We start from the raw sequence: 121896 nt of genomic DNA, 5'->3' as shown, positions 1-121896 counted from the left end.
GCCCACCTCTTTGGACAGGTGTCACTACTGGCCCAACTGGCTGTCAGCAAGAGAAGCTGAGTCCCATGGAAATTCCACATTGGGTTGATTCAGGAATCAACCTGATTCATTGCTGCCGCTGGATCCAATGATGGACTTTGCCACATGGGTCTGCCATTATTGCCTTTCATGTACTGGACACCTACACTCAGCCAGACACTCAAGTACTTTATCTCATTTTAAATTCCTAACATTTTCCCATCCACCTAAGTACATTTGATCATCACCTTGATGAAAAGGAAAGCTGCTGCTCCTGCAGGTAACTTCTCTGCAGCCACCTGGCCGACTCAAAGTCAAAGATCAACCCAGTTCCAAGTCTCAGGCTTTGAGTTCTGCCTCCTGGCCTGCCCAAGTGTGGGAGACAGAACCGCATGCCCCAGGCTGAGAGGTGGTAATACAAGGTACCTCTGTAAAGCTGAGCATCTCCTTCTCCTGGACCTTGCCCAGAGCCTTCTCCACCAACCAACTGCCACCACCCACCCTATTTATCTAGTGACTCCCATCATCTTTCCCATCCTTGCTGCAGTGGCAGTTTCTTAGGGAAACTTGAGAGATTCTCCAAGCCGGAGTGAGCTGCGCCCAGCACAAATCTCTCCATTTATCATCTGTTTGTTTGGGCCTCTTCACCTCCAGCCAGCCAGCATCTTGACAGGGATGGCCACAGCACCGGTACATACACATGGTAGGAGTTCAATAGATATGTGTGAAATGAAATTGAGTTAATGATGCTCCAGCTTGCTGACACTCTACGCATCCCTCCTTGGGCACACTCTGGGGACGTTCCCTCCTTGGGGTTGAACACTGCAGCCCAAAGGAAGAGAAAGTCCCTCCAAGCCTAGAACCATAAGCCTCTTCTCCTTCCTCTGCCTCCATGAGGTCAGAAACTCAACAAACCAACTCCCATGCAGAGCGGGGTGATTTGAAGTCTTCCCTTTGCTGTTAGCTAGAGTTTAACACTCTTATGAATCTACCTGAGAAACAAAAACTTCATTCCCATGGCTCAAAGGTCAGACATGCCCTTGTTCCATGATTGGAATCAGGGAGGTGTATTGGGGCTGTTGAGGGCCTCTCCAAACATGATATAATGCCCCCCCTCTCCTCCTCCTGCATCAACGGACCATTATTACTGAAGAGTGTTTCCCATGCCTTTGGAACATTGGGGAAGAACCTTGGTTAGATTCTCCAGCTTTGCAAGGAGAGTCCCTCTAGGGGGAGCATCCTCACTGTAAAACCAGATTTGCTTCCAGGTGAGTCAGAGCAGGATGAAACCCACACCAGCCATCGGGTTGAGACACACTCCAGAAGGGGCCCACTCCCTTTATGTGATAATATTCAGATAATGAAGGGACAATGAGGGCACCAGAGGGGTGGGACGTAGAGGAACTCATCTGAATTATGTTCCCTACTCTCTTTACCTCCGTAAAGACTACCGAGCAGCCCATATAACTTTTGTGGCATTTGCTGTCTCAGGAGGCTTGCTCCGGAGTGTCCCCTTGACCTGCTGTCATGTTTGCAGTGGGTCCACAGCTGCCAGGAGCTCCAGGAAGCCCTGGCTGTTTGCTGGTACTGAAGCAATACTATTGAGTACTTCTCTAATTAGAAACCCATCAGGGAACCCCAGAACCCACCCTCTGTCTCTAACAGCCCGAGAATTGTTCAGTAGGAGGGATCTCCCCACAAAACACATTAAGCACATTTTCAAATGGAGTTTTGAAACAGTTAATCTTCCCATGGATGCATTTTTTTCAGTCCAGACCCTTGTGGCCCCAAAAGGGGACCTGGTGGAGGATCAGCATGGGCTCCACCCCAGGCAGGCCCTGGCTCCCTTCCACCACACTCTATATCTGCACTCCCAGGCACAGGTGTGAACAGCCATACACACACACAGAGCCCTGTCTCTCCTCTTTCCACTTTCTTCATGCTCCACCTTGACCCCCAGTTAAGGAGCTGGTGAAGGAAAGAGATCAGGTGCCCCTCAGTAGAACACTGTGCTCTCACAGACCCCCTCAGGATGCTGAAGACAAGATGCAACTTCCATATCATCTTCTCATGCGGCAAAGCTCAAACAACAGCAAGATTCAGTGGTTTGGGGCTCCTACCACCTGGGGCTCCAAGGCAAGGACCTAGCCCCCTGCTCGTTACTCTGTGAGGCATCCTCTCCATGTGACAATCCCTCCTCCTAGCCTGTGGAGCCCCTCTGGGGTGCGTGAAACAATTTACCTGCGAGGTTCTCAGGGGAGGATATTCTCTTAATGGGAGAGAAGCCAGACAGCTTCTCAAATTGCAGGTTGTGGCAAATGATTCTAGCAAGCGGCAAATCACAGTGTAAGGAGCTCAGGGGGGGTTGGGATGGGGAGGGACTGCAGAACCCCCTTCCCTCTGGAGCCATGTAGGTGCAGAGAGAATGGCCTCAGCAGTGGGGGCGTCCCCTTGGATTTGTGAGATATGCCTGCTGAGCACATCTGAGTGACACGTGCCCTCCCCTTCCTTGTGCTCCTGGGTGAGTCATAATTCTGCTGGGAGACTGGCTTTTTGGCACCCAAGATACAGAGCTCTACTCCCATCATAAGAGGAAAATGCATTGTCAGTTGGCAGTTAATACTCTTCAAATGAGACAGGTGTGGCAAAGTGTAGATCTCTTGTTCCCAGCAGGAAGCTTCTCACAGAAGCAGTGTTTCAGCTCTACCTCTTAAGACATCTGCCCCGCAGCCATCTCTAACCCTGGTCACTTCCTGGGTTACTGTAAAGGGAGAGACAAAGCAGACACTTGAATCACGCATTGTAACTCCATTTTATTACAACATCAAGGAAGAGTTAGTTGCAGGAGGAAGGATACTAGAGATAAACAGAGATTAAGCCACCCACAGTTGAACTGTCTACACCTTCCTATGAGGGAATAAATATCATGGGTTTCTGTACATGCATTGCAGGACAGGTGTGCGTGTGTGTATTGTGTGCGGATGGATTCTCTCTAGGGTGTTGTTCTTTTAATTTCTTGACAGATGATGGTTGAATTCAGTGTCTTCTGGCATACTAGGAAGGGGTTTTCCCACTAGGACTGGGACCCAGCCTTTTTCTTCTGGAATTTTCTGAACTGAGACTGAATGGCCACAGCTGCGCGTTCTGTCTCTGGCGCATCCATGTCAATGTCGAATTCTTCCTGAACTTTCTTCTGCCCATCTGTAACAAGAGAAAACACAAAGGTGAAGCCATCACGGAGCTGAGAGCAGGAGGGCAGACCACTGCCAGTCACCACACGGCATGCACTCACCATCCCCAGCACAGGACCTGGGTTTGCAGAGTAGAGTCTGTCCTGACCCCCACCACAGCCCAGGATTTCACTGTCCTCTGCCTGCCCCATCTCTACACTTGCAAGAGACTATGAAACTCAAGAATACAGTCCCAACCCCTCAGATACCTTCTGTATGTGATTTCCTACATCTCATGGCCACGTATCACACGGTGTTAAAAACATTAGCTATGCTTTGACTTTTTCCTGAAAACCTCAAAGAGACAATTTAAATAGAGCTACAGATATTGACACAATGGGGAACTGATATTCACAAGAGCTCTGGGTCAAAGTTACGGAGTTCCTGTGTATACTTCTGATGCCAACACAATTGCTGACTGAATGGGGGCTACTCTTTCTATCATTGTCACCAATGGATGACCCCATCTGAACTTCACGATTTTGTTGATCTTCCACGGTCTTACATTCTGTTCCAATGAGGGAGACTTAGCAATATTCTTGCTAAACTGGAAGGATATAACTAACTCACACTGTAACAATTTTAGAAAACAAGATAGAAGCCAAAGCAAAGTGAAAGCTCAGACCGAGTGTCCCTTTTCACTGGGCATCAGCATCAACTTCTAGCCAAACATAAAAACAAATAAATAAATAAAATCCTCAAGTTATAAAAGGGAAACATTGTTACAACTCCTTCAGTCGGGTGAAATTTAATCATCACAATTGCCAAAGCATCTTTTTTAAGAACATACAGGTGCAGACTGCCTTTAGCTCTGGTCATCTAAGGGTCCTGGGATCCAGTCCTGCACAGGGCTCTCTGCTCAGCGGGGAATCTGCTTCTCCCTCTGCCTCTACCACTCCCCCTGCTTATGCTTACTCCCTCTCTCTCTCTCTCAAATAAATAAATAAAATCTTAAAAAAAAAAATACAGGCCCAGGACCCCTCTCCAGATTCAGGGCTTCTGGTAGCAAAACCAAGTCACATGCACTAGCAGCCCTGGGAGAACACCAGAAATCCCTGTTTTCATGAAAGGCTCTCAGATGCTTCCAAGATACAGCCAGAGTTGAGACTCACTACTTTGTCTACAGATGAAGCACCCAACATGACCCTAGAGTTAGCTCAAGGCAGAGCTGGAGACAGGTCCCACCCCATAGCACTTGGGTCAAGACCTCACTGCCACCTGGACTGTGTCTGGAGCCCAGCAGTGTGCTGGGCACGTCCAGCTCTGGATGGGAATGTCTGTGGCACTTGAGGCAGGGACAGGGCTCTACCTCTGACTTTGACACCAGGCAGCCTGAGTTCATCATTCACTCACTTCCTTTCTCAGTGATTTTGGATGATAATGTTCAGGCAGCACCCCTCACAAAAAGGGTGGAGGACATGGGATCATTTCAAGTGAGGCAGGCGTGTTCTTTCCTGCCTGCTCTGTTCTTTCTTTCCTAGATAGAAGATAGGTAAAAGATAGATAATAGAAAGATAGATGATAGATAGATAGATTAGATAGATAGATGATAGATAGATAATATATAGTAGATAGATAATAGACAACAGATAACAGGTAGATAATAGATAATAGATGATCAATAGATAATAGAGGAATAGATGACAGATAATGATGATAGATAGATAATATATAGATAGCAGATAGACAATAGATGAAGAGACGATAGACAGATAACAAGTAATAATAGATGATCAATAGATAGATAATAGAGAACAGGTAGATGACAGATAATAGATGATAGATAGATGATAGAAAGAAGATACGTAGATAGAAAGATAAATAGAAGATAGACGCAGACAAATGATGATAATGATATAAGGAGAAGGATAAGATAAGGATATAAATATATATGAGTTGCACCTTATTTCAGGAGCAACTAGTCATGTGACATTCCCTTTGCAGACCCTAAGCAGACTCCTGTCAATCCTTCCAGAGACTAAGCAGGTCGCCTAGATCCCTCCAACCACACCTCGATCTGGGAGGAGAGGACAGTGGCTTCGCAAGCCCTGCCAGACGGATGCATCTGTGACCTAAATCAATAGACCCGTTTTCCTCTACACTGGACTGGCTACCGGTGCCCACAAGAGTAGTGCGTTTAGAATGTCCCAATGTTCAGGGATTATTTGGGGGTCTATGTTTTTCTAACCCATGAGAGCCCAGACGATGCAGAGGACACAGATAGAGGCAGACACGGTGGGTTTGTCTGCCCCTGCCTCAGTGCATTCACATTTTAACAGCACTTCAGAGAATCTGTAAGGGATAGGGCCACTGGGCAGGGTAGGAGTTCCCTGAGGCTCATGTCAGTACCTTAAACACATTTCTTTAGCATTACTGCATGAGCCTGGGACGGGGCCCTCCCAGCGATGGACCCTCGACAACAACCATCTCGGCAGGTAAGTAGCACCTTCAGCACTAGGAGTCATCATAAGATGGTTCCGAGCCCCAAATCCTCTTCCTCCCTGAGGGACCCTTGCATCCAATTGCAAAGGGGGAGACCAGCTATCATTCAAGGGGACCCAGAAAACCTCTCTTTTAGATTTAAAACATTGCTGCAACCTGCAGGCTTTCAACAACCTGAGTCCCCTTAATAACAACAACAAAAACAACAATATTATTTTTTGACAAATGAGAAGGTATGGAAAATTATGCACATCTAAGAAATATATGACATTGTGAGCGTGGGTCATAAAAATAACTGTCACAATCATCTCTGAAACTAGTATCTCCAGCGGAAAGTGATTTATGCATTCCTCCCTCTGTTGGAAAAATATTACAATGTTTGAAAAGAAAGCACTAGTATTTCAGGAATTGTTACTTTCTGTTTACTTGGCAGAGTCAGGCATTCCCTGGGGAAGTTCTAACACTGTGACTCCTTCCACTGGGATTTGCAAAGCAGAGGAGGGGGCTCCAGAATGTGGTGGAGAAATGGGGGGCTATTAGGTTTGGTGGCACAGGGCTCACTGCCGCTGAGCAAGGGTCTCCCGATGGCTCATTATGGTCCTGAGACTAGGAAAGCAGGGCTCAGAGAGCCCTAGACTCAGCAGCAGGAGGCTGGGAGGTGCCCCGGCAAAGCCTCCGTGGCACCGGCTGAGGGCACAGTCCACAGGCAGCTTGATGAACAAGATGCGGAGCGTGGCTACACTGGAATGACATAAGGAAACGTCCTTTAATGGGGAGGGAGGGGTGCTACAGGGAATGGTCAGGGCCTGGGTATGGAGAAGGGACTCACAGCCATCCAGGGGTGGGCACCTTCAGATGCACAGCTCCTGAGAAAGCCCCACTGAGGGTGAGCTCTGGGTGGGCTGTGAAGCTCCTCTGTGCCTAAAACCATGTCTGCCATCAGCACCTGGCCAGGGAACAAAGGAAAGGCAGCCTCGCATCAGACAGGCAGTGCCCTCCAGCCTTCTCTGGGATGAGACTGACTCCCTCCCAACCCTCAGGTAATCCTGGTCCCAGTGAGGCAGCTGTCAGAAGCCGGTACAGTGATTTGGGGATGTGTCTCACTGCTCTGGGACTCTCAGGAAGGTTCATAGCCTCTCTGTGTCTCAGTTTGCTTATCTGGAAAATGCAGAGGCAAAATCGTTTTTAGAAGTCAGTTCCACGTAGGCACTCTGTTCTGTGCAGACGAGGGCCATGCTGTAAATTGAATTCCTGCCCAGTGGTATTGAGCAGGATGGGTGAGAGCTGCAAAGCAGGTGGAGGGGGGTGAGAGCAGTCACATGGCTCCCCAGCCCCCACGGACTTCACCTGCTCAGACTCTCGAATGCTTGGGGCCTGATGCAGAGGGAAAGGGAAGGGAAGGGAAAGGAAGGGAAAGGAAGGGAAGGGAAGGGAAGGGAAAGGAAGGGAAAGGAAGGGAAGGGAAGGGAAGGGAAGGGAAGGAATGCTTTCCAGCAGGGTCAGCCACAGGGCCATCACAGGCAATGAGGCCGTGACACCATAGGGTCAGGCCCTCCCCAGCCTCTTGGATGGCAGGTGGTGTTTGCTGTGCTTGTGACTTCACATCCTTGCTCAGCAGCACAAGGCCCAGAGGCTACACAGAAAGACAGGTGCAGCCCACAACCCAGAGGTCATGTGAATATCGACTCGGCCAGTCCCCAGTCACCGGCACTTGGAGGCACTGAAGGGGGCCCAGACCCTGTGCAAAAGGCGCAGGAGATCTAAATGAGCAGAGGGAATATGGGTGCTGTTCTCATCTCCAGACACCCTGTTCCCCAAACGCTGCTACTTGTCACTTCCCAAAAAATGCGTGCAGGCTTACAGCTGGGCATCAGGCTCTCTACCTGACATTTATGTCCAGAATCCTGGCAGGCAAAAGGCATAGGGACCCGGTTCCTAGTGATGTCTTTCCACCAGCCTGAGCAAGCGGTAGTTCGCCTGAGCACTTTGTAACCTGCCCCTTACTGCACGGCTGCTATTATCCCCATCTCTCTGGAGTGCAGGAATTTTATCATTTCTGTGCGTCCCTCTGTGAAGACATTCTGAAGCTGACCAGCAGAATGGTCAAGACGTTATTCATACCAATTAGCTGGTTGTAAAAAGCTAGTGATTGCCAACTCCCCCGGAGAATAAGAGAGAACCCGACTTCCTGACCGCGTAGCTCTGGGCTGTGCGGGGCGCCCCCACAGCTGCAATGTCCTGTGAGCTCAGGTAGGCGGGAAGCCCCCACGAGCCTCTCGGATTTCCCCTAGCTCTGGCAGGCCTGGTCTCAATGGTGTGAGGCCGTCTGGGCCATTACTCCCCCCCCACATTATCTACCTGCCCTTCTATTTGCCTCCATTCCAGTCTGTCCAGCAATCTTCTCTTGCAGAACCAAATGCACAACCATCCCAAACAACGAGACTTTTCTCCCTCGGCAGAAACTTCATCAGACAAACAAGCCATAGCCCAGAGCCCAGCTGCTGGCCAGCACCACAAGCACTGACATCCCTTGGGGCTTGGGAGTCTCGGGATTCAGTGCTGCCCTGCCCTGTCCCCAGGAAGGAACCCCGTGCTGTCCTGTAGATATTTCTTATGCTATTTTCCTGAAATACTGCCTTTCCCTTGCAGAAATTGAGATGGGAAGTGGCTCTGCTGTTGTGGATTTTATGATGCTCTAAGAGAGATGTACAGGTAGCCATTCTTGAAGATGTCATTGTAATAAGAGCTACCCTTCGCTGAGCATGAAATAGGTCCTCCCTCATAGAGTTAGGTGGCTTTTCTTCCACAGATCATTTGATGGCAAATGTAAAATAGAGAATCATAAATAGAAAAGAAAGCAGCTACTACCATTCCAAGACAATCCCAGGTGAATACTGCAAGTCCTCCATACAGCCGAGAAAATCCCTCGTAGGGGAAAATGGTTTGACGTGCCAAAATACCGTTTGTGTGCATCTATTCTGATCAACACAGAGCCCGCACTGGAAGAGTGGTCCTCCAATCAGAGCTACAGCCCATCAGTAAGTTCTCACCGGGCACCCGTGTCCACCTGCCCGGCTGCCGTTACAGAGTGCCCCGACTGGATGGCTTGGACGACAGACATCCATTCTCTCTCAGCTGGAGCTCAAGTCCTCGACTAACACGGGAGCAGGTTCCGTTTTTCCTGAGACCTCCTTCCCTGGCTTGCCGACAGCCACCTTCCGGCTGTGTCCTCACATGGTCTGGCATCTCTTCTCCTTCTTATAAGGACACCGGCCAGACACCATAAAAAGCCTAGATTTAACTTAATCACCTCATCAAAGTCCCTATCTCCAAACATGGCCTCATTCTAAGGGACTAGGTGCAGGGCTTCAGCATATGAATTTGGGGGACAAAATTCAACCTAGAATAACACCTCACCTAACTTTGGGCCCTAAAGGGTTCAAAGCAGCTTTTATTCTTTCCCTTGTCTGGCTGTTGTATTCTCAAGAGCTGTAGGAAATGCCCCTGTCCCCGTTTCCCAAAGGCACAGAGACCATGATGTGCCTCTCCCAAGATCACCTGGTGAGTGCTGGCCAAGGGCCGATCAGGAAGCCCAGCCTTGCTCCAATCCTGGTTTGAATCGGCAGGGGAGCATTACTTTCAGATCCCTAGAGGCCAACATGACAGCCTTTCGTGTGGACCAGCTAATGTTTCTTAGTGAGAAAGAAAATCTTAAATGGTCCACGTTAAACACATGATACACTCAAACAGTTTGCAAAATCTGCTCATTTACTAGGCAGTCCAGGAGAATTTACACCAAATTTCACCATGCAGCAAATGGTCGAGAAGACCTCATGTGGGTCCATCCCTGTTCTAGGGGCTGAGAGAGAGAAAAGAAGAAGCCCAAAGACCCTCTCTGTCAGGGAGAAGCAGAAAATAGAAAGGTATATGCACAAATAAATAATGGAATGTCATAAATTCCGAAAACAATGTGTGTGTGTGTGTGTGTGTGTGCCCGCCTGCATGTTATGAGGTCAGTCAAGGGTTCCAGGAAAGAGACAGGGTCAGGGGAGGAGGCTTGTCCCCAAAGGGAGGCGAAGACCCAGCTGCCCAGGGAGGGACAGCAGGGCCTGTCCGCTGCTGAGAAACAACACGTTCTGAAAAATTATTCTCCATCCGTGCATCCACAATCTAAGTAGCAGACTTCAAATAATTAGCATAAATTTTTTAGAAATTAACAGACACGTAGTCATCCAGAACATAACAGAGCTATTCCTGGATCCTGCGACAGCCCAAGACCTGATAAAAAGTTCGAAACTCAGCATCATTCAAAAATACATCATATTAACCTCCATGCTTGGTCGAAGGAACTCTTAAATATATTTGTTTCTGAGTTTACAACAATGTAGTATTTGTTCTAACCAAGACTAGTTGTTTCTGAGTTTACGACAATGTAGAGTCATTGCTTAGAGGTACTGGTAGTAAGTCATGAACAAGGGGGCTTGCGCGCATGCACACACACACACACACGCACGCACACACACACACACATGCATACACAGTCATTTACATACTTATAACTCTCCATATTTTAAGAGGTATTTTATAGAAACAAATTACCTCCCAAGTCCTAATCCTGTAGATCAGAAATTTGTGCATAAGCGGTAAATTGGGATATAATTGTCCTGAGTAGGAGTTTGCCTTAATTAGGAGGCACAGCACAGAGCCTACTATAAAAGGACCTAAATTTTAGCACACCATTAAGAAATAACAGTCATTTAACTTAAGTATGCCTTGCAAATGGGGTGTTATAATACTAAGGTTCTTAGAATGCCCTACTGTCTTTCAGAGTATAATATGAACTTGGAAAGAATTCACATCTGTCCATTGTGTTGCCCTTGGTATACTTAAGCTAATGGATACAGGGTAACGTAGGCTCCTGGAGCTTCTTAGCTGGGCCTCCGCCCTCTCCTGCACCCAGGTCCCCTACTGGTAAAGGATAGCCAGCGTGGCTTTCCGCGCAAGGACACAAACCCAGGCCCTCAAGACAGGGAAAGCAAAGAGATCAGCAAGAAAAGCAAGCAAAGAATGGAATTTTTATCCCTTAAGCCTCAAATTGAATCAAAATACACCCAGAGAACAAGGGGCCTGGTGTTAGGAGGTCACGTCCTCCCTCACAAAAAAATACTAAAGATAATTTTGTATGCCCAGTTCCAAAAAATTCTGGCATCAGTATCTATCTTATGAAATGCCAGTTAAAAAAAAAAAAAAAATGCCTGCACCTTCTTTAGAAAGCTGGGGACAAACCCAGTCGGCCGTGAGTTAGAGCATTCCCCCATGGCTGGGCCCGTGCGTGGAATGCCAGCAAGACTGCACCAGAGCTCTGAGCTCCAAGCGGCTTCTCGTTCCTGCCCGCTGGCTCGGGATTTATTGAATGGGGGCTGCTGGTGCGGAGAATTGCAATTCTCCAGGTCTTGGCTAAGCGGTGGAGATTAATGAACAAGGTCAGACATTAGCAGCAGCAGGAGCGAGGGCTGCCTGCATCTCTTGTGTTCGCACACCCAATAAGCACATATATCCCACTTGTAACTTTCCACACACCAAGTTAGCACCTTTTTGATTCTTCCAGCTTTTCTGAGAGAGAGAAATTCTCTGGTGTCCTAAAAGAGAGGCATTCTGAAACCCACAGTCTCCACTGTGCAAAACGGGCTATTGTTAATGCAAAGCCTAATTGGGCCGGCTGAAAGCGCTGGCTTACTTCCAGCTCCTCCGTCCTCTGCAGAGGCCACTGTTCTGCCCCTGACATCCAGGCACTTTGCTTATAGAGAAAGACTATGGGGTCGGACCATTTAAGTAATCACATGGCTGCACAGAGGTGCTGCTGAGATCAAGTTTTCCCCAAAATTCGTTAAGCCCGGGAACAGAACAAACAAGAAGACAGAAATATCATTGAAGAAACTATTTTTTTTCTATTGGAGAGGCAAAATGGTTCCTAGTTGTACTGGTCTGTGAGGACTGCGGAAAAAAGTACCACCAGCAGGGGGCTTCAAAGGCAGAAGTGTATTTGCTCACAGTCTGGAGGCTGGAAGTCTGAGATCAAGGTGCATGCAGAATTTGCTCCTCTGAAGCCCCCCTCCTGGGCCTGCAGACACCGTCTTCTCCCTGTGTCCTCCCATGGTCGACCCTTGTGCGAGTCCGGGTCCTGATCTCTTCTTATAAGAACCAGTTGTCCTGGATTAAGACCCATGTTAATGACCTCATTTGACCTTAATCACTTCTTTAAAGACCCTGTCCCCAAATACAGTCCCATTCTGGAGGGCTAGGGGATTAGGGCTTCAATCTATGAATGTTGGAAGGGGCACACACAGTTCAGCCCATAACACCAGCCAAAATGCTTATATTTTTCTAGGAAAAAAAAAATAAAGATAGGCAAATGAGGTACGAAGAAAAAGCTTCACCAGGGAAAGCTCAAATTCAAGTTCCAATGGATTGCGTGTACTCAGATTTGCCTTTCTGGGGTTCAGATGCTGCCCTGTGTTTGCAATGGGGATGACCATGAACTGAGATGTGTTTTAGAGGGACAAGGAGAAAGTGTGCACTAGCCTGCCTTGTCACATATAAAGAACAGTTGTAATCACTACTACCTGAGATGGTGACATGCAGACTGGCTAACCCGGGACCCCCTCCTTCCACCAGCTGGCTCCACCATAGATGCTGACCTGCTGGAGGAAATCCATTCCCAGGTGTCCTGGAAGGAGGATTCTGCTCCCCAGGCTTAGGGCCAGCCAGGCAGGTACAATGCAGTGGGTTCTGAGAAGGCAGAAGTGAGCACTGGGGGTGGCCAGCAAACACAGAAAGACCCCATCCCTGGCAAGCACGCTTTGGATCTCTCTGGAGCAGCTTCAGGGACATCAACTGGTCCACACCTGGTGTCACGAGCCAGGCAGCCCCACTGGCGGGGATTCTGCTGGAACAACCTGCATGGTCAGGTGTTTCTGGATGCAGTGTTCCTGAAGGTGCATGGTACCGGCTGGGTTCCCTGCCTCTCAGAAATCCTGTAGGGTGCTGATGTCCTGTAATAACCCCCTCGTACTGAATCTAGCGACAGTGGTTCTGTGTCTCTGCCATCATCTGCTGCAGGCATGCCTGGTTTATAGGGGGGCAGGGGAAGGGCAGTGATATTATGTAACGAAAGGGGGTCATCCCCCATGTGTGTAGGGATCAGAGAGCAGGCTTTCATTTTATTTTCATAGAAAATTCCTTAGTACTTACTGGAGAATAGCTTGAATCAAAGTAGGTAAAGGGGAACCCTTTCAGAGGTGAGGATAACATACCAAATGTTTCTTTCCCTCTTTTAAGCACATGCAAAGAACGAAAATTCCTTCCCAGGAATCAGCAGCTAACTTCCCATACAGCACACCCCTCTGAAAAGCCACAATTTGCCTTTGTCCACATGCTGACAAAGAAAAATGACTTCAGATTAATTGGGAGGACAGAGAAAAAAAGGAGTCATCCATCACCTTAGACAAGCCCTCCACGCAAGCCAGCCAGATACGTAAGTGCTCGACGAACTCCATAAGCAGAAATGGACTGTGGCCGAATCTGCTCCTTGCATCCGCTAATACCCCCTTCCTTAGTTATAAACCCAGAACTAGGTTTCCAGCCTCCTTACTGTTGGGTATGGCCACACAACTAGTTTCTAGCCAGTATGATGTGGGTGGGGAAAAAAGAAATCTTAAAAGAAAGCTGACACTCGGTACTTTTTTTCTTTTTCCTACCAGCTTTCTGCTGGGCAGAATGCAGATGCAATGGCTAGTGCTTAAGCAGCCATTTTGGGCCATAAATTAAAAGTCTCATGCAAGGAGGAATACAGGTGCTTGATGCTCCTTGTAACTATCCTGACTGCCCTCAACTACCTACCTTTTCTATGAGGAAGAGATAACTTTATTGTTTAAGCTGTTGTTATTTTAGGATTTCAACTTCTTGTAGATGAACCTCATCTACTTATACATATATTATAATGAGCATATAATTCATTTGAATTTATTTCAGACTAATAACAAATTCAAATATATATCACGGCACATTGGCTGTATTTTCCTCCCTTTTAACTATATGTTTTTTTTTTCTTCTAGTTGTACATTTGTCCTATTTCTGATATGGCTGGCCATTTCTTTATAGCACTTAGTATTTTAAAACCTCAGGGTTTTTAAAGAAATGTTTCCTACATATTCAGTAACCTTTGCCAAACATTACTTTCAGACTTTCCTACCATGGCTTCTGACTCCATAGCCTTCCCCTCTCGGCTTTTGAAAGTATGTAGCTTGGAATGCTTGAAAATACAGGAAACAAATGTGAGTTTTCCTTAATCAGGATGTAGCATCCTCCCTTCATTCTGCTCCGAGACCATTTTTTTCTTCTTTCAGAGCTTTGGAATATTAACTATTTTCCCTTTCTCTTATATGACCTGGTTTTACCATTTCAGAAGGGTGAAATCTTCTCGGACTCATTTGCCCCTAGCAGCTAACATTCAGAGTTTCAAAGGATTCAACTCTGATCATTTCAGCACCATGGAGAATTTTATAAACTTCTCCAGTGTTAAAATGAAAGAAAATGCAGTCATAATGACAGGCCATCTTGAAGCAGCCGCCGAGGAGCACTAGCTCACCTCATTAATTAGAAACCTGAGGGTCTTTGCTCCCCTCGCCTATCATTCCAGAGAACTTGCCTGTAGAGGGAAAGGAGGAGCTAAGGCAAATGGACTGCTTTCCAGACTTGGTGAGGAAGGAAGGGAAAGGCTCATAAGTCTACAGACCAGAGGAGCCCCGGGCTGTGGCGAGGCAGCAGCGTGGATAGAAAAAGCGTTACATGCGCACCAGAAAGGGACCAACACTGTGTTCAGACATTGGCCCGGAGACGTCTTCTCCCCTGTGCTCTGTGGCAATGCCTGGTGAGTGAGGCCTTCCTCCAGCTTCAGCCCTGGAGTATGCTTCCCTGTTCTTCCTGGACCCCCACGGCAGCTGAGCGGCAGGGCTGTGCTATCTCACCAGACACATTCCCACCCTGGCTCTCGGCCCTGCTCCTCTAATCCCAGCGGACAGGCATTTTCCTGTGCAGATTTTCAGGAAATACAAGCTTCCGTAGATGTGCAGGACCATTGGCAGATGCGTCCATGTGTATACAGAATGTGACTCTGGGGGCAATGCTCTGGGTGACACCTCGAAGGGGGTCTGTGAAGCGAAGCAGGGGCAGCGGCATGCCAGGTGCAGCTGTGGTCAGGCTGATGGACACGGCTGCTGCTTAAATCTCAGCGTTGAGGCTGCCGCCAACCCTGATGCCCTGTCCGGTCACGCATCACGTGCCTCCTTTCACTCCCTGCACCTCTCATTCACAGCAAGAAAGACAAGACTGCTCATGTCGCCGACTTCCGTATTTTAAATATCCTTCAAATGTCCTGAACGTGACCATGCATTCCGTGTCGTAATATCCTAAGGACAGGGATGGCTTTGCACAGAGGTGTGAGTCTCTGTCGTAAATGTGTAGACGAAGATGCACGTTGGGTTCCAGGAACTGTCAGTCGTGGGTTTAAATTCCACGCAGGCTGGTGTCCTGACCCCACTAGCCTCTGCTTCCTTGTTCCTTTGCGTATGCTCGACGTACCGCTTCTGTTTGCTTTTTTCAGATGCCACCGTCTTACGAGCTCATGGCCAAGCACTAGCTGATCTGTTGGAAAGAGCTTCTTAGAGGGCCGTCATTTTAAGCTTTGGATTTGTTATTCTGCTCGCCAGAAAGATGGGTTCACACAGTTGTAAGAAGAGAATAAAATCAAATGCCCAGGACAGAATGAGGTTATGTGGTTTCTGGGCTCAGCAGGTGAGCCACATCTGGTATCCAGACCCAGAAGGACTAGCCGACAGCAGAGTTTGGGTTTTCTTTAAAGAATTATTTCATAATAATGTTCCAACAGCTCATCTGAAGAAGAAATGGAATAAGAAGTGCTTTCCCAGGCAGTGATGAAGTTCTGAGTCTCCACATATCTCCTACTGGTTTCGGCGAGCCAGCCCCTGAGAAAAATTCAGATGTGAACTGCGCTTGGTCTGACGAGCCCTTGTCACTGTTTAAGCAAGGATTTTAATGTCCCGCTTTGACAGGGGAGCCATCAAACCACCCCCCCCACACACACATACACAGAAGTCCTTACAGACCAAAAATAAAGCAGAGTATTTTTATTTCAAGAAGTCCAAAAACAGAGAAATTTCCAGTGTCAAGCAACATGATCCAAACTTACTCAGTTTCTAAATAGCCTTTTTTCCAAAAAAAAAAAAAAAATCATTTTTCAAAGGACCAGCATTGAAATAGCATCCCTTGAAGCATTCTGATGATCAACAGAGGTAATGGAAGCATTTCCGTCTAGATAAAAAATATAAGCAGTGATAAAATATCCATTTTGGGTTGCAGTAGCTCAAGGGAACATTAATAGAGGCTGATATCAAGAAACTGATATGGAAAACCAATTTAGGCAGGATGTCGGGGAAAATGTCTAACATCGGTCTGTTAGAGAATAGAAGTGCTCCCCAGAGCTGAGGCATCCGACCTTTCACTAAAATCATTTTAAGCTGAACTGAGGAAATACACACCAGAGATATATTTTGCCAGCTGTGAATGGCCAGAGTGACCCAACAGTCTACTTCCATCCCAGATAGGTAATTGGCAAGATGTTCCAGTTTTTTCAACTTTGAGATGTGTGAACAGAATAAGACTGCTCATTTCATCTGCAGGGAGCTCCCTGTGTCTTTTAAGACACGATTCTAACCTTCCACCAACTAATCCGGCTCGTAATTTCAAAGTTATAGTTCACATCCTCCACTCATTGCCATAATTTAGAGTGTCGATGGGCCGGGTTTATAGAAAATGCAAAGTGAGACATTTTTCCAAGAGTGGCTATAACTCAATGTTCCTTTGCCAGGTCTGGAGGGGCACTTGTCGGGGGTCCCCACACATGATACCAGTAATGCATGGCATCAGAGCGTTGCCCAAACCCCAGGTGAAATGGTTACAAAGTTTCAAAGGATAATTGGAATATTTTCTGGAAGCGAAATCGCAGGAACCAAAAAAAAAAAAAAAAATCGCAGGAACAATTTGATTTCAGCGGTAGCAGGAGGGCTGACAGCAACCTCTTTATGTGTGCAGAGTTCAGCCGTAGGAGGCCGCCCGCTTCCTGTGTGTTCCTGTGATGAGTGGACCACTGTCGTCTACACCTGTCCACACCAAGAGGCCAGCCGCTGGTCAGGCAGCCTTATGCACACCCGAATGCACACCACAGAAAGTCCAAGGAAATGAGCCCCTGTCCGTGTTCTGCAAGCAGCAATGTGGAAATGCGGTCTGTCCAAATGAAAGAACAAATTTTCCCATTTTGTTGAAATAGTTACATTTGTTATCACAGCCGCTGACAATCCTATTCCGATGCTGCCTGTTGTATTTTCTTTCCCCTCCACTGCCTCCACCGGGAAATAGCATCATTTTTCTCCTTCGGTCTCACAGGCAATATTCCCCCGATGTGTGCAGAACATAAAATCCAAAGAAGTCAAAACTCCTCTAGTGTCCCGGAAAGGGACAGCCACAGGATCCTAAAGTGTCCAAATAAGGCAACAGCCCAGAGACAACATTGTCCCACAGCGAGGAATGGGGCCCAAAAGATGTGAAACAATTCACTGCAGGTGAACTGCCAGCCAATGGCCAACCCACAAATGGCAGGGACAAGAAAGGAGATCTCCTCTTCTCCCACCCCTTGGTGAGCAAACAGAGACGCAGACATGGTTTTCTTGCCAGACCTTACAGCCAGCCGAGCAGGTCCAGGGGTACTGCAAACAGGGCAACAGCCGAAAAGCAAAGAGAAACCTGAAAGCAACTGACTAAAATGTCTAAATGCTGCAGAGCTGGCAGCTGATTCACAGACGAACCCAGCAACAGTTCGATGCTGAACAGTTCTCTATTTTCTTCTGAAAGTCCTATGAACACTTACTGAGTGTCCCTACCTGGAGGAACATTTAGAGGACTTTCTGTAGCCAGAAAATGCACTATAATCTCCAACACACCTCTTGGTGGGCTGTTTTTGATGACCTAGCCCATTTGCAAAGCATGCTATAAAAACGCTTGCTTTATGGACGGGTGGGAAATTGAATCTCGGGGAGGGCACATCAGTTCAAACTGCCAAAGGGTTTATGTTTGCACTGAAACGCTGAAACTCTAAAATCTAAGAAAGGTCAGAGGCGAGGAGACGCACCGTCTCCATTGTGATTAGCACAATGAGTGCTGTGGGTAATGAGTTCTGCCACGTTCAAAGGTCAATCCTATTGCACTTAGGTCTGTGAGCTAATTATGATCGGAAGAGTCTAACGTCGGAATGACTTGGCTCACATCAGCACCTAGCCAGGGAAGACTCTTTCTGACATCCAAGGACACGTTGCTTTCTAAGTGAATGCTGGCGCACAGTTCAATTTTCAATTATCTTCAGGGTCCGGGGTGGTGGAATGGTCAAAAGAGAAGAAGGCATTTTAGAAATATTGAAGAGGGCCCTTGCTGAGCACAAACATGGCAGCAAGCTTCTATTTCGCATAATCGTAAATTACTGGAAGGAGTATTCTCATAAACGTGAAGGAGGCCGTGTCTCTGTCTTCCCATTTCCCACCCCGACCGCCACCCCCTGTCTGGGTCTGTGGAATCAATACATCTTTCAGCTGATCGTTGGTCTACTCAATTCCAGATCCTTATAGGAAAAAAGAAAGTGGCTCCTGGCACAGGAGTTCTCTGGCAAGAACTCAGAGGAATCCCAGATCAGAAGCATCCACGAGTCAATTAGTTTTCTGGCAGAGGGAGGTAACTTTCAAAGGAAATATAATTGCTCTAAATGTATCGTTAAATTAGATTTAGCGATATGCAAATAATTAGCCGTCTCGATCATGACAAGCAACCATTTCTGTTCAAAATAATAATTATATATATACCTTCAAATTAATACTGGAAAAAACAAAGTTTATAAATAACTATATTTCAAATTCAATGATCCTGTAATATTGGTTATCCTTCTTTATTCTTGAACTTTCAGAGTATGGTTCCTATTAAAGGGGCTTATTAAGTCCTCATTTCTGTGGGACATTGTCTTCCCTGACATGCCCAAAAGAGCGATTCTCTCGGCTGCGTGGGGAAGGAGAGGGAGGGAGATTTTAGCTCTGGTTTGCACTTGACTAGAAGGAAGGGATGTTTGCTTCTTGTACTTCTTCACCAGCTGATCCCGCAGTCATACAAGTTTGAAACTAAGGACTCCAACCTACCACCTCATCCCTCTCCAGGACAGTGAAGGCAAATCTCAGACTGTCTGAAATGCTGCCTGAAGAGAGCCCAGGACTGTGTGCCTCCCAGACCAAGTCCTAGACCCCAGGCTGGCTGCTGCTCTTCCAGCCCTTATGGGGAGCACCTGGGGTCACTGGCAGACCTCCTTTTCCCCAGTCTTCCTGTGGCTCAGGGCACGTGGGTGACTCATCCACAGGCTCAATGGGCCCCCGGGAGGCAGCTTTTCTGGAAGGCACCTGACCACGCCCCAGGCAGCCCAAATCCCAGGAGGCTAAAACTGCCGGCGCTCCCGCCTGCCCTGATAAACCTGGCTTCGGGAGGGGGTGATGGTGTCTGCTCTTCACAGACCCCCCACTTCCCAGTTGGCCTGGGCTTCCATCGGGGTTCTCCGTCAGGCCAGGTCGAGATGTGCACAGCTTTGCACACCTGCATGGGCACGCGCACCGTCCTGGCTGCATTCCTGTTACGTACCCCTCCCCAGTCCTTGGCCCCCTCCCTTTGCTCCTGGACGACACCTGAGAGCGCCTGAGACCTTAAACTGAACACCTGGAGAACACACTAACGTTCACGGACCACCCAACTGCTCTTCCAAAAATAGAGCTGACAGGTTTCTTCCCTTTAAAAACATTACATCAACCACGTGGATGGAACTAGAGGGTATCATGCTTAGTGAAATAAGTCAATCGGAGAAAGACAACTATCATATGATCTCCCTGATATGAGGACATGGAGAAGCAACATGGGGGGTTAGGGGCATAGGAGAAGAATTAATGAAACAAGATGGGATTGGGAGGGAGACAAACCATAAATGACTCTTAATCTCACAAAACAAACTGGGGGTTGCTGGGGGGAGGTGGGGTTGGGAGAGGGGGAGGGGGTTATGGACACTGGGGAGGGTATGTGCTATGGTGAGTGCTGTGAAGTGTGTAAACCTGGCGATTCACAGATCTGTACCCCTGGGGATAAAAATACATTATATATTTATTTAAAAAAAAATTGGAAGGGGAGGCAAACCATAAGAGACTATGGACTCTGAAAAACAACCTGAGGGTTTTGAAGGGTCAGGGGTGGGAGGTTGGGGAACAGGTGGTGGGTAATAGGGAGGGCACGTATTGCATGGAGCACTGGGTATTGTGCAAAAACAATGAATACTGTTATGCTGAAAAAATAAATAAATTAAAAACATTACGTCAACCAATGGGGCACCTGGGTGGCTCAGTGCGTTAAAGCCTCTGCCTTTGGCTCGGGTCATAATCCCGGGGTCCTGGGATCGAGCCCCACTTTGGGCTCCCTGCTCAGCAAGGAGCCTGCTTCCTCCTCTCTCTCTGCCTGCCTCTCTGCCTACTTGTGATTGCTGACTATCAAATAAATAAATAAAATCTTAAAAAAAAATAAAAACATTAAGTCAACCAATGACACTACATGTTAAAAGGACACTATTAATAAATGGTCTTTCTTTCTTTCTTTCTCTCCCTTCCTTCCTTCCTTCTGCGTGCTTTTTCTGAAACCAATCCAGAATTTGTTTACAAAAATCCTGCCTCTTTGTCTGTGTAAATCTGCCATCACTCATAGTATAATAAGCTACATTTTTTTTTTAAATTAGGGAACACTGAGAGGGGTAGCTGATGACCCAGGTTTCAGTGACAAAAGTGCATAGGCAAGACGCAATGCAATTTTTTCAAACTTTGCTCCTCAGATTTGCTCTCTGTCCATCCTAACCCTCGTTCTGTGGCTTTGGTTGGGCTCCTCCAACAGATGGCACGACGGACAATCAGAAGACAGAAAGAGAGATCTGGTTATTAAGTCCCTTGCCTCCTTCTCAGCTAGCGTTGCAGATAAAATACAGGCTGCCTATATCAAACTCCAGAAAAAACAATGAAAAATGTTTAGTATAAGTATGTCCCAAATATGGCATGGGACATACTTATACTTTAATTTTATTTTTATTTTTTGCTTATCTAACACTGAAATTTAACGGAGTGTCCCATAGTTGTACTTTCTAAATCTGGCAACCCTCTATGTCTGCACTGTTGCGCAGCTCAGATATGTCCCTCCACAGAAAGACACGGTCCCTGTCAGGCTGCTTCTCCAGACATCTTCCTCTTTGGATTCAGACGCCTCCCGTCAGGCTCTGCCATTGCTAGTCTGAGGTGCTGCACTGTTCTATGTGGGTTTCCCTAAACCCTATGCACATCTCTGCAAACAGTCCCTTTGTAGTTAACTCTCCTCAAGCTCCTCAGAGGTGGGGCGTGCCCTCCTCCCTCTCCCAGGACCACGGCCTGTCCATTTGTCACTAAGGACTTCCGGCCCCATTCTCCCAGCACTGCTCTTTTAAAATTCGCCCTTACTCATTATGATAACAGTGTCTAGCACAGATTAGGTGCTGAGCAAATACTTTTGGAACAAATGTGCAGAAAAAGGCTGGAGTTGATCCTGTTTTGCAACATCTCTGTTCTGGTTTTTAAGAACCTAAAGGTACGCTTCCAGGAAAGATTACATTCCTACCAGCAAGAAGACAAAACAGTTCAGGATGGCCTCGAAGGAACGGGGGAGGGAGAGGAGAACCGACCGACATGCTAATAAAGAGGAGAGGCGTGGGTATGTAACAGATAGCTGCTGTCCCAGAATTTAACAGCATAAACACAGGAAGTGGTTATTCTGCCCACCGGTTCTGGAGGAGGATGGGCTCAGATGGGCCCATCTTGTGTGTGAACCGTCCGTGTGTTGCAGCGAGAGGGTCCTGGGGCCGGAGGCACCTGGGCGGTATTCACCACTCGTCTTGCAGTGGGGCTGGGAGAGACAGCACCGTCCCTGGCGGGTCGGGCATGTCCGCTGCTCCACACAGCTAGCCCACGCCTCCTCAGGATAGGACGAATTCAGGGTATCAGGCTTCTCAGGTGGCCCAGCACTCCCAGATGCTGTGGGAGAAGGTGTGCCTCCTCCCACAGCAAGATTTTTCAGGGACAAAAAGTTCAAAGTTGCTGGTTTCTTAAGATCTAAGCCCAGAAACCCCGTGCACCCCGTCTGCTCTGTGCAGCTGGTCTAAGTCACACCTGTCCTGCTGTAAGAGAAGGAGACTTAGAACTCCCATCTCCATGGGCCAAACACTTTGGGGCCCTCTCCAACCCTCTACAAAGAACAATGCAAAACCAGAGATCATTCACTACTACAAAGGGCACACAAAGTGATGCGGGAGGATTCCCCAAGTCCCTTACAAAGTAAAGCAAGCACAGAGAGCAGGGAACTTTTGTGCTCCTTATGTGGAAAATGACTTAAATTCAAATTAATTGTGGGGCGCCTGGGTGGCTCAGTGGATTAAGCTGCTGTCTTCGGCTCAGGTCATGATCTCAGGGTCCTGGGATCGAGCCCCGCATCGGGCTCTCTGCTCCGCGGGGAGCCTGCTTCCTCCTCTCTCTCTGCCTGCCTCTCTGCCTACTTGTGACCTCTGTCTGTCAAATAAATAAATAAAATCTTTAAAAAAAAAATTCAAATTAATTGTTCACACCCTAAAAAGTTTCCAATTATCTATCTGCTGTGCCTAAACCAGGACAGTGGTTTAGAAAGTACGGAAGGAAAATGTATTGTAACATGAGCGGTACGTATTGAGTAGTTTTAAAGAAAAAGGTTTGGATCTGGCGCCTTGTTAGAGGCTGACTTCCCAGCCGGGCAACGTGTGTCGGGCCCCACGCTCAGCACGGCGGGTTATGCTCCCCTTAATCATTCTTTAACAAACGGGCCGTGTTTTATCTTTCCCTGGACCCTGATGTTGGTGGTCCCGTCCTTCACAGAGAGTGAAAAAGACAAGGAGGTGCCCAAGAACCCCCAGGAATGAGTTTGCTAGGTCTTGTTTTCAGAGCACACAGCTGGTGAACAGCATTTGCTCACGTGACTCCTTCCAAAAAGCCGGCAAAGCTGACTCTTCCAGTCTGCTACACTAGGTCTTAGTGCAGGCCAAAAAACAGAACAAAAACCCATTATCACAGTTTGAAGAAACTCTTAAAAGCATTCAGAGTCAAACCTGTTCTCAGCTTGCCTAAGTTAATGAAAATCAGTCACTTCCCAAAAACAAGGAGAAGCCCACTAAGGAGAGAAAAAAAATTGTACACGGAAACAAAATAGCGCTATTTCTTGACTGGTCCAAATTAAGCCAAATTGTCACAATTAATTAGTATTGATCAGGAACTCCCACTCGTTACTGATGAAGAATGCGGGAAGAAACCAATCGATAGTGTTGAGTGGAATTTTCATAAGCTCACAACATGTCCTAGGAGCTCTCCCCAAAGCTCTATTCTAGAATCCGTGGCAAAGAGCTTTCTTGGGAGACGTCTGCCCTGGAAGGCTGGAAGGATGCCCAGGGAGACAGGTTACAGGGACCTCAAGGCTCCCTCTTCCTGTGAGTGGGAGGGCCGGTCCCACCTGAGAGGGAGTTCAGTTTCTGAAGACAGTTCAGCCCACTATCTCCCAAGAACATCCTTTCTCAAGTAGGAACATTAGCATTCCCACATGCCTCTGTAATCACAAACAAACTCACTGATATGAAACCTACAAATTTAAACCATCTTATCGGAGAGCCCAGGCTGAGATTCAAGTCGGTTCTCTCCTCCAAAAAGCTGCTTGCTGTGCAAATTAATTCTATAAGTAAAATTATGAGTGTTTCACATGCTTAAGAGAGCAAAATGTTTTCAAGCACTTGAGAAATATTATTTCCATACGAATAATTGATTAGCAGACTAGGAGATACCCCTGTGTCCCAGTTCAGGCAGTACTCCAGAGAAAAGAAGGATCGCCATTTTCCTGGTCCGAGCTGCTTCTTGGGCTTAAAAAGATCTTACATGGCGGAGGGAGTTAAGATGGTGGAGAAGTAGCAGGCTGAGACTACATCAGGTAACAGGAGATCAGCTCGATAGCTTATCTAAACATTGCAAACACCTACAAATCCAACGGGAGAGCGAAGAGAAGAAGAACAGCAACTCTAGAAACAGAAAATCAACCACTTTCTGAAAGGTAGGACTGGCGGAGAAGTGAATCTAAAACGACGGGAAGATAGACCGCGGGGGGAGGGGCCGGCTCCCGGCAAGCGGCGGAGGAACGGAGCACAAAATCAGGACTTTTAAAAGTCTGTTCCACTGAGGGACATTGCTCCAGGGGCTAAACCGGGGTGAAGCCCACGCGGGGCCAGCGTGGCCCCAGGCCCCACAAGGTCACAGAAGGATCGGGGGTGTCGGAGTGTCGGAGAGCTTGCAGGTATTAGAACGGAGAAACCGGCTGCAAAGACAGAGCCGAGGACTGAACTCTCAGCTCGGGGTTACCTTGAACTGGTCGCGGGCTGGGTGAGCTCGGAGCGCGGCTAGAGGCTGGGGATACGGGAGTGATTGGGTGCTGTCCTCTGGGGGCGCACTGAGGAGTGGGGCCCCAGGCTCTCGGCTCCTCCGGGCCGGAGACTGGGAGGCAGCCATTTTCATTCCCGTCCTCCGGAACTCTACGGAAAGCGTTCAGGGAACAGAAGCTCCCAAAAGCGAACCCGAGCCGATTACTTAGTCCGGCCGCCCGTAAGGGCGGTGCAATCCCGCCTCGGGCAAAGACACTTGAGAATCACTACAACAGGCCCCTCCCCCAGAAGATCAACAAAATATACAGCCAGGACGAAGTTCATCTATCAAGGAGAAAGCAGATTCAATTCCTAAGACAGCAGAGCAATTCCAGAGGAGGAGAAAGCAAAGCACGGAACTCATGGCTTTCTCCCCATGATTCTTTAGTCTTGCGGCTACTTCAATTTTTTTTTCTTTTTTCAATTTTTTTTTTCTTTTTTCAATTTTTTTTTCTTTTTTCTTTTTTCTTCTTCTGCTAAATTTTTTTAAAACTTTTACCCTTTTCTTTTTTAACGTTTTTTGACTAGTTCATCTAAATATATATATTTTTTCTTTCTTTTTTATATTTTTTTATTTGTTTTATTTTTTAAATTTTTTTCTTTTCTTTTTTTTTTTTTCCTTTTTTTTTCAGAACCTGTTTTTTATCCCCTTTCTCCCCCCCACAATTTGGGGTCTCTTCTGATTTGGTTACAGCGCATTTTTCCGGGGTCTTTGCCACCCTATTAGTAGTTTATTTGCTCCTTCATATCCTCTTATCTGGACAAAATGACAAGGCGGAAAAAATCACCACAAACAAAAGAACAAGAGACAGTACCGAAGGCTAGGGACCTAATCAACACAGACATTGGTACTATGTCAGATCAAGAGTTCAGAATGACGATTCTGAACATTCTAGCCGGGCTCGAAAAAGGCATGGAAGATATTAGAGAAACCCTCTCTGGAGATATTAAAGCCCTTTCTGGAGAAATTAAAGAACTAAAATCTAACCAAGTTGAAATCAAAAAAGCTATTAATGAGGTGCAATCAAAAATGGAGGCTCTCACTGCTAGGATAAATGAGGCAGAAGAAAGAATTAGTGATATAGAAGACCAAATGACAGAGAATAAGGAAGCCGAGCAAAAGAGGGACAAACAGCTACTGGACCATGAGGGGAGAATTCGAGAGATAAGTGACACCATAGGACGAAACAACATTAGAATAATTGGGATTCCAGAAGAAGAAGAAACAGAGAGGGGAGCAGAAGGTCTATTGGAGAGAATCATTGGAGAGAATTTCCCTAATATGGCAAAGGGAACAAGCATCAAAATCCAGGAGATGCAGAGAACCCCCCTCAAAGTCAACAAGAATAGGTCCACACCCCGTCACCTAATAGTAAAATTGACAAGTCTTAGTGACAAAGAGAAAATCCTGAAAGCAGCCCGAGAAAAGAAGTCTGTAACATACAATGGTAAAAATATTAGATTGGCAGCAGACTTATCCACAGAGACCTGGCAGGCCAGGAAGAGCTGGCATGATATATTCAGAGCACTAAACGAGAAAAACATGCAGCCAAGAATACTCTATCCAGCTAGGCTATCATTGAAAATAGAAGGAGAGATCAAAATCTTCCAGGACAAACAAAAACTGAAAGAATTTGCAAACACCAAACCAGGTCTCCAGGAAATATTGAAAGGGGTCCTCTAAGCAAAGAGAGAGCCTAAAAGTAGTAGATCAGAAAGGTACAGAGACAATATACAGTAACAGTCACCTTACAGGCTACTAATGGCACTAAATTCATATCTCTCAATAGTTACCCTGAATGTTAATGGGCTAAATGCCCCAATCAAAAGACACAGGGTATCAGAATGGATAAAAAAACAAAACCCATCAGTATGTTGCCTACAAGAAACTCATTTTAGACGCGAAGACACCTCCAGATTTAAAGTGAGGGGGTGGAAAACCATTTACCATGCTAATGGGCATCAGAAGAAAGCTGGGGTGGCAATCCTTATATCAGATCAATTAGATTTTAAGCCAAAGACTATAATAAGAGATGAGGAAGGACACTATATCCTACTCAAAGGGTCTGTCCAACAAGAAGATCTAACAATTTTAAATATCTATGCCCCTAACGTGGGAGCAGCCAACCATATCAACCAATTAATAACAAAATCAAAGAAACACATCAATAATAATACAATAATAGTAGGGGACTTGAACACTCCCCTCACTGAAATGGACAGATCATCCAAGCAAAAGATCAACAAGGAAATAAAGGCCTTAAATGACACACTGGACCAGATGGACATCACAGATATATTCAGAACATTTCATCCCAAAGCAACAGAATACACATTCTTCTCTAGTGCACATGGAACCTTCTCCAGAATAGATCACATCCTGGGTCACAAATCAGGTCTCAACCGGTATCAAAAGATTAGGATTATTCCCTGCATATTTTCAGACCACAATGCTCTGATGCTAGAACTCAATCACAAGACGAAAGCTGGAAAGAACCCAAATACATGGAGACTAAACAGCATCCTTCTAAAGAATGAATGGGCTAACCAGGAAATTAAAGAAGAATTGAAAAAATTCATGGAAACAAATGATAATGAAAACACAACAGTTCAAAATCTGTGGGACACAGCAAAGGCAGTCCTGAGAGGAAAATATATAGCGGTACAAGCCTTTCTCAAGAAACAAGAAAGGTCTCAAGTACACAACCTAACCCTACGCGTAAAGGAGCTGGAGAAAGAACAAGAAAGAAACCCTAAACCCAGCAGGAGAAGAGAAATCATAAAGATCAGAGCAGAAATCAATGAAATAGAAACCAAAAAAACAATAGAAAAAATCAATGAAACTAGGAGCTGGTTCTTTGAAAGAATCAATAGGATTGATAAACCCCTGGCCAGACTCATCAAAAAGAAAAGAGAAAGGACCCAAATCAATAAAATCATGAATGAAAGAGGAGAGATCACAACTAACACCAAAGAAATACAGACAATTATAAGAACATACTATGAGCAACTCTACGCCAACAAATTGGACAATCTGGAAGAAATGGATGCATTCCTAGAGACATATAAACTACCACAACTGAACCAGGAAGAAATAGAAAACCTGAACAGGCCCATAACCAGTAAGGAGATTGAAACAGTCATCAAAAATCTCCAAACAAACAAAAGCCCAGGGCCAGATGGCTTCCCAGGGGAATTCTACCAAACATTTAAAGAAGAACTCATTCCTATTCTCCTGAAACTGTTCCAAAAAATAGAAATGGAAGGAAAACTTCCAAACTCATTCTACGAGGCCAGCATCACCTTGATCCCAAAACCAGGCAAGGATCCCACCAAAAAAGAGAACTACAGACCAATATCCTTGATGAACACAGACGCAAAAATTCTCGCCAAAATACTAGCCAATAGGATTCAACAGTACATTAAAAGGATTATTCACCACGATCAAGTGGGATTTATTCCAGGGCCGCAGGGTTGGTTCAACATCCGCAAATCAATCAATGTGATAGAACACATTAATAAAAGAAAGAACAAGAACCATATGATACTCTCAATAGATGCTAAAAAAGCATTTGACAAAGTACAGCATCCCTTCCTGATCAAAACTCTTCAAAGTGTGGGGATAGAGGGCACATACCTCAATATTATCAAAGCCATCTATGAAAAACCCACCGCAAATATAATTCTCAATGGAGAAAAACTGAAAGCTTTTCCATTAAGGTCAGGAACACGGCAGGGATGTCCATTATCACCACTGCTATTCAACATAGTATTAGAAGTCCTAGCCTCAGCAATCAGACAACAAAAAGAAATTAAAGGCATCCAAATTGGTAAAGAAGAAGTCAAACTATCACTCTTCGCAGATGATATGATACTATATGTGGAAAACCCAAAAGACTCCACTCCAAAACTGCTAGAACTTGTACAGGAATTCAGTAAAGTGTCAGGATATAAAATCAATGCACAGAAATCAGTTGCATTTCTGTACACCAACAACAAGACTGAAGAAAGAGAAATTAAGGAGTCAATCCCATTCACAATTGTACCCAAAACTATAAGATACCTAGGAATAAACCTAACCAAAGAGACTAAGAATCTATACACAGAAAATTATAAAGTACTCATGAAAGAAATTGAGGAAGACACAAAAAAATGGAAAAATGTTCCATGCTCCTGGATTGGAAGAATAAATATTGTGAAAATGTCTATGCTACCTAAAGCAATCTACACATTTAATGCAAACCCTATCAAAATACCATCCATTTTTTTCAAAGAAATGGAACAAATAATCCTCAAATTTATATGGAACCAGAAAAGACCTCGAATAGCCAAAGGAATATTGAAGAACAAAGCCAAAGTTGGTGGCATCACAATTCCGGACTTCAAGCTCTATTACAAAGCTGTCATCATCAAGACAGCATGGTACTGGCACAAAAACAGACACATAGATCAGTGGAACAGAATAGAGAGCCCAGAAATCGACCCTCAACTCTATGGTCAACTAATCTTTGACAAAGCAGGAAAGAATGTCCAATGGAAAAAAGACAGCCTCTTCAATAAATGGTGCTGGGAAAATTGGACAGACACATGCAGAAAAATGAAATTGGACCACTTCCTTACACCACACACGAAAATAGACTCCAAATGGATGAAGGACCTCAATGTGAGAAAGGAATCCATCAAAATCCTTGAGGAGAATGCAGGCAGCAACCTCTTCGACCTCAGCCGTAGCAACATCTTCCTAGGAACAACGGCAAAGGCAAGGGAAGCAAGGGCAAAAATGAACTATTGGGATTTCATCAAGATCAAAAGCTTTTGCACAGCAAAGGAAACAGTTCACAAAACCAAAAGACAACTGACAGAATGGGAGAAGATATTTGCAAACGACATATCAGATAAAGGGCTAGTATCCAAAATCTATAAGGAACTTAGCAAACTCAACACCCAAAGAACAAACAATCCAATCAAGAAATGGGCAGAGGACATGAACAGACATTTCTGCAAAGAAGACATCCAGATGGCCAACAGACACATGAAAAAGTGCTCCACGTCACTCGGCATCAGGGAAATACAAATCAAAACCACAATGAGATATCACCTCACACCAGTCAGAATGGCTAAAATGAACAAGTCAGGAAATGACAGATGCTGGAGAGGATGTGGAGAAAGGGGAACCCTCCTCCACTGTTGGTGAGAATGCAAGCTGGTCCAACCACTCTGGAAAACAGCATGGAGGTTCCTCAAAATGTTGAAAATAGAACTACCCTATGACCCAGCAATTGCACTACTGGGTATTTACCCTAAAGATACAAACATAGTGATCCGAAGGGGCACGTGTACCCGAATGTTTATAGCAGCAATGTCTACAATAGCCAGACTATGGAAAGAACCTAGATGTCCATCAACAGATGAATGGATAAAGAAGATGTGGTATATATACACAATGGAATACTATGCAGCCATCAAAAGAAATGAAATCTTGCCATTTGCGACGACGTGGATGGAACTAGAGCGTATCATGCTTAGTGAAATAAGTCAATCGGAGAAAGACAACTATCATATGATCTCCCTGATATGAGGACATGGAGAAGCAACATGGGGGGGTAGGGGGATAGGAGAAGAATAAATGAAACAAGATGGGATTGGGAGGGAGACAAACCATAAATGACTCTTAATCTCACAAAACAAACTGGGGGTTGCTGGGGGGAGGTGGGATTGGGAGAGGGGGAGCGGGCTATGGACATTGGGGAGGGGAGGCGAACCATAAGAGACTATGGACTCTGAAAAACAACCTGAGGGTTTTGAAGGGTCAGGGGTGGGAGGTTGGGGGAACAGGTGGTGGGTAATGGGGAGGGCACGTTTTGCATGGAGCACTGGGTGTTGTGCAAAAAGAATGAATACTGTTACGCTGAAAAAATAAATAAAATGGAAAAAAAAAAAAAAAAAAAGATCTTACATGGCAATTCTTTCAACCTAACTTGTACCTTCAGGTTTCCGCTAAGGCATATGGGCCTTCTCTATATGATACGAAACAGAATTCTATCTTCAGCTGGTCTAAAGTTATCCAGTGTTCAATTTCACAAAGAAGGAAGGAAGGAGGGAGAGAGGAAGAAGAAGAAAGATACGAATAAGCCCATAAATTAGCATATTGTTTCAATGTGTTCATTTGAAAAATTAATGTGGCTGTCTCCGTAATGAGTCTGACATCACATATATTTTCCAGAGGCCAGTCACTGGTTGACTAAGTGGTTGAGGTGATGGTGCTGAGACTCTGGTTTCTGGCTTGGCCAGGATGTAAGCCGGTCAGGCTCATTCTGTTCCAGGCGCTCAGACCACAGCCCACCCTTGGTGATGGTTTGCAGCAAGACCCCAAGCCCAGAGCCATCTCAGGAGCAAGTGTCCATGGAGACAATCTGGCGTGTCTGCCCTGCTGGCTAGATGAGCACAACTTTCCTCTTGTGATTCGTGTGATCTTGGACAGATCACCGACATCATGAGGAGCGTCGCCTGTCATGGCCTCCCTACCCACCTCCCAAGTCTGCCAGGAAATGAAACAGAAGGTTGTGCATGAGAGCATTTTAAGCTATGCAAATGTCCACAGATGTAGAGACTGACAACTAGAAGCAGATACTGGGGCGCCTGGGTGGCTCAGTCGGTTAAGCAGCTGCCTTCGGCTCAGGTCATGATCCCGGAGTCCTGGGATCCTGGGATTGAGCCCCCATTGGAATCCCTACTCAGTGGAGAGCCTGATTCTCCCTCTCCCTCTGCCTGCCACTCTGTCTACCTGTACTGTCTCTGTGAAATAAATAAATAAAATCTTAAAAAAAAAAAAGGAGCAGATACCAATCTCCTCTCCTATTGATGACCCTTCAAGTGTGTTTACTCCAAAGACAGTGGATTCGAAGCACCACATCTATCCCAGGTATGACATGCACACGGAAATCATTATAACGCTCCACCTGGAGCCCCTCCCCCCAAAAAAATGACTGGTATAACTAAGATTAACAGTAATAAATTTCCTGTCGACACTAATCCCTAAAACAACCTTCACGTCGAATTGACTCACTTGTTGAACGATATTACCCAATGACCAGGTTTGTGTGCAGAGCCTGGTGGTTTAAAGGCCTGGCTTAATCATCAACTCCAATTTCATTCTTCCTCCCTCTGGATCGACATCAGAACACCCTCGTGTGCCCGTCCCTTCCTTCTGGAATATAGATCTTCTGTGCGTTGCCTGCTGACAGCAAAGAAGGGCATATCCCGCTGTAGTATTTGAAGGCCGCGTTAGCGTTTTATCACTCTGGTTTTGAATTTCCTTTTTTTTTTTTTTTCTGGTTGCTCTGAGTATGGAAAAAGAAAGAGAGGAAGGGCCCAGAGGCCCCAGATGGAGACCAGAGTCGTTTGATTTTTCGCCTTGAAAGCTTCATGTGTCTGAGGTGTTCGCGGCGACGCTCGCAATATGTCAGCACAGGCGAATTCTGGGCTTTCCGCAGCTCGCGGCTTGATCACACCAGCTGGAGACAGATTTAGAGCTTTCTGGCCTGGTGATCGGTACACACCTGAGAGATTGAGAACTTTGGGGAGTCGCCTTTCCCACCGCCAGGTGCGGGCTGTACGCATTCTACACAGCATATTTCTGACACTTGTTGCCGTGGAGCACCCCGAATTCTCTTTCTCCCCTTTTCAAAGAGGTGGAGCCGAGGAAGGCAAGTTCCCACCTCAACTCCCGCGGAGGTTTAGGCAGAGTTGGCATATTAGATCTCCGGGCGGAGCAGAGCGTCACAGAGCCCGGCTTCCAGACGCCTGCACACGCCAGCCTGTGGGAACACAGGAAGGTCGCAAACCCACCCTGCGGGCTGCGACCTTCCGTCTCCCAGCCCCGAACTCTGGAGTCTCCTACCCCAAACTTGAAGCGGAACCAGGTCACCTCCCTGCCTCAGTGGTTGCCTGGCGGGACACCTCTGGAGGCTTTTTCTAGAAACTGCATTTCCTCCTGTTGCTTCCGTCCAACACAAAACCAGGATCCGCCCGGCAGCACCTCCTGCCAGACTGACCGTCCCTCTTGGTGGTGACGGTGAGCACTCAGTCCCCTTTGTTCCTGGACACATCCTGTTCCTGGTTCATCGTCCACCCTTGTACATGAGGCCTCAGTCCACACACCTCCCCAAACTGGGAAAGCTGGGAGCTTAGACGTCCTGGGCAAAAATCTGCCCACGTCCATTTGCAGATATAGAAGGTCATCGTACACGAAGAACACGGAAAGAAAAGATGTTGCTTTCTCCTAAGTGATCTGGGGCTGAAAGGGGGCTGCTTTGGGGATAAATATTTGAATTTCATTTCTTATCTGCACAATCACACCCAGATTAGCGGTAGTGAATAAGTCAAGCGATGAGCACAAATCCTCCATCTCTCTCCCCACCGACTCGATAACAGAAAAAATTCAGTGTGCGTGTGAGTGTTTTCTCAAATCCAAAGGAGAGATAAACTTAAATTTCCATGTGCCTGGGTTTTATTCAACACAGGAGAGGAGAGCACCCAGGACATTTTCTCTTAGTCATTGTTAGCAATCATATGGTCATGTCAAAGCAAACCAAATGCTATGTGGTCCTAGAGTATCTCCACACCTACTAGAAGTTTCTCAAGCCACCACCTCTTTCCCGGTGAAGGGGGACACCTACCGAGAGCATGGTGCCTGAGTTCTTTCTCAGGCACTCATGCCTGAGAAATTACAGCCACAGTGAGCTGTCCAGGTGGTGCAAAATAACACCTTCCTTCTGGACATTTCCTCACAGCCTGGTGGGAGGGGATCCATTTCTTAAATCAGGTGCATCCGTGTCCCCACCCCCAAAGACAGAACTTTCTGGAAACAAATGCATCACAGCTCACTAAATCAAGAGAAATCCATTCCGGTTTTAGAAATTCAATTTAGCTTGGGTAAGCCTCCAGGCTCCGAAAGTAAGCTCAGCCAGGGGTTTATTACTAGTAAATCTTTCCTTCAGGTTGGAGGCCTCCCAGTGGCCGGCCACTCTCCTTCCAGTATTTTCTGACTTTCTCTGTCAATAAAACCTTTAACTCCTGGAGTCCCTCTGAAGAACAAGCATCAAAATACAGATCAGGACATCGAGGAAAATTGCTGTCTTGCCAAAAACAAAAAAAAAACAAAACAAAACAAACAAACAAAAAAAAAACACCTTTTTCTTGTGTCCAAACTGGTGATTGGTGGTGAATAATCGGTTGTGTCTGTATCAAAGAACGCGGTTGAGTTTAACACCACAGACGACTCAGAGCAGTACGAACCATCATTTCACTCCAGGAGGGTAACAAATATAGTTGTTGACCTCAACTAATCAAGTAATCAAGGTACTTTGTTCACAGAGGAATGAAAATCTCTGAGCCAACAAGAGCCTAATGAATTCACTTTTAAATCAAGAATAATAATAACCCTAAAATTTACGAACAACCTGTCTCCATACTGCCAATGTGACGAAGACCATCTGGGCTTGCTGGGCTATGTATGCAGAGGTTGGCATCCCAGGGGCATCCTAGATGTGGAGTGGGTAAGTATCCCATCTCGCATCCAGAAACACCACAGCGACAACACCACCCGTAAAAATAATCTTGGAATACCAAGAGCCCAGATTCCCTGTCAGTGGAACTCTTGGGATAGTGTTTAATGTAACAAAATTCCAGCAGAGTCAACAATTAAGATCCCTCTGGACTCTTCATGTATCCGACATGTGTCTTCTGTGATCTTAACTAGAATTTCGATGCACTCATAACTCACTGCCACGGTCTTCATTACTTTAAGTAATGAAGTTAAATGGAAGCCTAAAGCAAATCTGTAATAGTTGAAATAAGAACCCTTTGACTTGTAGACAACTAATGAAATTCGGAATGATCATTTCATGATTAATCGACTACTACCCAACTCTCCTGACATTTTGATGTTCTATGCTCCATGGTTCCACTCCCATGGGGCCCTGTTCCTTCCACACATGTGGGCAGCTTCATTTGTGCAGGAAATAGACATTCAGTAAAAGGTCTTTCGAAACACCTGTGATGAGAGAGTAAAATAATCTGAATTTCAATGGGATGTAATAATAGGTTAAAACAAATTCTCAGATGATATTCTCATATTACAAATTTAAGAACAAGGAATGAAGCGACTTAGATTTTTAGGGAAAATGTCTTTTAGACCAAGGCTTTACCCCAATCACTGTTGGGTTGTTACTACTTTTGTCTTTGTCCATTTTTAGAGGCAAAACACAAACTCAGTAGCATAATAAAATGTTGTGTGCATATATCGCCTGTGAGCAATTCTTCTGAAATCAAAGGACAACCGATTACAGCATCTTTGTCCTATGATTCCTGAATAATCTCCAATTCTAACATCCCTTTTTCTACTCAGAAGTGAATGTCCTCTAATATCTAGACTTACATAAAGGAAAGCTTTATCCACGGCATCTTGAATTTTTCTTTCCATTGATTTCCATACCTCCAGCAAAGGCACATTTGGTTTTCACTAGAAGGGATCAGTTTGGGGCTAAAAAAAATGTCATGCCTCAGAACAGCAGAAAGTTATGTCTTCTGCAACAGCTGATACTTCTCTCTGGTGCAAAGCCCTGAGCACGTAGACATGCTTCGGAGGACCCATCGGACGGAGGCCAGGGTAGAGCTGGGGGGCGGAGGCAGTGAACACTCTGAGCCAGGACTCTGTCTGATTCTCAGAGTCCAGGATCCTCACACATGTCACAGGAGTCACACCGGAGCAGCAATGCTCAGAGTGTGGACCAGGTACTCTGGGGGCAGGGCCCTCTTCTGAGGAAGTGCTCAGATCAGAATTATTTTTTAGAGTACTAAGGTATGACTTGCTTTTTCCAACTTCGTTCTCTCAGGAGCTCACAGTGGAATTTTCCTGAGCCAACGTGACATGTGATACCACAGGATGAAATGCAGAGGCAGCTCCCTGTCTTCTAGTAAAGCCAGACATTAAAGAGATTTGAAAAAAAAAAAAAAGTAAAATACTATCATTTTGCTAAATAGTATTTTTTTTCCATTTTCGAAAATGTCATTATTTTTCCATTTAAAATGTTACTCACATGAATATGTCATGGGTTTGTCACATTATTTTTAAAAAAGTAACATGTAAACCTCTTTAAAAATGTCTCCGTTTTAATTTCTAATGTGGAAACCAACCCCAAGACCCCATTCTCAGGGTCTTCCAGAATTTTTAAAGATGGAAAAAGCCAGAGAGCAAAAGCATGAGGACTGTCCGAGCGGCAGGTCTCTCAGAAGTCTTTTGACTGTCAGGATCCTGAAGCTGTGGGGCCAGCGGAAGGCCTCTGGAAAGAGATGGCTACGAATCCACGAACCAGGGAGACCAGAGAGCTGCTGGGGACCCTCTGCCTTCCTGTGTGTGCACAGCTCTCATGTTGCCCCTCTCTGCTCTCTGACCTCTGTGCCAGCAGCCCGCCCCGACTCACGCGGAGAAGACAGGAAGGGCTCCCAGCTCCCACAGACCGGGACACACTGACTCATTCACATAACGACCTCTTACCCTGGGATCAACACACTGACCCTGCCAACGGGACGGCCTGAAGCAGGCAAGTCAGTCGGGAGGCCACAGAGGAGGAAAGCACTGGCACAGAGGAACATTCCAGTCCCTGAGTCTTGCTCAGGCCCAGCGCAGACCTGGCAGAGGACCCTGAAGGCCCCCAGGGAGTTTCTCGCACCTGGTGTGGAGATCAGCATTACCCGGGACAGGAGCAGCAGACGTCGGCACAGCACGAAGCAGGCCCTTTGTCCCACAAAAGCGAGTTCATTTCATAATCGACAAGAAGTACAAACATCCAGAATCTAACTTCACCAGGAGCACGAACACGCATTCACCCCCTCACCCCGCTGAAGCTGGGGCACTAGGCTCACACCCAGCTGGGTCTCCTTGCAAGTCCACCCCCTTCCCAGTTGCAGTCACAGCCAGCGCCCCCTCCCCGAGCCTCGGGTCCCACAAATACAGTGATGGCTCCTACAAGCCAAGGCCAGCATGGAGACTGGCCCGGGATGCACACGTTCTGGCCTCTAGCACACATTCGCATTCGTGGGGAACACACTACTGCCCCTCCCTGATCCAGACCCCCCTGGAGCCCATGTTGTGCTCTGGGTCCTAGCGAGGCCGGAAGCAGACTGGGGAGGCTCCCGTCAGGAGTTGAGCACTTCACAGCTTTCAAAGCGCTTATCTCATTTGATCTCATTTTATCCTCACAACAACTCTGATGATTCTCACCAACCCTAATGAAGAAAGCACAGAACTATATTTGCATTGTAATTATCACGCTGCCCAAAATGAGAGTCCTCCTTTGGGAAGGAAACTGTTCCTATCACTGCCTTTAGCTAGCTTGTTTTTCTTTGTAAAACCAGACCCTGGTGCTCTGTGTGCTTTGCTCAGGTCCACTGTAACTCGAAGCACAAACACGTGTACTCGGCTGGTTTGTACGGAAGGCATCACCCACATCTGCCACAGGCTCAGGGCTGCAGAAGTGACACAAGGAGATATCTGGATGATTCATGTCATCTTACCATTTTCGCCAGATGTCTTGTCTTTTCCATTGGTTGCCCCAGCACCTTGTCGCTAAAAGTATAAAAAAAAAGGAGGGGAAAGAAATTGTTATCGGATATATTCAGGATTATCTTTGTCACTTCTATTATTTCAAATATGCGTTGTATTACATCATGTTCGATGTCACTTGAGCTCCGATGTTAAAAACATGGTGCTCATGAGACCGAGAAAGGGTCAAGCCCAGAAAGGATCCATTGAAGTCACACAGACTGCCCCCCTCGCCCACGTCCAAGGAACACCAGATGGGAAGCTATTGTTGATGGAGGAAAACCTCATCTGAAAAATGAGGAAAATAGCCAAATGTGAGAAAATGAGAATTGTCACTTTTGTCAGTGATGGCCCCTACACAGTTATGTTCTCATTCCGATCCCAATGTCCAGGTCAAAAGAATATTAATCAACTGAAAAAATACTGGGTTTGTAGTCTGAGTTTCTCCTACTGTTGAGTCATCTGTCTGTCATTGTGTAAGCCTACATTGTGCATTTTCATTTCACCAGGTCAACCGGAGTATGAAAATTTTATGGTCAGTCTTAGATCATGGGGCAAGAGTTTCTGTGAGGTCTGGGGAGCTATTATACATATCAACATACAAGCATGCTTCCTCAAACCTTACCCGACTACTATCTTTAAATAACGTGGTGTTCAGAATGGTTCTAGTCCACGGAGACAGAAGTTTTGTGTAAATCCAATTTTCTGGTCATTATTGAAAATACATTTCAAGTTTAAAAAGATTGCAGGGGCGCCTGGGTGGCTCAGCGGGTTAAGCCTCTGCCTTCAGCTCAGGTCATGATCTCAGGGTCCTGGGATCCAGCCCCGCATCGGGCTCTCTGCTCAGCAGGGAGCCTGCTTCCCCCTCTCTCTCTGCCTTCCCCCTCTCTCACCTGCCTCTCTGCCTACTTGTGTTCTCTCTCTGTCAAATAAATAAATAAAATGTTTAAAAAAAAGATTGCAGAGATTATGAAGTCTCTAATTTTCAGGTGAAGAAAATGCAACCAGGAAGGGAGCCTGGTTTGTCTAAGATCAGAAGCTAGTTGGTGACACAGTGGAGACTAGGGATAGGATTTTGGTGCGCAGAGATGAGAGACCTGCAGGGATTGTCTCGGTTACAAACCTATTTAAATAAGATCCTGGGAAGAGAGACAGAGCACTGGACAAGGAGGAAACCATTATAGGTGACTCTCACTAAGGAGTAAAGATGTCCTCAAAATGTATAATTCTGTCCCACCTAAAAACAGTATCATAAAAAATAATTATCAGCTCCCATTAGTGTCCAATGTTGTCATGAGAAACTCCCAGATCCTTAGTCAACCCTTTATTAACAGTAGATGGGTCATCTGGAAAAATCTTGCTTTCAGGTTCTGGTTCGTGTAAATAAATAGGGTAAATGATAAAGACCCATGTTAACCAAGTTAACCATCCCTGTGTACCCTTCCTGCCTTGTGCAGAGGATAACTCGAGAGAAGGTGATCAAACCAAGTGTCCCGGTGTCGCCAAGCCCACCACACTCCCCAAGCCCACCACACTCCCCAACCCAGTCACCATGAAGTACAAAGGCCCACCCAATCCAGTCCCATTCTGAGAAGGTAAACCAACTCTCTGTGGCAGGAGTGGAAGGAAAAGCCACAAGTTGGAAAGGTTATATAAATGTGGGCCCTGTCTTCATATCTAATGTAGAACGTCTTGAGTTTTCAGAACACTAGATCTGTCCGTGTGTTCCCATGGAGAGTGGCTGCAGTTCTTAGCCAAACATTAACTGTCCTACAAACTTTATTTAGGTCCCAAGTCATGGCATCGTTACCTCAACCGTCAACCAGGAATATATATCATCTTCACTTAAATAAATGACACATTTCTTAAATATGGTAGATTTGCAAGTAAAACACCCCTTTCTTCTTGCCCTATGTTGAAGTGCCCTCTTCAACTGGAAGACTGGTTCGGTTGCACTGAAGGGATCCGGCCATCACTACAGAGGATGCAGCCAGCGACATGGCAGCTGTCAAAAACTGAACACTCCACTGTTTAAACCCTCCATTCCTTCCCACATAACGCATAGATGAGTTGGGGGGAGAAGAGTGATTTTCAGAAACTAAAAGGACAGGGTTGTAGAATTGAATAAAGTCAAAATTAAAGTCAATCGGAGAAAGACAACTATCATATGATCTCCCTGATATGAGGACATGGAGAAGCAACATGGGGGGTAGGGGTATAGGAGAAGAATAAATGAAACAAGACGGGATCGGGAGTTAGACAAACCAAAAGTGACTCTTAATCTCACAAAAGAAACTGAGGGTTGCTGGGGGGAAGGGGGGTCGGGAGAGGGGGGTGGGGTTACGGACATTGGGGAGGGTATGTGCAAGGTGAGTGCTGTGAAGTGTGTAAACTTGGCGATTCACAGACCTGTACCCCTGGGGATAAAAATACATTATATGTTTATAAAAAAATAAAAAATAAAAGATTTAAAAAATAAATATATCTTAATTTAAAAAAAATTAAATGGAATACAAAATGCAAAATAAGAGTGCACTCCACTCTAATTGTCTTTAAATACCTTAAACAGTGACACCGTTCAAATGTCATGAATACCTTGTTCCATAAAAGATCACGTTTTAGAAACCCGAGGAAATCCGACATGAAATGAGCACAGGGGAGAAAAGGAGTTCGTTTTTTCAGAATTTCTAAGACAGGGGTTTCTGTGTCAGGTCTAGTTTGATGGAGGCAGAATGAAACTGATAGATGTCACAAGGAGACGGCGTCTCAGATCAGAAAATGATCCCGATGAAAAAGAACTATTCACTGGAAGTATCTCATTTCAGAATTCTCTGAGACCTTGCAGCATGGTTAAGGGGAAGGCTGAGTGCAGTGGGGAACTATCTGAGAGCTTGTTTATTCTGGGGCAGGAGGGGCGTCTCTGGTGGTCATCACACATGATTGTTTTAGCACCATGATTCCATCTGTCCTTTGTCATGGCCCATGGCACAGATGTTCTCATTGACCCTCCCCTGGTGAACTCCAGCCCCACCCTAACAACTTTATGTCCATCAAATGCTCCTGTCTGGGACCCTCCACTACAGACTTGTTCCACTTGTCCTTGTCCCACTTGTCCCACTCCAGACCCAGCACCTTCTCCAAGCTTTCCTAAGTGTCTGGAGGAATAACAGTCCCTTCCTTCTTTGGCCGTCTGAAATCAGCAACTCCGCGGCTCAAACTAGCTCGATGCCCATCCCCCTCGGGCACAATGGCATTCTCTCTTCCAACATGTCAGGGTAGTGTCCCTGTCATTCATCCCCAAGACCTCTTCAAGGGACAGAGGGTCTCGTGTGAGAAAGCGTATTCCATTCAATTTACTTTTAGAATCAGAAATATAAAAACTACTCCGCTTTTTAGAGCACAGACACATTTGCTTGGAAACTTCCTCTTTCTCTGTTGTCCTCGTTTGGTCACTAGGAAATGCTAGATAGCCCTCTAAGGATGCGACACAAGACATTCTGATTCCAACACTGAAGTAACCTCCTCCAGCAAGAGCTGGTGGCAGGCATGCCCGCTACGGAGTCTGCAGAGAAACAGGGAGGATCCCAGAGGGAACGAGGCAGAACCGCAGCCAGGGGACTGTCCCCAACCCTTAAACACTTTCCAAGCAACTCACAGGGGTCTCCGAAGGGAGGCATCCTTCCCCGGTGACATGAACTAATAAGCAGATAGCATTCCATTGAGGGTTGCTGGGGGGTGGCGGGGGTACAGATGGGGTGACTGGGTGATGGACATGGGGGAGGGTATATGCTATAGTGAGTGCTGTGAACGGTGTAAGACTAATGATTCACAGACCTGTACCCCTGAAACAGATAATACATGATATGTTAATGTAAAAAAAGAAGCTAGAACTCCAGAATTTAATAAACTCCCAATAAAAAGGAGCCCAAGTAAAGAATGGGTACATGATAGTTCTTTCTCATAACACGCCACGTATCCATAAAAAGGCAGGATTGGTACTTCAATGTGTAAGTTTGGTCATTTTTCTGACAGTCCCACTGCACCACGGACTACAGGAAAATAACAAAGAACATGTCTTTCATTTGGTTTCCCAGAACAGAGAGCCTGAGGCAAATGCTACGACTTTGTGCTACAACTCTGTTAAAGAGGGCATGCGCAATGAGGAGGGAGGAGGGAAGGGAGACTCGTCCTCAAGTCCGCTTGCCAGCTGCACCTGACACCGACCTCATCCCCTCTGAGAGTGGTGAGACCCAGCGGACCCCAGCAGGGAAAGGTCAGCGAGTAAGCCACCGGCTGCTGTCCCTCACCAGTCCAGTTCCTGGTGCTTCTCAGCTGGGAGATGTCTCACAGCTGGCATCTACCAGGGGACAAGGAGGAAGTGCCTGGGCAGGAGATGCAGAGGTGGAGGCGCGTGGTGTGGCGGGGAGGGGCATGCTGTCACTTCTCACCTGCCTGAAGCCCGTGGAGCCCACACGAAGCTGGCCACCCACGGGGTCCTCCCTGACAGAGTCAGAAGTGACACCTGAAGGGTGTCTGACTCAGCACATCAATTTGTCTGAGTGACTCTTTCAACCAAGTTGCAACATCACGGACAACCTGCTCCTAGTCAGTGCTCCACTAGTGGAACAGACCACACTGACTTTCTGGTAAGGAAGTGGCTTTGAATCCATTTCTCCCTGCACTTTGAGCTTAGCATGGAGATGAGATATGCCTGATTATCTGCCTGTGTGTAGGGGTCTACACCCACCACTGGCACCGATGTCCTCACACTGCCAGCTTAGATAGAAAATGGGTGATGTGGTGAGCCAGCCGACTGCATGCTCGTTGCAAAAGCCACACTTCCTTTGAGAATGAGCGCCTGCATGACTTCTCAGTCCTCTATCCTTCCTTCTGCGATCCGCTACGAAATCTTGGTGTCCTGGGAGTAGCAAATACCAGATAATGTGAGTGAGGCAACTGCCTCAGACACAAAATTTAAGGGGGCGCCGAGAAAGCCATTAGCCATTAATTAAGGCCAACTCTGCATGGGATCACCTATATATGGGATCTGAGAAAAGCAAGAAAGGAAGGAGGGAGAGAGAGTAGAAGGAAGGGAGAGATGGAGGGAGACAGGGATGAAGGGAGAAGGGAGGGAAAGAGGGAGGGAGACAAACTCAGAGAAACAGAGTAGAATGGTGGATGCCAGGGGCTGGGTGCAGGGGGATAGAGAAGAGATTGGTAAAAAGGTACAAACGTTCTAAGATGAATAAAGTCTGAAGATCTCGTGCATAACATGATAACTATATTGGTAACACTGTGTTGTATCACTGAAATTTGCTAAGAGAGTACAAATTACGTGTTCGCACCAAACCACAAAGGTGAGTCTGTCAGGTGAGGAATGTGGACATTAACCCGATGGTGGGAATCCTTCACAGCGTGCACGTATACCAAACCATCACTGGTTCGCTGCAAGTACGTTACAATTTTATTTGTCAATCATACCTCAATAAAGCTTTAAAAAGACAAAAAAAATTTTAAGGCACTATTTTAGAAAATCAAAAGTATCATTAAAAAGTCATGATAAACAAGATATCCACATTGTACATGAAGGCAGGATGCACCAGTATTACTGACATTTCCTTTCACCTCGGGCTCCAGAAGGCTCCAGCAGACACTGGCCACTCATTCCCCCCAAAGTAAAAGATTCAAGAATTTACGTAACTTCAAGGATTTGGAAAATTACTTGAGTAAAGTCTTTAGAAATTTCCATTTCCAGCTCTTTCATGGGACACAACTATAGGTTATGAGTTTGTGCTGTCATTTTTCGAGTTCTTGTTATATGACTTCAGAATACTGAAGTGGGGGGGTCATCTTTCGTGCTTTGCTATCAATACCTGTAAAATTGGGTATACTAATCATATGTCACAGATGAAACCAAATTACCGAAACCACCTTCTGCATCAGCACAAACTCAGAACACTGAACAGATTATGTCTCCTTGGAAAATCGTTCAGACAGTACATAGTGTTCCATCTTCAGGATGAGACACAGGTTTCCTTATCAAGTATTTACTTTTCATTCCAGAAGTTTGAAGAGAATGGAATGTGAAATGAATTTTGGTAGGTTAAATTTCAGGCCCAAATGACAGTCTGAGAATGTTTTCTGAAGGTACATTCACAGCATTCAAATGGAATATTATTCAGCCATCAAAAAGAATGAAATCTTGCCATTGGCAATGATGTGGATGGAACTAGAAGGTATAATTGTCACCAAAATAAATCAGTCAGAAAAAGACAAGTACTATATGATTTCACTCATTCGTAGAATTTGAGAAACAAAACGGATGAACATGGGGGGAAGGGAAGGAAAAATAAAATAAGATAAAAACAGAGAGGAAGACAAACCATAAGGGATGCTGAACTCTAGGAATTAAACGGAGGGGAGTGAGGAGGGGTAACTGGGTGATGGGCATTCAGGAGGGCACGTGATGTAATGAGCACTGGGTGTTACAGGCAATTAATGAATCACTAAATTCTACCTGTGAAACTAAAAATTAATTAATTAGTTAATTAATTAACATAAGTATATAAATCTGTGTTGTATCTTTATTGGTTTGATGTTTAATTTAGTGACATGATTTGACCAGAGGTTCTCCACTTCCAAAACCTCCATAGGCTTGGGGAACAAAGAACCTTCTCAAGTGAATGCCTCAGGCCATCCCCAAGGTCAGCAGGGTCTCACCTATTCTCCACCCTTTTTCCCAGTCCCCCCAAGAGACTCGACCAGTGACAGTGAAAGAGGTTGCTCACTGGCCTGGCATCAGCCTCTCACTGTTGCTGCAGCAGAAGAAAAATACTCCAGTTAAGGAATTTTGATCTCTCCCAGGCTAAGATATAAAAGATCTTTTACAAAAGCAGATTGTCAAAATTGGGTACATTCACCAATGTGCAGGCCCATCTGCACTGAAGGTTGTGGGCTCAGTGCCAGACCGATGCGTGGACTCGGCCTGGGTGAGAGACTCATTCCTGGACTGTTCACTTTCTCCAATGAGCCAGGCACTGGGCTGGGCCTGAGTGTCCCCGGGAGAAGGGCACATTCTCTGACTTAGTTTGGCTCACAACCTGGAGGGACCGACAGAGAATAAACCAATCATCTCTATGAGCTGGGTAAGAGCTCGACCCAAGATGACTAAGATCAGGGCAGACGTGAGGGACCAGGGCTCACCAGAGTGAGTGGGAGTCAATGGGGGCTTTTCTACATCTTGGTCAGTGTGAGTCAGGGTGCCCTCACCCCTGCTGTGCATCGCTGGGGACATCCCTTACTGGAGTCTCTGTTCCTGCCTCTGAGAAGGAACGGTCATAACCACTGGCCCGGGCCGGCCGCACATCAGGACCCAGCTGCAAATAGGCATGCTTGCATGTTGGCAAAACTTGCATGCTTGCAAGTTTTCCAGAGGTGGTGTTACCCGGCGATATCAAGTGGATGCCCTGTCTACATCAAAAGAAAGGAAAGAAGTTATTTGGAGGCATTTTCATTGCATGTGCACATGTGTGTGTATGTGTGTGTGTGTGTGTGTTTTCTTTTTTAAGCACTTTGCTCTCTGTTCCCAACATCCGGCCTCTCTTGGATTCTGTCTACCAAGTAGTTGCAGAGATCTGGCAAAAGAACGAAAGAAAAATCCGTCTCATTCCCATGATGTCTTGGAAGCTCTTGTTGGAAAGTGCTACTTAACACCGTCTATCCCTGGTGATACATTTTCGTCCAAGTAATTTTTCTCCTCGGGGCTGTCTTCTTTTCATGCTGTTGTTGTATTTGTATTTCCAATGGTTTCAGGGTTTCTAGCTCGCCTGAAATGGTAGCATTGTGACAAGCAGTTTCTCAGATGGGTCCTAAATAAGAGGAAAAACAGGAATCTTGCTGTCTGCGGTGTGGACTGTGCTCAGGGGCCACGACGTTTGGAATATCGCAGGTTCTTCCCAGAATCGACGCCTTGCCCAGGGGAGACATCAAGACGGGGATTGCCCCTGAAGATCTCAGCTCACCCTTCCCAGTACTTTTTGTGTTTTCCTTTGCTCACATGTTTACAAAGAAATAAAAATGTGTGTTACTATGGTATTATATTTAACATTTTACTGACAGAGATTCATGAGTCTCTTGAATGAAATATCAGACTTTAAATGAACAGGGGAGCAAAACCACGGCCATGGCATGGTGAAGTGGACTGAGCGGCTGGGTTGGCCAGCAGGAAGTTGATGACTGCTTGGAGCCACCACGGTCATTGAACAGGTGGCTTCTTGGGAACATCAAAGGCACATCATTTAAAGCTGCTTCCAAATCAAAGTCCCTGAATTTGTCAGAAGAGCAGAAGAGACTTTCAGGCCAACATTGCGTGATAAGTACAGGACAGATTTCATTTCTTGGCACTAATACTTTAAATCACCTATAATTCTCCAATCCAAAAATGGAGTAGTAAAACTCCACTAATTTAATCCCTGAAGGTGTGGAAACAAATGTCAAAAGAGACCTCAGCTGGAAGGGTTTAAAAAAAAAAATCGTTGGTTAGAAGAAAAAGAGATGGGATCCTCAAGGACAAGGGCACTAATCTCTGTACGGCTTCCTCATTGCCCTCTCTATGCTCGCCGGCACTGGGAAAGACCCACAGGCCGAAATTCCACCCCAGAAGCTGTATTCTGCCCCTAGCATCTTTAGCCTGACCTTTATGGTAGCAGAAGTAATTAGCATTGCTGTGGTTTACGCAGACCATTTACAAAAGGACTACTTCATTTTTAGGGATCTGTGTGTGGTTTGTCTTATTGAAATTCACTTTATACTTTGTCCTACAGCCATATTTTAATTTTTTTAAGATTTTATTTATTCATGGGCGCCTGGGTGGCTCAGTGGGTTAAAGCCTCTGCCTTCAGCTCAGGTCATGATCCCAGGGTCCTGGGATCGAGCCCCACGTCGGGCTCTCTGCCCAGCGGGGAGCCTACTTCCTCCTCTCTCTCTGCCTGCCTCTCTGCCTACTTGTGATCTCTGTCTGTCAAATAAATAAATAAAATATTTTTTTAAAAAGTTATAAAAAAATATTTTATTTATTCATTTGAAAGAGAGAGAGAGCATGAGCTGGAAAGCAGCAGCTGCAGAAGGAGCAGAGTCTCTGCTGAGCAGGGAGCCCGAGGTGGGACTCAGTCCCGGGACTCGGGGATCATGACCTGAGCCGAAGGGAGATCCTTAACCAACTGAGCCACCCAGGCATCCCGTATTTCTTAATTAGTATTTTTCACCCTTAAAAGCCTTTCCTGTGCTGATTTTCTTTTTTAAATAACACTTTTTTTCATTTATAAAATAAGATATGGTCATTACGAAAATTTCGTTAAATAAATGTACTTTGCTCTGTGGCAAGGGAGCCTCCCTAGCCCTCTCTCCCAGATGGACCTGAAGAGGCCCCGTGAGCAGGTGTCAGAGTATCTTAGGGAGCAGGACAGAAACCCATTTAAAGACCAGGCAGCAGCTGCTGTCACCGAGCGCTCTCTCTGCAGTTTGAGACTCAGGAGTGATTCACAAGGACCGGAACTGTCCTCATTCCCCTGATCCTTTCCCTACACTCCGACCGCTTCCGCTGTCAGTTACAAAACACCTATGCAGGCCTCGGTGACTGTGGTATTCTCAAGGCAGTGCGAATAGCTTACGTCATAAATTGGGATTATTTTTATTTAGGGTGCGATGGTGAAGAATGTAGGGTCTGGAGCTAAGGGGGAGCAAAGAGCTGAATCTAAAGACACACAAAGAACTTTATGGGGCGGCAGGTCAGTCTGCGCAGGACAGTCTGCGGCAGGACAGTCTGTGATAGGACAGTCTGCGGCAGGACAGTCAGCAGCAGGACAGTCTGCAGTTCAACAGTCTGAGGTAGGACAGTCTGCAGCAGGACAGTCAGCGGCAGGACAGTCTGAGGTAGGACAGTCAGCGGCAGGACAGTCTGTGATAGGACAGTCTGTGATAGGACAGTCTGAGGTAGGACAGTCAGCGGCAGGACAGTCAGTGGCAGGACAGTCTGCAGCAGGACAGTCTGTGGCAGGACAGTCTGCGGTAGGACAGTCAGCGGCAGGACAGTCTGCGATAGGACAGTCTGTGATAGGACAGTCTGCGGCAGGACAGTCTGCAGCAGGACAGTCTGCGGTAGGACAGTCAGCGGCAGGACAGTCTGCGATAGGACAGTCTGTGATAGGACAGTCAGTGGCAGGACAGTCTGCAGCAGGACAATCAGCGGCAGGACAGTCTGCGGCAGGACAGTCTGCAGCAGGACAGTCTGCGGTAGGACAGTCAGCGGCAGGACAGTCTGCGATAGGACAGTCTGTGATAGGACAGTCAGTGGCAGGACAGTCTGCAGCAGGACAGTCTGCGGTAGGACAGTCAGTGGCAGGACAGTCTGCAATAGGACAGTCTGTGATAGGACAGTCAGTGGCAGGACAGTCTGCAGCAGGACAGTCTGCGGTAGGACAGTCAGCGGCAGGACAGTCTGCGATAGGACAGTCTGTGATAGGACAGTCAGTGGCAGGACAGTCTGCGGCAGGACAGTCAGCGGCAGGACAGTCTGCGTCAGGACAGTCAGCGGCAGGACAGTCTGCGATAGGACAGTCTGTGATAGGACAGTCTGCGGTAGGACAGTCTGCAGCAGGACAGTCTGCGGTAGGACAGTCAGCGGCAGGACAGTCTGCAATAGGAAAGTCTGTGATAGGACAGTCAGTGGCAGGACAGTCTGCAGCAGGACAGTCAGCAGCAGGACAGTCTGCGGCAGGACAGTCTGCGGCAGGACAGTCTGCGTCAGGACAGTCTGCGATAGGACAGTCTGTGATAGGACAGTCTGCGGCAGGACAGTCTGCAGCAGGACAGTCTGCGGTAGGACAGTCAGCAGCAGGACAGTCTGCGATAGGACAGTCTGTGATAGGACAGTCAGTGGCAGGACAGTCTGCAGCAGGACAATCAGCGGCAGGACAGTCTGCGATAGGACAGTCTGCGGTAGGACAGTCAGCGGCAGGACAGTCTGTGATAGGACAGTCTGCGGTAGGACAGTCTGCGGCAGGACAGTCTGCGGTAGGACAGTCAGCAGCAGGACAGTCTGCGATAGGACAGTCTGTGATAGGACAGTCAGTGGCAGGACAGTCTGCAGCAGGACAGTCTGCGGTAGGACAGTCAGCGGCAGGACAGTCTGCGGCAGGACAGTCTGTGATAGGACAGTCAGTGGCAGGACAGTCTGCAGCAGGACAGTCAGCGGCAGGACAGTCTGCGTCAGGACAGTCAGCGGCAGGACAGTCTGCGATAGGACAGTCTGTGATAGGACAGTCTGCGGTAGGACAGTCTGCGGTAGGACAGTCAGCGGCAGGACAGTCTGCGATAGGACAGTCTGTGATAGGACAGTCAGTGGCAGGACAGTCAGCGGCAGGACAGTCAGCGGCAGGACAGTCTGCGGCAGGACAGTCTGCAGTTCAACAGTCTGCGGCAGGACAGTCTGTGATAGGACAGTCTGTGATAGGACAGTCAGCGGCAGGACAGTCTGCGTCAGGACAGTCTGTGGTAGGACAGTCAGCAGCAGGACAGTCTGCAGTTCAACAGTCTGAGGCAGGACAGTCTGTGATAGGACAGTCTGAGGTAGGACAGTCAGCGGCAGGACAGTCTGCGTCAGGACAGTCTGCAGTTCAACAGTCTGCGGCAGGACAGTCTGTGATAGGACAGTCTGTGATAGGACAGTCTGAGGTAGGACAGTCTGCAGCAGGACAGTCAGCGGCAGGACAGTCAGCGGCAGGACAGTCTGCGGCAGGACAGTCAGCGGCAGGACAGTCAGCGGCAGGACAGTCTGCGGCAGGACAGTCAGCGGCAGGACAGTCTGCAGTTCAACAGTCTGCGGCAGGACAGTCTGTGATAGGACAGTCTGCGGCAGGACAGTCAGCGGCAGGACAGTCAGCGGCAGGACAGTCTGCAGTTCAACAGTCTGCGGCAGGACAGTCTGTGATAGGATAGTCAGCGGCAGGACAGTCAGCGGCAGGACAGTCAGCGGCAGGACAGTCAGCGGCAGGACAGTCAGCGGCAGGACAGTCTGCGGCAGGACAGTCAGCGGCAGGACAGTCAGCGGCAGGACAGTCTGCAGTACGACAGTCAGCAGCAGGACAGTTGACGGTAAAACAACAGTCTGTATCTCAGTGCTTAGAAAGCAATCGTGTCAAAACTCATCAGCTATAAACCTAACAAGGTAGCTTTTACTATCTGCAAATTATACCTTTATAAATACAACTAAAAAAAGAAAGAAAGACAAAAGAAAATTAAGGGAAGTCTCCTGCAATCCTGGAATCACACTGTCCAGACTCTCCCAGTCCTGCCCCTTAGCCCCTGTGTGACCCCGCACAGGTCACTTGCTTCTCTAAGCCTGTTTCCGCTTCCATGAAGCCAGAACAATACACCTCCTTCATCAGGCTCTGAGAATTACATATGATGCAAATGCTCTCAGGGCACGGGCCTGGGCCCTGAAAGGAACCAGAGGGCAAAGCAACAGGAAACCGGGCTTCAAAAGAGGTCTGCCTCTTGCTTTTCCGCTGTGTTCCATTTGTAGTGCGTTAAGGTATGAAAGCACATTGGGCCCAGCAGTTTGGGGACCAGGAGGAAGGCCAGCTCCCACACGTGACCCTGAACGAGGGATTTTACTCCTCAGAGCTTGGCGTCTTCATATGCTCAGTTTCTTCTCCGTGAAGGATTAAAATAAATTAAATTAAGTCAAATTACATTAAACTACATTAAATTAAACCTTGGCTCACATGGCTATTACGAGACTGTAAAGAGAGAATATTGGGATTGGTGATGATTTTTTTCACAAAGTAGGTAGTCTCTACTTCTTAGTTATTATTAATTTCAGGTAGGCCTCTAATCCCAGTGTGGATGTGTTTGTGTGTTGATACAGAGGACAGCTTGTGTTTTTTTTCCAGAAAGAAAAGACGTGGGAAGAGGGTAGAATGGTAACCAGTGGCAGAACGGGGAGGGCAGCCGGGAGACGGGAGCGGTCCTGTGGTCCCACGTGTGAAGGGAATTCATCTGCAGAGACCCGCACGGCTGAGGCTGAGAAGGAAGCGTCAGCCAATACACAGCCCCTCTATTGACCCCGCCAAGAGCAGAACTAGCCTGCCCTGAGGGTCCTGGGAAGCCCCATGGATCTGTAAGTTTCCAGAATGTTCCATGAATGTGGGCGTCATCATTCACCTTCCACATCTGATCTGCATCCAGAGCAACGCTTCTCCGTCTGCCCTTCCTTCGTGGCCTTCCTATCGTGGTGGCAACTGCTTAGAATATCCTTGCAATAAAGGTCATCGGGGTAAAGGGCAGATGCTTCTCCAACAGCTGCCGTGACCCAGCAAGAGACAAAAGCCAGCTCTCAGACAAAAACACAGATACCCCAATATGCACTACTTCCCGGAGTGCACCCAGAAGACACCAGAGCCACGTGGAGCAGAAAAGGACACTTGCTCTGCTCCCCACCCTGGGAGCTACAGCTGGTCAGCCTAAAGCCATGAGAAAGAAGGAGTTGGAAAAGCATCGATAAAAGATAAAGGTAAGGCAGACCCTGAGATGAACCTCTAAACTAAGTCAGTAAAGGACAAATCGACCTTGTACAGATGATGAAGGAGGCAAAAACCAACAGGCATGGCCAGTTCTTTGGGACAAAATGAGACCTAGACTGTATCACTGTGAAAACACCAAGCCTGCCCGTCCCTCCTCTAGTCATACTATTTTTAGGGCACTTTTATATTTCAAAGGCCAGAGAAGCTGATGTGAGGCCAGACAGTCCATGTCCCCCCAGATTACAGAGGCCCCAGAGAAAGACCTCTGTGCTTTGCTTTCAGCACTAAACACCAGCATTCTATCCCTCCTTCCCTTCCCCAGAATGGCTGGTAAAGCACAGAGTGGGGTGTAGTCAAGTGAAGGCCAAAGACCACAGGATGAACATGCCCTCATAGCCAGGAGAATCTTGGCCTGCCGAGCCCTAACCAGCCACCCCTCCCAGGCCCTGCATGGCCATCCGCCACGGCCACATGTTTCCACCACGGCTGAGCCCCCCATGATGTAAGGCTACACTCAGCTTCCTCATCAAGTGAACAAAACATGCTGCAGGAGAGGGGAGAGCCTCAGCCAAATCCACTGCTAGCCAAGAGAAGACCCATTTAAGGCTGAGTGAGAGATCATGCTTCCAGGTTTGGCAAAGCCTTCCTTCTTTGCACCAAGGCAGCAGGATCCATCTCTGCAGAGCAACAGTGGAACGCTTCTGTAGCAACAATCCCAGGACGTGGAAAGGACAATTAGTCCCATCTGATGGATACAAAATCCGAGGCGCAGAGGGAGAGACGCAGTGACTTGCCCAAGGAGCTACAGCTGCTCCTCCGGAAGGGAAGGAGTGTGAACGCAGGCAGACTGGTTTGGGCGTCTGCACACCGGCCGCTTCATCTTGCCCGTGTAGAGGGCGCAATACTGGCTTGGAAGATGGAAGATCTGACCTCGATGACCCCCTGCCATCAACGGCACAGATACTTTATGCCTTGACCCATGTGGTGGCAGAGTGGGGATCATGCTTCCTGACCCTCCTTCTTGCTCCTCCTCAGTGTGGAAGTCCACATCACCCAACATTCTGCGTGTGAACATGCCTTGACAGTCTCAGGGGAAAGATGGGGTGAACATACTTCACAGGATCGCCAGGGACCCCGGTCACCTCTGTGCAGTGTTCAGCACACTCAGACCCCAGACCTGCAGACGTGTTTCCCACGCCCGTGAGAACGGGGCTCGGGGACTGTGAGGACAGCTCTCACTCCGTCATTCCCTCTGTCTGGGCATCCTGATTTATTTCTCACACATTGAACTAGTTCCGCGCACTCCCCTCTGCGCACCCCTCCGAGGGAAGCTGAAGCTCCGGGCTCGTGTGCGGACTCCTTGTGATAACGCTCAGATGGTAACCTGGCACGGCGTGCTCCTCGGCGTGCTTCTCCCTGAGGGGGTGTTCTGAGGCTGCAGAAACCGGAGGCTTTCTTTTTTGGTAATGAAGAGGCAGCCAGCTTTTCTCCCCCACTCAACTAAAACGAAAATAGCTTCAGAACACGTAGAAGTCTGAGGTTGTGTACTTCTGGAAGAAAGGGGATTGCTTTGTCATAAATCAGCTGTCATGGCTCGGGGAGGGAAAGGAGACAGATTAGAAGACCAGATGGAGGTGGACGGCCGTCTGATCCGCTGCACCCCAGGGAGGTGAAAATTCTAGCACTCTCCCCACGGAAGATGAAATGCACGCATACCCAGCACCAACACCAGCACCACCTACCAGCTCAGTCTCATGCTCTACCTCCTTCTCGCCGGGTAGCGGCTCCCTGTCTTATTTCCAAGTCCCCCCAAATCCAGAGCCATGTAATCTGCTGGAAAACAAACCCAGGTGTGACTTAGGTCAAGGTCGCCTTCCTGGGTCGGGGTTGATCCGGGCAACTGACGCTCAGGCCATGGCACGGCTTTGTATCTGCACATCCTGACCCAGGCTCCTGCTCTGATGAGGACCCTTTGCTTCCCAAGCATGAAACATCTCTTCAATTGAACAAGCCTCATACGCCTGCTCTCCGTGTCCCTTCCCCCCCCAGGGAAGAACCCGTGATGTAGCAGGTACCTCGGCGCAAGCCGGCCGCCCACCACATCCATCTGAATCAATGGTCAGCACTCCGTGAAGTCATTTTGAAAAGGAGTGCAGGAAATTTTCCACACTGGGGTCACAGTTTTGCATTTACACGGTCTTTAAAAAAAAAATGTATGCTTTCCAAGTGCTTTATAATCAAAGTTATTCCTCCAACCTCGCAGCAGTCCTGGGCGGTCAGCCAGCATCACCTGGTTTCTTGGGCAAGCATGCTGCTGGGTGGGCTTGCTCAGAACCAGCCTCGATGCTCCCTCTGACTCAGCAGGAAGACCCTCCAGCCACCTGCTCCCATGGGCAGGCATGGGCCATTCTGAAAACATCCTCTGGGTGAGGGAAGAATACAGAAAAGGCCCCTGACTTTGCCAAAGAGTAGGAATGCTTCATCAGAGCACACACTGTTGCCCTCTCCTTCTCTCTCTCTCTCTCCACTAAAAAGCAATCAGGAAGCCCCCAGCTTCGCCCACAGCCAGCCTCCTGGCCATGTGACCTGTGCAATCACATAGGGCCTCTGTCTCGTAAAAGCCCCAAGCCTGGCTTAATGCTCTATCATCATGATTTTGAAATTCTTTTTATTTATTTATTGTTTTAAATATTTTGGAAGAAAGGTTGTTTTTGGTTTTGGTTTTGTTTTTTTGTCAGAGAGAGAGAAAGAGAATGAGCGCATGAGTTGGGGGGAGGGGCAGAAGGAGAAGCAGGCTCTCCATTGAGCAGAGAGCTGGATGTGGGACTCAATCCAAGGACCCTGGGGTCATGACTCGCGCCTAAGGCAGACGCTTAACCAACCAAGCCACCCAGGCATCCTGGTCTTGAAATTCTTAATAATGTTTTCCTTGGAGCCCCCACATGTCTGTTTTTCCCTGGGGCCCCACACACGTGCCACTGTCCTGCCCTCCGTCCAAACATGGGCTTCCCCAGGACCGTCCAGCTCTGTCTGAGCCACCATCACCTCAAAAGGCATCTCTGAGGAAGTGGGCAGGCGCTAAAAATCACACAGCTGCTGCTCGTCTTGAAATTGCCTCATTGCTGGTGGAGAGCTGCCTGACTCCTCAGTCCCTGTCCTTCCTCCTGGTGGAAATATGCAAGGGACCCGGGAGAGAGAGTCGGGCGTCCCCCAAGGGCACTGCTTACAGCATTGAAGTTACCACAGGAGGCTGCCTTTATGCGTTTGTCGCGTAAGAATTCAAAATCCTCATCCCAAATTCCATGGTCAGGGAGCTCTCGCGTGAATTTCAGCCAAATCTGGCCCTCAGCAAGAACACGGCAAAAAAAGGGTGGCATGGAAATTCACTAAATAGCGCCCCAGGAGGAGTCCTCCTTAAAGATGGAATGGATTAAATCCAGATGAGACAACAGTAAACTCACATGAGGTATTTGGTGGAGGGATTTGACAAACTGCTACATCTCTTTTAAGAAATTATCTTCATTTCCCGAATAGGTGAAATAGCCCACATTTCTGAGGTATAGAACATTGCCAGAAATAATATTTGCGATGTGGTACCGTATTCTCTCTATATTTTGACAGGACTTATGCATATGTGAGAACAGTCATAAATACCAGGATGAGCCCACGCCTTGAATCAACTCCAAAGAGAAGAAGCCACTCACAACAGTGAGGAAGCCACCAGGGGCTCTGAGATACAACGTGATCTGTGATATCTTGCCCTAGACAAACGTTACTACTCGTACGGAAGGAGGGCTACAGGCATATCTGAATTCACTTAGGCATTTCTCACAAGTAGAACATGGAACTTTTAAAATGCAACAATAGGTACAATTTGCACAATTCCAAAAGTCTTCTTGATGATACATGTGTAATCTGCTTCCAATGTCCTAAAGAGATGACTCACTGAACACTTTTAAAGGAAGACATGATAATTTAATAGAACCCAAATATCCATTGATAAGGTTGGGAGAATGTCTGACACATTTAAAGCAATTTGTATCATCAGGCAAGAGGTAGAAATCAACTATAGTAGCATAATGGATATGTATCTGTTCCTCGGACTTGAAGACCGCTAAATTGTCATGTGGTTCTAAAATTCATGAATTTTCAGACTAACCATTAGCCATGGTGGTTATTCCTCAGTCAATATGTACTGAGACCCTACTTCTGGAAGCATTGACTCCATGGGGAAGGTCCCCTGAACCCTTCCTTCCTCTCCTCCCTGCAACAATGGCACTAGTCAGTGTTTCCACTAGTTTATACAGTGATCACATGTGAAGTCAGGTTAATTTCACAGGATTCTGTCTCCCTGGCTAGCCTCTAAGCTCGGTGAGAGGTATGGGCCATGTCTTCTTCATTCACCCAGCACAGCATACAACACGTATGGACTCTCCATCCACGTGGGCTGAAGGGCATGTACCGGAGAGAGGAAAAGTGTAGAAGACATAGTTTCTGTTTTAAAGGTTCCTGCTCTAGAAGGCAGAAGGATATGTGGCTGACAAAATCAGTGACTACGGACGATACACCCAATGGTTTTGACCAAAGGGCTGCCGTTCTCCGAGCAAAGGTTTTTTTAAGAGTTCTATTTGAGGGGTTCAGATGCTCTTGCTAACTCAAACAGGGGGGGGAGGCAAGAAATGAAAGTGATTGATGTAAAGACAAAGTCAAGGAAATTGGCAGTCAAGGCAGAAGACGGTCAGGCTCAGTCTCAACGAGGGACTTCATGGTAGCTCACTGACTCTCCTTATGTTATTGGGACAAGAGTTGAGGTTCAGAGTGCACACTTGACCCTCTAGAAATAAAGTGGAAGACTTGGGGTAGAAAGAATGACTTCATCAAGATTTCTGTAGCTGCTCTTTTTTTACTCAAGGCTAATAAAAAAAAAATCCAGGACAATACTGTTTTCCATAGATTTCATGTCTAAATCCTAAATGGAATTGGGGCAGGTGTAAAAGAAATTGGGTCGTATCCAGGATGTGACAGAAAATGAGAAATCTAATAGGAAAGGAAATGTGTAAGTGAAACCCACACTGGCTTTTCCTCAAGAAGCTCTGTGATTTTTTTAACAAAATTTGCCTTCGGGCACTCAGGTCCCTATTTTAAAATGACTACTTTGAATAAAATGACAACTGTGGTCTCCTTCAATTCTGTGAATTCTAAGTAGGACCATAGAAATGACCGTTTTTCTCTAGGTCAGTGGTCTTTAAGCAGGGTGACTCCACCCCAGGAAAAGGCAGGACCACCATGTTCAGCTGCACAGGTTGTACACAGCACAACCCCAGAGGGCAGCACGGATACAGACTACGGCAAGAATGGCATCTCTGGAACTGTAAGGTTCTTAACTCTCACAACCAGGCACGGTGAAGGAAACTTTAAAATTTCTATGTATATCTTTCTAGGCTCAAAAATCAATAAGAACAAAATAAGGTTTTATCAATAGCTACTTTCCGGATTGATAGGGACATTGTCACTTGGTGAGTAGGAAAGAATGGGAGTCCCACGAGTCTTGACTTGCTCTCAGAATATCATCATGTGCTGCACTGCAGCTCCTTGAGCTCCGGGAGGAGGATTTATAGATTACGTAATCTACCTTTAACGAAACTAATCTCCCCACTAAGTAGGCAAGTGACTTTTAGAAAGTCTTGCATGCCATGACATGGAAGAACCTTGAGGACATCATGCTGAGTGTAATCAACCAGGCACAAAAGGACAAATACTGAGCCCACCTATACGAGGTCCCTGGAGTAATCAGATCCACAGAAACAGAAAGTAGAAGACTGATCCCAGAGGAAGGGGGTTGGGGAGGGGACTTGTTGTCTAACGGTGTAGAATTTCAGGTGTAGTTTTGCAGGAGGAACCAGTTCCGGAGGTCTATTTCATAATAAAGTAAATACATGTTACACTACTGAATTATACACATAAAAATGGGTAAGATGGCAAATTTTATGGTAGGCTTTTTACCCCAATTAAAATAAAACTGCATAAAATTGCACAGATTGAAAAGAATACAAACACCATCAGCAAAAGCAACAAGGAAACTGGGAGTACGACCTAACCTTGGCGCTACTGCTAGAACATCTTCGTGAGCACCACCGCGAGCTCCTGACCCACAGCCATCAGACTGGAAAAAGTGCCTTTACCGACTGCTTGACCCATTCACGGCATCGGGGGTTTCTCTGCGTATCAAACAAGCGTCGGGAAATGTGAAAAAGAAAAGCCCAGGTGTGCTTTGCCATTTTCGTAAGCCCAGGAAAAGAAAAGTGATATTTTTCTCATAATCCCCGACAAAAGAAGGATGTTACTTAATAAGGAAATTATATGTGTCAGAATCTTCCATTTAAAAACAGGTATGGGGGTTGCACCTGGCTAGCTTGGTCAGTGGAGTGTGCGACTCTTGATCTCAGGGTTTCGAGTTCACGCCCCATTTGGGTGTACAGATTGCTTAAAATTTTTAAAAAGAAATATGAGATAAAATAAAACAGGCATAATATCTTTTTTAAAAAAAGATTTTATTTATTTATTTGAGAGCGAGGGATATTTTATATTTAATTAATTAATATATTAATATTAATATTAATTAATATTAATATTAATTAATTAATATAATTAATAAATATTTATTTATTTGAAAGCACGAGCAGGCTGAAGGGCAGAGGGAAAGAAGACTCCCTGTTGAGCAGAGAGCCCGATGCGGGGCTTGATCCTCGGACTCCGAGATCATGACCTGAGGCGAAGGCAGAGGCTTAACCAGCTGAGCCACCCAGGTACCCCAGGTATAATATCTTACTTAATTTTTAAATAGTGGCACTTAGCCCCTGAGGACATAAAAGAATACTGGCTAAAGAAAAAAAATTCTTGGGGAGAAAGAGAGAACACATTTTCTTGTTCTATTTTTACTTATCTTGTTTTTGCAAGACAATTGTTGATGAGTCTTGTCAACTTCTGGGGTCCTCTTTTCAGGTGTTGTATAAAATCAAAACAACCAGGGGCACCTGGGTAGCTCAGTGGTTTAAGCCTCTGCCTTTGGCTCAGGTCATGATCTCAGGGTCCTGGGATGGAACCCTGAGGCAGGCTCTCTGCTCAGTGGGGAGCCTACTTCCCACTATCCCTCTACCTGCCTCTCTGCCTGCTTGTGATCTCTGTCAAGTAAATAAATAAAATCTTAAAAAAAAAAAAAAAAGGTCAAGATAACCGATCACTTTGTTAGAACCTTGGCCAAGCCAGTCGTGCGTTATGAGGACAGATGACCATTTCTTTGCTGCGCTGCGACTCCACAGGTGGGACTGTAATAGCAGGAAAAGTGTAATCTCCAGCCAATCCAGACACAACCTCAGCTATCAAAGAGCTTCCAAAGAGGCATAACCAAATATTCAAAAACTAACATTCAGAAGGCATTCCATATCATTGGGTAAAGGATCAAAGTACAGATGACTTGAGATATTTCAGTCTTGGCAAAGCCCATGACTGCCCTCAAACTGGGGGCAGAAACCTTCCAGGGAAAAGGGTTTTCCTGTTCTCTAGTTTAGTTACATCATGATATGAAAATTGCTTCATTCCAATACTTCTACCAATTCATACTTTTTAGCTGCTTCTCCCATCAACGTTCTGCAGGGGAGTTTCAATTTGTGGATGATTCCCCTCCTGCTTTATGGTGCTAATTTGTCTTCTTTTTATTTATAAGGTGGCAGTTTAAGAGTAAAATACAAAATAATGGCGTTAGAGGGTGATTGATTTTTCTGCCCGCAATGGTATAAATATGGCCAAGCGTTTCCCTTTCAGAAATGGAATGTAAAATCATTTGGTGAGATTCTGAAGCATAAATTTCGGACTATTTGCAAGGCACAAACAATATTCAAGCAGACTGATGCCTGGAATGTGTAACTTACACTGAATTGTTCGTGTGAAACAGCCCAGAAATGGATGTTGGATTTATAGGTCTGGACCAGCAGCAAGTGTGGCAAACTCACTTGGTTTATGGCGCAAAACAATGATCTGTAGAATATCCTCATATCCACGCTCGAAAGGCACCTGTACCAAATCGAATGGAAAATCTTTCTCTCCTCGTTACTTGTACCTCACTTCGTTCCAAAGATGGGATGAAGCATGGTAAACGGTCGATACCCAGGAATGACAGGAATGTAGAGACAGAGGCTGTTGGACCGCACGGGGACAAAGTCACCCAGTTCAGTATCTGGTTTCCCCAGAGACAGGCAAATGCATCTCTTTTTTGCATATGAATTGTCATATATTTCTATGTCAGATATAAATTAACTTAAAACACTTGTCTATGTAACTATTAATTTGAACATTTGGTTAATTAATATAAATATCAATGGTTAATTTTTAAATATGAATTAAAATATTTGAATATGTAGTTTTCTTTCTGTATGTGGGATATACTTTGCCTTCAACAACATACCAGGATTTGCAGTGTGGTCGACCGTGACTCGACGTGAGGAGTTATCTCACTAAAGATCTGCTCGGGCTCTCTCTGATCCCCCCTGAAGCACAGTCAAATTGGTTTTCTATTTCAATCCAGCAAACCATTTTGTAGGGCATTCACGGGCTCTGCTGCTCTGCCTACAGCTCCTTTTGTTTGAATTTCATAGAGCTTATCTAAAGTGAAATGGTCCCAGTGGAGACAACCCCGGACTACAGAATATTAGAATTATCTGTCCCTCCCTCGGCTCCCCTGTTTTCGTTGACATTTTTCCAAATGTCAAGAGTTCTTTCTGTCCAGATTCTCCCTAGATTTTCTCCTTTTTTGCCTGTTGTCAAAGGATTTATTTTGCATATATAACAATGTATCCATTTCCAACTTAAAAGATTTAAATGACAAACCCAGGTTTCAAATCAGGAGTTAAAAAAAAAGAGAGAGAGAACTTTTATTTTCCAAACCCGTCTGGACTACAAATCTCAACATTTAGAAAAGAGGGTGTCGGGTCTGTTGGTCCCATTAACTGATAAATCCACAAAATCCCCTTATTCGTCCCATAAAGGAAGATTGCCAAGTGCCAGACCAGGATCCAGGTCTTGTGGACAATGTAAATTCATTCCTGTCCTAAGGAAGGTCACAGCCATATGCCAATATGACCTATGCCAATAAATAAAATGCAACCCATAGTACTTTCTATGGTCTGGAGGTTTGTATTTCTTCAAAATTCATGTGTTGAAATCCTAATCCCCGAGCTGAAGGCATTAGGAGGTGGGGCCTTTGGGAGGGGATGAGGTCATGAGTGGGGAGCTATCACAAATGAGACTCAGACTCTCATAGAAAAGACCCCAGGCTTGGGGTGCCTGGGTGGCTCAGTTGTTAAGCGTCTCCTTTCAGCTCAGGTCATGATCCCAGGACCCTGAGATTGAGCCCCACATCGGGCTCCCTGTTCAGTGGGGAGTCAGCTGCTCCCTCTCCCACTCACCCTGCTTGTGTTCCCTCTCTTGCTATCTTTCTCTGTGTCTAATATATAAATTATAAAAATCTCTCTAAAATAAAAAAAAATAGACCCCAGGCTCTCCCTGTCCCTTCTTCAACAAACGAGGACACAGAAAGGAGATGGTTGTCTATGAACCAGGAAGAAGGTTCTCACCTGACCAAGCCAGCTCCCTGATCTCAGACTTCCAGCCTTTGGAACTGTGAGCAGTAATTGTCTATGGTTTATAAGGCACTCAGTTGTGGGACTTTCTTACAGCAACCCAAACAGATGAAGACAATAAAAGCATGAGCTTGGATGCTATGTTTTATAAAACCATCAGGCTAACATAACATAGATCTGTGTGTATGTATCCTCTAAAGTCCTTCTTTTCCACCACCCTCCAGCAAGAAACCCCTTCTAGAAAGCCTTTCTAAACTAATGAAAAGCTCCAGACTTGGGCTCGTGATATTATTCAGCTGTTCAGATAGTACAGTGAGCCTACAGGGACAGAGCTGAGGACCGATCACACTATTCAACTAAACCTTTAATAAAATCAAGTGTGAGTCATTTTTTCAATTTTTCCTTCTGAAAAAAAAAAAGTACATCTTGTGTTCTGTCATTCTTAGAATTCAAAAGAGGAAAACAGGGAGACTTCTTAATCACACACCATTCGTTAATGAAACGTAGGATCAGGGAAACAAATTGTATGGAAACAAATTGTATGGCAACAAATTGTACGGCAGCCCATTACAACCGTCAGCCCAGCAAATACATTGCCCGGCTGAACTGTGACTTCTTCCCACACCGGAAAAGTTGAACTGAGGACCCAAGTTGGAACTGGCGTCTTTCTGGACCGAACATTGGCAGTCAGAGTAGAGAGAGTGCCTAAGCTGGTATGATCCAGCAAAACATGGATCTTCTAGACCTTCCTACATCCCTGCGGCTGGTCTACGCCCAAATGAGGTTAAAATTACAGAAGAAACAGAATTGTCCTTCGGCTTTCTGTTGCTAGGCCTTTGCGGCCAGTTGTAAAATCCATCCTATGCAGTTACCCTCAGAATCTGCGTTTAACTGGTCTCAACCACACAGTTCTCTGCAAACCAGGTCACCTGCCCATTAGCATTCGCTAGAGTTCACTATGAAGTCATATTAAATCACACAACTATGATAATTCTCACTTCAGTACGGTTTCCTACAGTTTGTCTTAGCAATGGGTTTCCTCGATGACTGACTAGGTAAGTCCAAAAAAGGGTCATATGATATTTTTTAACCAATGCCTACTTTTGAAAAAAAAAAAAAAGAATCCTCTCCTTCCTATGCCCCCACCCAAGACTTAAGTGAGCCTACCCTCCCCTTGCAAATCTCTCTCCAGACAATGTGGCTCCCTTCCTTCTTTAGAGATTTAATGCGTAGCCAGTAGCTTCTGATGCTGTGTTAAGGACAAGCATGTGGGTCTAAACATTTGCCCTCAAGCGTCCTCAGTGTGTTCCCACCATGCCTCTGATGAGCATGGTCCTTTTGTGGGAAGTGTCTGGATGGAAGAAAGGCGCGTAACCCTGACGTGGAGTTGCAACCTCCCATCCAAGCCTGTGCAAGAAAAGAGCGGTGACAGGAAGACACTTTCTCGAAGGGGTCTCAGGTCTAATTAAGAGCTGTCATCCGAGGCGTTATTCAATAGGAGCTGCCCCCATCCTCTCTCAAATAGGGTGATAGTGGGTGTCATTTTTTAAATTGATTCTCCAAATGCGTGCCTTTATCGCATTAAAATTTGGCTCCTGGCTCTCCTAAATAAGTTCTTTTGAAGAGCAACTTAAAACTCACACCTGCACGAGAAAATGGGGCAGACTGTCCTTGTTCATGGGACTCGTATTTGGTGATTCGACAAGGGGAGTCTTTTTCTTCCCCTGTGCGGCGGGTCCAGTTGGAGAGAGAAGAGAAGGGCTTTGTAAAGTTCGGCCTTACTGGTGAGGATTCCTGACCCAACTAATACACCTTAACCTGCATTGTGATTCCTACTAAATTATCTCCATGCCCATCTGACATACTTTAATCCTGAAATGTAAGTTGGACACTCCCACAAACCACCTCCACTCTCTCAGTGCCCTAAATGTGGACTTGACTTTCCTCGCTATACCGGAGCTGCTCTTTTCAATCACCATTCCCCCCAAGAAGCCTTGTCACGGGGGATAGAGATGACACTGTGTCTTGGAGTCACTCCCCATCCCTCACCGCCTTCCCCCTAAAAGCTAGAAGAGCTGGAGCAATAGGGCCACCCAGGGACCACCTGGCCCTTCGGGGGCCTCTCCTCACAGCCCAGCTCCAGCACGGTTCAAGGGAGCAGCGGTGAGCCCGGGGATTTCTGCCGCGGACCCCAAACCCTGTCAGCTGGAGCAGGCACTATTCGCCCACCAGACTCAAACAAATCCCGAAGTCAGGGGAAAGCCTGACAAAATCCATTGCTTTGGCCCTCTGCAGTAATTCGCTACACGAGCAAGTAAACGATCATCTGAATTCTGTCCCTGCCTGAGAGCTTTGAAGCCACACGTAATTCATCCAACCAAGGAAAAGCTTTGGGGTGGGGAGAGGTTCAGTGCTCTACCCAGAAAGGAGCTTCTATTCGACTTTATTAAATGTTTTAAGCAGATTTAAGTTTTAGTGAAAGGGCAAATTCCCACTCTCTGAGGTACACGCACCCAGAAACTTGGGGACTAGCCAGAGAGCTGGTCACCCAGCTGGTGGCCAGAGGACTAGGGCTGCATGACAGGGGCGGGGTGCGGGGGGGGGGAGGCTGGTGCAGGAGGGGCAGGAGGGGAGAAAGTTGGAGGAGGGAGCTGGAAGGGGTGTGGTGGGAGCAAAGGGAGGTCAAGGCTTCAGATGTGCCTCCTGCAGTGTTTTATCAACATTCAAGGAAGCTTTTGCAGTGGCCTGCTAAGGTGTCTGGGAGAATGGAAGAGGGGACGGGGAGGGGGCAGGGCACGACGGCAGAGCTGCCCTAATTTTGCATTCAGCAGAAACGAGGTTGTGACCCTAATCATGGGCTGAGCTCTGGGATGTTTGCTTTCTCCCTGGGGACCCACAGTTAGGTGAACCCCGCTGAGCTGAGGCATTCCAGAAAGCTCATGCGTGTGATGCCGGCCACCAGCCCCGGCTAAAGATGCAGTGAGAGCCCGAGGGGAGCCAGCAGGAGAACCGCCGCTCCAGAAGAACCCAGAGCAGCCAACTATGGAAGAAGGGCCCCCAGGGCGCTACTGTTTTCCGACTCTCCGTGAAACCGTTAATTTGTATACCTACAGACCAACTCTCCCCAGCCATCACTTCTCGCTGGGAGCAGGGTGAGCTGACACAGGGTAGGAGCCTCAGAAATCTCAAGGAGTCCAGCAGAAAGCCGCAGGACCCGGAGCCTGGGTCCACCTTGCCCCGTCTCTGCTTAAGGCCTCAGCTCCTCTTCCCCACCCCCCTTCGGGGGCACCCAGGGCTCAGAGAGCTCCATATGCTCTCTGGACCCTGAGATCCACCCAGCGGCCGGCCGCCCGCCATGCAATCTGAGTCCTGCCCCTCACTTGCCCCCAACCTGGAACCAGCTGACCTTGAACTTCTCTGTGCCTCAGTGACCCCATCTGTCAAATGCGAATAATACTGGCACCTTCCTCACACGATTTGGGGAGGCAAATGGGGTAACAGGAGTGGAGCATTAGACACGGAGCTGGGGGCTGAGAACAGGCAACAGTGAGGTGCACTGGCATTTCTGGAGCTCCCAGCCATATCCATGGGGGGAGGCTCCCAGCCTCCCACCGTCCTCCCACACTCCCTCATCCTCACTCTGTCCCAACCCTCACTCCTAAACTGGAGATGCTTCCCGCACTCCTTCCTGTCGTGTTATGTCAAAAGTCACCCATCAGAGAGAGAGAAACGTAGTGAAGGCACATCTTATTTCTGAAGTTAATTTTACTCTAGACTTCCAAAAAAGGATCACCCATCTGTCAAAAACAATTAAAAAAAAAAAGATAGAGAATACAAAAGGTCTTTAAAAGTCATTATTGAAGTGTCGACCCAAAGGACATGAAAATGGACTTGTCTGGGTTACTGAGCTGAGTTAGAGGGTGGAGACCCCCAAACCTGCTTCATTTAAAAGAAAGAGAACAGGCTCTTTTTAAAATAAAATGGGCTATCAGTTTGCCCCCCACAAAATCTCTTCTTTAGAAACATATTCGGAGAAGGGACTTGCAACGGAACATGGTAGCTGGTCTTCGTCCACGTCCGTCCTGTCTTCCAGCCCCGTCCCCACAGGCAGGTTTGTCACGGTCCGGGCGAGCTGCCTGTTAGCGGTGCTCTGACTGACTGCACAGAGAGTTTGTGCTTCCCATGGCCGTGCCGTGAAATCCTGCCCCCGCTTCTCTCCCAAGCCTCACTGTCACCGGATGGCCTTCCTGCCAACATTCCGCAAGGTATCCCCAAGCAAACACGTGAGGACAAGCGGGAAGCCACCCAAACCTCCAGAGACGCCAAGACTAGCATCAGCTTTCTCTCAGGAGGTCTTACACCCAAAGCACTTTCCAAAGTCACAATCAAATCAGAAGCACATTGAATCCCTCTCTCCTTCTAAGGCAATTTTTTTTTTTAAAGTTGCAAACTTAACCGGGGTCTGCACCTGCCATACCAACCAAGATGTCAGTAGGGTCAGCCTCAAAGCAAATAGTTTCAGGGCTGATCTGTGCTCCATCGCCACTGGGAAACCGTTCACATTTTCCGGGACCAACTGTGGCCCCCGTCCCTTCTCACCCCAAGTCTCCCTCTGCAGCTTACAGGGCCACTCACCTCACTCATGTTGCTCTAACACAGCAGCTCCGGGATCCCTGTGCTCGGCACCGTGCTCAGCACCCAGGACGCTGCTCAGGGGTCGCTCTTCCACGGGTCCTGGCTTTTCTCTTAAAAAGGGCTGCCCGGTGGCATCACGCCTCCCGTAAACCAATGAGCTTCCTTCACCTGCCTGCACAACTCGCAAACATCTGAGAGCAGGAGGGTCCCCCTAGTGGAATGAAGCAGAAAGCCAGCGAGGTTTCTGCTCCAAATTCTGCCAGGGAAGGAAGGAACCGCTTGATTTTTTTTTTTTTAAAGGTCAGAGTCAGAGGTACAAAGATCATCACGGGTTTGCCATTGTCTATTAACTCAAGAGTCCAGGACTTAGACGCATGGAAAATACGTTTTCCATATCAGTGGAAAGAAGGTTTGTTTTTCAAAGGCCAATTCTGGAAACAGCAGCCCATGCTCTGCTCCAAGAGCCGCAACCTCCCCTGTTCTGGGCGCAAACCTCAGCCTTTGGAGGGAACGTTTTCCGCTGCCCCCAACCCCGCACCCAAATCTGCCGGGCTGCTTTACCCTGGGGATTTCTTCCCTTGGTGGGAGGTCATGTCAGCTCTGGAACGTGGGCTTGGCAAGTCATGCTGCAATGAGAGAGAGAGTCCCCAGCCCTGTCTGTGTTGTCACAAGCTCTCCAGCGATGGGAAGAGGACATAGGCGGGACCCTGAGCCCTGCTAATGGTTTCACTGCTGCAGCCTGCAGCCTCTCGAAGAGGTTCCGTCCTTCTCCCTGGACTCAGGAGACCCCAAGAGTCTTCCCAGCATCCAAGTGAAGCCTTGACTTTCACAGCCAGCATCGTGGCCAAAGCGGAGCGTGAGGTCCGAGCCGCGGCCCATCTCCTTGGCCGGAGCTGGGTCAGGACCCCCTGCTGCAACTCGCCAGCTCCAGCTCAGCCTCAGGTTCAAACGGGAGCTTCGGCTGCAGAACAGTGAGTTATAGTGGGTGGATACTCCAATGACGAGTAACTCCTCAAAGGACCTACGGGGACCTCAGCATACCCAAGTGACAACTACCAAATAGCTCCTGTGGGTAGATACATGAGAAAGTGGGTCGTTGTTACTCAGATGCCTGCTGCGTGGGGGCCTCCCCCATCCCCCACTCGGGGAGACTTGGTCAGCAGCTGCGGGATGAATGGACACTAAGTCCGGCCGGCTCTGCTTCCCCCCACTGGCTCCCACTGCCCATTGTTGTGGTGGCTCCTTTCAACTCCCTTGTCAGGTCCGCCTCGGCGAGTGGAAGGCCACGCACCCCCAGATGGGTCCCAGCGATGACAGGCTGCCCGCGGAGGCCCGGCCTGGCACCCTGGCCCAGAGCCCTTGTCTCCACTGCATGCACGTGACCAAGAACAAACACGAGGCAGGAAGAAGCCCAAGACTCCTCCAGCTCCTGGGAACCAATCTTCTTAATTTACAGCTGCTTTCCAGGGGAACGTGTCTATAGAAAGGTCCCCCTCCATGGGAGGATGGGTCTACTGGTTGCAATAACTCCTATTTCACAGAGAAACAGAAATGTACATATATACACATATTTGTATATCCCAACCACACAAAGCTTTTGCAAAGATCTGGCGGCCAGCACGTCCTGGAATTGCCCTCTCACTCCCTCGTCCCCTCCCTGTCCCCAGTTTCACACATGGGAGGGCCTAGACAGGATGCCTTGGGAGTTCCCCAGGGGGAGGAGTGGGAGACAGAAGAGGCTGGGTTTGCCAAGGCAGAACAGACCAGAGGAAGGGGACAGCATTTGCTTCTCTGCATGGAGAACCACCCTTCCACCATCCCCAGCGAAAGCCTGCCTGGGTGGGGATTCTGAGGACAGGGTGCTTGGAGTGGAGTGATAGCTCCCAGAGACAAGCTGGACAGAGTCCTACATGAGGTTTTGCAGGCTGTGCTAAGGCAGAGGAGACAATGCACTCTGCTGTGCTCTGCTGGCCTGGTTGTGGTGCAGACATGAATTTTCTCATGACAAAGATGCATATCGATTGGCAGGAGCTGGAGGTTTGAGGAGCAGTGAACCGTTGCTGGAGTCCCCAGGGGAGGGGCCGGAACAGGTGCCCAGGCTGGGCCGGGCTTTGCTGCGTGAACCAATCAGGCCGTCATAAAGGCTATAGAAGATAGATGACATTATTGGCAGAATTGTGTCCCTCCAAAACTCATATATTGAGGTTCTAACTCCCAGTAACTCAGAATGTGACTGTGCAGAGATGAGGTCTTAAAAGAGGTACATACGCTAAAATGAGGTCATATGGGTGGATCCCAATCCAATAGGACTGGCGTCCATAAAGAAAAATAGATTAGGACACAGACTCCTTACAGAAGGAGAACCCTGTGAAGACCCATGGAGAAGATGGCCCTCTACAGGCCAAGGGGAAAGGCCTCGGGAGAAACCAACCCTTGATGTTCCAGCTTCCAACCTCCAGAACCATGAGAAAATAAGCTTCTGTCATTTAATCCACCTGGCCTGTGGCACCTAGGTCGGGTGGCCCCAGCAAACTAATACAGATACCATAACAAGTTCCGGAGAAGACTTCTAGGAGAAGCAGAGAAGCCTCTTAAGGCAAATTTGATCAGTACTTGCCATGTGTCATGCACCTTAACCCCGTTAATTTCCACAGGACACCTTCCACAACACTGTTATCTCCTGCTAAGGAGTCGGGGGGCGGTCTGTCTCAACAACGAGCAAAGGTGAGTGTGGCCACAGAGAGACAACTGAGCAGCCGTGGGAAATCAGCACCCGTGGGTTACGCAGCTTGTCTCCGGGGGTGCGTGCTTCACAGCCCTGGTTCCATGTCTTCTTGGGGGCCAGCTGCACGGGCACTTGGGCACTGAGTGCTCCTTCCATCATGCCCCAGCAGGTGGGTGTCTGCACCACAGCTCCCAGGCCATCCATCTTCTTGGGGGAGTGGTGCCCCCACAAGACCAGCCAACAGAGGAAAGGTTGCAAAGGCTCCCTGGACCTCACCTTGGAATCCTAAGGGACAAGGATGGTAAGAGGATGGTCTTTAAACCTTTCGAGGTGGTTCAGGTAAGCAGTCGAATTTGAGAATCGTTGCTTGAAACAGGGATAAAACACACATGCGCGCACGCACACACACACACACACCTCACTCACTCCTTCCAAGCTTCCCAGGGTCTCTCCTGCCTCGTGCCCATTCTCCTCCTACCTCCTTTTAGAATCTGTGTGGCCCTATTATATGACTCATAGTAGCCCAACACTATATGACATGATAGATGGAGTCATGAACCAAGAGCCTAGAACTTGAGTCCTTGACATGAACGATGGTTTTCCACGTGACCTGGCAAAGACTCTCCATTCCTCAGTGTCTCTTCTCCTCCACTGGTGACATAAAAATAGTAAAATCTTGCATCTGCCAGCCTAAGCAAAAATATATACAACAAATATATTGAGCCAAGAAATAAATTTTGAAAGAACTTCAGGACAATTAGATCTATAGCTTCATATATTAGATCTTGGGGACTACTTCAACCTTGCTGAATTAAAATACAGACATGGGGTTCTATAATTTATGATAGATTATATGGATAGATTATTTTCATCTTCTTGGGGGTGTGATCCTGCCTGAGGTTGCAGGCATGGACCAAGCAATCTTTCACAACCCTCCTTTAGGGTTATTTATAGGGCAACTGTGTATTGATGACCTGGGCTATTCATCAGACTTTTATACCAATTGCATCATTTATGTATAATTTGGGGGGACGTGGGGGCTTTTAAAACATCCACCTCTAACTTCATTTTCCCACCTTTGCTTCTGTACTGCTCTGTGAACTGCCATGTGCAGGCACAGTCCAAGTTTCATTCCTGAATGTGCAATGCTTAGACCAAGGGAGGATGCCAAAGATCCCATCCCTAGGATGCCTCCTAGGTTGGAAGCATCATGGCCCAATGTCAGTGGCTAGACTCCTTCCCTCCCTCCTGCCTTCACTGCCCTCCAAACAAAAGCCCTCTGAAGTCCTTGAGTGTCTATGAAGCCCCAACCCCAAAGGCTAAGCATTTCCCACCCTAAACGGTGGACCCAGTAGGCTCCTGCCTCTGATCCCCCACCTTACTTCCTGCTGCCTTTAATTTTAGTCCCCTTTACAGATTCTAGCCTTCTGCCAACCTCTGGATGTCACATGGCCCAGAGCCAGGAAGCCACTTTGGTTATATCCACAGGTGTAGAAATGCAGCATAATTCTACAGACCTCTCCCAGAAGCACCGTTTATTCCAACAACTGATTCAGGTGTGTGCTCACTTGCACGAGTCTTGTCTCTCCCCTCCAGGACTTTAAGCCTCATGAAGGAGGATGAGACCATCCCAACCTCTTCTCCCTCCCATCAACCATGGGGGCACTGAGTTAGCTCTCAAAACCACTTCCAAACAAGTAAGCTTTCTACGGCCACTGAGTGTAGAGCCTCCTGTATAAAGAAAGCTCTTTTTTTTTTTTCTATAAAATTAAAAGGTTCAGCTTCTAAAACCAACATAGAAGAATTTTCTCTTTTAAAAATGAGAAAAGAGGGGTATCTGGGTGGCTCAGTCAACCTAACTCAGATGCTTAAGTCGCATTAAGCATCTGCCTTCAATTTAGAATTGAATTCCAATTCCTGGGATCAAGTCCTACATCAGGCTACCTGCTCAACAGAGAGCCTGCTTCTCCCTCTGCCTCCCCACTCATGTGCTCTCTCTCGTTATCTCTGTTGATATCTCTGTGTCTCTCTCAAATAAATAAAAATCTTCTTTTAAAACAAGCAAATTTATAAAAAATAAATAATAATAAAAATAATAAAAGAGGATATTTCAATAGTCTCCGTGTTGTCAGATATTAAGCCAGCTTTTTGAAACAGTAACATATATAAATGAACCTGTTTTAAATCTGGATGACTGTGTTTTTGTGATTTTTTTTAAAGATTTTATCTATTTATTTGACAGACAGAGAACACAAGTAGGCAGAGAGGCAGGCAGAGACAGAGAGAGGGGGAAGCCAGCTCCCGGCTGAGCAGAGAGCCCAAGGCGGGGCTCAATCCCAGGACCCTGAGATCATGACCTGAGCCAAAGGCAGAGACTTAACCCGCTGAGCCACCCAGGCGCCCCTGTGTTTTTGTGACTTTTTAAAGGAAAAATAGATTAACAGAGATATTAGGCCATGGCTTCCCAAGGTTTTAGCAAATAATATAATACAGCTGCTGTGTACTGCTGGCTTGTCATGCCTGTCCCACACAAATACCTCCCCATCCCTTCTGTCACCATTAACTGGGTACTCTGCATAACGGATGTGTACATTTTATCATTTCTCAGAGGTATTGAAAATTCGTTATCCCCGAGTGCTCACTCTCCTTCTCCCTCTCTGCCTCCCACTCCACTTTTCATATTCTCCTAAAACAACTTGTGTTTCCAGATGCAATTTCCACCCCACCATGAAACTCTGTGAAGTCATGTTTTCTGTAAAAAGTCACCAGGCAGGAGGAGAAAAGAGAGGATGGTGTGGGAGACAGACATGGACAGGCCCAATCCACCTGCCACGGTTCGGGGCACCTGTCTTGTCTCACTTCTGGCGTCAAGGGCTACAGTCTCACCAGAAGCTGCTACTGTTCTTCTCGCTTAAATTAATTCCTGTTTATGGATGAAAAGGTCACCTTATAACCTGCAGTCCCTTTTAGCTCAATTAAAGGTCCGAGGCTGTCCTGGGGATAATGTCTGCCTGGAGAGTTCCCAGAGCCGTGTGTCACCCTCCGCAGCTCCGTCTTTGATGAAAAGGTCAGTGGTGTTTGCATTCAGAGAGCCTCGTCTCTGACTCCTCAAGTCTGGGCCCCTCGCTAAAGGCCACATCGGGAGCCCACTGGTAGGGCTCTCTGCTCCCAGAAGCCACAAAAGCTCTCAGAATGGCGTTTTGTTGAGTTTTTAATTACTTTCCCTGCGATCACGTCCTACACAGATGAACTTCTCCAATTCGCTCATCAGCAACTCCTCCCAAAGTTTCAAACCAATGATTCTTCAGAGCCAGCCCGCGGGTCTGGTATTATAGGCTGACTCTTGTCCCCCCAAATTCACATTTTGAAGGCCTAACCCCTGGTGTGGCCCTATGTGGGATGGGGCCTTTAACGAGGTAATGAAAGTTCAGTGAGGGCCTACAGGTGGGGCCCTACTCTAATAAGGCTGCTGTTTTTGTAAACAGAGGAGGAGACTCTGTAGATGCACAGACAGAGAGAAAAAGCCACAAGAGGACGGAGGAGTATGCAGCGTCCCCAAGCCTAGGAGAGAGGCCTCGGAAGAAACCAGCCCTGCTGGCTCCTTGATCTTGGGCCTCCAGCCCCCAGGACTTCGAGAAATAACTGATTGAAGAAATAAGTACCCGTGGTCGTCCTCCATGGTGGCCTGGGACTGGGACATCTGGCCTGTGGCTGAGGTTCTCTCTGGAGGACACTCTAGTGGAGCCCCCAGGTCCCCAGTCTCCCAGGACTGAAGTGCTCGTTCCCAGGGTGCTGGGTGTTGGTGATGGACTCAGCCCTCAGCTCAGTTCTCCTGGGGAAGCTGCTCTTGGCCAAATGGCCTCGCTTGCTCAAAGTCAAGCATTCAGGAGACCTTCCACACCCACTTCTGTCAGTTCCACAGCCAAAAACAGACAGCTCTGTGGGTCATCTGATGCAGCTCTAACGCTTCCTGTTGGGTCAACTGAGGCCATTTCTCTGCCAGAAGCATAGCCCAAATCCCTCTCTGCCCAGGGGTCCTGTGGAGAGACAGGTGGGAAAGACGAGTATAAGGACAATGGAATGAGAAGATTTTCTGGGAAGTCAATGCCATGGAGCAAAGCGAGGCGAGGCAGAGAGTGACTAACCAGGACCTGAGGACTCAGTGTGAAACCCCAGGCCTCTGGAGCAGCACACAGAAATTCTCGTGTCTTGGAGGATCACCGGGGAAGGGAGGGGAAAATGAAACGAGATGAAACCAGAGAGGGAGACAAACCATCAGAGACTCTTTTTTTTTTTTTATGGATTTTATTTATTTATTTGACCTAGATCACAAGCAGGCAGAGAGGCAGGCAGAGAGACAGGAAGGGAAGCAGACTCCCCGCTGAGCAGAGAGCCCGATGTGGGGCCCACTTAGCTACCCAGCTGCCCCCCCATCAGAGACTCTTTTTTTTTTTGTTTGTTTTTTTTTGTTTTTTGTTTTTTTTTTTAAATTTATTTATTTATTTTTATTTGCTTATTTACAGCATAACAGTGTTCATTGTTCTGGCATCACACCCAGTGCTCCATGCAGTACGTGCCCTCCCTATTACCCACCACCTGGTTCCTCAACCTCCCACCACACCCCACCCCTTCCCGCCGCCCCTTCATAACCCTCTGGTTGTTTTTCAGAGTCCACAGTCTCTCATGGTTCATCTCCCCTTCCAGTTTCCCTCAACTCCCTCTCCTCTCCATCTCCCCATGTCCTCCATGTTATTTGTTATGCTCCACAAATAAGTGAGACCATATGATACTTGACTCTCTCTGCTTGACTTATTTCGCTCAGCATAATTTCTTCCAGTCCTGTCCATGTTGCTACAAAAGTTGGGTATTCGTCCTTTCTGATGGAGGCATAATACTCCATTGTGTATATGGACCACATCTTCCTTATCCATTCATCCGTTGAAGGGCATCTTGGTTCTTTCCACAGTTTGGCGACCGTAGCCATTGCTGCAATAAACATTGGGGTACAAATGGCCCTTCTTTTCACTACATCTGTATCTTTGGGGTAAATACCCAGCAGTGCAATTGCAGGGTCATAGGGAAGCTCTATTTTTAATTTCTTCAGGAATCTCCACACTGTTCTCCAAAGTGGCTGCACTAACTTGCATTCCCACCAACAGTGTAAGAGGGTTCCCCTTTCTCCACATCCTCTCCAGCACACGTTGTTTCCTGTCTTGCTAATTTTGGCCATTCTAACTGGTGTTAGGTGGTATCTCAATGTTGTTTTAATTTGAATCTCCCTGATGGCTAGTGATGATGAACATTTTTTCATGTGTCTGATAGCCATTTGTATGTCTTCATTGGAGAAGTGTCTGTTCATATCTTCTGCCCATTTTTTGATATGATTATCTGTTTTGTGTGTGTTGAGTTTGAGAAGTTCTTTGTAGATCCTGGATATCAACCTTTTGTCTGTACTGTCATTTGCAAATATCTTCTCCCATTCCGTGGGTTGCCTCTTTGTTTTGTTGACTGTTTCCTTTGCTGTGCAGAAGCTTTTGATCTTGATGAAGTCCCAAAAGTTCATTTTTGCTTTTGTTTCCTTGGCCTTTGGAGACTTATCTTGAAAGAAGTTGCTGTGGCTGATATCGAAGAGGTTACTGCCTATGTTCTCCTCTAGGATTCTGATAGATTCCTGTCTCACGTTGAGGTCTTTTATCCATTTCGAGTTTATCTTTGTGAACGGTGTAAGAGAGTGGTCGAGTTTCATTCTTCTACATATCGCTGTCCAGTTTTCCCAGCACCATTTATTGAAGAGACTGTCTTTTTTCCATTGAATATTTTTTCCTGTTTTGTCGAAGATTATTTGACCATAGAGTTGAGGGTCCATATCTGGGCTCTCCACTCTGTTCCACTGGTCTATGTGTCTGTTTTTATGCCAGTACCACACTGTCTTGGTGATCACAGCTTTGTAGTAAAGCTTGAAATCGGGTAACGTGATGCCGCCAGTTTTGTTTTTGTTTTTCAACATTTCCTTAGCAATTCGGGGTCTCTTCTGACTCCATACAAATTTTAGGATTATTTGCTCCAGCTCTTTGAAAAATATCGGTGGAATTTTGATAAAATCTATCTATGAAAGACCCACAGCAAATATCATCCTCAATGGGAAAAAGCTTACAGCCTTCCCGTTGAGATCAGGAACACGACAAGGATGCCCACTCTCACCACTCTTGTTCAACATAGTATTAGAAGTTCTAGCAACGGCAATCAGACAACAAAGAGAAATAAAAGGTATCCAAATTGGCAAGGAAGAAGTCAAACTCTCTCTCTTCGCAGATGACATGATTCTTTATATGGAAAACCCCAAAGACTCCACCCCCAAACTACTAGAACTCATACAGCAATTCAGTAACGTGGCAGGATACAAAGTCAATGTACAGAAATCAGTGGCTTTCTTATACACCAACAATGAAAATACAGAAAGGGAAATTAGAGAATTGATTCCATTTACTATAGCACCAAGAACCATAAGATACCTGGGCATAAACCTAACCAAAGAAGTAAAGGACCTGTACTCGAGGAACTACAGAACACTCATGAAAGAAATTGAAGAAGACACAAAAAGATGGAAGACTCTTCCATGCTCTTGGATTGGAAGAATAAACATTGTTAAAATGTCTATACTGCCTAGAGCAATCTATACTTTTAATCCCATCAGAGACTCTTAATCTCAGGAAACAAACTGCGGTTGCTGGAGGGAAGGGGGCTAGAGGGATGGGGGGCTGGGTGATGGGCATTAGGGAGGGTATGTGTATGGTGAGCGCTGTGAATTGTGTGAGACTGGTGAATCACGGACCTGTACCCTGAAACAAACAATACATGTTTTGGTTTTTTTTTCATCGTATAATTTTATTTTTTTTATTTAAATTTATTTATTTATTTTTTTCAGCGTAACAATCTTCATTGTTTTTGCACCACACCCAGTGCTCCATGCAATACGTGCCCTCCCTATTACCCACCACCTGGTTCCCCCAACCTCCCACCCCCTGCCCCTTCAAAACCCTCAGGTTGTTTTTCAGAGTCCATAGTCTCTTATGGTTCACCTCCCCTTCCAATTTCCCTCAACTTCCTTCTCCTCTCCATCTCCCAATGTCCTCCATGTCATTTGAAGCAGAGAGAGTCAAACAATACATGTTTAAAATAAAATAATAAAATTAAATCTGCAACTAGGAAGAAAAAAAAAAAAGAAAATCTTGTGTCTTATAGCTAGAGCAGAAAAAGCTGAGGGACAGGCCCAAGACTAACCACAGTGTAGCGAGACCCCAGAGAAGGCAAGTTCTCCTACTCAGGGCCAAAGCCAGCATCTATCTGGCTGGGAGGAGACAAGATCCTGAGTCATGGATGGACGCATGTGAACATCTGGAACCTCAGATCCCCCGATCACTCCAGGCCTGCAGCACTGGCCTCCTCCTCCTTGCTGAAGGCTAAGGCTCTCAGTACGTGAAGATGAGGTAGGCATTTCTGTCTTGCAAGACAGTACAGGCCTCTCACAGATCTGCCCACTTCCCCTCCTGACTGCCAGGCTCATACCTAGACTCAAATCACTGTAAAAGCCCAAGTGTTGAGCCTGGTAAGGGAAGAACCTAAAGGAAGCTCAGGGCTTGGCCAACGTGTCCTGGCAGAAGCCAAGATGAGAATGCGTATATGGCTGGTTCTGAGTGTTGGATCAAGGCAGAAAGCCACGGGGGGGGGGGGGCAGAAAATAAAGTTGGACAAGAGAAGTTTGTTGATACAAGAAATCTATCCTAGGATATAACACTTACCGTTCCAGGCAAGCCCCCAAGAGATGGTTCCAACAAGCTGTGAGGATAGCTTTGGAACCTTGCAGAAAGTAGTAGTTCACACTGAAAGAAGTAGAAATGCCAGAACTTCTATGCCAAAGACTGAAAGGGGGGATTGAAAGGTCCAGAGATGAGGGCATGCTAGAGTGGATATACCATATCATTCTGGAAAAATTTGCAATGAGGGCATTGCCTTCACCACAGGGACAAGGAATGTGCTGCTGAGAGGGATTGCAGGGTCCCTAGATGGCTCAGTGGTATCTATCTTCCTCAGGCCAGGACTGGTGGTAGGGGAAGTCAATACAGAACCAGGCTTCCTAAAAGCAGCAGGGATGATAAGACCCAGAAATAATAGGGGCCAAGTGGAATAGTCATCCGTTGAAAGCATGTCAGTGTAATAATCCAAATGAGCAGAAAGGTCTGAGGGTAGCCAGGGGGCTTGACTCACAGAGCCCTGTGTTGATAGATATTAATCAAACAAGTGTCCATAGATGCAGAGTAGAGGAGCACCAACAACGGCCTTGCTCAACCCATACTAGTGGTTCTCAAAGGGGAAGCAAGAGGATCCCCAAACTCAGGGGACACTGGCAATGTCTGCAGACATTTGGGGTTGTCACAACTGTGGGGGAAGAATTGTGAGTGTCCCAGCATCGGGTCAGGGAGAGTCTTATGACACCACGTACGTAGAGACCAGAGTCATTGCTAAGTTTCCCACAATAGTACGATGTCTCCTGCAAAAAAGAACCATCTGGGGCAAAATGTGCTGAGGATGAGAAACCCAGATCTACACCAACCCATCCCTACAAGGATCTACACAAATCCGTACAAGAAACGAAGGTGAAAAATCAAGAGGCTGAGCACAAGCAGCCCAATAAAAAGTCCAGATTCCCTGCCCAGTGTTCACTCTGAGCCAGTCTTCAGACTCAGGAGCAATCACTTGAAAAGGGGGCCAGGTCTCTGGGGAAAAGGACACACCAACATCACAGACAGACTGTGTAGTACTAATTTTCCCAGTTATTCCTCAGAAGTGTTCATGACCATTTTCTTGAATAGTTGTACAAAAAGAAAAAGAACCCCCCTGAAATTAGAGGACCACTGAATACAGGGTACAAGTGGAAACTGGGAACTCAAAGCACCAGGCTCTCTGTCCAAGTGGGAGTATAAGGAAGCTGAGTACACACGGATTCCTATACAACAACGGATTCCCCCACAACAACGTGGGTCCGCTGGAAAGGGACATACTGGGCTGTTGGTAGAATCTCCACAATGGATCCATGGCCTGTGGAGTAAGAGCTTTCATTGTGGGGTAAGCCAAGTAAAAACCCTGATACTGCCCCTGCCTCAGCCAAAATGATCATTAAAAACCAGCATCACAGGCCAATGGAATAGTAGAGGTCATTGCCACCCTTAAGGAGCAAAAGGATGCCAAGTTGGTTATTTCTAACTTATCTTTAGTTAGTTCACCAGCTTGGTCTGTACAGAAGCCAGACAGACCCTGGAAGATGTCAGTAGAATTGCACGACCCCAACCAGATAGCAGCCCAAATTACAACTACTGTGCCAGACATGGTATCTCTACCAGAGAAGATTAACGTAGCCTCAGGTACGTGGTATGTGGTCATTGATCTGGCAAGGGTGTCTTCTTCCTTCTTTATTTGGAAGGAGGATCAGAAGGTATGAGCCCCTGATAAGACAACGTCCCTCAAGGAGATCAGCCAGCCCTTTGGTTGCAAGCTGAAACCTTTAGACCCCTTCTACCCTGGAAGAGACAGTAATTTGCCTTCACTGGAATAGGCATATACTCTGGTATGAGTTTCCTTCGATGGCCATACGTCTCTATCTATCCAAGTCCAGCACCACTGAAGGCTTCAAGAGATTCTGATCCACTGATAAGAATATTACATAACATCACCTTGAACAGAGTCCCATCTCATACCAGCCGAGGTTCAATAGAGGGCTAGAGTGGGTATACCCTTAAGTCTGAAAAACTGCTTTCTCCAGGGGGCACCAGGGAAACCAAGACTGGCTAGCAGAGAGGTTGCTGCAGTGAGAGAGCCCTAGAGGGGTCTCCTGTGCCTAGGACTGAATAGTGATCTGTGCGAAATATACCTCCTGGAGCCAAAGTGGAGGACACTTCCCAGTTCTGGGGAGAGATGCTGGACAGTTCCTGAAGATCTCACAGAGCTGAAGTCATTCCTGTTCCCACTAACCAAAATGGTGTGACCTTGAAATACACAGACGTTGGACTGAAGCCCTGCCTTAGGAATAGGGTTCAATTAATCCCAGAGTAAACCACCCCACAATATGGCATTCGTAATGTCAGGCATCCGAAACTCACCAGGCATGCAAAAATAGGAGGAAAATACGATCCCTTCATTTCATGGGAGTGAACTGCAGAGATGGCAGAATCGGTAGCGCCTCTTTCATATGTCCCCAGTCTATGATTCTACGTCTGGGATTCTGCAAACCACACTTCAGTTTGGCCAGTCACTCCCTTCCAGAATCAGCCAAGAGAGAGCACGGTAGGTCAGGATTCCAGGAGGCTGGAGGAGGAAGGACATGTGTGTTGCTTCCTGTTTCCTTCTTGCTCCTTCCTGCTTGATCTCTGTTCCCATTGGTGGCAGCACTTCTTACCTCCAACCTGGATCTAGTTTGTGGTTTTGTCCAACATTTGCAGAATCAGCCTCACTGCACTTCCCCCAGAGACACCAGCAGTCTAAACTCCGGCTCCTTGAGGTCTTTCATTTAAGCTTCTAAATTTTAATGATCCCAAATTCTTCCCTCTGTTCCCCAGCCCCAGGGGCAGTAACTGCCTTCAACCGCCACCTCTGTGACACCTTGGTGTTCTCTTTTTGCCCCTTCAGTCAGCCATTCAGCAATTTTACACCTCATTATCAACTGTTCTGTGAACTCTTTTTTTTAAAAAAAGATTGATGATTGATTGATTGATTTTCAAGAAAAAGCGTGAGAGGGGCTAGGGTCAGAGGGAGAAGCAGACCCTCTTGCTGAGCAGGGAGGCCGATGCGGGACTTGATTCTGGGACTCCAGGATCATGACCTGGGCTGAAGGCAGTCACTTAATCAACTGAGCCATGCAGCCCCCCCCACCCCCCCGTTCTATGAAATCTTGTCTGTAACTTCTACCTCCCGATGACCCAACTGGCATAGCCCCTGATGTAGGTGCCTTATTACAACTCATTCTCACAAAATTGAGTAAGATAGGCAATTTTATTAACCTCATTTTTTTCAAAGAACATGCAGTTCAGAGAAGTTAGTAATTTGCCCCGAGTCCCACAGTTAGTAACCGTGAAGTCTTATTTTTAGAAAAAAGCAGTCTGGCTCCAGAATTTGTGTGCACAAATTCTAGACTGCACAGCAGCATGCATGAGAATGAGCTTGCACTCACTGATATCAAAGGAACTGTCCATTCAGAGGCTAGGAAGGGATCAGTAGGAGTCATGAACATCAGTGTCCGTCCGTGTTCACGAGAATGGCCCAGAGAAGGCAACATGGGTCGTATGGGAGGAAATGAATCTCACATCTCACTGTCTACGTGAGAATCTCCAAGTGATCTGGAAATAAAAACACCAGAGAAATGGGTAATGTAGCTGTTGTTACCCACAATATAGACTTCCAACTCCCTGAATTCAGACAAACCAACTCTTTCCCCTTAAGAGCAAGTTTGTATGGTGATCAAATTTTATAAAACTTATTTCTTCTTGGGTGTATTAATATGTGGATACCACTGTTCTTGTTCTTCTGCTCCTTGATAGAATCGTCCCTGTACTAGGGGTTATGGGCACAAACAGGACAAAGATTTGGGGTATGTGTGTGTATATATGTGTGTATGTCTTTGGTGGAAGCTGGGGAAAGGGTTAGACAGAAAGTAAACAACCACAATGTATTCCCAGTGGCACCTTCTGCTGCTTTAAATTATACAGCATTTAAGTGGGTCATGAAAGAAGAATTTATATATGGCCACCTATCTGGACCTAACGCATGTGTCAATAGAATGCTGGTAATTCATGCTAATATCTTTCCAAATGAGAGCAAAAATGGTGTCCAAAATCAATCTGAAAACCTTCCTGTCATTTTGGTTCTTTCAAGGCTATAAAACATTAGCACAGAAAGTGATAAGTTCATTCCATTTAATATGAATGCTTGCTTTAAATAATTTCAAATGCTAAATCATGCTGAAAAACTTATTACCAATATTGTAAAATTAGGGAAAATCTCAGTCAATTAAACTCAGGGAACTAAAAGTATTTGGAAAAAAATTAATTCCCTAATTAAGCAGCTGGGGTGGGGGGCAGCAAGCAAAATGTTCCACCAGAGCAGCCTGAGTTACTAGCCTCATAAATGAGATATTTTGACAAAACCATAATCGTGGTGAATGAAGCTTAAAAATGCACAATGCCATCATATATTTGGATCCCAAAAAGCAAAGCCATTTTCATCATAGAAATTGACTGGAAAAAGCCTTTATTCCTTTCTGAGAAATACCTTCTACAGAGGCTCCTGGGTGGTTCAGTTGGTTAAGCATCTGGCTCTTGAATTTGGTTCAGGTCATGATCTAAGGGTCATGAGATCGAGCCCTGCATCAGGCTCCACACTCAGTGGGGAGTCTGCTTGAGATTCTCTCTCTCCCTTTGCCCCTCCCCCCACCTCTCTTTCCCTAAAAAAGGGGGAAAAGTAGATTCTGCAACCGTGTACCTACAAGTCAAAAACATTTTGGGTGATACCATCCACTCAGTGACCCTGAACGATAAGAGTCAGAATGTCATCCACAGCAACATCTTTACCCAAAACACTGTAGTGTGGACAAGCTCGCTGCCCAGTCCCATGTGAACACATGTGCCTTAATTGTAATAATCCTGCCTTTAATAAGATCCTTGGAGACAAGTAATGCTTCAGGTCCTGTGCATCCCTGATCTCTAGTGCCATTTAAAACTACTTAGAACTACGCAAGGCATTTAACTACTGGAAGGGTAGCCAGAAACATGTGAGAAGACCAGCCGAGGGTGGTAGAGATCTAGGGAACACGTGAATAGCTCCAGGAAGGGGCTTTACCCCTGGGAGAAGGGAGGGGCCCAGCAGTGGGAAGGGACAGTGGCTCTGTGCCAGACCAGTGACATTCACCATTGTAGTTTGCCATGGGAGGACTAAGGACCAGAGGAGATGGGAGGAGTCAAGACACAGTAAGGGAGAGCCAGGAGAAGTTTCCCTGAAGTTCTCCCAAAGAACTGCTGAGTGCAGGGGACAGAGAGGCCCAGAGCCAAGGAATAGAAATGGCCTCAAATTATGAGTAGGTGAGTCATGTTTCAAATGAGAGGAGGTAGGCAGTGCCAGCCAAGTCAAAACATTGGAGTCAGGAGGCCAGGTTGCTTCTCAAAGTAGAGAAGGGAAATAATTGTGGACATTGGCTGAAGAGGAAGACCTGCATTTTTTGAGACTCTGGATGACTTATTACACATGGAGAATTCTTACAGATGACTGAACTAACAGGTTAACTGGGAGGGAATCCATGGGTACTAGGACTGGCTAACTGAGAGCTGACCCAAGGCACATCTGCCAGGAATGCACCTTCTGTGAGTGGCCATTGTACCTTTCCAGTTGAATGCCTAGTGTGGTTATTGTATCAGACCAGGATATCACTGAGGTCACTCACCTCAGGAAGTCAGGAAAACCAGAGTATGGTTCCCAGAGTAGACAAGAAGGAGTATTTCTCTCAACCTAGACACAGAGACATGGCCAACAAGGAAATTTTGCCCGGCTGCGTTAATCCCTGCCTCCCTTCAACAGTGGCTAAGTTTTGTTCACCTCATCTGTCTCTGAAGGATCTTTGGCTTGAGACTTCGGAAGGAGGGGGCCTTTTTGCCATGAGGAGGGACTGAAGAAAGACGGGTACTGGATGAAAGAGTGGTGTGAGTCTGTCCCTCTTGGGTGCAGCAGAGCTTTGATGGTCTAAAGACCTGAGGGAGGTCAACAGATGGAACTGCACTGTCTTCCCTGTGTGCTTGTTAGAGACAAATGAGCTAGTCACTAGAAGTGCTAAGGACAGATTTCATCCAGTAGTAATTATTGCAAAATAGAGAAAAGCGTCCTGCAAGAACTGAGCTCAACTTTACAAAGACAGAAATCAGGAGACTTCTTAAAGGCTTGTAGGTGCTAAAAAGAGACACTAAGTGGTATGAAATGGGGTTGGTCCATGTGACTAGACCACTCAGATTTTTTCACTGGAGCTTCTTCGCAGAGAAACAAACTTCATATGTCTTCAGGACAGAGGGCCTTGGTACAGGTTAGGGCAGGTCACCCACTAAAGTTAAGACCCTACCCTCCTGCAGGAACGGAAGTAAGAGCAAACAAAGAGTTATCTCCTTGAATATTGCTCCAGGACAGCTTTGAGGTCCTTGAGAAGACAGCTCTGTCTGATAGAAGACGTATTTGTAAAAGGGGCAGAGAAAGAAGTCATGAATGGCAAGCTTTCTAAAGTAACAGCTCTAGCAGGAGGTCCAGAGGCCTATCTGCCCATCACCAGGTTTTGGCAGCCTTGAGCTTTCTCAGACAGGACTTAAGAGGGTGCAGTCATCATCCTAGAGACACACCCTTGAGCTGTTAGAAACTATGTTAGTGTTTGTTCAAGTCCCGTAGTGTGGCCTGCCAAGGGTAATCATCTGTGCTGAGATCCTGTACTTTTTATGATCCAAGATTGAGGCTAAGTCAAAAAGAGGGCTCAGAGAGCCTGACTAGAGTTTGATCAAGGAGAGCATGTGTGTCATCCTTTCCCTGAGCCTCACCATCCTCTCCATGGACCTCACCTTCCTCTCCATGGGCCTCACCATCCTCTCCATGAGCCTCACCATCCTCTCCATAAACTGTCTTAGTAAGATCCTGGAGGACATTTATGATCACGTTGAGCCCATGGGGATAATCCAGGAAAATCTTCCCACCTCAAAATATTTAACTTAATAACATCTACAAAGTCCTTTTGCCATGGAAGGTAACGCATTCACATGTGCTGGGAATTAAGACACAGACATATTTGTGGAAGTTATTATTCTGTTGCGCTGTCTCTCTCTCTGTGTCTCTCTGTCTCTCTCTTTGTCTCTCTTTCATACACACACACACACACACACACACACACACACTGCCATCACTAGACTTTGGACCATAAGAAATCCTGACTCTACTGAAGAGGCTGGCTCTTGCCCCCTGAGGTATGAACAAAGATAAATGAATGAAGTGGGTTCAGACACAAATGATCCAGACTGAAGCCGGGGGTGCCTCCAGGACTTCTCAGGAGCTGGATTAGATCCAAAACATTAGAAGTTATCTAGAATTCTGATGAGTCACCTGGACAGTCGACTCCAACAACAACAAAAAAATTCCAGGAAATTCTCAGATAAAGAATTTCCCCCAAGTTCCTGAGAAGCTGAGAAGCTGATTTCCATTGTATAACAGGCACACTCCATTTTTTTTAATAAAATAAAGTGTATTCTTTTTCCATAATGATGGGATCTAATACTTATAATTATAAAACATAAAAGAAGAGTGGTATAGGTGTCTTCCGCTGTCATGGTTCCTTTCAGCATCTGAGGACGGGATTTATTTCATACATAATTCTATTAGTCGGTGTTGGAACTATTATTTCCAAGTAGCTCAGTGACTTTGATGAAGATAAAACCTTGAAGATAATTAAGCGGGGATACTTAAGCAATGATGATCTGAACACAAGGCAAACAGCTTCTCTTACTGCCCGCAAAAAGTCCACAGGATAAAAAGCGTTCATAGGCAATAGTTATTTGATGTGGGAAGTACCCATGTTCTCACTTTGAAATGATGAAGTTCAATTATTATAATGCAGTTCCATTTTATGAAAATTAGCTGCACAATAAATAGGTGAATATTGGATAAATTTCCAGACAAATAACAAAACCAATTTCAAAGAAGGATTTCAAAGGGGGAAAGAATGTCTTTAAGTAGGGAACAAGGAAATTTTCCTTTGGAAATTGTTGAATTAATAACAGCTGCCAGCTTCACAGGTAATTTGCCTTTTTCATTATGGAAAATTCACCTTGAACAATGAAAGCTAAGTTTTTCTACTCTAAAAATAATAACCTCCTGTGGAGTCATATTAAGATGAGCACCTTCTCATCTGCATGAAGGATAACTTTATTTTCTAAAGAGGGAGTCTGAAGCATGACTCCTTGTTCACATTCTACCATGTGTGGGCAAAGGCAGAGCAGGGGTCACTCTTGCTTAGGCTTATCTTAGTTTCACAACTAGCAGACATTTCCAGCCAAAGAGAAAGACTGATTGCAGGGAAGCAGCCTGCCTCCTAGAACCCAAAGACAAGAAGGCAGATGATCAACAAAGTAGGCTGGACTTGGGACCCAGAGTCCCCCAGGGAACCAGGAGGTATGGAGGATTGGCTTCTACTCACTTTCTTCACAAACAGGCTTTCCCAGCTCCTCGAGATCATGTACAAATAGAAGATGACCACCCACAAGCCCACGTTCACATGTGTGGTTCCTGCCACCGAGGGTTTCTGTGTTTGTATGTGGTTGTCTTTCCCAGAACTTAGCCCAGCTTGGCCAGGTACCCACCCCTGCATGGCTTGACTATGTCTGAGAAAAATGGCCCCATGAGAGAATCATGGGCCTAGGGGCAAACCCAGCCCATCCTCAAAAAGGGACTGACCATATGGTTTCACTTACTTGTGGAGCATAAGGAATAACACGGAGGACACTACGAGAAGGAAAGGAAAAGTGAAGGGAAAAATCAGAGGGGGAGACGAGCCATGAGAGACTGTGGACTCTGAGAAACAAACTGAGGGGTTTGGAGGGGAGAGGGGGTGGGGAGTTTTGTGAGCCTGTGGTGGGTATTAAGGAGGACAACTATCCCATGGAGCACTGGGTGTGATGCGTAAACAATGAACCTTGGAACCCTGAAAAAATAAATTAAAAGGGCAGTGCTGATCAGACAGCCTATCAGCTACACACAGAAAGAAACTCTCCCCTTTGAAGGCTCAGATTCTATTGTCTGAAGAAACCTGGCCTTCATTTGGGCCATGTCCCTAAAAAGAAAGCAATTAGCATTAGAACAGAATGACTGGTCATTGTTAGGACCCCCCCCCCCCACACCTTGCAGGACACTCAGTGCCCTTGTTCAATCCAGTAAATGCCAAAAGCCCCCCCCTTCCCAGTCACTGTGACACAAAGCAGCCCCCTTTAAGTGTCTTCTCAGCATACAGCACAACATCCTGTTGAAAAGCCTTGAATTTTAGTCCAAGCTTTTTGAAACACAGGGGTGTGGGTCCTGAGCCCCAGAGCAAGGTGAAAACAGCACAAGCTATTTAGAATAAGACGGCGGGCTCCACCAGCCTACCAGCCACGCAGCCTGAAGCAAATACCGAAACCTCCCTCAAACCGTGGCTCTTCACCATCCAAAGCAAATTAAATGATGCCTCCCCCTTAGATGTATTGTGAGGACGAGATGACATCAGGTATTCGGTTGAACCATACAGGAAATGCCCAGTTTTATAGGTCCGACACTTGAATATTTGCAATTTCACAAGGTTCAAACCAACATCTCAAGGCTTTAGCAAGGTGCTTGACACATAATAAGGGCCAATAAATGGTAAATATGAATCCTACAAGGAACTAAATTAAACCTGGATGGTGCAAAATACAATAAAAAAATAACTTCTAGGTAAGAACATTGTAAGTTCCTCCTGCCCCTGACCTTGGACAGAGCACAGTACGTGTCATTAACTAAGGTATAAACAATGATGGGAAGACGGTATCCTTTGGGGAAATTTTAAACACCATCTGTGACAGCTCATGACAACTGGACAAAAAGAGGTATCATCCCAATGGAGACTATGAGCATGGTGGCCAGCTGTCCTCCGCTTATGGAAGATTCTGGAGAAAGCTGTTATCCACGATGACTCATCAGTCATCCTCAGGAAGACAAAGCAAAGCTTTTCTCTCCTCTCCAGCAAGCAGGAAGCGGGCTGGGATTGGTAGCTCAAGGGGTTATGGACCTGGACATGCCTTTCATTTTAATTATTTCAACCTTACCTTTTGCATAATTTTGCATAAAAGAAGTAACTTTTATTTCAAGCTCCCCAAGTCCCTAACCTGTAACTTGCAAACAGCTGCCACCCCCTGGCCCTCCCACTGGCCACGGGTCAAGAAAGCACAGTAGCATTAGCTGACCGGGTACAGCACAAGAATTTTCCTTGGCACTTTCCACTGGCAGTTAACTTTAAATTAAAAGGTAAAAAAGACATTAATTATCAGTTAACAAACTTCAATCTCTATTCAGACAAGGGAATTAATGTGTTTAAAAAAGGCCTCGATAATTATTTCTTGCCGTTTAGAAAGGATGATGATAAAAGTAAACCTCTGCCTCCACTCTTCCTTTCTAGTTCCGAGACACTTGGTACAAGGAGAGACGTTGCCAACACCTGCTCACCAGGGCTCTGGATTTAGGGGCTGTCCTTCCAAATAACTTCGGGAGGAAAGGCACCTAAGCCCAGGGGAAAAGGAAACTGCTGGCAAGCTGGCCACCTTTAGAAGTTGAATCCTGCCCAAGATCCCCTTCTAGACTGCTCTCCCCAGAAGTCTGTGCCTGTTTTGCCCCCACCAGAGCCTGGCTCTCCAAATGCAATTAGGAATGGCTTGTGCTGCTCACCTCCAAGTCAAGATGGGTTTCCTGCACACTCAAAAATCTCAAAGAAAAACATTCCCTGCTGGGAAAACAAGGGGGTTCTCCTCTCTCGTGACCTCACAGTTCCCATGTTGTCAGAGCTTCCCAGTGAAGAACAATGCTTTTCCAATGCTCTTACTGAGTTCTTTATACCTCGTCACTTCTCCCCCAAAACCTTCCTCTAGAAGAGCCTCCCCCTTTTTTCCAGGATGGCCATTTTCTTCCCTTCCTTTCCTGGAAGGGAAACTGAACTGGTAACTCGTACTTGATAAGAGTAAGTCAGTCAGCCACTGGGAATGGAAAGTAGAAGGGGATCAAAGGCTTTCAGCTCCTCAGATTAAATAGTGCTCCCAGATAGCAATGCCAGATGGACAACATGCTGGGAGGCCATCAGCCCCACGAATAAATTAAAAACTGAGTTAAATATAGCTGAAACATTTTTTTTCATTTGATAGATCCTAGTACAGGTTGCTTTTTAGCTCCTCTATTGGACCACAAGCACATATTGAGGTCAGAGAACTGAGGACTTCCCATGGCTCACACCTCATAGACCAAAGGGACCAAAGGGCTGAGGAGGAAGCTTTGCAAAGGTGAAGCAGAAGTGCCAACCCACTCTGGTCAAAAACACTTTACCGTCTGCCCCCACCTGTCTGCCCCCATCTTTCCAGCCTCCCCTGCCACTCCCCCAACATTTTTTTCTCTCTGGCTCCCAAATATCCTGGTGTTGAAGGTATATTTGGGGACATCCAAACCCAACAACAGATTCCCTCTCCCACTGAGTGGGACCACACCATAGGAACGCAACCTGCCTTCCATCCACCCCAACACACACACACAACAGGTGTAAACAAAAACCTCATTAATTCAGGCAGGACTAGAGCAGGAGAGAAAGGAGAGAGGGAGGGAGGGAAGAAAAAGAAGAAGAAAGGAGAGAGAATAGGAGTCTCCTTATGCACTGACATGCTATACCTCCAGGATATACTGTCCAGTGAAGAGTGTGCTGCCTTTTATCTAAGAAGGGAAGTAAGACTGTATATGCATATGACCCCCAGGCTCCCCACAGCACTCTGCCCCACACCCTGTCAACATCTTCCCCTGGCAGATGGCCAAGATGCCTAGTCAGTGCACTCCAGAAGGCAGCTTCTGGGCTGAGTGGGCAGAAAGAGAGTATAGAATGGACATTGAGGGCAAGTGGAGAATCACAGCACAAGGCAGGTGGGAGATGGGATGGGTGGAAACATTTCCGTGTGCACCTTTCACATTGCTTTGAATTTTGAGTCTTGCAAATGTATTTCCTATTCAAAAAATGAATATAAAGTAAAATTTAAATATTCAAATAAGTCAATCATTGGGACACAATGAGACACAGGATAAGAGACAACAGTGTGCCCTGTGAATACATCCATCAGCCCCTCTCCCAAACTGGTCCATGAACTTGGGAGAGAAGGGGAGACTCCCTCCATGTCCCAGACTACAATTAAAAGAAATTCATAAATTTTTATGAATCATAAACAGTAACAAAAACGAAACCTGATACATGGGACTTAGTATGAGGTTCTGGTCTAATTTTATTACATCCCCCAGTGACTCACAAACATGTGAATTGGGAACCACTGTCACTGTTTCAATCACTGGGAAAGATTTGGAGGTAAAACACCCTCCTTAGAATAGTGTCCTCCTCCCTGTGGACAAAAACAAACTCATACACAGTCAGCGAAGAGGCCCTTGTAATGGAAGCTGGTCCTGGAAAGAAGCCAAACACTCCTGGGCACAATGATGCCAGGGTTTATTGTTTTCAAGGGAGCAACCACAAGTTCACGTAACAGGGGTGACGTCCCTCTCATTGGGTGAGACCAACTGCGTTGCCTCCAAGAAGAAATAGTGCTCCCCTTGGCAAGGTGTGCCTGGTTTGCCAGTGAGCTAAGAAGACGGTCAGCTGGCCATCTAGCTGATAATGGGTTTGACTCTGTGTGGAGTGCCTGCTTTCCCATGCACCCCTAGGAACAGTGCTGACCCTTCCACCTGGAGCCTCCTCAGCAGCAGTAGGAGTTCCCGTCTGCCTAGAGTCCAACCTGGAAGTGCTCAGAAGTCAAGACTCATGAGGAAACCCCACTAAAGAAAACCCCGTCCTCCAAAGAAGAGGGGAGTAGTCCGCCGCTGACTGGTCTGACTCTTCACGAAAGAAGCCATATGCCTCCAGCTCCCTCCAGGACAGGTCCAGAAAAGCAACAAACTATGGAGTGCCCCAGAAGAGGACTGTGACCGTCTCAGGACCTGATGGGATCTGATGGGAAGGTTGACAGTCCCTCCTCACCATCAGGGAGCCCCTTTATAAAATAAACCAATGCTTCCCTGGTTAAATGAAAATGAGGTTCCCAAAACTTGAATAAATGAATTATTCTGAAAAAAAATTGCCCTCTCTGACTTAAATGCTCTTCTCCTTCCCATTACCCATGTTTCTATCCTTAAAACATAACTTCACAAAAACTTTATCATCTAAAAGCTTGTGCCTCATCTCTCCTCTATTATAAAAGCCTTATTATTGCATTATCTTCAAGTTATTTGGGCAGCTCTCTCATACAAGCCCCCCACACAAAAATTCCCATCATCATGTATAGATGAAGGTTAACCCTTCATCCCCAAAGATTTCATCCCCAAATGTTTCTTTAAAAAAAGGGATATTTTCCTACATAATTTGAGCATCATTGTCATACCTGAGAAATTTAACACAGATAAATAATATTATCAAATATGCAATAATTCAAGTATACAATAATATTAACAAATATACATACAAATAACAATAAATAATATTATCAAATTCCCCAGTCATCCAAGACCGTATCAAGGACCAATGTATTTAATCTTCATGCCTCTTGTGTTTCCTTTTACCTAGAACAGGTAGATCCCTTGCTTCTGTCTATGTTTTTGTTTTCATTAACGACATATTTTTTAAGTCTCCGGGCCAGTTGTTTCATAGAACGTCGGTCAAGCAGTCTGATTTTGCCCATTGTGTCCCCATTATTAGATTCAGGTTCAGCGTGCTGGGCCGGAATATTAATATTTGATGCCGTGCCCTTCTCCCTGCATCAGAGTGGGAGCCCAGGATGTCAGTGCCTCCCATGACTCTGTTGCTGACAGGTGGCTGGGCTGGACAAGGAAGTTACTCCTGTGATTAATAAAGAGCCTGCGGGGTGCTAATCTGAGGCAGTGTGAAGTCGCTGCTCCCCAGATTCTCATCCCATGGTTTTCACCTGACTCAGTTAGTGACAACGACAAAATAATGATTCTCTAATTCCATCACTTTCCCTTTAACTCTGTCTCCTCCTTTGGTTTAGTTGCACTTTGCTTTTGCCAGCGGATATGAAGGAGGGGGATCCCAACTCTAGCTGAGGTAATAAATGAAGCCTCAGGCAGGAAATGGCATTTGGAGATGTGAAAGGATATTGAAAAGGCTGGCATCTGGCACCTTCTCTCAGGAAGGAGATACAGCCCACAAACGCGATGGTGCCCTGGCTGGGCCAGGTGTCGGTGGTCCTCCTTCCTCCAGTCTCCTGCTGGTTCATGCGGCACACTCAAGGAGCTACATGGGGGAGATGAGGGAGCAGGGTCGTGTTCACAGTCAGGACTTCAGGTTGCTGGCTCCTGGGATGACATGAGAAGATCAGGCTCGGTTTTCACCCACTGCCTGGAACACTCAATAAGCCTTGTGAGTCCCATAGCCAGATGCTCTGTAGCTCATCTGGGCAGGGTACCCGCTGTTCTTCAGACACACAGCTGTAGGACACATGTGCTTAATACAGCATCTGAATACATCAAGGTTACTTGAAGGTTTGGAGAAATAAACATTTTAAAACAAGTCGGAATATAATACAAATGCAACTGTAGGGAAATGTGAAACTAAATATGAGATCACACAAAAGTGTTGTGCCTTTGGTAAGCATCCCTGTGCTATCCCCAGAACCCAGGGGACATGCACCTTGTCTCTCTACCTCAAAGACCACTCTGACAGAGACATTCAGGAAGTACTGTCCCAGGCAAGGAAGCAGCAAGTAGCCCAAATATCTGATACCACAGAGGAAAAATAGATAGTGGGGGGACTTGATTATATACAAGCAAATGGAAAATTGACTGAATATTGACTTCCTAGAATTCTAGGTTCCTAGAAGTCAATATTATGGTCACATGAAGGGAAAATTACTAACAATTAATTTTTAAACATTTTGTCTCCTTATTTGTAGAGAAGATTCTAAAATGCTCTCTTTTGTCTTAACCCAGAGATAACTAGAAAACTTTGTAGAGTCTGTTAGTAAAGAGAAGATGGGATTTAACTTTGTTTAGGGTTTAATTTTGAGGGGTAGGTTCAAATTCTATATTTTGCAAAGACAGGGAGAGAACAGGAAAGAAGGAAGGAAGGAGGGAGGGAGGGAAAGAAGGAGGGGAGGGGAGGGAAGGAAGGAAGGAAGGTAGGAAGGAAGGAAGGAAGGAAGGAAGGAAGGAAGGAAGGAAGGAGAAAGAAAGGAATGGGGGAGGGAGAAGAAAGAAAAAGAGAGAAAGAGAGGGAAGGGAAGGAGGGAGGGAAGAATGAAGCCAATCAGATAGAATAAAGATTCCAAAGTCTTACCAGGATTTGAAATCTGACATAAAATTAAAATTGTTTTTATGGATTTTTTTTAAATCCAAACTCTGAGGGCTCAGATTTATTTAAGCCACCATAAAGTGAAAAACCAATAAACCCTGTAAGAGTACATTTTTATGAAGTGGAAACTATGCTAATTTTTATAATTACAAAGTAGGAGACTTTTTGGAGCTGTCTGTCTACTTTAATCCTGGGTCCTCTTAAATATTTAGTTTATTGCCTCCCTGGAACCAAAGTCTGAGCAGATGAAATTTTAATGATGTTGGAAAGCTCACTAGGATCCCACCGCCAGTAGAGCATGTTAGATAACATGTTAGACTGCATACTCATGGAGGAGAGTAGCTTGCTCTAAGAACCCCGGGGCCTTGGATGCAAAGAGAGCAGCACAACACTGTGCTTCTTGGTCCTTCCTAGTGGGGGCATATGTCACCACTCAGAAGACCTCCGGGTGAAGGACTCAGTGCCAAGCTCCACCCCACCTCATCACCAGCCAACCCTTACACTCCATCTAAACTGCATCCTTCCTGAAATCTCTCCCTCCTAGTTTTTATCCAGTTTGTAGCTATTTATTTGGTGAAGGTATGTCACCTCAGCGAGACTGGAAGTCCCATGGGGTTGGGGATCCTTCTCCTGGTCTGCCCCAAATACCCAACATGTCCAGAATGAATAAATGCATGAATGCGTGCCTCAAGATGCTACTTGGGAGCTCCCAAGTAGCAGTCCTATCTGGGAGCTTTCCTGCTTGCCTGGGAAGCAGTTACTTGGTAATTGTACTACTAATTGTCTACCTGTACTCTTACCTAACCAAATGGGTAGGCTAAAGACTCTGGCTTCCTATAAATTCAGTCATTCATTGAGCTAATGTTCTCTGAGCTCCCTCATGTCTCAAGCACTAGAGCAGGAGCTGGAGATACACAGACGAACAGAATACAAACACTTGTGTGAACACATCAGTCAATCGAAAGCCTGCAATGACTGTTTCTCTTCAGAGACGAGCACACTGAAGCTTTTAGTCTTAAACACAATATTTTTTCAAAGAAAAATTATAAACTTGCGAGGAAAAAAGAGGTGGACACCTTGACTCACCAGGATCCAGGTCCAGAGGAAAGCGGCTTCTCTGTCTTCATTCCCTGAAGCACCAATGTTTCCTCTCCTCCAAGCAGCAGACACTAACAGAGACCCTTAAATTTGGGAGACCCAAATGGAGACCCTCAGCAACCAAATAACAAATGGGTTTAATCCACAATGCCAGCTTCCTTGACTGGTGGCCCTGAGTTGGGAAGCTACGACTGGGCTAAGTGGGAAAAAGTCACCATTGGTTAGTGATGTCTGTCATAAGCACCATATGCCATTCTTTTGTCAGTCTCACCCTAGGAGGTGGACTTACTACAGGGCTGACACGGAAAAGATCAGAGAAGAATTTTCTGCCCCTGCCTTAGCACAATATTGGGCATCCAGTAAATGCTCAAGAAAAATTTAGTTAGATCAATTAGTCTCTACTCTCCTGACATTCACTTTATGAATTCATGTCCACCTTTGTAGCATTTTGTAGCTGAAGAGCCCATAAGAAGGTGATTGGGATAGAAATATCGAAATAGCCTTTGTTCTGGTTCTAATTTATCGTTATCTGATAGAGTGACGGTCCTCTAAGTCTTCTGACTCCCGTGATAGAGCCCAGGGCATTCCTAATCAGAGTAATGCCAAAGGACATTCCCCGCATTCCCCATGACCTACAGTCCTTCCTCACTCTCTTACAATCATGGGTTTCTTTATCTACAAGTTCTGCAAAGGCAGTGACAAGTTCTAGCTCATTTTTGTTTTGTCAGCTGCAAAAACAGTGCTCACATAGCAGGTCTTTATTAAATGTTAAATACGTGAACTGAAAATCTTACACCAAGAAGTCAGAAGCCTTGGCTCAACCATATGCAACATCTGAATGTTTGCACCACAGCTGCCTCCTCAGTTTTCCCTGTACTGCAGAGCAGTAGAGTCACTGAGGCAAGACATCTCTGAGCTGGAAAGGAAAGGATAAATTCCACTCGATGTGAGGCAGAAAAGTAGTTATGTTGTAACTACTGCCTATTGTACATTTCTTTAAATCAAAAACAGCACAAAGTGTCGTGGTGTTTAAATATATAAAAAGCAATTATGGGGGACTTTACAGCAACAAAAAGAATCCAGTTTAAAAATGAGCAAAAATATTTCAAAGATGATATGCAAATGGCCAACAAGCACATGAAAATATGTTCAATATCATTAAACATTAATCATAATGAGATACCACTTCACACCCAGTAAGATGGTTATTACCAAAAATCAGAAAATAACAAGTATTGGTGATGATGTGGAGAAATTGGAGCCCTCGGGCACTATTTGTAGGAGTGTAAAATGGCGCAGCCACTGTGAGAACAGTACAGAGGTTCCTCAAAAACTCAAACATAAAATTACCAAATTATGCAACAATTTCTCTTCTGAATATTTACCCAAAATACTGTAATCAGGGCCTTGAACATGTATTTGAACCCTTGTGTTCATAGTAGCATTATTCACAAGAACCAAAGAGCTCAAAAGTCTATCCATGGATGAGTGGGTAAACAAAATGCGATCGATACATACAGTGCAATGTTCTTCCGCCTTAAAAAGGAAGGAAATTTTGACACCTGCTCCAACATGGAAAAACCTTGATGACATCATGCTAATGAAATACACCAGACACAAAAGTACAATATGGTATGGTTCTACTCATATGAGGTCCCTAGAGTGGTCAAATTCATACAGAAGGAAAGTAGGATGGTGATTTCCAGGGCCTAAAGAAGGGGAAGCAAAATACTGGAAGCCATCTAAATGACCATCATGAGAGGACCAGCTAAATAAATTACCATTCCAAGCACACAACGGAAAATTTTGCAGCTGTAAAAATGGATCAAGATGCTCTTTATATATTCATATGGAAAGTTTTCCAAGATAAATAATTGAGTGAAAAAAGCAAGGTGCAAAGCAGAGTGTATAGTATGCTATGATTTGTTTTTTGAATAGGGGGAGAATGTGTCCTTGAATTGCTTGCATATGCACAAAATTTTCCTGGAGGAATACACAAGAAACTAATAAAAATTGTTGCCTACAGGGAGGAGAAATGGGAGCAGAGGAGGGAGTTGCTTTTCACACATTCCCAGATTGATTTTTCACTTGAGCAACATGTGAACGCACTGTCTATTCACATAGATTGGTAGAAACCACTTTAAAAATAAAATAAAATAAAATAAGGGGTGCTTGGGTGGCTCAGTCAGTTAAGCTTCTGCTTTCAGCTCAGGATGATCCCAGTGTCCCAGGATCGAGCCCCTCATCTGGCTCCCTGCTCATCAAGGAGCCTGCTTCTCCCTCTCCCTCTGCCCCCCGCCCCACTGCTTGTGCTCTCTCACTCTTTCTCTGTCAAATAAATAAAACCTTTAAAAAAGTTAAATAAAATAATAATAAAAGTAAGCTCTTTAATAAGAAAAGTTTACTTACATTGAGTTTCTGATAGTAGCCAATTGTTCAGAGGCTCTGTATTAGTTTTCTGGTGCTACCATAACAAATAACTACAAAGTAGATGGTTTATAAAACAGAGATGTATTCTCTCCCAGTTCTGGAGACCTGACGTCCGAGGTCAAAGCATCAACAGGACCGTGCTTCTTCTGAAGACTCTAGCAGAAAGTTCTTACTTTTCTCTTCCAGGTCTGGTTGTTGCCAGCAGTCCCTGGAGTAGGCTGTCTTCTAGCTGCTTTACTCCTGTCTCTGCCTATCCTTGCACAGCCTTCTCCCTGTGCACCAGCTCTCTGTGTTCAAATTACCACCTTTGTAGAGACACTAGTTATTGTGGACTCAGGACCTATCCTAATGACCTCATCTTAACTTGATTACATCTGCAAAGACCTTATTTCCGAATAAGGTCCTATATACAGGTTCTAGGTGGACATAAATTCAGGGAGGAAACATGCAACTTGGTAGTTATTGTGGACTCAGGACCTATCCTAATGACCTCATCTTAACTTGATTACATCTGCAAAGACCTTATTTCCGAATAAGGTCCTATATACAGGTTCTAGGTGGACATAAATTCCATGCTCTAGAAGAGTATGCTGGAATCTGAGTGTGTTTGTATAAGATCCCTCTTTCTTGCCACCTCACAAGCGTCTGTCTTTCTCTCTCCCAAGAAGGTTGAGATAGAGATCACCTAAAAGGAACACCTAAGTGACCTAACAGAGAAGTTGATACAGCCACTCTTTTCTATTATCATTCCCATCGTCATTTCTGATTCCAATCCTGTGACAAGGTTGCCAAAAATGCTCTTGGGCTCCCTTCCTCCTAATTCACCTCTTCTGCTTCCTTCCGTCCCTTGTATCTTCTGCAAGTGCAGCCCTAACTAGCCCGGAATCACACTATATTCTCTGCCCTATTATGAGAAAGTAAAGACAGAGACAAGAGTGGTCACCATAGAGGTGACCACACTCCACGGTAAGTGGAGTCAGGCCACCTGAGCTCAGACTCACACGTGTTACATTGCCAGCAGAGCAGCCTCACACAAGTTACTGGGCCTCTCTGAGCCTGTTTCCCAACCAGACAAGGAAAGCTTCTCTGAGAAGGTGGCATAAATCTGAGATCTGAATGGGATATATGGAAAGAGTGTCCAACACAGAGGACCAACAAATACAAAGGCCCTGAAGTGGAAACAAAATTGACCAACACAGAAAGAAAAAATGGGCCAGGGAGTCTGCAGTACGGTATTCCAGTGAGCATGTGCATGGGTGGGTAACGTAGGAGCAAGGAGTAACAACTGAAGTCATAATAATAAAGTAGAGCCAGATTAATCTGACCTTGGATGACTTTGTTTTCCTTAAGTATAATGAGAAGTTCTTGGATAGTTTTAACAAAACAATAAATAAGATCTGACTTAATTTTTAAACAGTCTGTGTTGTTTAGATTGGACCTTCAGTGAAAGCAAGGAGACCGGTAAGAGGCTAAGGCAGTTATCTAGGCAAAAGGTGATCGTGGCTTGGACCATGATGGGAGCCTTAGGAATGCACCTGGTGGATGAGTTGGGGACGTATATTATGGAGGTGGAGCTAGCAGGACTTGCTAGTGGATTCGGAGGTTGCAATAATGCAAAAAGACACATCAAGAATCGCTTCTAGATTTTTTTTCATTTTATACTGGAGATCACTAAAAGTTCTATTTGGGGCTTTTTGGTTTGAGAGGCATAGTAGCCAGAGCTCAGGGAAGAAAATGAGGGTGAAAATAAATTTATAAGTCATCAGCATATAGATGCTGTGTAAAGGCACAGTACCATAGTGAATCACCTAAGGAGAAAAAAGTAAATAGAAGGAGAAAAAAGGCTGTGGACCACGCTTCTCCAACACAACATCTGGTAATAACAAACAACAAAAAAAGCAATTTGAGGGAGGAGGAAAATCAAGCAAATGAAACAACATGAAAGCCAAAGAGGAAAATGTTTCAGGAGAAAGTGGTCAGTTGGTTCAGATGCTACCAAAAGGGCCAGGGAGAGAACACACATGGCTCTCATGGGTCTTAACAAAATAGCATCCACTGATGACCTTGACATGAAGTGATTCCCTGCTGTCCTGGGGACAGAAGCCAGACTGAAGTGAGGAAAATAGATGAGGGACTTTAACTATAAAGTGTTTCTCTTAACACAGAGCCTGGTACACAGTAAGCTCTACTAAATGTCATCACATACCATTACCCTGTGCATTCCACATGACTCCGAAGTTGTAGACTGCTACAGACAGAAACACAAAAGTCAACATGAATGCCAATGACATCTCATCCAGGAAAAGGGTACCCGCAGAGTAACTTGACCAAGACAAAACTATTTTTGAGTAGGTAAATAAAGATAAATTTATATTTCTATTCTAAAATTTCTATTTTGAAGTGGAAGTTTCCTCAAAAAGTTGAAAATGAAGCTACTCTACAACCCAGCAACTGTACTACTGGGTGTTTGCCCCAAAGATACAAACGCAGTGATCCAAAGGGGCACATGCACCCCAGTGTTTATAGCAGCAATGTCCACAATAGCCAAACTATGGAAAAACCTAGATGTACATCAACAGATGAATGGATAAAGAAGTTGTGGGATATATATATATATATATATATATATATATATATATATGGAATATTATGCAGCCATCAAAAAAACCTGAAATCTTGCCATTTGCAATGACATGAATGGAACTAGAGGGCATTATGCTAAGTGAAATAAGTCAATTAGAGAAAGACAATTATCATATAATCTCACTGATAGGAGGAATTTGAGAAACAAGATAGAGGATCATAGGGGAAGGGAGGGAAAAATGAAATAAGATGAAACCAGAGAGGGAGACAAATCATAAGAGACTCAATCTTAGGAAACAAACTGAGGGTTGCTGGAGTGAAGGGAAGTGGGAGGGATGAGTGGCTGGGGGATGGACAATGGGGAGGGTCTGTGCTATGGTGAGTGCTGTGAATTGTGTAAGACTGATGAATCACAGACCTGTACCCCTGAGACAAATAATACATAATATGTTAATAATATATATGTATATTTTTAAATGTTTGGTCAAATCTATAAGAAAATTCATGATGTACACAAAGAAGACTACAGGAGCTTGAACCCTGCTATGCCATGGGGTCCTGAAGCATAGGTGGACGGATGCAGACTGTGAGATACAAGAGTCCTGCTGGTCATGTAGGCCCAAGGACAAACCTGCTGGAGTTTTCTCCCTATATGAAAGAGTTGTTCGACGAATAAGTTTGTTTTCTTTTTTTTTAAACATCACATGCCCTGATGTCTCAGCACTTCAACAATGTTATCAGAAATGAGAGATGCTAGATGTGTGGCTTAATTGGAAGGTCATGCTCAGTGACATTTCCTGTAGGCTGTGACAGCATGGTACCAGCTCATTTTGTAAACAGGAGGAGGGAAAAACCTTCTTCAGCCATCATTATACTCAAAAACTCTGTGAGTTCAGCAGAAAGTCAAACGAGCAAGCAAAATGCTGTGACCTCTCACACTCTGAGCTCCATCACCCTGAGCAAGAAGCTGACTAGCGTCATCAAATGATCCCTTCTTTGATTTGCCCCTTGGGCTCTGATTTGGCTGTTAGGAGATGTGCAACATGCCAGCGCAATCCAGAACCATTGTCTTCCACAACCTTACAAAGACCATTCTTCACCCATGGAGGCTGATGACATGTTGATCTTCCTGGTAAAGAATAAATTATGTAGAAAATTGAGAACGTCTCTCTCCATTCCTTCTCCTTGCACTTAAGGTACATAGGGAAGAAATGGGTTTATCAAATCAAAGTCTCAGATACTGCCCCTCATTTATTCATTCAACAAAGATGTATTGACCCCTATTACATACCAGAAGCTATTCTAGCCAGCAACACACAAAACAGCAATACATAAGATGGACTTTTAGGGACCCTCAAGAAGCTTATTTTCCAGTGGCAGAGAAAGACAATAAACTAGCAAAGAAAGGACTCTGTAATACTCATTTTGAATACTAGTAATGTTACCAACAATAACACAGCAGGCAAAGGAATAGAGATGACAGGAATAAGACAGGTCACAATTATAAATATGGTTGGCAGAGAGGTCCTACCTGTGGTGGTGTTGTGTGGATGCTCTGATGAAATGATCTGATGAAATGAGGAAGTTAATCTGGTGAATATCTAAAAGAAAAGCAAGGATTCAAGAAAAGGGCACTGGAAGGATAAAGCTCTAAGACAGGGGTAAGCTTGGCATATTTTAGAAATTGCAAGAATACCAGTGTGCTTGTAGAAAAATGAGAAGGAAGGAGCCTGGAAGAATTCAAGATTGTAAAGTTACACAGGTATTAGACATATAGAGACTTGAGGACCCAGGTTTTTTTTTTTAATGGATTTTTTCTAAATGTATTGAGAGGCTTTTAGAGGAGCAGGAGAACGGCATGATTTGATTTATATATTAAAATATCACTTTGAGGCATGCCTGGATGGCTCAGTTGCTTGAGCATCCAACTCTTGATTTCAGCTCAGGTCATGATCTCAAGGTCCTGGGATCAAGTCCTGCATTGGGGCTCCATGCTCAGTGTGGAGTCTGCTTGAGGAACCTCTCTTTCCCTCTCCCTCTGCCCCTCCCCCTGCTTGCAGTCTCTCTCTTTCTCAGATTAATAAATAAATGTTTAAAAGTTAAAAAATAAAATATTACTTTGGTTATCTTGTGGAGTAGAAATAAGTAGGAGACTATTGCCAATGAGAGATGATGGTATCTCCCACAGGGTGATAGTAACAGAGGCTCTATTCGTTTCCCAATGCTGCTGTGACAAGTTACCTCAAACTTAGTACCTTAAAACAACATTACTTTATTACCTTATAATTCTGTAGGCCAGGAGTCCAGGGCAGTTTCATGATGCTGAAATTGAAGTGTTGATAGGGTGGTGTTCCTCTCTGGAGGCTCCAGGGAAGAAACTGTTCCCTGTTCATTTGAGTTGTAAGAATTCAGTTCCTTGTGGCTATAGACCCAAGGTCTCTGTTTTCTTGTAGGCTGTGAAAGGAGGGCTATCCCAGCTTCTAGGAGGTGTCACATTCCTACGCTCATGGCTTCTTTTCTTCATCTTCAAAGACAGCAGCAGCCGTTGACTCCTACCCACATCAAATCCCTTTGACCCAATTTTCAGCTTTTCTCTTCCATTTTAAGGACTCATGTGACCCAGATAATCTAGGATGATCTCCCCTATAGTCTGTGACCAGGTCCCATCTGCACAGCCCCTGTTGCCATGTAAAGCGACATTCATAGGTTCTGGAGATTACAGAATGGACATATTTGGGGGGCCACCATTCTACCAACCACAGAAGTGGTGACAACTGAATCCCAGATGTCTCTGAAGGATACGTCCAACAAGACACTGAAGGAAAGATGTGAAAAAGAGAACCAAAGCATATGGCTGGACTACAGCTGGCATCATTTCTGAAATGGGGAGCAGTGAATGGGGAGAAATCTAGTACTTATATGTATATTTGAGATGTCTACTCAACATTCCAGTGTAATGCCAAGTAGTAAATTGGATAACAAGTCTGGCACCCGGGGGGGGGGGGGGGGGTCAAGGATAAATATAAACTGTGGAACTCTCAGCCATGAGACTAAGTGAAATGCAAAGCCAACTAGGGAGAGACTGTATATTGGGAATCTAAAACTCAGTCTAGAGTGAACCAAAAACATTTAGACAGCACAGGAAGAGGAGAATCCCAAAGAACAAACAAAAAGCAGAGAAGTTAATGTGGTGGAAGAGGAGAATGGAGCTTCACTGAAACCACGGAGATTTCAGGAAGTGACCAACCATGTCAAATGCCACCAATGGGTCAAGGAAGATGGAGAGTGCTGAGTGTTCACTGGGTTTGAAAAGATGGCATTTGGTGGTGGCCCTGACCAGCATGAGCTCAATGTAGAGGACAAAATCTTGATTGGAATTGAGAACTGTGATTTGGAGCAACTCGTATGAGGACTTTTGCTAAGGGGGTTGGTAGCTAGAGGGGGTGAGAAATCAAACAAGGACAATGCTTCAGTGCAAACAATAGAGTGTGCTGGCTAATGGGAATGATCCAGGAGAAAAGGAAAAGCCAACGATACAGGGAAGCCAGCTGGTATGGCTAAAGGAGACAGGATCTGGGACACACTGGAGTGGTTGACATAGCTACAACAGGCCGTTTACCACAAAAGAGGAGGCAGAATATGAGAGTCAGATCAAGGCTGGTGTTGGACTCACGAGTTGGTGGGGGAAAAGTAAGGCGGTTCTCTTTTGATTATTCGGTAAAATAAAACAAGATCATCAACTGGGGTGTAGAATTTTCCACCCGATTGAGGTGGGTCTTGGCCTTGTGACTCGATTTGGCCAATGGAATGTAAGTGAATATGAGGTGAACAGAGAAACAAAATGACCTAGTCCACCTGGTCTTGACCCCTTTGCTTCAGCCACTGTCATGAGAAGAATAAGGCCCTGGCCACCAGCTGCTACCAGGATAATGAGGGACACATGGAACAAACAACCTGGGTGGTACATAGACCTACAGGTATGTTCACAAATGCCTACCAGGATTTCGTACTTACTTGTTACAGAGCAAAACTGACTGATTCAGAAGGGTATGAGTGATTTCAAGAAGAGAGGAGAAAGTATGAAATAATTATCTCTGTGTATGTGAGAAAGAATTAACCAGAGAAAGTAGCAGGATAGGTGGGCAGTGCTAAAGAACTACATGAGGTTGTGTGATTAATTCAAAACAGGAACAGCTGGCATCACAGGCTGCCATGGGAAGCAAGTATGAAATAGTCAGAAAATTTACTGTAGTGAAGGCTGGAGTTTTTCTCAGCAATGTCAAGAAGGGCAAAATTGCTGAGTGTGTGCACAAGGGAGTGGTTATATTTAGGGATCATGAGCTCTAAACTGGATGGAAAAAGGAGTGATGAAGAATGAAGAAGAAGTGCTAATATACTGGTGGTCCCAATTCAGAGTAAGTATGGGAGCATAAGGACAACAGTAAGTGAAGATAAGTGGGGCACCTGGGTGGCTTAGTCAATTAAGCATCCAACTCTTGGTTTTGGCTCAGGTCATGATTTCAGGGTCATGAGGTCAAGCCTTTTGTCAGACTCCACACCCAACAGAGAGTCTGCTTGAGATATTCCCTCTCTCTCTTTCTCTCCCTCTGCCCCTCCCTCATTCTCCTAGGAAGGAAGGAAGGAAAGAAGGGGGAAAGAAAAAAGAAAAAGAAGTGGGGAGTCTGAGTGGAATATGTTTAGAGTTTAAGTTTTGGAGGTCTAAGAAGTTATCAAAGCAGTGGTACAGACTGGAATGGAGAAAAAAACGTGTGTGCATGGTAAGGAAATGAAGGACCCAAGAAGCCTGCGTGTGGTGGTTTGACATGAGTGTTCAGTCACCAAGAACACTGGAGCAGTGCTGAAGGCAATGTTCTGTGAGCAGTATCCATAGCTGTTAGCATTCAGTTGAAGCTGCTGAGAGTTTCCAGAACAAGGACAGATTAATTATTACCTCTAATAACCACCCTCCTTCCTCACACCCTGATTCTTGCCCCGAGGTAATACAATGAGATGCAATTAGAGCTGCTTCAGATGTCCCCCTACACACACTGTGGCCCACAAAATACATACATATATATATATATCTGGGTGGGGATATAGGATGGCTTGTGTCATAGTCCTCCTACTGTTCTGAAAAAATAGAACTTATTTCTTGTCTAAGGAAAACCAGAGTTGGACAGTAGGTTAAGTGGTAAAAACAAATTTTATTCAGAACGATTAAAACAGGGGAAAATAGATATGACTATAGGCCAGGCTCAACCCTGATACAGCATAAGCAAGTAGAAATTATAGCTAAGGAGCACGTGTGAGACAGTGGATAAAATATTTCTAAGAAGAGACCCCAGGGCTAAGGGGGATTCTGGCAAAACTGACCTAATGGGATTCTTGCTGAAGGCAGGCCAGGTGATCAGACCCCACCTGGGGCAGGAGAGGAGGATGGGCAACCTGACCAGACATCCAGGGTGGGGGCTGCTGGTTAAACTGTCTGGGCAGTGTCCTTGATAAAACTAGATTTTACAAGGAAGCACACAGACAGGTCCAGGAGAAGGTTCAGGAGCCTGACTAAAGTTTGGTCAAACAAAGAATCTTTGTCACTCCCTAGTGTAAATAAATTCTCCTTGGAAAGGATCCTGGGTTCTCACCCTTTGGAATGTAAATAAATGACTCCAAGAGGAAGAGATTAGTGTCTCTGGTTTCAGAATCCAGGGATGGTCCTGGGTCTCATCCCCACCTTGAACTGTAAACATACACTTCCAGGGAGGCAAATCTCTCTGGAAAGTTCTCCCTGTCTAACACACAAATTCCCAGGCTTGCTCTTTCAGCCCAGGCCTCAAGTTTAATAAAGTGTTAATAAAGCTCAGAACACTCTAACTGTGCAGAAACATAAAAATATTTTCTCTACGGTTCCCCAGGGAACAATGATAATGATGAAGTGTCCAACTTTTCCACAAACATGGGGAAGTGACCAGGAGATCAGCAGAGGACAGTGACAGGACCGTATGGTATGATGCCTGACTGTACGTGTCATGGGGCACCCCGATAGTCGTGTAACCCTTACTCTGGATGTGTCTGTGAGGGAGTCTGTAGGAGACTCACATCTGGATCGGCGGGCTGAGTAGAGTGGAGTGCCTTCTCCCATTAGGATGAGCCTCTTCCAATCAACTGCATGTTCAGATAGAATAAAAGGCAGAGTAAGAATCTCCTCTCTCCTCACTGTCTTTGAGCTGGGACATTGGTCTTCTCCTGCCTTCAGAGTCAGATTCAGACAGGATCTTACACACAAATTCACTCTCCTGGTTCTCAAGCCTTTGAACTCAGACTAGAACTAGACCCTTAGCTCTCCTGGGTCTTCACTTGCCAATTACAGATCTCGGATTCCTCCATAATCATGGGATCCAGTTCCTTAACATCAATATATACACAATACATCATTCATATATATATATATATATATATATACATACACACATAATATTAAAATATAAAATAATAATGTTTTCTATTAGAGTAGACTGGTTCTGTTTCTCTGGAGAACCCAGACAAATACATATGGTAATGGTAGCTATCTGACAAGGCCAGAATTTTTTTATTTTTTTAAGAATTTTGTTTTATTTCTTTTCAGTGTAACAGTATTCATTGTTTTTGCACCACACCCAGTGCTCCATGCAATATGTGCCCTCCCTAATACCCACCACCTTGTTCCCCCAACCTCCCACCCCCCCGCCCCTTCAAGACCCTCAGGTTGTTTTCAGAATCCATAGTTTCTCATGGTTCACCTCCCCTTCCAATTTCCCTCAACTCCCTCCTCCTCTCCATCTCCCCATGTCCTCCATGTTCTTTGTTATGCTCCACAAATAAGTGAGACCATATGATAATTGACTCTCTCTGCTTGACTTAAGGCCAGAATTTTTTAGGAAAGTCGGAAGGAAATGGTGGGGAAGAAGCCATGAGAAGCAGAAAGGATGCCCACCCCCTTCCCAGGCCTGTGCTCCATGGGAATGAGAGAAGAATACTCAAGAGGCCTACGGTGGCCTAGGGGGAGAGCAGACCCCAATCTGAGAAAGAAGGAAACTTTCTGAGAAAAACTTGAAGCTCCGGGGGATTTTGCTGGTGAGAGACCAGATTGCAGAGGACACAGTAGAATGTTTTGAGTGGTAGGGAAGAGGTGGGAAACAGAGGCCTCTTAAGGAATATAAAGAACCTGGGCATCTGGTTGGCTCAGTTGGTTAAGCGACTGCCTTTGGTTCAGGTCATGATACTGGAGTCCCAGGATCAAGTTCCACATCAGGCTCCCTGCTCAGCAGGAAGACTGCTTCTCCCGCTGACCCTCCCCCTTCTCAAGCTCTCTCTCTCACTATTTGTCTCTCAAATAAATAAATAAAATCTTTTTTTAAGGGAATATAAAGAACCTTAAGAGGCACAAATCAGGATGGGAAAAGACCCCCTAAAAGACTTGGTTCTCTAGTGGAGACTGACCTAAAAAGAGAGATGCATACAGAGCAATGGAATTATTCCTAATGGTCTCTTAGAGAAAGTAGGGAAATAGCTCTCATCTCTTCCCCAGACAGGGAGGCTGGAGAAGGCGAGGTCTTGTCAGGATTGCCTCTCCTGTATGGTCCTCCCCCTTAAAGCTGCAATGAGATGCATGCCACAGACAGGTAGTGTCACTTGCAGAAATCGGTGGCTGAGCACTTGGCCACTGCTGAGGGACTCCTACCAGGCAGCCTGTTTCCGTACAGACTTACCTCAAGTCACCAGCAATGATCAAGAGAATGAGAGGTAAAATTCTGCACTTCGGTTACATAATGGAAGATGATTCATGGTTAAAGTCCTCCAAAGAGAATCTGGCCATTCAGAACGTCTCCCTCAGAAGATCCTCAGGTACCCATCACACACAAATTATGGAAGACCCAGCCAAGGGAAGGTCCTGCCTTATGTTTCCCACCTTCCCCACTCTGTTCCTCACTAGACCAGTGAGGTCTGCTGCTTAGACTTCCCCTGGGCAGTCCTCTGACCCCTGATAATGCTTCTTCCTCTTCCGGTGACTTCTCTCCCCTTGGTGCCCTTCCTCCCTTGCACAGTAAATTGGCACAAAACCCACCACCTCACCATTGTCTTCCAGCCTTCCCTTGGACTTATGCACATCCCACACCATGTCTCTTTAACCGTTCCTCCAACATTACTAAGAGCCCACCTTACAACAAACTCTTTCAAGGTGCCAAAATGTGCGTTCTTCTCTAGAAATGTACTCATTGTAGTGTTTGCCATAGTTCCATCTCCAGGTCATCCCCGGAGTCCCACTCTAGCCATGGATGATCTCTCTTACCATCACCTCTTCCAAAATATAAGCAGTCCTTGAAACCCGTTTCTCCCAAAGAACTCTCCACTACATGAAAACAACAGCAAAATCTCCCAAGCACACTGCCCAAAACGTGAACTCATAAGCACACTCACAACCTTGCCACTTGGTAACTAGGCCAATAGCTCACTTTTTTAAACATTCATTTAACTGCTTTCTTAGCTGACTCTACATTATTTAGCCTCTCCCCTCAGTGGTGTCTTCTGTATCTTAAGCTTTTAAGAAGGCAGAAATCACATCTTTATAATATGTAGTACCAAATTCAGACAGACGTTAGTATTTTTATCTTGATGATGAAATAAAAAGTCAAGGGTAGATATTTGCAAATGACAGTACAGACAAAAGGTTGATATCCAGGATCTATAAAGAACTCCTCAAACTCAACACACACAAAACAGATAATCATATCAAAAAATGGGCAGAAGATATGAACAGACACTTCTCCAATGAAGACATACAAATGGCTATCAGATACATGAAAAAATGCTCATCATCACTAGCCATCAGGGAGATTCAAATTAAAACCACATTGAGATACCACCTTACACCAGTTAGAATGGCCAAAATTAGCAAGACAGGTAACAACGCCTATTGGAGAGGATGTGGGGAAAGGGGAACCCACTTACACCGTTGGTGGGAATGCAAGCTGGTGCAGCCACTTTGGGAACAGTGTGGAGATTCCTCAAGAAATTAAAAATAGAGCTTCCCTACGACCCTGCAATTGCACTGCTGGGTATTTACCCCAAAATACAGATGTAGTGAAAAGAAGGGCCATCTGTACCCCAATGTTTATAGCAGCAATGGCCACGGTCGCCAAACTGTGGAAAGAACCAAGATGCCCTTCAACAGATGAATGGATAAGGAAGATGTGGTCCATATACACAATGGAGTATTATGCCTCCATCAGAAAGGATGAATACCCAACTTTTGTAGCAACATGGATGGGACTGGAAGAGATTATGCTAAGTGAATTAAGTCAAGCAGAGAGAGTCAATTATCATATGGTTTCACTTATTTGTGGAACATAACAAATGACATGGAGGACATTGGGAGATGAAGAGGAGAAGGGAGTTGAAGGAAATTGGAAGGGGAGGTGAACCATGAGAGACTATGGACTCTGAAAAAGAACCTGAGGGTTTTGAAGGGGTGGGGGGTGGGAGGTTGGGGGAACCAGGTGGTGGGTGATAGGGAAGGCACGTATTGCATGGAGCACTGGGTGTGGTGCAAAAACAATAAATACTGTTATGCTGAAAAAAATTAATTAATTAATTTTTAAAAAGTCAAGGATATATTGGTGCTACCCTAAAACATAGCCAACTGTAGCCATACTGTTGCCCTCCACCACAGTTAGCCATTGGTCTTGAAACTCAGAGTTTGCATTTTCCAGAGAACAGACCTAAATTTTGCATTTTGCAGGTTACAATTAATTGCACTTGCCCTTGTTTGCCCTGAAAAGATACATGAGTTTAAAGCATGTTGTTCTGATTAATTTTTCAGTCTATTTGGTCCTATAGGTCTTTAAGGGAACCACTTGCATATCTGTGACAATGGAAGAATGCTCGTCAGTACCCCCAGGCTTCTTCATTAATTCGTTTCCTTATAATTATCATGATCTAAGTGCAGCTGCAAGTATTGCACACTTTCTCAGCAGTTTTCCAAAAAAGCAAGACTTAGACTGTTCAAGTCTTAATATCAGAAGCTTGAATCCTCCCTCTGCCCTCTCCTGATCTTCCTTTGTTTGGTTGCAGGGTCAGATAGGAAAAGGAAGGGGGAGAGAAAGTCACTGAGGCCAATGCTGCCGGCACCCCAAGTCCCATCTCCCAGCGCATTGTCACAGATGTGGTAAAGAGTTCCCAGTGTGCTCAGACTAATCCTGGACTCTTCAACATCCCACCTCAAGCATCCCCTGAGCCTCCCCTATTTGTATTCCAGCATCTTCTTGGTAGTTGGGAGAATGTCCCCAGTCAGTGGGAATGAGCATGTGAATAAACCTGCTGTCCTTCAGGTATGCCTTTCATGCTTCTTGCAGGAGCAGCTGCAGCCTGAGCCCTCACTGTCACAGCTGCACATCCTGTTGGCTTGTGCATACTAGAGATAACATCCATACCTGCTCTCTTCCTCTTCCCCACCTCACTCTCTTACTCCCTAACTCCTGCTTCCCGGAGTCACCTTCTTCAGAGTTGAACTAAAGCCTTCCCCACCCCCATCCATTTTGCTGTGTGTGTAAGTCAGGAAATTGAGTGAGGGGGTAACTGGATGGATGAGCCCATTTTAACATTAAGTGACAATCTGGAATCATCTGAAAATTTCCCTCAAAAAGTCCTGATCAATACATTGGCTGCAATATAAACAGTCTTTGAAGAAATGTAAAGTAGACAGACCTGAGAAGCATAGATGACGTCTCTCTTTCAGATGAGATAACTCATGTGAAAACCCAGGGCAGGTCCCCAGGGCACCACTGTGAGCAGCAGTCAGCCTTAGAATAGCACTTTGACAAAACCAATGACTCAGAAAGTCCATACAGGCAATATCTTATTCTTTGCATCCTAAGAAACCTTGAAAAATCAATAAATGTTCATTGACTGACTCCTTAGCTTCGATTGAAGACAGCAAAACAAAGGCTCTGAAACAAAATTTGACCCTCCATCCACGTGATACTCCCGTGGTCCCAGAGAACCCACATACCAGGGGGAACAAAATGTTTGGATGATCAGAGAAATCAGATCATCCAGCAATGGCTGATCTTTCCTTGACTACTCATTTTAATTTTTACATGTTCTCACTCCCAGTATTTGCTGACACACATGACAGAAGAGTATTTCATCAAAGTTTTCCTGTGTTTTAAACTAACATAAATCGTAGTAAAGCAACATGTATTCAGATAATACTCTTGTGTATGGAGATACCAAAAAATATACTTTGGGAAAATGGCTATGATAAAATATTTATGAAGTTTATACATCAATTTCTTTAACTCCAGGGGCTTTTCAATTTAGGGGGTTTGGGACTTTATTGGGTTTTGGTTTAGTTTTGGTCATTTGGTCATATGTCTATTTCTCGGTACATGAAAGGGCTAATCTAAAAATGAAGAAGGAAATGTTGGAATTAGTGTACTGCTTTGTTATTGATAAGCTTAAAGATACAAAATTAATGACTTTCAGTTGTGGGATATCAGTGCTGGGATCTGACATATATCTGCATAAATTATTTAAGTGAGGAAATGCTTTTGAATATCTTAAGTTTATAGATGACAGAAGTCATTCAGAAGGGGTCATACAGAGAACTTTATGTAAATGGCCAGAAGAAAAGGTAGATGACTTTACAGGGGGAAAGAGCACTTATAGGTAAGTAATGCACGTGTAACATTTCAAAGAGGTTGTAGTAGTCTGCTCTGTCTGTGTGCTCACATGGCCTTTCTTCTGTAGGCACAAACTAGGGGTGAGGTGTGGGGAAGGGACACTCGTGCCTCCTCCTCTTCTTACAGGGACACCCGTCTCATCAAATTAGAGACCCACCCTCATGATGTCATTTATCCCTTATTATCCCCCAAAGACTCCACCTCTAAATACCATTATAATGGGAGTTGGGGTTCAATATATGAATTTGCAGGGGCACAATTCACCATATGAAGAGAGTCATCTCCTTCCACAAACTAATTTCTCTTTTTAGAATCTATCCTAACACACTATTCCAAACTATGGAAAATAGGTGCATAAAAACTTTTCCTTGAAAAAAAAAAGGAACTAACCTAAAATGCACAACAGTAAGAAAGAACACAGGAATGACAAATCCACTGAAATAAATATTATCTAGCCTTTAATCATGGCAACCATAGTGACTACAGCAATATGGAAACACTAATAATAGGATGACAAGTTATTTTTTTTAAGTGTTGAGGCTTGGGTAAATTAGTTAGGATGGAACTGGGTTTGTGTTGTTTTAGCTATTGGTATCATTATGGATTGAGTTGTTTCCCCCCAAAAGCCATATATGTTGAAGCCCTACCCCCAGTACTTCAGAATGTAACGGGGATGGGGTCTTTACAGAAGTGATAAAGGTAATATAAGGTCACAAGGGGTGGACTCTAGTCCAATCTGACTGGTGTCCTTATAAGAAGAGGAAGAGACCAAGAATGCATATGCACAGAGACACAACCACATGAGGACACAGGGAGAAGGTGACTGACTGCAACTCAACAAGGATCTCTTCAGCCTCCCATCCTGATCTTTCTGGAGAGTCCCTGATCGAGGTGCAAGGAACAGAGTCTGTGAGTGAGTGTGAACCCTTTTGTGTCTGCTGCTCCCAGGGACTCTCTGCTGGCATGCTACTCCACCCCAGCCTAGGAGCAATCACTTAAAATTTTAGCTGATTTCTTTGAAACACTTGTATAGTACAGGGGACTTCCTCCTATGTTCTGTCCCACTGCTAATGTCCTGCCTTTCCTAGGGGAAGGGCTCTGTCTCTTTGGATTTCAGCTATTCTGTTGCCCTGTGATCTCAGATCTCTGAATCCTATGGCTTCAGGAAAAGCCACAATTTTTTAGTTTCTCCAGCATTTTCTCATTGAAGTCTGACTGACTGTTCTCTCCAGCTGTCTCTACCCTGAGCAAAATTAGAGTCCCTATCCAATGTTAAGCAGCCAGTTTGCTGCATATAAATGCTGAATTCAGCACAAGAAGAAATGTATCCTGCAAACAGACAAATGTCGAGCATAGTGCTAGAAAGCTCTCCCACGGGGCTCTGATGTCACTGGTAATTCTCCATCACTCAAATATTTTCAAGTAATTACATATAAACACATAGGTAAGGGGAACAATAGATTGAAAGAAAAGAAATCCATACCCAAACATGGTAACGTGGAGGGTTCCTCTTCTTGCCCTTTGCCAAAGCTTCTCTGGAAGTCAAATGTGATGCTGTGGGGATGGGGGAGATGCAGAGATGCCATGAAGAAGGACATTGACAGGTAGTCTGAGGGCTCTTATCCTTTTGAATGTAACACCATTTTGAATAACAATGATTTTGTAGGACACCCGGGTGGTTCAGTCAGTTAAGCATCTGCTTTCAGCTCAAGTCATGATCCCGGGGTCTGGGATCGAGCCCTGCATCATGCTCTCTGCTCAGTGGGGAGTCTGCTTCTCTCTCTCCCACTCTCCCTGCTTGTGCTCAGTCTCTCTGTGTCAAATAAATAAAGTCTTAAAAAAAACAATTATTTTGCAATGACTGTTCTAACTATTCTGAAATTAAATTCATAGATAACATAACTTCTTTAGATACCTAAGTTTCAAGATAAAAAAAAAGAAAAGAAAAAAAAACCTCTTCCAGTCCCATCCATGTTGCTACAAAAGTTGGGTATTCATCCTTTCTGATGGAGGCATAATACTCCATTGTGTATATGGACCACATCTTCCTTATCCATTCATCCGTTGAAGGGCATCTTGGTTCTTTCCACAGTTTGGCAACCGTTGCTGCCATTGCTGCAATAAACATTGGGGTACAGATGGCTCTTCTTTTCACTACATCTGTATCTTTGGGGTAAATAGCCAGCAGTGCAATTGCAGGGTCATAGGGAAGCTCTATTCTTAATTTCTTCAGGAATCTCCACACTGTTCTCCAAAGTGGCTGCACTAACTTGCATTCCCACCAACAGTGTAAGAGGGTTCCCCTTTCTCCACATCCTCTCCAACACACGTTGTTTCCTGTCTTGCTAATTTTGGCCATTCTCACTGGTGTCAGGTGGTATCTCAATGTGGTTTTAATTTGAATCTCCCTGATGGCTAGTGATGATGAACATTTTTTCATGTGTCTGATAGCCATTTGTATGTCTTCATTGGAGAAGTGTCTGTTCATATCTTCTGCCCATTTTTTGATATGATTATCTGTTTTGTGTGTGTTGAGTTTGAGAAGTTCTTTATAGATCCTGGATATCAACCTTTTGTCTGTACTCATTTGCAAATATCTTCTCCCATTCCGTGGGTTGCCTTTTTGTTTTGTTGACTGTTTCCTTTGCTGTGCAGAAGCTTTTGATCTTGAAGAGATTATGCTGAGCGAAATAAGTCAATCAGAGAGAGTCAAGTATCATATGGTCTCACTTATTTGTGGAGCATAACAAAGAACATGGAGGACATGGGGAGATGGAGAGGAGAGGGAGTTGAGGGAAACTGGAAGGGGAGATGAACCATGAGAGACTATGGACTCTGAAAAACAACCAGAGGGTTTTGAAGGGGTGGGGGGGGTGGGAGGTTGAGGAACCAGGTGGTGGGTAATAGGGAGGGCACGTACTGCATGGAGCACTGGGTGTGATGCCAAAACAATGAACACTGTTATGCTGTAAATAAACAAATAAAAAAAATAAATTAAAAAAAAACCCTCCAACATAATGCCCTGTATATTGTATAAAGGAGATTTAACAGGGAAGCTGTTTATAAGAGAGCAAAGGCAATGCTCCGTGGAACTCCATCCAGGACACAGGAAACCATCCAATCCCAGCCACCACACTGAGAATCGCTGGAAACGCCGCAGCTCTGATTCTGGCTCCATCCCTGTGTCTCCTGAGAGCAACTCAGAGACGACAGGTGGTGGTGCTGTTGGTGATGCCACTTGCCAAAAGGTCAAACCACCCTGGACGAAGCCCCTCCTAAAACCAACTGCAATCTTTCCAAGCCATTGAATTCGTGGAAAATTTGGTGCCCTCCATGCACAACAAACACATTTTATGCTTTTATTTACTGTGAAATATTTACAGTAAAACACAAGCTCATATAAACAGGTCTCTCACTATCCATCATTTGAGAGTTTTGCAGGCTTCTTCCAAGGAAACCTGCCCTCAACTGAAAGCCACTTGCACCTGTCGGTCATTAAGAACTTCAAGCACCCACCCACCCTCACACGTTTTCCCAGTGCGATATGGCTCACATGAGTCAGGTGACATGCCCAAGGTCACCTGGACAGCAAGCCCCATTGCTTCTCTACAGCTCTTTTCCCTGTGCCGCTGGGGTCCTCCAGACCTCGAAGAGGGAACATGGCACTCAACAAGGACCCCCTGACCAAAACACTCATGGTGATGACCTTAACGACGTTGTCTTTTAATAGCAGGTGGGAGCTTGTGGCCCCTTCGTTTCTGGCACCAGGTGAGCCAATGAGTGGAAAGTAGCTGCTAGAGGGCATTAGCCCACGAATCTTGACAGCCTAGAGGTGCCAAAAACAATGTGAGCAATTGCCTGAAAACAAAATCAGTGTTCACATGCTCTTGGCATAAATCATTCATTCTACAAGTATGTACTGAGCACATGGAATGGGCCCACCCAGGCTACACAAGGAACAAGGCAGCCATGGGGATGCCCACCTTCACAGAATTGAAAGGGGAAGGAGGCATTCAGTAACTTGTCATACAAATAATCATGTCTCTAGGTAGCACAATGTAGAAGGCTAAGGTGATATGTTAACATAGTCAAGGCATTAACCCAACAGGGAGTAGGTTTGTTAGAGTTCCATCAGGGAAGCAGAATGCTCCCAGTGACATAAGGGGTGAGTGAGGTGTTCATTATAGCGACTCAGCTTCACACAATCATAGGAGATGCCGGAGAAATACAGGCCCAGAAGGAGGAGGTGAGAGGATCAGAAGAGTCTCTCACCAGGGACTGTGAAGGGAAGCCCATGAGATGTCCACAGTGAGTTCCTGCCTCTATGTCCAGGGTGGGCCTGTTGTCACTGCCATTAGCTAGAAAAGTGGGACAGCAGGGATGAAAACTTGGACCTGGAAGAAAAACTGGGACCCCTGGTTTTCTCCCAGCTCCCCTGACCCCCATGACATAGGCACTTGCCGAAGGCAGGCCCCTGCCCCTTAGGGCCTGCCCGTATGCCTGCCCAGGACACAGAGGAGCAGAAGAAGGTCAGGAGGTCCAAGGTGCTGGAGGGCCAAGATGTGTTAGCTTCAAGGGCATCTGGGCATCATCCATGCTCAGAAGAGCATGTAGTCATTGGGCCTTCATATTTACCTTCTGCATCTTGGACACATTCCTCTGCTGCCAACTCCCACCCAGAACCATAGTGAGAAGAGTAACAAGTGGACCCAGCACAAAACCATGCAGATGGTTTCACCAAGGACAATCCAAAAGATCAGGTGAAGGTAGACAAATAAAGAAGGAGGACATGAATGTTCCAGGCGTGTACAAAGGCCCTGAGGTGGGCAGCACCATGGACACCTGTGGAATCTCCTGCTCTAGAGTGTGACTTGGAGAGAGTGGTAAATGGCCAGGAAGAGTTGGGGTAGAGCCAGCTGGGCCTCAGGGCATGATAGGATTTTAGATTTTATCCTTAGAGTGGTGGAGATCCGGGGGAAGATGTCGCCCAGCACAGAGAGAAGACAGAGAACCAGTTTTGGAATCAAAGAGGGATCAGAAGACAGGCATGTCACTCTGGGAACATATCATACGACTTTGCTTTGCTCATTGGTACAATGGAGACAAAAGCACACCACAGGATTAAGTAAGGATTAAGTGAACTAACCCATGAAATTGCCCGTGCACAGAAAACCATTCTGCAAAGGGCCACACAGCCATTACTTCACGCTCTGTGGGCCACACAGCCTCTGCTCCTTGCCTCTGCCCCTGCAGCCTGCAAGGAGCCAAAGATAATCCATAAACACCAGCTGCATCCCAACAAAACTACTACAGACACTGAAATTTAGATTCCATATAATTTTCACATGTAATGAAATATTATCCTTCTTTTGACTCTTTCAACCATTTAAAAATTAAAAACCATTCTTAGTGTGTGGGCCATACAAATATAAGCAGCAGACTGAATTTGACTCATGGGCTTTAGTCTGCTGACTCCTGTAGTTCACACTGAACAATTATCTCTCGCCTGTCCTTGCTCCTTACACACACACATGCTTGCACACCACACATGCACATCACACACTGAACACCACACACAGGCATACACACGCATGCACGTGCATGCAAACACATACTACACAGAGACACAGAGACATGCATGCACACACACGCACATCACACAGTGAACACCACACACATGGGCACACACAGGCACACACGCATGCACATGCATGCAAACACATACTACACAGAGACACGGAGACATGCATGCACACACATGCACATCACACAGTGAACACCACACACATGCAGACATGCACACACATGCACACATACCACACAGACACAAACACATGCACACGCATGCACATCATGAATACCTCAAACATGCACACAGACATGCATACACATGCGTGCACACACACACAGCAACACACCACATAACTCTAAAGATGCAGAAGGAATGGGCACTTTCTTCCATCCCCTGCTACTGCGAGGAGACAAGCGTCCAGGGTAACCACATTTCACCTAATCCCACACGATTTGCACTTTCTAAGGAAAAAACTAGACCAACTATAGTGTTTAAAATTAGTTTTTGATTTAAACAATAATTTGCTATTATTTGAACTACCTCAGACTTTATGAGCCATGAAATCGAGGCATAATATTACCAATTGTTCTCAAATTAAGTTATGCTGTAAAATAGCATAGATTCTTAAGGTTTCTGAACAGAACGATCATCAGTATATTCTCCACCATATTTCCCCCACAGACTTTACTGGAATCCATCGTTATCTGCTCTGTCAGCCCAGTAGGATTACATGCTGGTCACGAATCTCTCAGTCCGAAGCCATTGGCAGGGCAGTACGTCTCATAAATCTTCTCGTCAGTCTATGGGTTCCAAATCGCATTGTGTTGCAAGAAATAACATGCCTCTGCCAACAAAGGAGGGAAAGCAAATGGGTGGCTCGCAGCCAAGACCCGGCCTGCCACCTCCAGCTCTGCATGTCACCCAGGTCCTGGGAGACGTCAGAGCACCTGCTTCAGAAATGCTGGAGACTGTCTCACCCAAGGCTGTAGCCCATGGCGTGATTTACAGGCTGAACTAGGTGAGAGTTAAATATTTACCATCTGCAGATGAGCAGAGCTCCCTCCCCATGCAGTGGGGACCAGGGACATCTGCACACACTCAACCTGGGAGCAGTTTTGGTCCCAGCAGCTGGGCCGTGTCAGGTGAGGATGGGGCAGGCATGTGTGTGTGTGTGTGTGTGTGTGTGGAGAGAGAGAGAGAGAGAGAGAGAGAGAGAGAGAGAGAGAGAGAACATCTCGACAAAGACGAGTGCCAGAAGAGACTTCAGGAGCCCGCCATCCATCCTTTGGTCTGCTGATGTGTGACCAAAGCCATGACGTATTCAAGTTCAGTGTAGCCAAATTCCTGCTTCTCAAATGGTGTCCTCTTTGGGTCAATGGATTCATGCCTAAGGAAAGGAAAGAGTGGAATGCTACTCAACCACACATCTTTCCCCATGAGTTTGCAAACACATTCTCTATTCCTTGATTTCCATTTCCCAAATGTTTCCAGATCCTCCAGGCTGGACACCATCTGCCTGCCTGCTGCCCACATCCATTTTCTGCCCTTCTCTGTCCTGTATGGACCACATCAGAGGGCCCCATGGATCTCTGTTTCTAGTAGTGCTTGGCTAACCGGAGGCATGAGCAGGAGCATGAGGAGAGGGTCTTAGTACCTTCCTCCCCACTGCCAGGCATCCAGGATTTGGCAGGGTCCCTTCACCTAAGGTCCTCTCCATACCAGTCTAGCCACCTCTCCCTGTCCTGTCAGCTCTGAGGACGGTAACAGCTCCTGTCCTATTCTGCTGCCCTCCTAATCCTTCTTTACTGTCCTCCCACATCCCTCTCATTTCTGCTGCAAGATCTCAGGTGCTCCACGGGGAGGACTGTCCTTCCTCTTCATTCGAGATGGAGCACTCTTCCCCAACAACATCAGGAGCACTCCCATGGCAAGGCTTGGTTGTTGACACAGTGTCTCCCATACATTTAGCAGCATCCATTCATGCTTTTGGTCATCAAACTCCCAGGAGCAGCAAGGCAACTTTAATGCCTCTAACGGTTTCCAAGGTCAGGGCCACACAGAACAAAGGAAACATTTCTTTCTTTCTTTTTTCTTTTCTCTCTCTTTTTTTTTTAGGAAGCATTTCTATCTGAAGTCTCCCATTACCTTCCGTGTGTTGATGTTATGACTTATGCCCTACTCCAAGTAAACTGTGGAATGCCCCTGAGTTCAGGGGGCAGGCCTAGAATCTGACAGAGGAACCAAGCAAGGTCAAAGATGCCTGGAAGGATGGACAGGTGTGGTTTCCACAGTGAGGCTTTTATGACACACACCTGTGAGAGATACTGGTTTAAGGACACTTGCACCTCACAGCCACTCCTTAGCAGTAGTCCCGTCTGCCTTTCTGAGGAACACCCTTGGCCGTGACATTTTGCTGTGACTGGTCCCTCTCACTGCATCCCCCTGAGCCCGCTTCAGCTCTCTGCAATGCGGAAGGAAGAGATGAATTTACCAGACCAGCAAAATACCATTTTCAGTTGAGAGCTTCCTTGGGGTTTACAGGGTTCCTAAATAGAAACTGGCAAGTACACAGACATAAGACTGACAGAAAACACTGATTGACTGTGTGTGTAAAAAGCCCATCCTTGACACATCAGGGTCATTTCCAAGTAGCAAACTCTAGGTCAACACTGTCCTGTAGAATTTTCTGCAGCGTGAAATCTTCCATCTGCACTGCCCAGCTGGTGGCCACTAGCCACATGTGGCTACTGAGCCCTTGACGTATGGCTCATGAGACCCAGAAAATGGATCTTACATTTTAATTCCTTTCAAATAATTTAAATGCAAACAACCACATGTGCAAAGGTATTGGACAACGCAGCTATGGATAGTTCTGTTCAAATAACTTGCCACATCTCGTGCGATAAAAACTGGCTGAGAAATCTTACTTCTGTGATAAGCTACCGTAAGGAAGTCCTAAGTTGGAGACATTTCCATGAAATTCCTTTAGCATTGTTCTGCAGAGTTCAAAACTTAAAGTTCAATGACATTCTACATGCAACTCCCGCTGTCGCCTAGAATAACCACAGAAACAGGATTCTTACAGCAGGCAGATGGTGAATATTCGTTACACTTCGATACACTGTCTTTCTCAATACTGACCTGTTTGATCTCAGTATTTACCGAATGCCTACAGAATGCTAGCTTCTGTAAAGGTTACAAAAGGCATAACTGACATGACATTTGCCTTGTTTCTGGATCGGGGAGCTATGGTGGTTTAAGGAGAGCAAACCATGAAGTGAAGAGTATGGAGTTTGCTCATTGACCAGTTCTGCCCAAAGGGTCTCACGACACCCTTGTCTTTCTGCTTGACTTTACCCACTCAGGAATGGTGTTGGGAGACAGATCCACACTGGAACAGAGTAAAGAAGTTATGATAAGCGAGGATCTCATGGTTAACCAGGTGAATTAGCAATGTTTTTGCACATAAAAGTATCTTGGAAAATAATACAGCAATAATCATGGGTTTTAAACATTTTGCATTTTAACAATGTTTATTCTTCCAATCCATGAGCATGGAATGGTCTTCCATCTTTTTGTGTCTTCTTCAATTTCTTTCATGAGCATTCTGTAGTTCCTCGAGAACAGATCCTTTTTGGTTAGGTTCATTCCCAGGTATCTTATGGTTCTTGGTGCTATAGTAAATGGAATCTGTTCTCTAATTCCCCGTCCTGTATTTTCATTGTTAGTGTATAAGAAAGCAACTGATTTCTGTCCATTGATTTGGTATCCTGCCACATTACTGAATTGCTGAATGAGTTCTAGTAGTTTGGGGGTGAAGGCTTTTGGGTTTTCCATGTAAAGTATCATTTCATCTTAGAAGAGAGAGATTTTGACTTCTTCATTGCCAATTTGAATACCTTTTATTTCTCTTTGTTTTCTGATTGCTGCTGCTAGGACTTCTAATACTATGTTGAACAAGAGTGGTGAGAGTGGGCATCCTTGTCGTATTCCTGATCTCAGAAGGAAGCCTGTCAGCTTTTTCCCATTGAGGCTGATATTTGCTGTGGGTTTTTCATAGATAGATTTTATGAAGTTGAGGAATGTACCCTCTATCCCTTTACTTTGAAGCGTTTTAATCAGGAACGGATGCTGGATTTTGTCAAATGCTTTTTCTGCATCAATTGAGAGGACCATGTGGTTCTTCTCTCTTCTCTTATTGATGTGTTCTATCACACTGATTGATTTGCAAATGTTGAGTCACACTTGCAACCCAAGGATAAATCCCACCTGGTCATGGGGGCTACTCTTTTTTTTTTATTTGTTTATTTACAGCATAACAGTGTTCATTGTTTTGGCATCACACCCAGTGCTCCATGCAGTACGTGCCCTCCCTATTACCCACCACCTGGTTCCTCAACCTCCCACTCCCCCTCACCCCCCTGCCGCCCCTTCATAACCCTCTGGTTGTTTTTCAGAGTCCATAGTCTCTCATGGTTCATCTCCCCTTCCAGTTTCCCTCAACTCCCTCTCCTCTCCATCTCCCCATGTCCTCCATGTTATTTGTTATGCTCCACAAATAAGTGAGACCATATGATACTTGACTCTCTCTGCTTGACTTATTTCGCTCAGCATAATTTCTTCCAGTCCCGTCCATGTTGCTACAAAAGTTGGGTATTCGTCCTTTCTGATGGAGGCATAATACTCCATTGTGTATATGGACCACATCTTCCTTATCCATTCATCCTTTGAAGGGCATCTTGGTTCTTTCCACAGTTTGGCGACCGTAGCCATTGCTGCAATAAACATTGGGGTACAAATGGCCCTTCTTTTCACTACATCTGTATCTTTGGGGTAAATACCCAGCAGTGCAATTGCAGGGTCATAGGGAAGCTCTATTTTTAATTTCTTCAGGAATTTCCACACTGTTCTCCAAAGTGGCTACACTAACTTGCATTCCCACCAACAGTGTAAGAGGGTTCCCCTTTCTCCACATCCTCTCCAACACACGTTGTTTCCTGTCTTGCTAATTTTGGCCATTCTAACTGGTGTCAGGTGGTATCTCAATGTGGTTTTAATTTGAATCTCCCTGATGGCTAGTGATGATGAACATTTTTTCATGTGTCTGATAGCCATTTGTATGTCTTCGTTGGAGAAGTGTCTGTTCATATCTTCTGCCCATTTTTTGATATGATTATCTGTTTTGTGTGTGTTGAGTTTGAGAAGTTCTTTATAGATCCTGGATATCAACCTTTTGTCTGTACTGTCATTTGCAAATATCTTCTCCCATTCCGTGGGTTGCCTCTTTGTTTTGTTGACTGTTTCCTTTGCTGTGCAGAAGCTTTTGATCTTGATGAAGTCCCAAAAGTTCATTTTTGCTTTTGTTTCCTTGGCCTTTGGAGACATATCTTGAAAGAAGTTGCTGTGGCTGATATCGAAGAGGTTACTGCCTATGTTCTCCTCTAGGATTCTGATAGATTCCTGTCTCACGTTGAGGTCTTTTATCCACTTCGAGTTTATCTTTGTGTACGGTGTAAGAGAATGGTCGAGTTTCATTCTTCTACATATCGCTGTCCAGTTTTCCCAGCACCATTTATTGAAGAGACTGTCTTTTTTCCATTGAATATTTTTTCCTGTTTTGTCGAAGATTATTTGACCATAGAGTTGAGGGTCCATATCTGGGCTCTCCACTCTGTTCCACTGGTCTATGTATCTGTTTTTATGCCAGTACCACGCTGTCTTGGTGATCACAGCTTTGTAGTAAAGCTTGAAATCGGGTAACGTGATGCCGCCAGTTTTGTTTTTGTTTTTCAACATTTCCTTAGCAATTCGGGGTCTCCTCTGGCTCCATACAAATTTTAGGATTATTTGCTCCAGCTCTTTGAAAAATATCGGTGGAATTTTGATCAGAATGGCATTAAAAGTATAGATTGCTCTAGGCAGTATAGACATTTTAACAATGTTTATTCTTCCAATCCAAGAGCATGGAACAGTCTTCCATCTTTTTGTGTCTTCTTCAATTTCTTTCATGAGTGTTCTGTAGTTCCTCGAGTACAGGTCCTTTACTTCTTTGGTTAGGTTTATGCCCAGGTATCTTATGGTTCTTGGTGCTATAGTAAATGGAATCGATTCTCTAATTTCCCTTTCTGTATTTTCATTGTTGGTGTATAAGAAAGCCACTGATTTCTGTACATTGACTTTGTATCCTGCCACATTACTGAATTGCTGTATGAGTTCTAGTAGATTGGGGGTGGAGTCTTTGGGGTTTTCCATATAAAGAATCATGTCATCTGTGAAGAGAGAGAGTTTGACTTCTTCCTTGCCAATTTGGATACCTTTTATTTCTCTTTGTTGTCTGATTGCCGTTGCTAGAACTTCTAATACTATGTTGAGCAAGAGTGGTGAGAGTGGGCATCCTTGTCGTGTTCCTGATCTCAACAGGAAGGCTGCAAGCTTTTTCCCATTGAAGATGATATTTGCTGTGGGTCTTTCATAGATAGATTTTATGAAGTTCAGGAATGTTCCCTCTATCCCTATACTTTGAAGCGTTTTCATCAGGAACGGATGCTGGATTTTGTCAAATGCTTTTTCTGCATCAATTGAGAGGACCATGTGGTTCTTCTCTCTTCTCTTATTGATGTGTTCTATCACACTGATTGATTTGCGAATGTTGAACCAACCTTGCAACCCAGGGATGAATCCCACCTGGTCATGGTGGATAATCTTTTGAATGTGCTGCTGGATCCTGTTTGCTAGGATCTTGTTGAGAATCTTTGCATCCATATTCATCAGTGATATTGGTCTGAAATTCTCCTTTTTGGTAGGGTCTTTGCCTGGTTTGGGGATCAGGGTAATGCTGGCTTCATAAAAAGAGTCTGGAAGTTTTCCTTCTGCTTCACTCTTTTTAATGTACTATTGGATTCTATTAGTTAGGATCTTGTTGAGAATCCTAGCATCCATATTCATCAGGGACATTGGTCTGAAATTCTCCTTTTTTTAAAAAGATTTTACTTATTTATTTGACAGACAGAGATCATGAGTAGGCAGAGAGGCAATCAGAGAGGGGGGGGAAGCAGGCTCCTCACTGAGCAGAAAGCCCGATGTGGGACTCGATCCCTGGACCATGGGATCATGACCCGAGCCGAAGACAGAGGCTTAACCCACTGAGCCACCCAGGCACCCCTGAAATTCTCCTTTTTGATGAGATCTTTGCCTGGTTTGGGGATCAGAGTAATGCTGGCTTTATAAAGAGTCTGGAAGTTTTCCTTCTGCTTCAATTTTTTGAAACAGTTTCAGAAGAATAGGTATTATATCTTCTTTGAAAGTTTGGTAGAATTCCTCAGGGAATCTGTCAGGCCCTGGGCTCTTGTTTTTTGGGAGGTTTTTGATCACTGCTTCAATCTCGTTACTATATACTGGTCTATTCAGGCTGCCAATTTCTTCCTGATTCAGTTTTGGAAGTTTATAGTTTTCCAGGAATGCATCCATTTGTCTAGGTTGCTTAACTTATTGGCATATAACTGTTGATAATAATTTCTGATGATGGTTTCTATTTCCTTGATGTTAGTTGTGATCTCTCCCTTTTCATTCATAATTTAATTAATTTGGGTCTTCTCTCTTTTCTTTTGGATTAGTGCCTAGATCAATCTATACTTTTAATGCCATTCCAATCAAAATTCCACCAGCATTTTTCAAAGAACTGGAGCAAACAACCCTAAAATTTGTATGGAATCAGAAGAGACCCCTAATTGCTAAGGAAATGTTGAAAAAGAAAAACAAAACTG

General features: G+C 45.6%; 1 protein-coding gene across 1 annotated transcript; it reads right to left on the bottom strand.

Moving 5' to 3' along the window:
• Positions 1–2811: 2811 nt before the first annotated feature.
• PCP4 (Purkinje cell protein 4) lies at positions 2812–64987 on the bottom strand. Its single transcript, XM_046002782.1, has 3 exons — positions 64842–64987; positions 36964–37015; positions 2812–3219 (listed from the first exon to the last, which is right to left on the bottom strand). The coding sequence occupies exons 1-3, from the start codon at positions 64848–64850 to the stop codon at positions 3092–3094; spliced, it is 189 nt and encodes a 62-aa protein (XP_045858738.1). The 5' UTR covers positions 64851–64987; the 3' UTR covers positions 2812–3091.
• Between the last annotated feature and the right edge of the window lie 56909 nt (positions 64988–121896).

The sequence above is a fragment of the Meles meles genome, chromosome 4, assembly GCF_922984935.1.
Source record: "Meles meles chromosome 4, mMelMel3.1 paternal haplotype, whole genome shotgun sequence".
Lineage (NCBI taxonomy): Eukaryota > Metazoa > Chordata > Mammalia > Carnivora > Mustelidae > Meles > Meles meles.
This window is presented reverse-complemented; position numbering and strand designations above follow the sequence as displayed.

Excerpts from the sequence above, each read along its gene's own strand:
- PCP4 (XM_046002782.1), bottom strand. Across the intron at positions 3,220-36,963 it reads CAAGACATCTGGCGAAAATG|ATGGGCAGAAGAAAGTTCAG; the intron begins GTAAGATGACAT and ends CTCTTGTTACAG.